At 38.3% G+C, this 121,896-nt stretch overlaps 1 protein-coding gene across 1 annotated transcript; it reads right to left on the bottom strand.

The window, feature by feature from the left end:
* Positions 1-773: 773 nt before the first annotated feature.
* STT3B (STT3 oligosaccharyltransferase complex catalytic subunit B) lies at positions 774-52,041 on the bottom strand. Its single transcript, XM_082296536.1, has 16 exons — positions 51,604-52,041; positions 29,438-29,546; positions 27,411-27,698; positions 25,683-25,748; positions 21,991-22,090; positions 17,437-17,535; positions 15,766-15,912; positions 13,746-13,794; positions 11,973-12,127; positions 10,116-10,327; positions 9,838-10,025; positions 9,150-9,321; positions 6,654-6,827; positions 5,564-5,677; positions 4,358-4,570; positions 774-2,415 (listed from the first exon to the last, which is right to left on the bottom strand). Exons 1-16 carry the CDS (start codon positions 51,834-51,836, stop codon positions 2,335-2,337), a joined length of 2,400 nt encoding a protein of 799 aa, XP_082152662.1. The 5' UTR covers positions 51,837-52,041; the 3' UTR covers positions 774-2,334.
* Between the last annotated feature and the right edge of the window lie 69,855 nt (positions 52,042-121,896).

Here is a 121,896-nt window from a genome sequence, read left to right as displayed (position 1 = left end):
CGGTTCTTCTTTGTAATGTTGCTTTTTCTAAGTAGATGCCTCAGTGACTCCAACTTTTTTTTCATTTTAACTGGCAGAATCCTTGAAGTCATGTTAGATTTAAGAAAAAAATAAAGCTCGGGTAAGTAGTAGGCAGCTTTAGGTGCAGGGTGGCTGGGATGCCTGCAGTTGGCTTATTTTTATTTCACATGCCTCAGATTCAGTTATTTCTGCTGTTAAAGAGAACGCTGTCACCTAAGGCTGAAAACAGTCTGTCCAACTGCAAAGGTACCTACAGAGGGGAAGGCAGTCTTGTATTTCCTTTTTGAAAACAAGACTGAGGTACTGCCACGCCACAGTCTGACTGGCAGCATCTGTCCTGCTGCCTTTCAGGTGTTCTTCCAAGCGTTAGATCCCTTATTTCCTACCAGTGGTCAGGATGCAGATTGGCTTGGAAGCAGCAAGACGCTAGAAATCATACATCATATAATCAATCAGCCCTTCTGCTGGTGGGTGAGCAGCTGTAGCAGCTTGAGGAGCTCCAGATGCTGGAAGGAGTTGCTGCAACATGTGTGGTTGGGAAGGAAGGTTGCTCTTCCCTGGAAATATGACAGCCACCTTCATTTAATCACAGCAGAGGCCCTAGAGTTGGCTTAGTTTAAGCTGTGTGGCTTCATTAGAGCAGCTTGGTGAAGTCAGGAGATTTGCATTACAGAATTCTATGTCTTAATTTATGACTAGGGTTACAAGCAAGAAGTGATCAAGTTAATCACAAGAAAACTGACACAACAGCCTTAACACAAAACTTGAATTAACTTTATTTTCCCCTACAGTTGACAACTGGTCTGCATTGAGCTTTAAAGCAACAAAATAAAATGAAATCTCCAAACGACAGGGGCCAGAAATCCAGATTTAATTACCTTTGTGAAAATGCTGCAGCTGTAGTATTGGTCTGTATAAACCACTGGAGTCAAAAATGAGTTCATAAATCAAAAAAATATTCTACACCTTGGGAAAGAAGTCAGCAGTAACATTCTCACAGAACACTGTAAATTTACATTTTCTTCATGAAAGGTACATACTATTCTGCATTTACATCAAGTTATTGATGCAAGTTTTGTTACTATAAAAAGTTACAACCTGTGGCAGGAAAACAAACTGCAAAAAAACCCTTCCATTGTAATTAAAGAAAAATTTCAAGTTTGTATAAAGTTTCCTTATAGCTGGAAAGTGAACACGTTCAGTCTCCATTTATATTTTAGTGCATTTAATCTGACAGTTTTCACCACTTAAAAAAAACCAAACCAAAACCAGTATAAAAGACAGACAAAGCAAATAGCACTAGAGCAGGAATTTCTTCAATTGATTTAAGCACTCTAAATAAAAATGCAGAGAAACAGATTTCCACAAAAACTTCCACCCTTGCCAGAAAGGCAGTGAGGGGTGAAGAGGTTTGCAAATCTTCTACCTCTGATAGCCACAGAAAAGGGGTTTTGTATACCTGTCAACCTTCTTTTCCCCAATAACCAGGCTATACTTGTTTTACCAATGTAAACATTCACCTAAAATAGTTTAATTTCTGTTCTGAAGCACCATGGTGCTCAGTTGTATGTTATAGCATTCATTACTGTCGTTTCAGATCTTTCAGGAGGTTACAAATTTAGCCCTTGTATCTACGGTGTGCAAGATTTGCCTTGTCTACCTTGTGAAATGACAGTGTAAGGCAGCAATACTGCAATCCCATGTAGAACAAAAGCAGCTTGTCCAATTAATCTGTCCTGTCACCTCTTGTGAAAACTGCAGCTTTGCTTCTTACACTCCAGCTCAAAACCAGCCTGCAGCAGAAGTAAAAGGACATTGAAAGAAACCATTGAAAAATAATCATGGGAGTAAGTTGTTTTGAAAGTTGAATTTAAGAGAGCTCTGCCACCTCTTTCTCGTTGAAAAAGTGTCATTTTCAGATGTCACCATTCCAGTTTTCATACTGCTGCTATTCAGCTGAACAGTGTTCTCCAAAACAGATTGACAAGTATGCATGTGCCAAGGACCAAATTACAGGGTTCTTTGGTAAAGTCAGTCCAAATTCTCAACAGATTTGAAGGATAATATGTACCAATAAAAAAAATGCTGCTAGACTTGGATAGCAGCTCTGTCTTGCTTCACATTACAAATCTAAAACAGCTGTTCTCAATAAGCCAATATTTTTAATCAGACATTGCCTGAAAATTTTGTACAATAATCTGGACCAATGATGGTTCTGTACCCTCATGTTGCTGTGAAACATGATTTGAGCTAAAGGCAAAGACTGGTTATCTCAAGGACAACTGCTTCGTATTAGCAATCAGAACAGTGTGTTTAAACTGTCTTCCTGTTGGGTCTCTTGCCTTTCTTTAAAATTAGTTTATTCTTAATGTAGCCACGCTTCCTTTTGGAGGTCTAAAAAGAAAAACAGAATAACAGGTATTAGTTAATGATTTAGTCTTGACCGCGGTTTAATGATGTGCATTTCAATGCCTGAGCTTTAGACTGATTTTAAAGAGCTTAGATGCTAAACCCTCAACTAGGCATTATCCAGTTATTGTTTTTTATATTGGGATTGTTAATTCCTGCCCAGCACTTTCTTTTGCACAAAATGTGCTTTTGTAAGCCTTGTCTACCAGAGCTGGAGAATTCTTTTCAAAGCACTTGCTGAAGCAGAATTAATAATTAACCAACATGATAAAACTCTAATATGCCCAAAGAGCACAACTGTTGTGTTAGTTTTGTTTGGAAATACCTTCTTGCATCTTTTGCACTATTTGATTCTCTTAAAAGTTAGGTAGAAGTATTTGCTCAAAGCAGCATTTTTCAAAAGAAAAAAACCTGAATAATCCCATTTTAGTCTTCTAAACTCTGCTGTTGGTCTGTAGGCTGCTTAGTTAGCACTTCCTGCACATTCCTTTATCAGCATGTTTTAGATTTTTTTTAAGGTAGTAATGGGGGGAGAACTTTAATGTTGGTCATAGGTAAAATTAACTTCAAATTAGCATACATTCAACACAACTGCCAGGAGGCAGCTCCTACCCTTGCTGCACTTTGCTGTGCTTAGCAGCAGGCTCTATTCTTATTTTTAAAAATTGTATTTAATCAACATAATACCAACAACACTGAGAAAGATACAAACTAATATGTAATACTGAGACACATTGTATCTCTGAGCTTGAGCAATGTCATTCCTAACATGATAGCAGATGGACTGAATTTATAGTAAGGAAGCAACTGCTGAAAAACTGTGGCTACTAAGGAGCCCTTGGAATGTATTTAAGAAATCCTAGCTTGGACATTTGCCCCATGCTCTCCACTGGTTCTCTGATTTCTTAATGGGAAGTAGAGCCTGTTTGTACTGCAACAGTTGGTGGGGGGTCAGAAACTGCATCAACTTTTATGGTCTTTAAACAGAGAATATACACTTCCAAGGCTTAGAGTGGGCTCAGTGCATCTATCATGGATAAATACAGCCTTGCTTGTCACTTAAGATAAAAAGTTGCAGTGTTAAGTGTATGATAGGCACAACAAAGCTTATCATTTCCTTTCACGATATATCTAGCTTCAGTGGCAACCCCCAAATGCATTATTTTACGTACTTCCATCAAATCACAGAAATAAACATCTTTACATTTAGCATTCTCTACTTGCAGAGAATGTTCTATACATGTATTTCCATGACACAGTGTAAGTCTACTGCCTATTCTAATTTAGTTTGTTAGACAGGATTCTGGAGTTCTTTTGCAACATCTATTTGATATAGAAAACAGATGTGAAAGAGAGGGCTGCTAAGAGTCTCCCCAGCTCCCCTGGGAACACACCTTTCTTAATAGGCTGAAGGAGGGCAGCACAACAAACACTTTTAAAACCGTGAAGATGACTTCAGGCAGTAAGCAGACAGACACTAAAGTTCCATCAACAAAAGTTTCATATTTAATTTATTTCATACAAAATTGCCATTTTTAAACTTCTAGGCATCACTACTTTCAAACAAAGTCAGAAAGCAACTTCCACATTTACTTAGTGAGCCATAGTTACTGAAACATGAATTGATGTACTTTAGATAATATACTTCCAGTTACATGAAGACTTAAGAGTTGTAACAGCCAGTGACACACTCTATGTCCAGTTAAGATTCTGCCTAAAAAAAATCTAGCCTTGTGTCTTCACATGCTTTAAAGTTAAGCAGACAGTAAATTAACAATTATTACCAGCAGGCAGGTCTGATATTGGACACTAACATGAACAGTATCCATAACATTCTGGCTAGTGGAAATATATAATTCACCAGCTATGTGATTCACTGTTAAAAATGAACTCCTGACACCTTTCAGTTACTTCACTGGGAACCCACCTTCTTTGACAAATACTTCTGTTTCGGTACAATGTTGGTTACTCTAGGTTTATGATCCAATGTCTCTCTGTTGTCTAGTTGTTTGACCTTGTATATTCTAACAAGCCAGTGCTCTGAGGTAAAGGCTTCCTCCAGATGTTTAAATTTAATGTCTTTGTTGCCTATCTCCGCATTGCGTGTACGGTCAAATCCTGGTGGTGTCCGAAAATCCAGCTATAAAAGTTAAAGTTGCATGTTAGTTTGAGACAAAATCCAGAACACCAATCACTGCAAACTGTGGAACTTCATGCTACAAGGCAGTAGAGCCAAAGTCAAAGGGCAACATTTCTCTTGCATTGGTTACTACTACACAGAAAAAACTCTGAGATCCTAAGGGACAAATTCATTTTTACTCCGACAGGTGTCACAGGAGACAGTACTTAATGTCTCAGCAGAGCTACCTTGTCTGCATTCAGAAACAACTCAAAGAACAGTCTGAGGTGCAGCAGCCTGCAGTGGCTTTTCAGCAGAGCTGCTCCCTTGTGCTCTTGTCTATACTGCAATAATTTGCACTTCCATGGTTTTTCATACAATCCAGAAGTAGTTCACAATTATCAGTTAAATTTGGCCCTGCTGTGTTACAAGTAAGATCCACTGAAAAAAGGATTCTTGTGCTAATACATCAGAAGGATGGGCCCCTAGTGGGGGCAACAAAGGAAGAAAAGGAAAGGAAAAAACCAAACAGGTTTAGCTCCATCCATGTGCTTGATGCTCCCAAAGGAGAGTGACAACTGCTGCCCTTACTATACAATGCAGTGTTGTTTTATACACTGACGTGACTTGGATGGAAATCATGTAGTTTCTGACAGACATTCAACAGTCAATAGTTCCACTTGTGTGTTGCTATTACAACAAACAAATCTAAAGCTCTCCACAATGTCACAGTTAATGCTTTAGTGAGCACACAGCACAGTGCAATAAAGATACTCATCGGGGCAATGTGAAGGACACCAAAAAATGAAGTACAAGTGTAGGTTAACAGCAGAAATGCTTTATGCTAAAGGTTATAAACAGCAGACCATGACTGGATGTGTTTTAATTTGTAAAGCTCATTCTTACTGCAGATTCTGCTACTACATGCAATGCTTAATCTAAAAGATAGAAAATACATCAAAATAACGTTTTCTCACATTTCAGTTAAGATTCAGAAGAAGTTGTAGCACTAACCTGCATCTCTCCAAATCTGTAATAGGACATTTTATACATGAGGCAGTTCAGCAAAGTTGGAGAACCTGCCTTGTCTACCCGGAATTCTCCCTGAGGGGTAAAGTAATCACTTTCCTTTAAAAGAAAAGAAGATACAAAGAGTCAATGCAAACTAAAATCTTACTTAATGGAATTTGTCATTCCTTTCTCCTCAAAAAGACTCCTAAGAATCACAACTGGCTTTCACAGTTTAAAAGCTGATTTAAGGAAAGCTTAAAATGAAAAAGATGGTGCTCATTAAAGGTGAAATAGTTGCAAACTACCTGCTTCTAACCCAGACCCCAATGGATCAATTTTCCTAAATCTGTACTATTGTGCTGCTACAAATTTTGTCACGTCACTGTAAGTGGTTCTGGAAAAGTCATCCCGAACTGTAAAAGTTAGTTGGGCATCTATTCTTCAGAAGGGTGACAAGCACTATATTGTTAATATACGAGATCTGCAGGGTCACTATAAACTTCGTATGTTCTCTGTGTTTAAACAAAAAAATTTTGCCATTTTCATCTCAAGCACAACATGAAAGTATGCACACAGGCTACTCCTTTAAGCCTGTGCTCAATATCTAGGAGTTTTTGTTAGGCTTAAGAAAATATTACTACAGAGTTCTGCAATCTCAGAGGTGTTTGAACATCTTCAACTCTACATGAGTCAATATTAACACTTTCACTTGTCTCCTACTATTACACAGTTTGAAGAAATTTGTAATGCTGACTATTTAAACAGTCTGAACACTTCTACTTTTTCAAGCATGTGATGATGCACAGAGAGACACGCACATAAGAATTATTAAAAAAATCCTATACTTTTGGTATCATGCAAACACATGAGAAGCTTGAGGTTACTGACCTTTCAGAATCAAAAACATTCAAAGAGACTGGGCTACAGGCCACAGCACTCCTACTGTTCTAGAAAAACAACCCCAGCACATTTTTCAAATAAAACAGCAATAAGCAGTAGAGATTTCCCTCCACTGTAGTGACCACTACCAGACAAGTGATAACATAAATAAAAGGGTTTTAAAAAAAAATTATAAAGTAGGGGCTCCACTTACCCGTATATCTTTGGGATGTTCCCCCTCTGCTATTCTCACCATCCACAAGAACTTATTAATATCATCACCAGAGTAGCCAATCACACCACCAAAAATAATCAAAACATAATCCACATCCAGGCTTCTCATGATCTCGTATGCTGCCGACTCATTAGATGACATTGCCTTTCCCACCTGTGTCATTGCAAAAATATCTTAAATATCTGCATAGCTGCCTATTGAACAGCTCCACAGATCAATACAACCAGACCAAAGCCCTGTAATCCTATGACATGAGCTCTAGGATAGCCCTGTTTGAGTAGGGAGGTTGGACCAGGTGACTCACTGTGTTCTCTTCCAGCCTGTGGTTCTGTGATTCTCTAATACCTACTTTACCAACCAAAGCCAACACTTTCATTCTAGATAAAGAAAACCCATTGTGAATATTTAGAAACTCAAAACCTCAACCTAAACTGAAATATTTTCTCCTCTGTAAGAGGAGTGCTGCCTGTTGAAAGGAGTGTTTTGAGTACGAAATGTAGCAACTAGAGTTTTCCTTTTGTAGCACCTGCATATTTTTCAAGTCATAACTGTATTACCAAAAACTTAAGTGTTGCAGAAAATACCTAATTACAAATTACTTTCAAAGCTTTAGACACAGCCTAAAGTGTACAAATTATTTGAAAGGTGATTTTTTTTTTCTTGAGCTCTGTCCTTCATTAATGAAGCAGCCATTGTGCATTGCACTAAGTAGCACACAGGCACCCTCAACACTGAATTCAAGGTAAACCAACACAGAGAAAATGTCAGAATAAAGCTTTTTAGAGCTGTATCCAGCACCTCTTCTACCCTAGTCACTTCAAACACTTAAAGAATTCAGTCATCAACTGGCATTCAGTTCAGCTAGTTTTGTTTGCTCTTGAAGCTCTTGTACTTCAGGCATAGAAACATATTGCTGTAGTCTAAGGCAGTAACTACAATATACATAATATTGCATCTGAATTGGTAACATTCAGCTAAGAATGTAATTACAGAACACTAAGCTTAGGCAGAGCAAGCTGTCAAAAAGACCAAGAACCTCAGCTTCTTGGACATTATCCCAAATAATATGAGGTTATTTGCCAGATTTCCATCTCTGTGCAGGAGGAAATCATCTGGACACATATCCAGGGCACACCTCGTTTAAAGCACCAGTGCAGGTACTGGCCACAACACGCATTTATTGCTTGGGTCCCCCTTTACGGAGTCTTCATTCCAAAACGGAACTTGACAATGCAGCAGTCGTACTCGGGAGAATTCTTTATTGAAAACCATCATTGCCCGTTGCTGCAATGTGTGTGGTTACTGTGCTTATGCAACACAGATGACTTCCAGAGTCTCTATTCACATGATGCACCTTGTCCTGCAAGAAGCTGTGAGTTTGGATGCAGCATCTGCACTTCTACGTCTTGCAGCAGAGGGATGCACACAGAGCTATCAGAGCTGAGTGTCCATTACAACACACAAATGCTGTTGGTCAACAACCAAATCAGAAGTGCCTCAGAGTACATGGCAATGCTTGTTGACTGCCATTAGATTACCATCAGTACAATTTCCCAAGCTTACTTTCAGCCGAATGTGAGTTTCCTTCCTCTGTAAAAAGTGCAGACATGTGAGCCCCTCTTCCCCCAATACACATTGTTTTGGGACTCTGCTCAAAGCACAGCTTTGTTAATTTGTTGGCTTTGTACACAGCTTTTTGGTTGATCTAGTACAGCAGCTGTACTCACTACTGACACAAGACAGAAAGAACACAAGAAACTATCCTAATTTCTTGAGCCCTTCCCCCATTCTGCCCTTGTAGCAAAACACTCTGGGAAGAAATGTGATTGATGATAAACACAAGTTGCCCAAGGTGGTACGCTGTAACCACAGGCAATGCTAACACCTTGCCTTAAGCACATGTATAAAGCTTAAACTTACTCTTCAGAAGTGAAAGAAATTTAATGTCTTGTCTAACTGCAAATTCGAGATGACAGAATTGCATTGTCTGCTACACTTCCACAGCTAGTCATAAATAATCACTGTGATTTCCCAGATGTCTGAAAATTTGTCAATTCACATGGTCAGTTTTCACATGCTATTCAAAAATCCACTCAGCAGTGACACTGCTGAACTGCAAGGATCCTTATTTTGATAGGCCAGTAAAGCAGTGGTACTAGCTGTTACAGCACTAATCCCAAGGGGAACAGTAAGTCTTAGGTTTTGTCTATCCTCCCCCAAAGAAAAGAAGAGAAACTGAAGTGGAAGTGAAGTTTTGGAAGCCCCAAGTAAACAAAATGAAAACTGCGAAGCAAAATCGACCCCCATACTTGAATTATAACAAAAAAAGTATGTTCCTTCCATGTTTTTGTTTCTCACTCTACGCAATTTCTCCTTAACATCGATCACCCTGTCTAAGAGACATCTGCAATTTCATGCTGGACTGCAATGTAAACATTTTTGTGTTTCTGCTCCATAGAAAACAGCCACCCTTACCAAGGCAATGTGGCTGTTGTTCCAAGTGTTGTTATCAACCAGGGTTGTCCGGTTGGCCATTCCTGCTATCTGATAACCATAATCCCACCAGGACATCACTCTGGCGTGCTCGTCTGTGTTCTGTCTGAGCCAGTAATAGGCTTCTCTGAAGTCATCCAGGATATTCCGAGTGCTGGAAAACAGTTAATTTTATTTGCATCAGTACAAATACTACCAACAAATTAACTGCACCATAATAACCCACTGCAGCCTGGGTTCACAAATAAGGGTTTTCTTATGAGTTCAGCTCCCTTTGAGGGATTTTGTCACCAGCAGTCGTAAGTTTGAACCCTCCGACAGCTGAATGTCCACACGCTGAACTGCTTTTGAAGACACGACTGCTTCTGAAGATGTGATAAATGCATTTCCAGTCAAATATATATTCTTAAACAAGTTTTCCCAGTTGACTCCAAAGCTTTTTTTTAACCATCATCTTAATTGGCTTTGGGTAGGATTATTTTTATATACTTCATTAAATATTTCAGAAAATGTATCTTTTTGAAAATTAGAGTATGAATGATTTTTTATTCAGGTCACAATTCCTTTATATAATAAGGAGTGATTTAAAGAAGGCAAAGCAAATTGCTAATACAATGACAGTAAAAAGGCTTTTGCCCTTTAATCACTTCAGACTGTAGACCTTACTTACCCATCATGATTATAGGAGGCGAGAACCACACTGGGGCTGGAGTATGCATTGCTGGTTACCCACGTACAGTGAACAGCAAACATCATCAACAACATCAGCATCAGCATAGTCACAATGTTTTTGATATTGGGACCCAGCCCTTCTTCTGTTTTTTCCTGCTCAGATACATGTTTCCTCACTTTGCCTGCCTAAACAAACACAGATGTATCTGTTATGGCAACTTCTATCATCCTTGACAATGGAACCCAAGTTTTCTAACTCTCGCTTCCTCCCCTCACCTTATCATACAGGTTGCCAGGGTTCCTTTTATCATCCTCATCACTGCTGTCCTCTATTGGTGGATTTTCCCTCTTCATATCATCACCCAAGTAACGCTCAAAGACATTGGAGAAAGCAATTGCTGACAGCATACAGACCACTGGAGTCAAAGTGAGCATCAGGCGAACCATCACTCCAGCAAAGTAAACGGCGCTGATTGCATACAGAGCAACTGCAAGGAAACACATCTCATGGTGACACCGAGAAAGTAATACTCACTCTGACTGCACACGTACATGCTCTCCATAAAACTACTTCTGGAAGTGGGTTGAGCATCTGTGTGTATAAAGACTTGAGTGTGTGTCTTGCATTTCATTGCTTTTTAATTTACAGACATATGGCTGAATGAAAGTTTATCCCTTTGAAGCCCAAAACCCTTCCTGATTCATTTTGACAACTTTTAACAACAACACAACCCCATTTTCAATATTCATTAACAACGTGTCAGAAGATACATTATTAGTGATATTTAATATTACACACCAAAAATACTATTGGAATAATAGGTAACTTCATTTGATTAAAAAAGCCAAACCGTTCTAGACTAAACGAGTTATTAGAACTGGAAAAGCAAAAGAAGTGTTACAATTTCATGGAAATATTAAATTTTGATTTAAGTTAGAGGTGTCTGTGGACAAATTGGGGGCTTGTCTACATTATAATTCTATACAGATGAATAACATGCTATTGTGAGCCCTATTCTGGAGGAAGTTTTCCTGAACAGTATTACTGTCTTCCACAAAACACAAACCAAGATTTTCAGAATACTATGGAACATTAAACACATTCCGTGGAAAGAAAAGAAAACCCCAAACGATCCTGTATACACTGACTGGGAACATCTAATAGCTGTTTCCTTGTGGTGGATTCCTTGTCTGCTACATTTTAACAATAGCCTCTTGTGAAAGATTTGCTACAGAAATTGTCAAAGGACACTGATTTATCAGATTACATCATGCAAATATTTTCTATGTTGTGGTGAGGCAGTATCCATCCTCGCTCATAGGTCTCTTTATGCTGTGTTAAATGGAAGGTGCAGCAGTAGTAGGAGGCTGAAATCAAGCTACCCACCACTGATCTTGACAAACATTTATTGTAAGGCACACAGCACAGAGTACCTCAGAGTAAACATTCCTACTGCCCACACACCTCTTAGGTAGCCTAAGAGGCAGCTATACTAGCCTGGAGCCTTCTGTCTCTGTAAAAGTTTAAGACCTGAGTGATCTTCACTCCTCCATATGGGTTACAACTCCTTACAAGCCTCATTCAAACTCAGAAGATGGTTTTCACAGTACAGCTTTGCACAAAAAAAAAGTTGTTGTCACTGACATAGGGAGACTCCACACTTCCATTTTGGCTGGTGCCTTATCTAGCACTTGTTCCAAAGCAAGTGATTCTGTTCACTAAAATAGCAGAAAACCTGGAAAGCAAAGGCATTTTGAATTATCTGTGATGGGATGAGTGCCAGACGCCTAGAGTGGGACCTTGCCTTTGCACTGAGCTGTTCTCCTGGCTGACCTGTAGTGGAACTGTACCCTGTCAGAACATGAAACTCCAGCTGCAGAACTGAACACAGCAAAGGACTGGATCCCACCTCCTGGGACTACACTCCATCACCATTTCCCCAACCTCTGCATTTTTATAAACTCTTTGAAATACTGCTGAGTGCAGGCAACTCTTAATAACCATCTTCAAACACATCACTTTAAAACCATTTTTTAGAACATGCCACGTATCAGCTTTGAGCAAAGAAAACCAAAGTAGAATAAAGTTGAAGGCAAAATTTTTCAAAATTATTTTAAAATATTTTCTCTTACCAAAGACTCTTTCATCATTGATGTTTTTGATACAGAACCACAGCCCTGCTGGGAAAGTACACACGAGAATATGCAGATCAAAAAAGAAGGAAACCCATGTTGTAGGCTGATGCTCAGACACAGAGGCAATGATCGGGATGTGAATTTTCGCATACCTTTTTTAAAAAAAATTCAGTTCAAATTATTTTGAAAAGGTAAAATTATTAAAACTTGTAAACATTAGGAATTCTGAAATTCATTTCAAAGGAAGCATTTCAATTTTAAATGGCAAGTGCCCTAACCAGAAAAAATCTGATGAAACTGTTACACCAAAAAAGTCCCCAAGCCTTACTGTATCTACAAAGCATTTGGTGTATAGTTATTTAAAACAACAATATACAGGATTATTTCCATACTAATTAAGACAAGGAAAACTACAGATGTTTTATTTGTTTATGGCTAAATATGAAGCCAAAGTCACCAAAATGAAAATACGCAGCTATGGAAGCACCTTTACTACCTTTTTGAAGAGAATCATCAATGTCAGTAAATGTCCTAAATTTTCAACATGTATTTCAAAAACTCTACACAGAATACCTTCATTTAATTAGTAAAGAAAGTTACAGTATTAAATACCAGATCAGTTACTGATGCACCCACATTCTTTCAGATGCTGAAAAAAAATCAGGCCTTGTCTACACTTGGAAACACATGTAATCTAAACAACATGTCAAACACTCAGTGCAGGCAAGGACAAAACTGTGCTCTCTATTACGGGCAAGAATACATATGGACCTATTCTAGGGTGCTACCATGATTGAATGGTGAGGTATCAAACATATGTCCTTTTCTCCACTGAGATCTAGTTCTCATTGAAAACTGTAATTGTGCGTTTTAACACAATATGTTTTTCTAATGTAGACAAGCCCTCAAAAGTTTAGCTTTGTATATACGTGTGTGTGTGTGTGTGTGTATATGTATATATGGACAGGCAAAGAACAACATCTATATATTCCTCAAGTAAACCTGGGGCTTCTTTACTGACATCTGTTCTACTACATTTATTATAGAGCTGGGCCAGAATCCTCTATGAGCTGGGTTTTGGAGCCTGAAAAAGCCTGAATTGCACAAAGTTTGAAGTTCTTCTATCCTTGCTCTTAATCTTAAAAAAAAAAAAAAAAAAAAAAAAAAAAAAAAAATCTACCAACTGAATTTCATCTTAAAATATTTATCTGAGAAAAATACTTCCCATTTTATTCCTATTCTCTAGGCTGACTAAAGAATCCAACATTGTATTTTTAAAGGTTAACTAAAACAAAAGATTAACAAGATTTTTACCTGTGAAAACACACATTAATAAAACAGAATTTTCAGAGTAGACATCATATACACAAAACAGATGTTTGAATGTAATATAGAGGCAACATGCAAGATCATATGTGCAACATTTCATAATTTTGTGCGATGTTGCACAATGACAGTAGTCTAAGGCTCTTGGTAATTTTTAAATGTGTACTCAAGTGTTGGCACAGCTTTCAGTTATTTTATGCTGACATACACATACAGAAAAAAACATATCATTACATATTCAAAGACTTGCAAAGAAGCAAGACATTTCATAGATCAGTTAGTGAAATGGTTGTGAAGATCATGAAACAGCAACTACAAATACTTTCTTCAGATAACTGATTCTCCTTGACTGAAATACTAAATGGATTTGGGGATGAGGAGGGTAAGTGGTTATTAGTTTTCAGTAAAATGCTACCGATATCTAAATCTTATATCCTTACTTACCCAGTGTCCCACAGTGAATAAAATCTGCCACTCCAAGGAGCAATATAACCTGAAAAAAAGAAGGGGGAAGAAAAACCTTTTTGCTGCCTAGGTTTTTAAATGCAATAATTTTTCTACTCCCTCAAGTTATAACACAAACCCAGAGAAATTTTCATTGAACTTGTAAAATATTTGAACCATACCTACTGCATTAGGCAGGCTATAAAATCTACCAACCATGAAGCAAGCTAGTTTAAAACACACTTACAGGATCACATTGTACTTGTTAAGTACAATCTGAGTATCAAGACACGCACACTTCCAAAAGTCAAAGCAATGCAATATTAAATATTTCTCAAAGAATATGACAGATAGCAAACTATACTCTGTGAAGGAGTATGAGAAAAAGAAAACATAATTGATAAGAAAGTATTTCATTTTTCTGAAATGTCAGAGCAGGAAACTGGGAACACTCTATAGCCAAAACACAAACACTAAATGAAACGATGGTTTTCTTTTATTTCTCTCCTGGTGAATCTACATGTGGCATGGAATATAAAAGCTGCTATTAGACATGCTGATAAGCTTTACATACTATTTTGTAAAACAAGGCTTTTAGGTAACTTGAATATGATAAGATGAAAAGAAACAGCATAATTATTAGATGAAAGATAAAAATTATTACTAGAAGTTACTAGATGATTCTTAAATTTTTATTTCCACTTTCCTTGCAACTGTTTCAGCTCCTCCTGAAGACAGATACAGACAAGGTGAAGTAAGAGAAGGTTAAATCCTTTTATTATTACCCAAGTTTTTGTGCATGACTCAGTAAGTCTTCCATCTATCTTACATTCAAAATTAGTATAATCTGACTGAAGGGTTTAGTTTAGTGTCTAATTTAGACATTTAAATACTGTGGTTAATGTTCTAGTACAAGACATATTTTTCCCTTCAGTCCTCAGATGAAAAGCTTGCTCCCAATCCACTGCATGCACATGGAGAAGGAGCTGTCAGCACACAGGGAACTACTGGTTATGATCTTCTCTGGATGTAGACACCATTCACCTGAGGGTGCTGGAAGAGTTGGCCAACATGAGAGCTACCCACCATCGTCACCTGGGTGATAAGGGTGCCCGATGCCTGGAAATTGGCTACTGCTGCACCTCTAGGCAAGGCAGGAAGTCATATGCAGGAAGCTGCAGGCCAGTAACCTGAGCTGCTGAAAAGACCATGGAGCACAGCCTCCTGAAATATATTGATAAATGTTTTTCTGAACCATTTTCCTCATTTCTCATTTATTGCTGCAGGAGAATGGACACGACAAATGGTCCATTATTTGACTGGTTGAAAACTGGCTGTCCTGACAAGCTCAAGGTAGTACACAGTGGATCAGGGTCCAGCTGGTGGCTCATAGAAAGTAAAAATATCCCAGAGGCCAAAAGGAACTGTGCTATATTGAAAAGAGTGGCTGACATCCCCTGTGGCAGGCAGGACTTCAGTCCAAAATCTGAACCCCATTCTTCCAGATGCTGCACCTGCGATACAGGGTCCAGATGTGGGCACCCTCTTCTGCAGGAGGATTATTAAGAAAATCGAGAGAGATCAGAGTGCTGTGAGGTGATCAGGAGCCCAATTTGCACAGCCTATCAGAAGCTCAGGGAACGAGGCCTGCTCCAGCTGATGAAGCAGGGATACCGATCAGTGAGTTCAGAAGATGAAATCAACACTTCCTAGGAACTGCAACAGAATACGTATTTGGCTGCATGCTGAGATTAGAAGCCAATTTTTGTTTTGATATGCCAGTCTGAAAACTTTGCTAAGGACCTGCTCATATGCATGGAAAAGCAAATCAAACCATCATGTTTTAGAAGACTTTGAACAGAGCTGCTAAGAATTCTTCTGGAATAATGGTATCATAAGTAACAAAAATAAAACTGCTATTTAATAGTCTAAAACGTTAAAACAACTGCTTTAGGCGAAACCAAATGTTGATCATCTGGCTTACATGCTCTAAAGGTAGATGAGTTTCACATTTATTTACCTGTGTATGTCAAATAGATGACACTCAGGAATACAGTACCAGCAGCTAATGAGACACCCAAGAAGAACAATGTCTGAAATTCTTGCTTTGTTAATCTGTCTCTCAGATACTGCAAAAACGCATAAGCCTGCAGCAGTGCAAAAACACCTATGGAAAGAGGAAAGTTCTTGTTTAAATGCTCAAAAGCAGTAACAGCTGTTAAAGCAATCAGCATATTTGCCTATATTTGAATTGGAAAACTAAACATAAGGTACACCCTAACATCTAGAAACTAGTATAACATCACTTTCTGACAAATAACCTTTAATACATAATACAGGGATGACACTTTCTTGCAGAAACACAAGCTTCCAATGAGAGAAAATATTCTAAAGGAGAAAATCACCTGAAAACCAGATTGCATTGATTATGACAAAAATACAGGTTAACATACCTAGCTAGATGTGGTGAAAAATTAAGAGATTGAGTTGAGGCAACACACAATGCTAATATAGAAATACATGGAAACTAAGCTACTGAACAACACAGGAGGACTTAATGAAAGAAAAAACCAAACCAACAAGTATTAAGTCAACTGAATTATATAAAGTTAGTGTTGAAACATCAGAATTCACTGGTGAAGCACCTGACACCCTCAAAAAAGCTGTTCAGAGTTTAACATTACACCCAGAACTTGGACATGGTATTTCAGTTATTATTAATTTCAAGATATATAATCAGATCAATTCACTGATGAATCCTTTCAAAAGTGAAAATTCAATGCTAGCTGGCAGAGAAATAAAACAAAACAAGTGTATGGTCTTTCTTCAAATTAACAAAGAATTCAAGGTACACAATGAAATCCACTAGTTTTGAACTCCTAGAGAAAGACAAAAATTTTATTCACTAAATAAATGTAAAGTTCTTCAGAATCCAAATAAGGCTTGGTAATTTTTTTCTTTTTCCATTATGTTCATTCAGTTTGTTGGAAAGAACTCTCCGTTTTGAAAGTATTTTTGTGTTAAATTTTAATGATGGTCTCATCACTGTCTCAAATACATTTCGGTAAGTGACTGAAAGTAAGAAAAAACCTGGGGAAGGTAACAAACTGAACTATATCACACAGACAGTGCATGCAATTAAACTCAGTGTTAGCAGAGGTTACTGCTTCAAGAAATCAAGATGTCTGACTGCCAACAACTACTGAAAAATCAATTTAAAGTAATCAAAAAAACCCAAACAAGACTGAAATCAGTTATTTAAAAACCACCCTCCTGATTAGTAATTTAAGTAGTTTAATCTGCTTTGAAAAATTACAGAAGACTATCAACTCTAAAACCAAATTGCTCACTAAAAGCTCTGTTACCAATAAGGAATGTTTCAATTGTACAATGCTTGATGGCAACATTGTATTGCAAACCAGCAGAGATTATCCATGTGTAAAGTAAGTGCCTGTCAGAATGCTAACTGATCCAGTCTTATGGAAGCATTTTACCACCATTAGCTCACACAAAAAGAGGATAATGTGTCAACTGGAAAGAAAACTTCCCTACAGACACTAAATTGTACCTCTTTCTTTAAGAATTTGCTTTGTTAGCCTGTGTTCTTTTTAACACAAGGAAACAAAGCCGCAAGTTTGAGGTTTTCCTGTGTTAAAGCAGGCTGTTGGATGCAGAAGCTTAATTTTCTTACCTGCAGCTGCCATGTGTTCACTTGTTCTAATTGGCTGAAATCCCACAAAAGGTATCTGCATCGATAATATTAACCCCACAATGTAGAAAGTGCTATATGCTAGGAAAGAAATATGTGAGGAGAGGGGAAGGAAAAGATGGGAACAAAATTAATACAAGTTTGAAAAACCATTGGCTCCACAGCAAAGTCCATCTTCTCCCCGAACTGCAGTGACACCAAAACAGAACTGTACTATGCTAAATATTTCAGCCATTCTAATTACTTTTTTTCTTCTTTGACTAGAATAAAGCTGTCTATTGCATCCAATTTTAGTGGCTGTAGCAGACTATTGTTCTTTCTAATTGCACTGTTTTCTCTCCTCCTAGGAAAATAAGCCATTTACCTAAGATTCTCCAGCTTGAAAAAAGTTTTCTCTTCCCATGTTGTTTTTGAGAGTCATGGACGTGTAAAGAGCTCTCAAATAACAAGTGACAAGGGAAGCTTTCTTCATGAGGAGAAATTGAAGGGACCAGACCTCAAAAAAGCAAAACATTTAAGAGTCTACTACTTATTTAGAAAATGCAAACAGGCAGCGTTGTTCTTTTTTTAACAAGAGCAGAGGGAATGCAAGAAGCTGAACAGCCATAGAATAAGCAATTAATACTAAGCATATCTATTGATAGATCTGTATCAACTCTGGGGATTTATAATCCCCCCAGAAAACAGAGGTCAAGAGCATAATTAATATTAACATTAGTATTAATAACATGAATTCTTATTGCATATGCATTAACATTCATATACATTATTTTGAAAGAGGTTTCGGCCCTCAATATTACAGCGCGAAGAAGAGATGGGAGGGGAAGATAGAAATACTAAATCTGAAAAGCCATAAGGCTGATTACATTTGAAGTAACCAGCCAAATTCAAGTCAAAATGAAGTTCCTCAGTGGCAAACAGCAATAATCCACATTTCAGATTTCTAAGGCTATAGCCTGGATCTTATGACGACATCCCTGTTCTCCTATAATCCCTTACTAATCTCCACGAGATCAGTTCTGGGGGGTGCATCATTGAGCAGTGGTGTCATTTCCACAGCACCTATGTGGTCTCACTGAGGGATTATGCTCCCAGGGTACTGCCTGAGTTCCAAACCAGTCAGAAGTGACAGGGATGGTATTTCCAGGCACTCGGTTTATTATTTCAAGCACCTGTATTGCACAGCTTGGCCTAGCTACTGGTCTATGCCCTCTTAAGTCCCTGAAATACATTTTTCCTGAAGGAAGCTCAATTTTTGAAGAATTCACTACAACATAAATCATTTACTGTACCAAGCAACTGTTACAACACTGCCATCCTGTGGAAGTTCAATGATTGGCATAAATCACTACATTTCACATTTGTTAGACCACTGTAAATCATCATTTTTAACTGCTATACTTGCTATGTGCACTGCCCACCCCCACCCCAATCCTTTACTCCCACTTCTTTCAAAAAGCTACATATTGCCTGGTACTAAAAAGATTTTAAAAAAAAGGCAATTTACACAACACTACAATTTTCCTAGGAACTTAGAAACATCAGGGTGATATATCATCACAAACTTTCACGCTCCTTTATATTCTACAGTTTGCATAGTCTTTGCAAAAACAAGAAGTCATTTTGATTCCTGCATGCGGTTCTTATTGTTTTAACTTTGACCAAGTCCAGAACAAAAACATTCTGACCTACTGTGGACATAGTCATTTTACAAATAATTTAATTTGCTATACACCACACAAACATAGGAAGAACCTACTGAAAAGCTTCTCCAGAGAAGAGAATAATTTCAATTATGGCCACATAATTTCAATTAATGGATTACAATCACCAGAAACAAACACTCAATCTGAAATTTTAGAATACTGAAGTAGTTGATATAAATATATGCCTGTTCACCATTTGAGTGATAAAACCCAAGACATAGAACAAGCAATTATTGAAATTAATTGTTTTAAATTCTGGAAGATCCTCAAGTGTTTTATTAAATATTCTGATAATTATACTGAACCTGAAAAAAATGTATGAAAAAAAAATTGAAGTGTGCAATCATGACAAATCTATACCCTTCCAAGTGTAAAATCATATGGGAAACTAAAGAGACTACAAGTACAATAATAGAAAATAATATCAATGGTTGCTGTATCTGAATAGAGGTTATTCCCCTCTCTGCTAATACACTGGAATTGTAAGCACTTGTTCATAATGATTAAACTAGAGGATCTGAATGAAAGGCACTGGCCATTGTCAAGATGAAAAAATAAAAGCACAGCTTGAGCTTTCAAATATAAGTAGCATCATCACTACTGATGCCAAATGGGTCAGAAGCTATCTGGCTGATAGTCATCTGCCTTCCAGTTCTAAAATATTTTAAAATTGGCAAAACCTTCACATTCTGGAAATTTTTACTCATTACATGATTCTGAATTACACTCCCAGATATATCAATCACGTCCCATTAACCTTCTCCTTGGTATATGAACACCCATATAAAAAATATATACCAGGAAACCACTACTATTTTTAAAAATTTGCTTCTGCCAAATACTGTTCTATACATTTATGTTACGTTGGATCAAACTTAACACAGCCTTTATAAAATGGCTCATGCTAGCTTAAAATAAATTTAAGTCACTGATCTTGAGATTCAAACACCCAAAATTCTCCATAATAGTAAAAAGAATATAGGTTTTACTAGCTATTGTCAGCTGACAATATTTTTCAAAAGTTTTAGCTGCACATGGGTAGTTTTTTAAGAATTACGAGACTGCTGCAGGCACAGTAGCAACTGCATCTCACAGAAACTCCCCAAATATCTTATTTTCCCTGTTGCAAGGAGCTTTTGTAAACTCTTCTCCCTATCTGAATAGTTTGGAGGTGAAGCACACTTGAAGTCCCCCTCAGAAGTGCTTGAACATTCTTACCTGTGTTACAAAAACATCCTGTTAAACAAACCTAGAAATGACATAGTAATGTGAGAGGTACAGACTTCTCTAGGGCTTCCCATGAAAACTTAAATTAAGACAGCAGTTGGCAATGAAACAGCAGAGCAGTTACCACATTTTCATTCTGACAACTCCATGGCAGCACATATCCCTCACTGCTCAAGGGCAGTAACATCTCAAAACACTGTAGCTATTTGCAAAACAAACATCTGCCAAACCCTTTAATTCCTATGAACATGCAATACTATTTTCTCCACATGAGTACAAAGACAAGTTCATTGAAAGATGAAGAAGCAAGAGCAATTAGTCTGTTTCTGGCTACCACACTGCTTCAGGATTTTATAAGTAGCTGATTTAATTTTCTCTTGCCTAATTCATAGAAATCAGAAAATGAAAATATTCAATAAAACAATTTTAAAAGCAAAACAAGATAAATTACTTTCCCCTTAAGTGAGGAAGTAGTTGTTAATGAAGAAGTTAAGTAATACTAACATTAAAAATTAAAGATGGGTTAGGGCTTTTTCTTTCTCTCTTTTTTTTAATTTTAATGAATTTCCAATTCTCAATTCTCAGAATAACAAAGTATGGAAGCAATATTTATAGTTTTGATTAAAAAAAATTCAAAACTTAACTTGAGTAAATTTAGCAATTATTGTGGTATATAATGGTTCACACATAGGTACATGAAGTAATTTCTCTAGCAGGCATTAAAAAAAGCATTAAAATAATTAAAAATACACAGATAAAACAGTATTGAAATGAGTAATGGAAATATATTTACAAATAAGAAACGCCTTGTGATTATGCTTCAGCTTACATTATGTTCTTCAACTACCTATTGCAAAGGCTTCACATTAAAAACGTTCCAGCTAACTTATAAATTTCTGAATACCTGAACTGCTTACCAATTATTTCATTCACACAACTACATCATGGCTTACTGATTTTATTGGTGAAGTGTCTGTAAAAACAGATTACAGAGTATTTAAATGTAAGAAAATAAATTCAAAAGTTAGGCTCCTAGGATCCCTATTCACACATTCCTGAAACTGAAAGGAAGGCTGACCAATTAATCCAGTAAAATTTTAAGGATTCCCACGGAGTGGACAGACTCTTACTGTGCACGCCTTGTCTCAGTGATCTAAAACTTACATGGCTGCTTAAAATTTCCTATGTCTTTTACTATATGTTTACATAATATCTGCTGTACAACTTTTAAAATTACCAATTGTTTTACATACCTGGAAAAACCAAAAATATAAAACATTACTAAAGGCACACATGTAATACATATTTAAAAGATATTAACAGGGTTCTTTTACATCAAACCACCCATTTTTCTTTCCCACACACTAGAAAGGAGAAAATTAATTAGCAGCTGCCATATATGAAATTTTGGAAGTGTGAGTATGTTTCAATTCCTTATTTCCATGTTGTAGAAAATAACTGACTATACTCAGTAACCAAATTAAGACAGATAAATCTGATATGCAATTACTTAACACTCACTTGATACAAAACACATCACTACAATAATTTCGTATCTCATGTTTAAGTATTTGAGAATGAATTTGCAATGAACAGAACTTACCAATGTAGACCCTCCTGCTGTATCTCTGCATCAGCAACAGAACAAACACATGCAGTGGAATAAGGTTGATGATGAAAACATAACCACCCCATGCAGAGACCTACAACAAAGAGAACAGGAAATTAGATCTGAAAATATCTGCAAATTCTTACAACAGCCAATGCTGGATTTAGACAACTTGATGGTCTAGCAAGAAAACACAAAGCCCATCTACATGAGCAGTCAAAACTACTACTACTACCACCAAAATCCTTCTCAATATATATTATAAAAGAAAAACAGACCACAACAAAATGCACATATCAAAAGTGTTTGAAATGGGCTGATGGATTTCCTAGGCTACCCTTCCTGGATCTCCTCCTTCCATGCTAACCTGGTCATACTGGCAAACAAGAATGTGATGCTGGAGGCTTTTCCCAATAGTGAAGGCTGCAACACAAGGCAGCAGTAGGATCTGTAGGACCGTGACTTGGACTTTGATGATCTTTGGGGGTCTCTTCCATCTCAGGATATTCTATGATCTCATGTAGGATCCAAAACCTAGTATTTTGACAAACTTAGCACCATGCTCTGCACTTTTTGCTGGAGACAGGGAATACTATTTCCAGGCAGAGTGGAGAAAGGGAGCAAGGTACACCTCCAGGAGCAGAACGCCGGTACCAGAACAGCCAGCACAGGTTGCAACGTAAGGAAACAAACAAAAGGAAGGGTATGGATGCACATGAAAGCAGGACTGAGCACTGTGGAATGATATACAACAATATTATAGATATTGCAAACCTGTGGCAACGAGCTGTTGAGAAGGACTGTTATGGTATACTTAGAACTGAAACACTACAAATGTTATTAACAGATCACTGATTGCTGTTTTAGGTAAGGATTTAATGAGCTATCATTACAATGTGTTATCTAAATTTCAAACATATTTAGAAGGGCTCATTTTGACTAGACAATCTGTATTTTAACATGTCCTCTTGTCAAATTACAGTCTAGACTTCTCCCATGTGCACCATGCCTACCCCAGATCTTCATTTTTAGCATGCAGTAGCTAATGTGGTTTTCACTTTAACTGCACTTTAGGGTTTAGATTCATGTAGATATTTTTGAAGCCCTAGAATCCAAAAAGAAACCCAAATTACTATGTTCTATAGAACAGATTCCAAAAAAAGCATGAGGCCAAGTATTATGTCTTTTGACACTAATACTACAAAACCCAGCATTTCAAAATTTGACGTCAGCAATTCAGACAATGTGGAACAAGTAGAATAAAATAATCTAAGTTTTCCAGTAACTCATTTCAGATTATCAAAATCGTATTACCTAATTACTAGTATGGAGTATCACGGTTTACACAAGCAAGTTTATTTAATGGAAGCAAACATCGCGTGAAGACAAGTAAGATAGAATAGAGTTCGAACACGTAGTTAGAACACGGTCACATCTAGGGAAAGGTTTGAATGAAGCAGGTCACAAACAGTTTGCATGGACCAGAGACCTGCATCCCTAACTATCAAAATATGAAACCAAATCTAAGGTCTGAAAATTATACTAAAGATGCACTTTGGAACTTTTCAAACAAGACTGAGGCATTCTCGTAGATTGGCAAAAAGAGTGGAGACACGCTATTATTCCTACAGGATTTCTTCAATTTAAAACTTCCTTTTATTTTACCTCCTTGTCATAAAAAGCTGTATGAAGCAGAAGCTGATGAAGTAAGATAAAGGCTAAAAATATAATCCAAGGAAAAAACAACCTTCTCTATATTGAATGCAGTGAAGGCTACGAGTCAAATTACCACAGTGAGTTAGACATATATTATAAAGCAGATTTAGTTATCAAGAAAGATTTGTCAGTTCACGCAATATCCATTTGCCTTTCAAGAAGCTGTTCCCCAAACTTCCCATTTAAGGACTGACTCCTACTACCTCAAATTGTGATTTAACTTCCAGCTTACACTGAAAATGACTAATTCCATCAGAGAAAGATGAATTATTACAATGTAACAAATAGTACAATTATCCTTTGTTCTAAAAATTTACCTAAGTAAAATACCTAGATGGGCAACTCAACAAAATTCTTTCCCTATATTGTATTTCCCTTTTGGAAAGCCATCACCTATGTGGGATGAAGTAGATACAAGGACTAAAATTCTATCATCTAATCACTGAGATTTGAAGCTAAGCTACAGACAAATCTGAAATTTTCATGAGCTGATAGCACTTGAAAGGAAAACACCAGCCCCCCCCCCCCCCCCCCCCCATTTAAAGTCAAGCACTGATTGTCATGATGACATTGATGCATAAGTTCTGATACCATACATACACTAGATCACATACTCTCATACAATCCCACACACCAAGATGGTAAGAACTTGTTACTGTGTGATTTTTCAGCAGTAAAATTGTGGAAGTATTTAATTTGTTATCTGTATGTTTATGAAGGCACCTTTAGAGAATCTTACTAATAAATTGGCACAATATAAAAAAATACTCTGGTACATAAATATAACAATTCAAAAACTTGCAGCTTTTGTGCACTTAAATATGTACCAAAGCTACAGGACCTTTTCACTATAATACTATATAAACCACAATGCTGTGTATAAAGAAGTGGCTCTCTATTTAGCAATGTGGCAAAAGGAGGAGAAATGGAATGAAATAAATATACTCTTAAAAAGAAATAGCTATCCTAGCCTCTTTGGTGACAACCAAAGGGCTATTATTTCCTGTATTAACTGCAAAAGTCTCCCAGGAAACCAAACGGACATTAAAGCTAGAGGAAAATTAGACAACAACCAGACAACCTTTGAATTAACCTTGTACTTTAAGGCACATAAACCAATCCAGAAGTTCCTTGTTCCTGCAAACCTAGTTACCTGATGGTAGAAAAGCAGTATTTGAGACCTCAGTCTTAACTGTCACCAAGCAATTAGCCTGGCTGTCTCACCACTGGCTATTCTAAGGATAATTTATTTTTCATACAGTCACAAAAAGTTTACCAGGGAAAAAAAAGATGTTTGATTCAAAGAGGAAAATTCTTCAAGTCTAAGGTTTCAGAAGACAGAGGAGGGGGAAAACCAATTCCCTTCATTTTTCTACTAGTTTTATCTCCTCAATTTTACTGCTGTTTTCCCCCTCTGTTAGCCCTTAGGAAAATCTCTGCAATAGCCTCCATTTTCACAGATCAAGAATGAAAATTTATGATCATTTATTATGACACTGTAATCATTCATCAGTTCTGGTGGTAAGCTTTACTTTATGGCATAATTATACCCATAGAAATAGCTTTCAAAGTTATAAAAATGTAATATGATTATTATTGCATTATAGTAATGACACACAGACACAAATATCAAAATTATACCTTAATTTATCTGTACCAAAATAAAAATCCAACTGAATCAGAGCACCTCTTCACAGTATGAGAAAAACTTGTAAGTAAAGCTACTATATTTCAAATTTTTTTCAAAAATTGTTTTAATCATGTTTATTTAAATACTTGACACTTACATGTTATGTTGTTTAGTCATATATTTAAGGTTTTAATAACAATACGAAGCAGTAATTTTATATTATGGCTCCAACAAAGATTAAAATATCCTTCTTCTCTTCATCAACATATGGATTATGTAAGTCCTACTCAAATAGTTCAGCTATTATATATATATATATATATATATATAAAAGCCTTACCATGTAAAAGTAGGATAGACAGCAGCAGATTGTCCAAAAGACTGACCCAGTTTTCACAGACTTCACCTGGAAAAATAACCGAGTATTAAGAATGACAAATCCTGGACAATATTCAAAAGTTTCATTCCAAAACAATTGTCAAGAGAACTTCTTTAGCCTGCATCAAGTTATATTTTACGTTTCTGAACTGTTGTCCATAAAATCATAATACAAACGTAATTCTTTCACACACAAAAGTCAGATCTATTTCTCTAGCAAAAGCATAAAACCCAACACTCTGCCTTATGATCTGTTGTAGAAAGGTAGTTGCAATGCCTCTGTGCTACTTTCTCTGAGATATTAGAGCAGTTTACAATGCTAAGTGAAGATCATCCATGCCTTAATTCATCTGCAACTAGAGACAAAGGAGCTATTCTGTAATTCTGAAAAACTCACTTAAGGTTAACGAGAGCATCCAGATACTACTAAAGGTTTAGCAGGATCCAGAAATTGCCCCAGGAATATGAATTTGTCTGCAATTGGTGGGGGTGACTGTGGTGAGGAAAAACAGGAATGAAGAACAGATATTAAGAAAAGCAAGGAAGTTGTCTACAAAATGTATTTGATTCCGTAAGAGTTCATGCAAACATTATTGCACTCTGCAGTTTAGTTAAACATGAATTCCATGAGAATAGATAACTGCTAGGATATCTCAGTTATTCTGAAGTAACAACATAGGTTGTTTCAATCATTGTTATCAAACACAGTACACCTTTCCAGCTGCAGCTATTCTAAAACCAGATTTTAAAAAACTGCATTTAAGTAACACCAGTCACTTGGTCATGAAAAAATTGAATTCTCTTCCATTATATTCCTATCAACTATATCCCAAATTGGAAATATTCTAAAGCTAAAACATTAGTGAATATGCATCTGCTTATGAAAACCAGAACTCTTGGACAAAATTATGGAGAAAGCTGTAGTGACAATGTGCTTATGTGGAGCCACGCTAAATGGAAAGTACAGGCATTCCAGAATACACAAGGGACAGTACCCTACAGTGTCTGTGCTGAATTAACAATATAGTTATGCTATTTATGTTATTTCCAAAGTAGGTTCAATAGCCCAGAAAAACTCCAGCTTCCCTAAACTCCTTCATGTAAAACTACGTGACAGATGAAACTCTACACAGATTAAGGAGTGACAGACATGCTGCTTTTGCAAGCAGGCTAATTAAAAGACATAAGACTATTTCTTTAAGCACACAAGTAACACTAATATCTGACTGTAGACAGCTCTGAGTATTTAATTTGGGTACTTAAGTCAAAGCCCAGATCCTCCATACAGTCAAAAACTTTTCAAGAAGACAATTCAAAGCACTTCTTTTTCAGTCTACTGCTTTTCATCAGCTATGTAAGGAGGCTAAAATTTGATGCACACAATACTAATACCTCAAAACTGAAAAACAATCCCTGTGTTTGTTTTAAATTTATAGACTCATCATCATTTTTATTACTACTATAGGACACACTTCAATGGAACAGTGCTTTTACACAGCAAACTAAAGAGCATGATTATGGAGTTGTTCAGATCATGTGACTTCTCAGTACTTGCCTAATCTAGAGCCAAGGGGAAGAGAGATGAGAGGGAGGAAAATAAGAATTCAATGGATTCTAAGAAAAATCAGTCATTTGGTTGGAGGAGGAACCAAAAAACCTTTCCAAAGCAAAAGACTCAGCAATTACTTACCCATAAATAGTATGTGAACTGCAGTGCAAAAATAGCTATGCCTTCATTGTCAAACGATCCTGCTACTGATCGGGATATGTAACCTGGAACTATGGCAATAAAACAGGCAGCTAAAAGCCCTGCTCCCTGGTTCCACAGTTCTCTGGTGAGCAGGAAAGTAGAAATAGCTGTAAGGCCGCTAAAAACTGGTGCTAGAAACACACATACATCTCTTATATGGACTGTCACATTAAGCATATTTAAAATCCAATGTATAAGGCCTGCTGTCACCATCAGTCCTGGGTATACCTACATGGAGATAAAAAACAAACCAAAACACTAGGTTATTACAGAAAACTATCATGGTAGGTTTGTTTACAAATAACTTGCAATGAAACAATAATTTTTTAAGCTGATATAAGCAGTGAGTATTAGCATAAGTTAACAGAATTATTTTAGTACTCCTTTAATCATGTTTTGACAGCACCACTGAATACCACAGGCTCTTTTAATTTTATCCAAATGCTAACAATAAAATATAATTTACTTCATAAATGAAAGAGCAGCATACAGATAATATCCCATCTTGCTTGACATTTATCATACAATGAAAAGAATTTGTCATTAAGGTATGGAAGCAGAAACTAAAATTTGCAAGAGAATTTCAAGCCAGCTACGAGTTTAACAAGCCCCAAAAGTCTAATACTTCAAGAAGAAACCCAAAATCTCCCAGCCATTTTCCTTTAAAATATACCATGCCATTCTTTCACTTCTTGGTACCAACAGGGAAACAAAATGTGCATCAACAGGATTTAATTTTTTAAGCTGAAAAGCTGATGGTCAGTCCATTGAATACTATGTATTTGCAAGACGTGTAGACACCTTTGGATATGGAAGATTAAAATAAAATCCTGTAAAATTAAATTAAGATGTGCTCCAGAAAGGTAGCACAGACTTACACAAATCTATTGAACCCATCATAGAACATTGGAGAACTTCAGAATATTCTTAATAGGATTTCTACCCTCCCACATTTATCAACATTAGAAAAATCAATACATACCAGAAAAATTAAAATGTACTTCACCTGCTGTAGGAACCCAGAGTGTCAACCTGCCTTAGTTTCTTTCAAAAACTAAGAAGGGCATTGTACTAAATTAAATTAACAGATGACTGAATGTTCCCCTGCATATATTTTAATTCTTTTTCGTAAGATGTTTTATTTTGTATAAGACAGGTATGGAAAACATGCACTTACATGTTACATAAAAAAGTCTCCAGCATCCCTAAGATACTAAAAAAAAATGGTTATCTGTTACAAAAAACATGTAAGTGCCTTTAAGTGTTATATACTATCATTACAAAGCTTTAATGAGCCTTCACACATTAAGAAACACATGGCTGCATTACTTAGTGTTACTAAAGCTATTCCAATGAATGATATTTGCATTCTGATTTGATAACATTGTTTTGTACACCTTTCCTGTCTGGTAGCTTGCATCGATACCAATCTTAACTAGTCCTGATGCTTCATACAGGTGCCACACTGATCTAATTTCACAAGGTCTTCTCCCAGTGAAAGTCCTAACTTTTTTCCCATACATACATGAAGTCTACTCAGCACACATCACTGGATTAAAACTTGTAGCTTAAGAGATTTAGGTAACGATTTTGAAAAAAAATTCATTTTTTAAAAAAATGTTTTTCCTTTACTGATTTTGTATACCAGAATTACAGGAGTCATAATACCCTTATTTGTTACTATTAGAATTTCATATGTAAGGAAGTTCTGTACTTCTTGGTCACAATATGCTACTGGATAAAGACTAAGGCATGTTGACTTAGTTTCTGCAGCTAAAAATTAAAAACATCTCGATATTCCCTCTTCAGCAATTTGAAAACTGAAAGCGTATTTTATTAAGATTCTTTTATCAATGTCAAATTTGTACTGAAAGTTCAAAAAACTTCCTGAAAAGTAATCTTTAAATATTTTTTATGTACTAAATTGATTAAATTTATTTTAATAAATTTATTATTACAATACTTACAGTTCCACCTACTATTCTTCCAAGTGGATACCATGCTCTTTCATCAAACCAATTTAAAAATTCATAAAACCCATGAGATGCAAGATGATGTGTTGATCTATAGTTAAACCTAGAAAGAAACAGCAGAAGGGTAAGATAAAAATCAAGAACTTTAGCCTCTCATTTACTATGTAAGTACAATGGTCCTCTCTATATCTGCAGAGTTTTAAAGTAAATTACTAAGTTCTCAGCTACTAACAACTATGTTTTCTTCACTTCTACAGCCAGTGCATATACACAGATGATTGTTTACAGTTTTTGGTGGGTTCTTTTTTGTGTGTGAACATTAAAAGGTTTTCTTTCACTCTGCTAAACACTCTGGCTATTTTAAAAATAACTTTCTAAAACTACTAGTTTTCAAATACAGTCTATCACATCCAGTCAATGCAGGACTCGCACTCTGAGACAAGGACAGCTACACGGTACATTTGCTGCTGCCCTACTTCATGTAAAATTGACGGGTGACTCATGCAATAATAGGCAACAGGAATCAGTCTATTTGTTCACGTTATCAAACTAATAGCCTTCTTTCAATCAGTAAGAATCTACACAATGTAGAACCTCTGTAGATGAAGTTTAATCTTCAAAGTTTGTACATTCTCTGCTGCAGAGAATTTCTAGTACAACAAAGGGTCTCCCATGCACACCTTCAGTTCAGTCTTCCACACTGTCTAAAAACCATTAAAAAACATCAACAGACTGCTATTAAGGCATTCATCTTCCACCTTCCTGGCACAAAGTATCTCAAACTTCTGATAACAAAATTTTTAAACTATTAAAATGTCCATTAATTCTTGAAATTAGGTATCAGGCTGCAAGAAGAACTACAGTGCATGTTATCCCAAAACAGCAACTCTTTAATGATCATTCATTCAAAGGCCAAACTAAAAAGGCTACAAATACTGAGAATGTGAAGCTTTGTAGAGAAAGTTTAGGTAGAGAAAAGCCTGGGTGAACACAACTTTTAAAACAAGCAGTATTCACAAAGCTAACCCTTTAAACACATATTCCAATTGAAATTCAGTTAACCAGGTGAAATTCGTTAGTTAAAGAAGTATTAAAGATTTTATTCATTAGCTAAGCAGAGGTTCAGGTGACTTAATGGAGTACAACAGACAAAAAGTTAGATGGGCAAACCACCATGAAAGACTTCCAAGGACACTGCTAGAATTCAAGCCTAGAAAAGCTTGTGTGTTTTTCATTTTGTCTACTTTATGGAAATAACCCCTTGTATCAGAAATACGCATCACTTCTAACAAAGATTTTTAAACTAAATAAAATTCTTTTGCATCTCTAGGATTCCCAAAATATCATAGGTTTACTTTGAACTATTTCATTTCAACAGAATAAAGCTAATGTCATTTAAGACTGCAAATCCCATCAACCTCCTAACTGTTTAATCAGTACAAGTAATATCTGAAATACAGCCGCACTGAGGTCATGAGCAGATTTCTTCATCTACACAGTGGAAGAACAAAAAAACCTGAAATTCAGGTTCATCCATCAACAAATTTGCATGTTTCAAATGACTGAACTACCACAGCATCAGTCAAATGATAATAAAAACAAGTAAATAACAAAGAGTGAAGTACTTTCAAGAACAGTCTCTTACATCTGTTAAATAAGCAGTTATATAGGATACATTAACTGATAAAACTGTGGACTTTGAAAAGTCATTAGTCATGTTTATGTAAGAAAATTCACACGAACATCAGTCATTCTGACCTAGAAATCTTTGATTCAAACAGCAATGTGACATTGGTTTTTAATAAGGCTACAACTATTCCCATTTGACTAGATTTCTAAATATTAATTAATTCTCCAGGTCTGAACTGTCAACTCTAACGTGATTTATGAAATGCTGTACCTGTAAAATTAGCCTCTTATCTTAGTATAGCAAGGTCTGTTGTTAATTTGTTTAGTGCCAAGTGCCTGCAGTATGGTATGTAACAAATTAGGAGCTTCATATTGCACAGGACACACAGAATCCATCCAGCTACAGACTGGACTGAAATCACTGAAAACTCTGCCAACACTGTTATCCTAGAACTTTAAAAAGGGAACAAGAAAGATGTTTACTAACATGGATTACTTTCGAATTTTTAAATGATGACTCAAACTCACAGAGGCTACAAAAGTATGACTAATGTTTACTTTTACAGCATCAAAAGATCAGTTTAACAAATGAAATAGGCAAGAAGAATACATATTGGCATTCTCCTCATGTTTCCAAACAGCAAAGCTTCGTAACTGACTTCAGAAGGATGCGAACAACTGTCTTGTGATTTGGCAGCATCCCATTAAGCCTTTAATAAGAATGAATTACCACTCAAAATTGAAATGCAAGGTAACAGCATTTTACTTCTACCACTTCAGAGGTAAGAATTTAATCTTCCCTCCTAATATACTCTTAGACAGACACAAATCTATTAACCCTTCTTTCAAAAAGTGATTTTTTTGCCACAAATGAAAGCATGCAGTGACCGCTGTGCATATCTTTACAGCAGAAATTACTGGCACTACTATAGGTACATTGATTTTTCACTGTGAGAAGACCTGTGAGAACAAGAAACAACCTTCTAGATACAAAAACTAAGAAACAAACAAACAAATTTAGAAGCTTAATTCAGCACCTTGCTGCGACTTAAAAAAAGAAAATGTCCACTATCCCACTAGGTAACCTGCCAACAAAAATAAGTTACAACATTAACATAAACATATGCACACATCAGGAAAAGGTTGCTGTGATGTTGCATATCAGAGCCGGCTTCAGGCATGGACAAACCAGCAGCAATGGGCAGTGCACCAGACAGAAGTAGAGTCTGGCAATCATATGATGATGCCAGTATTATGCTCTGATACCACTTAGCCCTTCATAGCACTGTTCTCCTCTAGGGATAAGCCTGAACCTTGTGAAACTGTTTCCCTTTTAGCTAGAACGGAGAGAGCTGCTAACAAACAGCGAGCATCACAAACCACAGTCATACCTTCTTACTATCTTGGTACTTTTCATACTGTGCTTGAAATGCAGCACAGTGGTACTGTATTTCTACTGAAATGCTATCACAGTATCTGCAACTATCTGTAGGTTTCACAGGGCTGTAGAACAGCCCTGGAAAATATTAGAAAAACTGAGACCTTTGCCTACACCTGCATCTGGGAGATTCAAGGGCTGCAGCTGAGGGAGGAATCATAACAGAGGCAAGAACAGCCAGTGCTGGGTAGGGGTTGCATTTCAGGTTTGGGGGTCACTGCCTGCCCCAGTTCTTCCACCTGCAGCAGCAGCAAGAAGAGGTGATATTTAGGGTTTCTATCCAGCCCTCCTTCTGACCTACTCCACCTTACCCAAGGAAACACTGGAACTGAAGTACACTGCTGGTTGCACTGACTGAATAGTATGCAGCACCAGGTGACAGAACCAGAGTGAAGGAAAGGACCCCTTTTCTGCCACCCTCAACCCTCACACCCATCTGATCTTGAGGTATGAGAACAGATTACCCACTTCCCAAGATTCCCTCTCATCCTCCTTCAGCCCCTTGAGGCAAGTCGATTTGAAACAGACGTGAGAAGAATAAAGAATAAAATTATGTGAAGTACATGTTAATTACTTAGCTAGAACGACTGAGACAAATATTCAAGTTCTCAGTCCATGCTGTGAAGAAGATACACACTTGCTAATATTCAGCTAAGGGCCTGACACCAGGAAACGTTGACTTCTTATTTTAGTTGACATTCTAGGCGGAAAAGTGATGCTCTGCTGTTCTCCTTGCCTCTTTCTGTCAGGTCTGTAGTTTGAACGGTCTCATCCTCCAAGTTAAGCTTTAAAGGAATAAACAATCCTAAGTCTTTGTATGTTTCAGAGTCCCAACCACGAAACTAGGCTGGTATTGTAGTTTGAACCTTTGGGGGGATGCTCTAATGATCACCTAAATGCTCTGTGTATGGTATCATTAATTTTGTGGCACTGCTGGAGATACCTACATTACAGCTGGGTTCAGTAGACAACTGGCAATAAGTTAATAAAGATATGGTTCTCATTTTTAAAGCGTATTTTAACATAGAACAGAGTATAAGCAGCAACAGCAGAATAACTGAAACAGAGGCATATTTTTTTTTAGTAGCAACATTAATTTAGAAAGCTTAACTAGGCAACTTGCAAAGCAAAGCCTGTAAAGTTTTCACTTACATATTATGCACTGTTAATACACGATCTTAACTATCTGTTCCTGCTTAGGTTTGATTTTTATTCCTTGCTATGAACTGCCTTTTTGATGACACAAGGCAATACTGTACGATGATTACTTAATGCTAGTCACAGCAATCATTCTCTATCCAGGAGCTACAGAATTCTCCAGCACTTCACAGCAACAATTACTGCTATATTTATAAAGAGACGTCTTTGACATTCCTAGGTTTAGTATTTCCTTGACAAAGTACTATTTAAGGTGAGTATTAAAATAAAATGCAGCCTACTGAGAAAATAAGAACATATAGAAAAGGAGAGCACATGTACGGCAACGCAGTTACTTCATCCAGATCTAAACAACACTTAAAGCAAATTACACTGACAGCGATGGAATTCATTTGACCCCTCCATTCCAACAGAGTGCAAGATCAGTGTGTTGCTTCTTGTGGGAATGGTGACCGTCTAAACCCCAATCAATTTCATGCTATTATTGCCCCATCATCTAGACTTTTTATCCAGCACTTTACAGCCATCTGAGAATATGTAATCTCCTTACAAACAGAATCTGTTGAAAATTTTCTAAGCCTTCAATTATAAAGACTTCTGTGCTCTAAAAGTCTTCAGCTGCAGATGCACAAAATTTTCACATCTGCACACTCAGAAAAATGACAAGATACAAACTGTGAACATTACTAGCTATCTGAGTAATTCTAGGAGTCAGTTTTTAATGCAAATGTAGATTACAGAATCAATTCGGCCATACAGCATCTAATTAGTGATGGCAAGTCTAGATTCTTGAGAAAGATAGTTGAAGATTGACTCCATATCCGACACATTCTTTGCATCCAAAGGAAGAATATATTCAGCAACACTATGGAAAATCTAATGAGAAACTTAAGTAACTTCCATTGAAACAAAGAAACATCTATGCAGTAATCCATATTAAATTTTAAAACACCTGCTTGCCCACATACTACACTACAAGCGCAACATCCTGCAAGTCTCATTCAGAGCTCTGTATCTGCAAATAAGAAATTAACACAATGAGCTCTGCATAAGGTTTTTAAAATGGAAGTGTAGCACTCATCAATCACCTAATTAATTCAAGGCACTATGGAAGTCCTCCTCACCAGGAAAATCTTTACTTGTGTTGCATTTATAACCTTGGTAAGTATGTATGGACATTTAAGCCATTTTCAAATAATCAACATCAGAATTTGGAGCAGGAATACCTACAGGCAAAAGCACTTATGACAGGTAAAGAGTCTTTCCTAGTGCCCACAACCCAAACCTATGGTGTTAGACCTCACGGTAAGAATGCTCTACCTGTGTAAGAGCCCATAAGATAGAGGGTGGTCCTGTGTTTACCTGAGCCAGAACTGACATAACTCTGCAAAATGGAAGAACAACCAGGCAATTTTATTTCAGAAAAATCTCACACTCCTTTCTTTTAAACTTACATTCATGTCAGTGGAATGGTTTTATTATTAATTCTAATACAAACATACACTACATGAATTGTCCCTAATTAGCACATTCTTATGTATTTTAAATCCTTACACGGCCACAAATCTTTTACTCTGGAATTCCTCTGGATATGCACCTACCATGGTTTTATGTGGAAGCTGCTATCACCTTGAACACTCAAGCTTCTGCACCTCACTGGACAACAAACATGTAAGGAGTCATGAGCACATTAACTCTACCTCATTTTTCACAAGAGACACAGAACAGGCTTGCACAGTTCTTGCTAAACTTGATTGAAAGATAATTAATTAAGACAAGTCCACCAGAAAGAAAAAAGAAAAGCTTTGACTGATATGGAGTTTAATATCATCCTAATTCTGATGGTTTTAGAGAGTTAAATATGTGATTTTTGATTGTTTAGTCTTTACGTTTTTATATCAAAATATCCGGATATGTAATTACTTGTAGCATTCTGAGATAGTATCAAGTATTTGTGATGGCTCCCGAGACTGCCCTGTATTTAGAGAAGCTCAAATGATCTGCAGGGGTTTTGGTGCAAGTAGGGCCATTTGAAAAGAGAAATACACATCCTGCAAGTTGACTGTCAATCACAAGCCTAATGTTTGATAAAAGAATTGGCAGCAGTACTGTCATTCTGAGCTTCCTCAGGTTCAAAATTGGTCATGGACCTGGTTTTGATTTCAGATTTTGCAACTCTGAACAAACCCACCCACTCAGAAAAATGTGGCAAAGACTCCCTTGTTATACTAAGATTAGTAAGAATGATAATGTAACAAAATGGCAGAAAGTTTTGCAGTGATGTGGCCACTCAACTTCAAAAATGATGGAAATTTTGAGTCAAAGGAGGAAGAAATTTCTGTTCCTGGAATCCAGCTGAGAAACAAAACTCCTCCTTTTTGTAATATCTTTAGAATAATCCCTAAGTGTAAACCAGTAGAAAGCCAAGGAAGAAAAAAAGGTGGGTGACACAATCAGCAGGGCATCCATTTTTTCAGGGCCAACATTCAACTAAGCTCAATGGAAATCCTGAAGAATACCAGAATGTTTACAGAATATCCATTAAGAATATCAGAATATCCCCAGTGTATTTAAGAAGGATTACAGCATTCCTACTGCCACTACTTGGCATGGTATTTTCCCTGCCTGCAATAAGATGTTACGCTTTGCAAGTGCTAAAATCGGGAACTGCATGCTGCCAGTAGCTCAATGACATAAAATTCCACAAGGAGCATACAGTCACTCATCTTCTTCAGAGAACCCAGGGCACCTCCACTATTTTTGCTAAAAAACGGAGCTTTTGAGAGCACTCCATAATCACAATTTGTATTTTTCACACAATATACCACCATCTGAAACCACTATATGCTTCCTATCACCACTGTAGTGGGTGTATATCTGCCTACAACTTCAGACACTTCCCCTGATGTCTATTAGGCTTTTTCATTACTTTTTCTCTGTCTTGCTTTTGAACTACTCCATATCTCAAGGCAAATTATTATGAAAAGCATTGGTTTTATCCATATTAAAAGGCATACTTTGCCAGTGAATTCTGCCATTCGTAACATGTAACATTTTAGACCTAAGAAGAAAGTGATGATGACATTTCTGTTGGGATAGTTAAAATTCCCAAGAGGTTTCAAAGATAAGATGGAAAAAGAATCATTTGAAAATTTTTACAGGCAAAAACTGAATGCTTGTTTTCTTTTTTATGGACATACACTTTACCCCAGATACTACGCTACAACTGGCATCCAAATTGATGACAGTATAGGTTCTCTATCTTTTGACAGCATCGGCTTCTTGAGAGGCATCAATTCTCTGCTCAATACAGTATTAACTACCACAAACTCAAAAACCCCTGTAGTGCTATGCTTGCCTCTTTCTGAGTGCTCTTGGACTACTCTGTGGCACAATAAACCTTGTATGCTGCAACTCTGAAGGTTTTGCACCGAATTCAAGAATATGTTCAAGAGGGTGTTTCTTACAGATCAGATTTGTGCTGTACTTGTTCTTAACACGATGGAGGCACTTTAACTCCAAGGTCTTCTAAGTAAAAGGAACGAGGATCGGCTTGGCAGGAAGGAGTTGAAAGGCCATTAGCTGAACAATGTATTTTAAGAGCAAAATATCCTTTCTGTGAAAAATCTAATATTAAAAATCAGTGAGGTGAACATGACTGCTTCACAAGAAGTAACAGAGGGAACAGAGGACAACTAGCTCCCAAGCCACTTTTTTCAGTCTACTAGTACAGAATAGCAACCTGTAACATCTAAACAACTATAGCAGACTCCTATTAAACTGATCCCGAAAATACCTGCTATCTTGTAGCAAGATCTAATATGTGCCCAGAAGAGAATACTAACTTTTGTAATAGCCTGAAATACAGAGTACAACAAAGGAAATTTATTATTTATTGCAAGTACTTTAATTGTATTTTAACTACTTGGGAGTATGTGGCACAGCCTTCATGTCTATTACATAATAAAGTCACCTACATGCTACAACGCAGTGGCAATTGAGAAAGTACCAGCTACACCAAAATGTAGCTGAACCAACTTCACTTCCCATTAAGTGAAATTTAAGAAATCAGTGTGGATGCAAGATGGCCTGGCAGACTGCTTCTACGCTGTAAAATACAAGACACAGTAAAAAGTAAACAGGACCCTTAGAAAGGCTTCAGATCCCCCACGTTACAGATGATATTTAAGCAGTGACAATCTTATTTCTGGCAGAACATTTAAACCGTTACAGCACCATAGAAGAGCTTTTATTTTGTACAACCCTCAACAGTCAAGAGTCTGTTGCTTGAACTTCTGTGTAACATGACAAAGGGTAAATCAAGCCAGAATCAGATATTAGATATTGAACCACTCTGTACAAATTATGGCAACATAAGGTTCTTCAGCACATAGGAATTAAAAGTATCTACAGTGTTGTGGTTGCATGTCTAAGTCAGTTTAGCAAGTTAAAATACGGTAGCTTTTCATCCAAAAATCCTTATATATTTGCTGTTTAGTACATTTCTTAATGCACCTGCTATTCTTCCTCCTGCATTTAGGTCGGTCTCCCCACCTGAATTCTTTGACTATACTTTCTTTCCACTGGTCTCTCTGTAGGTAGATCATATTTAGTACAAGAATCTGGATCTCTCACAGTGCACCTGTTGAACTCCATCTGTTGCAATATCGACTTACTGACTTTTTAATACAATGACTGCTGAGAAAAAAAAAAATTGTTTCAGAGTGGATAATACAAAGCACCATCAGAGCAGAACAGACACAGTCTAACTTGAAAAATTTCTGTCCCGTAATTAACACCAGGTTAAAAACCTAATTTTATCTAACTTAAATATGTCTGCTCAAATTCTGCTTAACCCTTCAGTAAGCTGGCATAAATAGACACAAACATTGCAGTCACAAGGACTGCAGAAGCGATCAATTTTTACCTGTGGGTATGTATGTATATAGACAGAACTACCTGCAGAACAAACCAAACAATATACACAGGGTTTACAGGAACCTAGAGACAGATCTAATTATGCCCTAAACAAATAAAGCTGAGAAGAAAAATGCATGAATAAAGCCCAAAGTGCAAAAGGGTAAGAGAAAAAAAAAAATATTCCCAACTCTAGGATGCCTTGTACTGAATTACACATGCAAATTTAACTGTGGCAGTTATCCTTCAACTAACCTTTGCTAGCTAAAAGGAATGCAGAAGCGCTTCTAATCCGCTGCTGTCTGCAAATCGGACAAATGAGCTTGAATCACAGCTAAAAAGCAAACCACTCTAAAGACGCCATAAAAGACAACAAAAAATGCTTCTTATAAATACATCAGCAACAAAGGAAGGGCTAAGGAGAACCTCCATCCTTTGTTGGATGTGGAAGGAAGCAGTGACAAAGGATGAGGTGCCTAATGCTTCTTTGCCTGTCTTTTACAGTTAAGACCAGCTGTTGTTTGGGTATCCAGCTGCCTGAGCTGGAAGACTAGTATCAGGAGCAGAACAAAGCCCCCATAATCAAGGGGGAAATGGTAAGCAACCTATAACACCACTCAAACACATGCGAAGCTCTGTGCGCTCCACCCAAAGGTACTGGAGGGAGCTGGCAGAAGTGTTCACCAAGCATTTTCAATCATTTCCCAGCAGTCCTGACTAACCAGAGAAATCCCGGTAGACTGAAGCGAGCAAATGTGATGCCCACCTACAACATGGGTGTGAAGGAGGATCCAGGAAGCTCCGGGCCTGTAAAACTCACCTTGGTGCCAGGGAAGGTTACGGAGCAGATCATCTTGAGCACAATCATGCAGCACATACAAGACAACCAGGGCAGCAGGCCCTGTCAGGATGGGTTTATGAAAGGCAGGTACCTCTTGACCAACCTGATCTCCTCCTTCGACAAGGTGATACACTTAGTGGATAAGCGAAAGACTGTGGATATTGTTTATGTTGACTTTACTGCAGCCTTTGACACCATTTCCCACAGCATTCTGGAGAAATTGGCTGCTCATGGCTTGGACAGGTGCACATCCTGTCTGGATGGCCAAGCCCGAAGAGTGGTGGTGAATAGAGCTGCATCCAGTTGGCCACTGGTCACAAGTGGCGTTCCTCAGGGATTGGTGCTGGGGCCAAGCCAGTTTAATACCTTTATCAATTATCCGGATGAGGGGATTGAGTGCACCCTCAGACAGTCTGCACATGTCGGGCAGGAGTGTTGATCTGCTGGATAGCAGGAAGGCTCTGCAGAGGGATCTGAACAAACAGGAATGATAGGCCAAGGCCAATTATATGAAGTTCAACAAGGTGAAGGGCTGGATCCTGGACTCGGGTAACAATGACCCCCCTAAACACTGCGGGCTTGGAGAAGAGTGGCTGGAAAGCTAAATGTGGAAAAGGACCTGGGGGTGTCGGCTGGCAGCCAGCTGAACATGAGCCAGTGTGTGGCCAAGAAGGCCAATGGCATCCTGGCCTGTAACAGCAATGGTGTGGCCAGCAGGACCAGGGCAGTGATTGTCCCCCCGTGCTCACCACTGGTGAGGGCACACCTCAAATCCTGTGTTCAGTTTTGGGGCAAAAAGAACACTGAGGTGCTGGAGTGAGTCCAGAGAAGGACAGTAAAGCTGGTGAAGAGCCTGGAGCACAAATCCTATGAGGAGGAGCTGAAAGAGCTGGGGTTGTTCAGCCTGGAGAAAAAGAGGCCTATGGGGAACCTTATCACTCTCTGCAATCACCTGAAAAGAGGTTGTAGCCCTCTAGGGCTAGGGTAGTCAGGGTTCAGCCTCTTTTCCCAGGTTACAAGTAATAGAACAAGAGGAAATGTCAAGTTGTGCCAGAGGAGATTTAGATTACGTATTTGGAAAAATTTCTTCACTAAGAGTTGTTAAGCATTGGAACAGGCTGCCCAGGAAGTGGTTGACTCACCAACCCTTGAAGTGTTTAAAAGAGGTGGGACATGCTAGTGCTGGGTTAACGGTTGGACTCAATGATCTAAGAGGTCTTTTTCAACCCAAATTATTCTATGACCTCAACTACTTTAACTGATTTTATTCTGAAGCAGATTAAAAGTGTCCGCATGATCTATTAATACAGTCCAACAGAAGGGATGATGGCCCCTAGCTAAGGGCAAAAAGAGTTCCAGCTGTTTGCAAAGTGACTGTGTATCCTCACACTGGAGCAAATTAGGGAGTAGAACGTCACCAATAAAATAAACAAAGAATCTGAAAGCAGAAAGTGGCCTTCATCCTTCCTCACAATACAGTGGACTTTATCTTTCTAACCATATTTTGCATTCAGACACTTTGAGTGTCTGATTTAGTCTCAAATATGTATGGCAAGCAGAATTTAAAATCAGTTATCAACTACTTTTATATCTTTCATACTGTTTTAACTAAGTTTAAATTAAGAAGAAACCCTAAATTTTCACTGAAATTAATTTAACCTGTTAAGAATTGTACTTAATGGTTACCAGTGTTCCTTTAAAGACTACGCACAAGAAACACAAGTGTAATAACAAACTATTACTTGCTTTTTAGGTATTTACACAGAAATGCTAAATATTAAGTGTACTCTGATGACAGCAGTGCTAGCATTTAAGACAGTATTTATAATTAATATTAAATTCCTGCCATGTACAATGTGAAATTGAAGTTACATGTTTATTTTCTCAATATGTGATAGAATTTCTAGTATTGCTCAGTCTTACTGTACCATAGATATTGAGCTATTTCACCATGCTACTCTCTCATTTTAGTAAAATCCAATTAATGCTTAGGAATGACCTTAAAACATGAAGGCGGGGGAACAGTGTTATTGATGAGCTAGGCTTGTTATTACACACATATGCTTTGAAGTTGTCACAAATGTTTTTACAGAAATATTCACAGACTACACCCACCATGGCCTCCTCTATCCTATGTCCAGGGACATGCCCTTTCAAAAGCAAACCACCTCAGTTGGCTACACTGGTATATACAGTTTGGTAGCTACCTCTTAGAACAGTAAAAGGACAAGTTTCATTTCTAAAGCCATTTCACCAAATCGAAGTACATCTTTCCCTTGCTTTCTCCCGTGTGACATAAAATGAATGTCTGGTTGCCCATGAAAACGGGGAAAGGAGGATACTAAAGCAAGAGGTTCAGTTTCAATTCAGGTGGGATTGAAAAGTTGTGTACTGCAGGGGTGAGAGTTGTTGGGAAGGACTCAGTCTAAGTTCTCAAGGGACAGTTCTTAGGTCACATAATCCTAAATCTTCTCTCTCCTTGCTCTCCAAACTTGAATTAAACTGGTCTGTTGCAGGACTTTTCATGCTTCAATCCCCACCAGACCTCTCAACTCTCTCTCCACAAATGCGCTGTTCTGTGGCTTTCTCTTCTTGAAGGTAGCCCAGAAAGAAGACAGCAGATGGCACCATGTGGAACACACTCTCACAAAGTAAAACCATGATCTGCATATCTAAGAATGTTTCGTAGAAACCAGAGTGCAATGGAAGCATAAGGAAAAAAGGACCCTGAAGCTGACTTACAAAAGCAAAAGGCAGAAAATAAAATTCAGTGATGGAACAATTACAAGCGTGACATATTTCACACAAAACATATCATCCGATCTTGTGCCAAGCAAAAACTGGGCTTTACTGTGGGAGGGTGGGGAGAATGTTGGTGAAGTAGTGGTGGAATACAAAATTAAACCACAAAAAATTCCTTGGCTCCTGTTCAGCCATAGGAGAATAATTACAGTTGTCATTACTAGCTGACCTGAGACATCACAAATTAAGATAATGTTCCTAATGTTTAAGGTAGTCTCTCCAGTGTCAAGATCCATTTTCTATTTGGCAAATGAAAGATTAAAACTGTTACAGAGTAAAATTAATTGTGAGACATATGCAATAGCTTTTCAAATGTTACTTCAGACATCTGACAATAGATGAATCATTCTAGTCACCTGAGTAAGATAAAACAGTCAAAACACAGTAGCATTACACAGCTTCTTGGAGAACTCAAACACTGCATTGGCTTTCATGACTTTTCTCCTACAACAGTGAGTCAAAGGGATGTCCATTTACTGTTACTGTTGCCATTGATACAACACCAAAGTTCCAATTTTGTTTTGCTGAATTTCTAAATTAGAAGAATTGCTACTTCAAGGCATTTTATCTATTGCCAGAGAAAGAATTAAAGACATTTTAAGGACCGTTAATACCCAAATGACCAAATATTTCAGCCATGAAGATGAAATCGCCTTTTTCCAAGATAAATGTTTCAAACAATATTTATGGAATTCTCAATTATTTAACTGAACTTCCAAATGCTGCTTGGGATAAGTTTAGAATAAGGAGAAAGCACATTCAACGTATGCAATAGACTATATACACATATATATAAAAAGGTGGATAAACATAGAAAACTACCCAGGAAAGGAAGGCTTGTTTTACTAGGTTTTGCTTTTGCATCACTCTATTTTCAAATCCTCTGGCTATAGCACAACATATTCTATTAAACGTGTTCTTCTCAATCAGCTGCATCCTCAAAAAAGTACTTTCCATGCCTAGACCTTCTTAACATACCAATCTATTGTGAAGATAGGAATAAAAATAAGTAAAATCACACTACTTGAATTTAAAGAAGTTGGCTACCATTTGTAACATAGTAAGTGCAAAAAGAGAATACAGAGATCGAAAAAATAAAGCCAAGAGCTCAAAAAATGTAGGCTGACCAGCCACGTGTGCTAGAACAGTTTAAAATTACATCATTACATGTTATTTTTCCCTTCTGTAAAATCCAAATTAAACCAATAGGATACAGAGTGCCCATACATGCAGTGAACCACTATTTTAAACAAATGTAAATAATACTGTGTAAAACAGTCTAGAAGAAAATAGCAATCCCACTAAGAACACCACCAAAAATCAATACACAAGCCAAACTCACATCCTCCATTACAAAGTAGTTTCCCAAGGATTTTGTTTAAGTGAGGGAAGTTTTGAAAAGGTGTTTTGCAATTCTTCATGGATTATCAGCTGAAGAGAACCTGAACATGCTCTTTTACCTAACAAACTAATATAACCCATATAAACTGACTGCCACAGAAAATTATATGATAAGCATTGTAACACCCAGAAGAAATTATCGTTTACAGTTATTTATGTTAGATGGGCTCTGGAAAAGTAACATTTGATACTGGACTTGGGTCCCCCATAGCAGACAGACATTTTAAATATTGTTCCTTGTTCTTAAAGCGCTCATGGACAAACACTCAGTTATTCCTTGTTTAAAACAGCCATTTCTTTTTCTAAAGCACGGGAACATTGCCTCACATAATAGCAAGAACTTTGGAAGGATAGGAAGCATTTCATTCTCTAATATGCCAAAGGAGCTTCAACCCCAGGAAAGCAGCAGTAAGTTGGGAAATACAGAAGCTGATCTATTTTGTTCGTATCTATATCCTTAAATTCATTCCCCAGGCTGCTTCAACTTACGTAAGGTGTGGTGCAGCATTAGGATCAATTTCACAGTACCTCTCCAGCCCAGACCTAGCAGCTACCCACATTAAAAACATCTGAGTTTGATTCCCAGTAACAGCTCAGATGAAGACCACAAACTTTGCTCAGCTAGGGGGCCAGAAATAAAGTCTATGTGCTGGACATACTATAGCAATACGTGTCCTAAGTTCACTTTGTTCTCCAAGCAAGTAGTAAGACTGATGGCTCCAAGAAGTTTTGCTAAAGGAGTTAACAATAATAAAAACATTGTTACACATCCTGCTACAGGGTGCAGGCTCCACAGGCCCCAAAAGTAGCAACTTTAATGGCTTTTCTAAGTAGAAAAAAGCCCTCAGGAACAGCCCTAAATGTCAGTACAAATGTACTTCAAATGGCTCCTAAGAATGGAATTTTCAAAAATTCAAGAGGAAACTCTGCAACACATGCACAGTTAGACATCAAATGGGAAATAACCTGACTAAATTTAGAGGAGATTCTTGTGGAACAGCAGAGACACCTCCCTAAACTCAGTGTAACCTCAATCCATTTAAAATCTATTAGTTCCTACAGGATTTTGAATTTTCCTGCTACCTATACTGGCCAAAATTTTTATTCTCCCCTTTCCCCACCAGTTCAACATGAGACAGATTTAAAAACATGAGTATTAGGATTACAGGCTGCCAAAACTAGAGACTATTAGAGAGAGTTATGATAGGAAGCAAAAGCTAACCTTCATAAACCACTCTAACCCTATGTAATTCAATCAAATTTCTGCTTTAAAAACCAAACATATTAAGCTGTTCAAATAATAGGATATCAGCAAAAAAAAAAAAAAAAAAAAAAAAAAAAAAAAGTCCATTCAAGGATTTTCATTGTAGCATTTGCTCTAGTTAGTCAAGTGTTTGTGAGTGTTTGCTGAAGACCATTTAAAAAAAAAAAATCATGGCATTAAAAGCTAAACTTGATGGTTCAGCTGACCCAGCCTACATAAAACATTTGGATATGTTTTCCTTTTCATGTTTCATTCTGCTATCCATAAATCAATAAAAGGGTCAACACTTTGCAAGCATTCTGTCTCACCTCATATGTTTTCCAAAAGAAGTCTGTAGTGAGTCTCTGTACTCAACCATATTCTACACATGTTTTATGAAGACTGCCCCTCCTACCTATCATGCATAACCCCATTACTGAACCCACATGAAATCTGATTAGGCGTTCAACCCAATTACAAGTAGTGCAAGTGAGGAAAGAAGCACTACCTGCTAAGTAAAGATGGTAGAAGACAGTAATACATGCAGAGCAGGGATTTGATTCTTACATGACTGCTACTTTATGAGGCCACACAGTGAACTGCTTTTCAGCTGCATCACTCCAACTGAACAAATCTAGCCTGAGGTCTCCCCACTCACAAAGCAGTTTCTGCTATGCCTTCAACTCTGTCCAATGGTCTTTTTCCAAATTATCCTCCTTCCATTACATTTCTAATATTTACCTATTTTTGCAATTTCAGAAGCCGTAGAGAAGTCCAGTACAGTCAAGTACACATCATCTTGACTGTTACCACCATATCAACCTTACAGAAAAATTTATTTGGCTTCAAAACAGCTCCCTCCAAGTAGGTCAACAGTACCTTACAACTGAGAAGCCCCAAAAGCCAGGCTAACCTGTGCTAACAGAGCTTCTCAACCCACGTCATATTGCAGTAGAAGTGATCAAAAAAAAGATGCCTGATTTGGATCCTCCTCATTTAAAGGGAAGGTGGCGGTGGGGTGGTAAAGTCTGGAAGACTACTGTCACAAAAAAATCTCTAACCTTTCCTTTCATAAACACACAGGCACCACTGAATCAGACCTGGACTCTATGCTAGAATATTTTTCCTACTATAATAAAATGGCAGAAAGGAGTTTGAATTACCTGAAATTCTGCTAAAATTATTAGTATTAAAAACATTCAAATGTTAACAGTAAATATAATCTTAAAAAATGTATTTCAGTAAAATAGAAATAGAGTACTTTTCACTTCACAGAATCAAAGCACCTGTGAATGAAGAGTGTGTAGTAAGTTTTTAATATGAATCTCATGAAATTTGCAATATCTCAAAATTAATTCAAAGTGATTATATTCAAACTGAATTGGAATCAGATGCTTTCCTGAGGTCTGGAAGTTGTCTAAGACTATAAACAAAAGGAATTGTTTTGGGAAAAATTCCTAAAGTCAGTGAGAAATGTTTCCTAGACAGATCCACATTTATGCACTTCACTTGAATAGGACTGTGTAGTGGGTTGAAAGGCTTTAGAAAGGTAGATCCAGTTTGGAGACAAAAGTGCCTGTAAACTCTCAAGAACACATTTACTACACAGTCTGCTGTCTATTTGCCCAGCAAGAGGCACCAGCAGGGAAGCACTGGCCAGATGAATTACCTGGGTGGGCATTGTTAATTGATATTATTGACACTATCATCCTCTTTACACAATTTTTTCCCCCTCTCCTTATGAATACCAGCTTAACGTGCTCTTATTCACCTCTTCTTTCATCACTCCTGTTGCTCCAGTGTCTTAACATGCTCTGTATTTATTTGTACATGCCTTCCCTCTGTCACTCAGTTCCAGTTTATCCTCTAACATCAGTCACTATTTACATTCCCTGTCGATGTTCATATTCTTCCTCAAAAATAAGAGACTAAACTGTAATATAAAAACTGGTGGGAAATCAGCTCAGGAAACTAAAATGTTATTGTATTTCAACAATTTACCTCATTGAATCAACTTACTATGACTGCTTTAGAGCAAGCATGAAGAAAAAGCAGGACTGCCCAGTGGATGACAGAGGAGAACTATTCCAGAAGTCAGCTATCAGATCAGGTAACTACACAAACCCACAACCTCCAGTGATCGATCAATTCCATACACCACTTTTAATGTTCACTTCAGTCACACTTTGAATTTTAAGGGAGCTTTCATGTCACACTTATAGATGCTAAATTATGTTTTCATTAATGAAACAAGTTTATAACAGCACAAGAATCCATCTGGCAAACATGATTTGAACGTAATAAAACCTGCATTTTTGACAGTGCCTGAAATAAAAATCTCAAGTTCCTTTAACCTGTCTACCTTTGAAACTCAAGCAATGACACTGCCCCTAGGTTTATTTTCACCCGTTCATCCCCAGCCACCAAACCCCACTAACGTTAGATGATGGTATCAGTGATAAGAAAGTGTATCACTATTATATCTACCAGCCATATTTGCTACCAGGACAATTATGTTACCTCAGAGCGAGGTACAATAAGCAACAGTCACCGCTAATGGCCAGTAAAAAGCAGATGGTTTGAGCGATCAATGCTGCTGGTTTGGAAGAGGCAAAGGTGTATATGAGACTGTGGTAGTGCTCTTCAGTACCAAGAGCCGGCAGGGATGTAGAAGACAACATTCCCAGCAGGAGAAAGTAGGCAAATGGAACTAGTAAAGCCTACAGTGGTGCACCATCCTGCATGTGCAAACTGGTACAGAGAGGGTTTCATGCTCACACATACGAGCTTCGGTATTCCAGCCCAAGAAAGCTTTCAGTAAGGTAACTGATATTAATCTGGCTTTTAGCAAGATGTTAAAATTCTCAGGGGAAAGAGAAGTTTGATCTCATGTTATGGAATATGATTAATGATTCAGATACAGTTCTCACACATGTGACTTAATGGTAAGAACTGTACAAACAGAATGAATCTACTATTTTGACAGTACTCCCTGAAGACTACTGATGTAACAAAAATTGTTATCATTTAACTTGGTAGCAGTATCAGAATGCAACAGTCTTGGTAGATATATATATCTGTCTTGTATGTATACATATGCACACATACAGATTATTTTATATACATATATGTATACATAGGCATATATGTATCTGATGGAAGCAGCCAAAAGAAATAGCATATGGGCATGCTGGAGCTGTACTTTAGAAAATGAGTGCATAGAAAGTAGCCTCTGTGCAAGTGCTCCATGATTTTGGTTGCCTTGGTTCTGCAGCCATGTTGATATTTAAGGCAGCATCTGACAGTAAGGATGCTCTCGCTCGACAGCAGAGTTAAACCTGCTGTTGTACTTTCACGAACAGCTTTCACTCTGCACTTGTCTGTACACAGCACCAAAATGAAGCTCTTGGTCCATACAGCCGTCAAACCAGCCAACAGATGAACCAAATGTTGGACATGAAACCTGTCCATTGCAATGTACCATCACTATCTATGTTTCAGGTTCTTGGCCTTACAACAAAATCCTGGAATTAAATGCTGGAGGCCTGCCAACGGCACATCTTAGTGTCAGTGCTGCCTGACTTCATGTATCAGCTCACCTGACTTAGAAGCTGCCAAGAAGTACACACATCTCAAAGTCTCTGGACCAGCTCAAGTATGGAAAGTAAACATGACATGAGAAATAAACCAAAGTGAAAATATTGCACAAAACAGGTAGTCAGTGTGAAAAAAACCCCCTACTCAAGATGTACAGGTCACAAGTTCTTAAGTGACAGCATGGTGACCTCAAAATACCAGTTTGGTTTACCTTGCACAGGCATTGTACTTCAATGGAGATCAAAAACTAAACACCGTTCTCTCTCTACTACCTTGGCCTATCGTACTACATTTGGGTCACATTCGAAGAAATGCCAACACAAGTGAGTCTCAGTGGCTGATTGCACAAAATGAGCAAATCTCCCTTCTACCCCAAATTAAAACCTAATTTTACTGTCAGAAAGGCAGCTTGAAAGAGACATCAGGAAAAAAAAGGTATCTGATTCAATTAATATGTAGAAAACCCAAAGCAATTCTGCCTTTCTTCCCACCCTTGATGGTTTCATATGTTGATAGTAGTAAACTGGATTCCAAAGTAAATGGGAAAGCTTTCTACACCTTAGAGGGAACAATATTTTTCCATTCAAAAGAATAAATGATTTGCCTAATGCTCATCATGTTATCAGATATACCTCAGCTTCCTCTCTGATGCACAAAACAAATACTAGAGAATAGGTGACCGACTTATCAACACACTGCAAGATAGCCTATGTGAACTTGACAGAAAAAGCCAAAACAATTGAGAAAAATATCAAACTGTTCCACAGCAAAGTCCACAGCTACTGTCCTGAAGGAAAAAAAAAAAAAAATTCCAGTTTACCAGGAGAAGCTGCCAAAGAAGTGGTTAAAAAAAAAGATTAAAAGCAGTGCACTGTTACTAGTCTCTCTTCACAAGCTCCCTTCCCTTTTCTGAATCATACTGCATTCAGACTTGTAAGACCCTTACAACTATGAAAAACCATTCCTACCTAGCTATTCCACACTGTTTGAGAGAGCACCATCATTTTTTACTCTTTCCAACATTTTTGCTGCTGCAATAGAGAAAGCCCTTTGTTTTCACTCAGTTTCTACCATTTTAGGTTCTCTTTCCTACTAATTAACTTAAGTGCATTTTCCTCTACCATTTCTGGCATGCAGCAACAGGACACTGGCATGATTCTTGACATTTCAACTGCTTCTCACAGACCTGCATTAAAATCAATGAGTTTTGTCAACTTCATCTATTTCCTAATTAACAAGGGTACATCCAGCAGCACAGGCAGCAATGCCTTCTGTTAGTGTACTCAGGAAGATGACTTTGCATCAATTTACACATTGCTTTAAACAGGAGTTTATCTTTACAGCCATATCATGACTATGAACTTAACTCCCATAGCACCATTTTAGTGTCCTTCAGGGCTTAATAATAAGTTATGCAACTCAGCACTGTAAAATTTTCATTTATCCAACAAGGATGAGTCTTGATTATAAAAATCAGATAAAATTTGCAAAAAAATGTAGGTTGCATGCTTAAAAGTTTCCTCCATAATAGAAAGGAAAGCCTTTATGCTTAAACTGAGATTAGAACTACTCCACAGGATACAACCTCAGGTTCACAGTCTCATTGCAGATGTGTTTAAACTTCACTCCTCCTCATTCTTAACTTTATTAATTGGAAGTTTGTACTTCTTCCACTCATTTGTGTTTGCAGAAAAACACTTAAATCATGGGCAATTACTTGACATTTTGAAGATATTTTGAGAGACTTGGCTTTCGCATCAGAAAGGTTTATTACTTCACACAGCATTTAAAAACAAAGCAATTCCTTGTTCTCTATCCACTATTCCAAGCCATGATTTGTGAATGGATTACATTTGTGGGCGGGGGGGGGAGAGAAATGAGGGGGAAAAAGCCAACTAGAAAAGAGGAAGTTGTGCTTTTGAAAGTATCGAAGTGGAATGCATGCTTTGCAGAGAAGTACAATTTCAGCAACAATTTTAGATGAAGCTTAACACAGAACATCTACCGTGCATTTCAAAACGAAGCATCTCCTTCCTTAGTGCAATTAAGAGCGGGACCCAAGACATAAAATTTTAAATTAAAATCTGACAATTCATTATTCTAAAGTCATCTGCCGTTTACCCTACCTAAATTTCTAAAAACCTCACGGATTCCCAGGATGAAGTAACCAGTAGTATAAAAATTAATTGTCACGTTTTTGCATAAAAAAAATCCAGCCCCCCAAGTCTTGTCATCTTTCACTTCGCCTTGCTGCAAAGAACGAGTGCAGCAGTTCTTGATCTCATGCATAAAATGGTTTCAGTCCCCTCCAACAGGGAAGAAGAACAGACGGCTTCTACAGGAGGGAAAGCAATCTTTGGAAAAATCAAGGTGTGTGGGAAACAGCAAAAGTCCTTGGGCTCAGAAACGCAGCTTCGAAACACCTGGCAGTAAATCAATGTCACCCATTTCGCTGTAATCCCTCAAGTCACTTTTATGAAGATTACTTCCTGCAATGCATTCCGCACCCTGCTCCCTCCCCGGCCGACAAGGACTCTAGTAAAGACCACTTCGGGAAACCGCACCGCACACACGGGACCGGCGCCGCGACAGCGGGACCCGGACTGGGACGCGGGTCACGCCCGGCACAACTGCTTCCCTACCGGCCCCTGATTCCTGCTCGACTCCCGATTCCCTGCTAGCGCCACAACTTTCCCCGTGCCCCTCGGAGAGTCCTGCCGCAACTCCAAGGGATGCGGGGGGGAACTGCCCCCGCCCCGTTCCCGAGGTCTCCGCCGCGGGGGACACCCCAGCGCCCAGCACCGCCGCTCGCTCCCGGCACTTCACTTCTCCCGCGCCGCGGTGGCGACCCCTCACGCTCCCTCCGACCTGCCACAGCGTGTCCCGTCCGCACCGCCTCCCTCCCTCTCTCCTTGCCTCCCTCCTAGGCTCCCGGGGCGGCCGCGGCTGCCGGCTCCCTCCGGGGAACAGGCAGGGGCGCAACTTCGCGGAGTGGGGGAGCGAGGGGCAGGCGGCGGGGCCCTCCCGCCGTCCCCGCGGCGACGGCGGAGGGAACCCGCGGGTCTCCCCCACCGCGGCTCATGGCGCGGTGCTTTCCCGCCTCCCCGTCCCGCCCGGCGGCGGCGCCGACTGACCAAGGGTCGAACTCGTGGATGATGCTCTCGAAGCGGATGACGGCGAAGAGCCGGGAGCTGAATCCAGCCAGCCAGGCCAGGAAGAGGATAGTGAAGGAGAGCAGGGACTGCCAGCCCGCCGGCTGCGACAGGCCCCCTGACAGGCCGCCGCCCGCCCCGGCGCGGCTGTGGAGCGGCGCCGCGGAGTTGGCGGCGGGTCTGTGCTTGTGGTCGGGGGCCGAGTGCTCCGCCATGTTGTACCCGAGGCTCCCTCGCAGCCTCTCCCTCCGCCCGGCGCGTGCGGGGAGGAGGAGGGGAGGAGAGGAGGGAGGAAGGGCAGGGGGCGGGGGGCTCGGCAAGGGGCGGGGCGGAGCCCGCCCGTTCTTGCTCGGCGCTCCTCGCTGACTCCCCGCCGCCTCCTGGCGCACCCGGGCTCTGCCGCTGCCTCCTCCTCCCACCGCTGCCGTCACCGTCCCCCGGGGCGGGGGGGGACCCGGCGCGGCGCGCGCGAGCCCGGGGGGTGGGGCCATCAACAGGACGGGGGCGGAGCCAAGGAGCCGGAGGGGCGGGGCTCGAGACGGCCCGAGGCGCGCGCGCGGCGCCGAGGGGCAGTTCCGGGGTGGGGAGGGGGCTCTGCCGGGAAGCGGCTGCGGATGGGATCCAGGCGGGAGGGAAGGGGGCGGATCGCGTCTCCCTTCCTCCCGAGGAGGCGGTTTAACATTGCCGCCCCTCCGGAGCGGGAGGAGCTACGGGGGGAGGGTGGGACTCCCAGGAGAAGGAGAGGGGGAGGGACCGATCCCCTCCGGTTGCGCCCTCCTAACAGGAACTCCGGTGACGGCCTGTCACGGAGCGACAGGTATTTTAAAGGGGCGGGGTCATCCCCGAGTAGCCAATCGGAGCGCACGGCAGCGCGCCGGGGAACGTCGCGCCCGTTGCTAGCCGTTGGGGCAATTGACTGGCAGCGGTTTGCACCAATCGAAGCGCGGCATGTCAGTCGCGTGTCCCCCCGGCGCCGTGCCAGAGCGCTGCGGTACGTGTGGGCCGGCGGGTGGTGCTGCTCCCGGCGTGCTCTGGGGCGGCGCGGAGTTTCTTGGGAGTTGTAGTCCGCGTTGCGGGGGCGCGGCGAGCCCCTGAGCGCGTGGCTGGTAACTCCGTTTGTTAGGAATGTTTCTTTGTCCCGGTGGAAACTGCGTTGGCTTCGCTGAAGGATGTGGGAGAGCTTCGCCCTCATGCACTTGAAAGGGGTATCTGGGGGCAAGGTCAGGGAGAGCCCTGCGTGTGCCAGTTGCCTCAGCTGGGAGCTCTTTTACAGCATCAGTGTATCAGTTAGGTTGGAAGAGACCTTTGAGGTCATCGAGTCCAACCTATGGCCGAACGTCACCATGTCAATTCGACCATGGCACCATGAGCCACATCCAGTCTTTCCTTAAACACCTCCGGGGATGATGACTCCACCACCTCCGTCAGGCACAGAGATCAGCAAACGGAAACCTTAGCTTTTTTAAGAGGGTGGGATTGGCTGGTTTGTTGGGTTTTTTTGTTTGGTTGGTGGTTTTTTTTTTTTTTTTTTTTTGTCTTTTAGGAGTATTTCCCATTGAAATGCTATTCGGGAGCCTTGTAACTTACTCAAATATTTTGTGAAACCTGTGTTTAAAAGGAGAAGGTGAAGAAAACTAAAGGCTTCCGAGGTTGCACGATAAATGCTGTTTGAGTGGTCATGCTGGCATTTTTTCTACCCTGAGATGGCAGGGGACAGCCTGCTTTTAGAAAAAGTATGGTACTAAGGCAGAGTAAACGAATGCATGGCTCTTTGCACTGGTCACATGGACAACATGTTTTGTGGCTTTTATGTAGGGCTTCAGTTTTGAAATGAAATAGCTTGGTGTTTGTTGTCTGAGGTCTGGGCATTCCCTTTGATGCACATAAGTGGCTCTTCATAGGTCCTGAAGACTTGCAGTTCAATTTCACTAATATGGATGGGTGCTATACTGGGCCTTAGTTGACTCATACAATGCTAATTAGTCCTTTCTGTTGTCTCTAGTTTTATTTTGTTTGGCAGAGGAAGAAAACAGTGTGTTTCTTTTTATGCATGGTGGAAACCTTTCTATTATAGTATCAGACTCTTTTGGGTTGGAAGGGACCTTAAAGATCATCTAGTTACAGCACCCCTTCTATGAACAGAGGGATCTTCCACTAGACCATGTTACTCAAAGCCCCTTCCAACCTGGCCTTGAACATTTCCAGGGATGGGGCATCCACAAGTTCTCTGGGCAACCTGTTCCAGTGGCTCACCACTCTCACAGTAAAGAATTTCTTCCTAACATCCAGTCTAGACCTACTCTTCAGTGTAAAGCAATTCCCCCTTGTCCTGTCACTACCTGCCTGTGTAAAAACTCCCTCTCCAGCTCTCTTCTAGGGCCCTTTTAGGTACAGGAAGGTGCTCTGAGGTCTCCCTGGAGACTTCTCCAGGCTGAAAGGCCCCAACTCTCTCAGCCTGTCTCCATAGCAGAGGTGCTCCAGCCCTCTGATGATTTCTGGCGCCCTCCTCTTGACTCATTCCAACAGGTCCATGGCATTCCTGTGCTGTAGACCCCTGAGCTGTATGCAGCCCTCCATTGAAGTTGCTCCTTTAGTGGAAAGCTCTGTTCAACAATCTGTAGAGAATGTAATTATTTTCCTCAATCCCTGCATTAGCCAACAGCTGTGACTTGGTCGCTGTATTTGAAGCAGAATTATTGTATCGTCAGGTGTGTGTATATGGTTTGATCTGAGTGCTTTGATGCACCGTTGCTCCTAAAGGACTTCATTTCACACACACTTTTAGAATGGGGCTTAGGAAAACTTCCAGAAGATTTGGAGGTTCAGTTTTGCTGAGTCTGGCTTTTAAAAGGCTACGTTTTTGTTAGGTGGGGATTTTTTGTTTGTGTTGGTTGTGGTTTGTTTGTTGTTACTTTTTAAAATACTGTATTCTTTCTTATTCTTGTTTAAATAGGCCAATAATATGTTCAAGACAGACTAAGTTAGACATTTTGCCCTTCTCTAGTATTGTCAGTGAGTCTTTTTTAATGAGCTGACCTACTGGCATTTCAAGTGAAGGGGTTTTTTTAATTGGCTCGTGAACACAGAGCAAACACGAGCAGAAATTTGCAACTCTCAAATGTTTTCTAAAACGTAGTGGCTGATTTTACAACAGGCTCAGTCCTGGTCTACTTTTCTGAATTTCCATTCTCTCAGTTGGTATCCTGGTTTTTGATAACAGCAGTTCAGGCTTAACGATGCAGCAGAGGAGCTGTTTCAAATGGCAGTGTTGTACGCTGAGAGAATACCTTTGTATTTTCTTCCCTCCCTGACCATTTTTCTAGATGTTAAGGAGCCAAAAAGGACCAATGATTCATATTAGCTGGGAAAAAAAAATGTGTATATCAGAGCTCTTTTTTATGTATAATTTACTACCAATGTTAACTTCCCCTGATTTGGAATCTGATTCATTTAAAAATTATTGCAGAGCATGGTGTGGATAAGGTTATATGGTGTTTACTTTAAATTTCAGTGCTGTAACTTTTACTTGCAACAGGGAGGTTATATCATTTTGACTGTACTGTCAGAGTTAGATCAGACAATTTTTTTTGGCGTAGACAAGCCCAGACTTGTGATTTATTTGAATGCTGACTAATGGTAAAGTGTTTCTTTGTCATTGGTAACAAATGATATTGTTGCCTATTCATTTTCAAACTGTTCAAAAGGCTGTACTCTTGAATGTCTCTGATCTTAGGCAATGAAATTCAGTGGCAGCAAAAGCACAGTTCTAGTAAAAGCTTTTATTAATATTTCTGTAAATATGTTGTTTGAATTGAAATAAGGCTTAATAGTCTTATGATAAAATTGATCAAACAAAGGCACACAGATGGAAATTAAGAGACTCCTATGGATAGATGGAAGGATTCAGTGGGTTTGGTGCTATACTGCCATGAGAGCAATGGAAAGTACATTTCTACAGAGGAGATGCAAAATGTGCCTGCTGGAAACTGCATTCAACCCGCACTAATAGGTTGATAGGGAAAGACTTTCTCTCTTTTTATTTTATTTTATTTTATGTTATTTTATTTTTACTTCCTCCCCATTCTCTTATGGTCTTTGATTTGTTTCAAGGTAATTTGGTTTGATTTGTTACACTGTGTGTGGTGGTGCATTCTTTGAACACAAAAGCCTGCAAAAATGTCCACATTAGTGACTGAGGATTTGACTTTGCATAGGGATTATGAACAGTTTTGTGTATAGAAAATCAGTTTCCTCTTCTGAGCATGTAAAATAATGGCCAAATGCCTTAAGGAAAGAAAAAATCTTTCATTTCCTTAATAATGGAATTATTCAGGGGATAATGCCAAATGCAGAATTCATATTATGGTTGTACAAACAAGAAAATCTTGAAAGCTGTGGAGCTGCATATAGGAAAATGTCAAATGAGAGCTCCTCATTCCTCAACAGAGCTACCATGTGTCAGTACTGCTGAAAGAATGGCAAGCAAAATTTCTGCAGAAAAAACTGCACATGGACACATCCAGGAAATCATTTATTAATCAGAAGTACAAACTCATGGTTCATGTTTATCACCAAAGTTCATTAGCAACAATTCAGCAGTGTTTCTTAACAGGAATGGACACCATAGTTTAGAAAGCTATTTGAAGAGCAGTTCAGGTTTGAAGTGAATAAACAAGTCTCTTGAACAGTCTTTCCAACTTTGTGCTCCTGCAGCTGAACAAGTTTTTAAGCTTGGTATTAAGATATTTTGAGGATGGCTTTAGAAATTATTGATACAATACTTCCTGAACTGAAGAATATTAAAGTAGCACAGTCAAGCATAATTTGATGTGGTGGAGGATGCTTCATTTCAGCTATGTGCTCAGATGTTCATAGTTTAAAAATGTTCAAATGAGAGAAAACATAACACTATTGCCTGAAATTATCTTTGGGAACCTGAAGTTTAGTACATCACCATCTATCAGCCTCCATACAGACAAAAATGACATGAGTTTACTGTAACTGTAAAATGGGTTTAATTCAGCAGCTGCGACCCTTTGTGGATATGTGTAAATCACTTAAGCAGTGATACAAGATGGTCTGCAAAGAGTTTTGCACCTGTGTAACTATAATGAGGTTTATAATTTATTTGAGTAGAAATTGCACAACTGGTGTGTTTAGACAAGGCCTTCATTTGGCATTTAATTCTATAACAGGAGAAACTCAAACCTTACAGCATTCTATTGGTGATTCCTCCTCTTCCTTTCCAGTAGTTTAAACATTTGTTGACGTCGCTCCTCTGCTTCTTCTGTCTTAATTATCCTGATTAATTTGCCTTTCGCATGACCTGTACAGTGGTAAAAATCACTCCAGTCTGCATGCACTGACTTGCTTTTTGCTCTCCCTTGCCAACCCTGACGTAGTTTTCTGCCATAACCTTTTGTGTCAACCTGCCTTTACTTCTTGTGAAAAAATGGGGCTTTTCCATCTGCTGAGCTGGTGCCAGCCCTGCTAAATCTTCATCCCTTGTTAAAAAAACTAAGGGAGAGGCACACACTGGGCCTTTCTTTAAATAAATAAAAAAATGCCATACTTGACATTCTACATGTGTATTTTCTCAACCACATACCTAGGTACTTCAGAGGTCCAAAGGTTTTAAATGTTGCACAGCACTTATCTTGAAACATGTTTTGTCATCTGTAGTGTTTGCAAGCACCTTAATCAGAATTTGGTTGTTCTTGGCAAATGCTGCACTCAAGTGTTTTTGCAAAACTTTCATTTTATTTCTTCTGGTAAGACAGAAAGTACGGCCTTGGGGATGATCAACAAAGCAAAAATTAAGTTTTAAAAAAGGCCATTTTCTTCAGGGACATCACTAAATGGCCCATCTGAAGAGTGATGTTTAACATGTAGGTGCTAGGTATCTAGCTGCAAATAGTGGGCCTTATTAAAATGTTTTGTTGGAACAGTAAAGATGCTCAGGGAACCAGCTGGAGGGTAAAGCCAACCTCCAGAGAGTGGAGTGAAAGCTATATTCATTTTAAGTATATGAAATCTCTCACTGCTTAGTTGCAATTAAAGTGAACTTTGTTGAAGTGAGAGGGGAGAGCAGAGTATAAGAAAGAGGCATTCTGCTGTTTGCTGTAACATCAGCTACTGTTACAGCATCAGGAAAAGATGTGTGGAAACAGCAAAGAACAGAGGGGCAGAGAGGAAACAAAATTATTTTTATGTTGTTTAAAGCCTGTTGAAATCAGTGGGAGTTTTTTCTTGATAGGACGTTGATCATCCTTGAGTTGAATTTTTCTTCATTGCCTTCCTCACCAGAACATTCCATGTAGTTTCTGGTAGCAATTGAATGTAGGGGAAGGGGAAGAAGATTTTATTTGCACATTGTAAACCGTTGCCATAATTAATAAAAGCTTAACTCTTCTGATTTTAGTTTGGCTGATAAGTTTGAGCAAGTTGTTTAAGTTGGAAAATTCTTCTGCAGTATCAAGGAATACTTCAGTGCATTAGCTAATTCAGTAGGTTAAAAAAAAGAAGATTGTGTAGTAAAATATCAGCAAAGAATTCCCCATACCTTGAAATTTCACTGTAAGTATTGCGCAGTATTTTTCCATAATTGGGTTTGTAGTCTAAATGTGCACAGCCTTGAGGAAAGAGAACTTTACAAAAGATTGTTTCTAGTGCTTTTCTCTTGCTAGCAATTCAGACTAATTGTCTCCTTGATGTTTTCTAGGCTACTTGTAGGTATTTTTACGGTCAACTCCTGCATTAATAACTGCATTAGAATTGCAAAAGAATTTAAGTCACATTGTTGTGGAATAAATTGTGCCAAAATGCACTATGCAATACAAACCAGGAGCTTATGGGTGCTTTGGGATAGTGTAATTTCAAACCATCCTTGCATGTAGATCTGACGTGAGGACTCCATCATCGTCAAGAGGAGAACTCAGCAACGACTACTTTGAGTTTATATGACTTGAATTTTTTTGGCTTCTGCAGTGGCATCAAATGATTAGAGGCTTCAGAAGTGAAAAACTGATGTATTGAGGTAAAGTTACTATGAGGTTTTTACTGCTTTCTGTCCGCATATGAACTGAACATATATTCTATGATATATAATCTGTACGTCTTCAGTTCTTACCCCAGCAATCTCTTTTTGCAAATGACTGTAGTGCCTGAATCCCAGATTTATTGTTATCCAGTCGAATTTCTGAATTGGTTTTTTTTTCCCCCCTTATCATATGTGTTCTGAAACAATGAATCTTAATGCTTAAAATCCTGTCCTGAGGAAATGGACCCCACAGCAATTAATCTAATCCTTACTGCTAAACTCACTTCTTATGCTTTCCTCTTTTAAATATTTGTTCCACTTTATACATCTTAGAACACTGTAATCCCTGTTGATACTCTCTGCCATTTACTGATACATCCTCCCAGTTTATTACTGATACATGCTCCCACACGTAAAAATCATAGTTAGTATTTCAAATTAATTTCTTTAAAATGAATTTCTAATTGCTAAAGGAAAGCAGCCACATAAAACTGACGCAAAAATAAAGATCCTTTTCTTATTTGACTATAGCAGAAGTTTTGATGTAAAAACAGGACCAGAGGACAGACTCTTCTGCCAAAGCAGCCAAGCCTGTTCAAGGCAGGGTGCATTGGACAGGTTATTCAACCATTTCATTCGCCCTCTTTGACGTGGCAATCAGCAAGTAATACAACCTTAATGTAACAAGCCATGTCATAACTTTTAAAAGCCTCTCTGTTGTTTTCTGGTGTGAATTCTGTCCTCTAAAATTTTTTTCCTAGTTTTTCCTCTTGTGCTCTCTGTATTTCTGCATTTAGAGACACTTGGGAGGGAGCAGGGGTTACATGAAATTGTCTTAAACACAAAGATATAAAATTGCCTTAAAAATGCTGATTTAATAACTCTACTGCCCTGACACATGCATACAGCCTCCCTGGCCTCTTCCTTCTTCCACCTTGTTTGATATTGTGCTTCATTTTTACATGGAGACAGTGTTTCTTGAGATCATCCAAAATTGCCATCCAAAATATATACCATCCACTGGTATAATAACGCTAATCTCACTATTTCTCCTTTCTGAGCTAGGACAGATGCACTTCGGTTTTACACAGAGGACTTCATTCAGTGTTGCTTTAGCTTCTTTGTGCCATGGATTTTGTGCCAAATTATTGACCTTCAAAATTATAAGGGTGAGAGATTGGACAAATCTTCCAACTGTTCCCTATACAGATGGCTAAAGTGTGGACCACTGTGTACAGTACTCAAGATTCACCCTGAGAGCCTTTCCACTCCCATGACCTACTGTCTCACATAGGCACTGTTAAGGAGGAGTAGAGGTGGAAGGGTGAACACACTAGGACAGCACCAGCGGCCAAACTGTATGGCAGCTTCCGTGCTCGCTCTCATCCTCTGTCTTCTAGCAGACACATCTAACACAATGTCATAAAGACCTTATCAGCTTTAATTTGAGAGAGGTGTATTTTGTGAGTGTAGTTTCAGTCTTTTAAGTGCATGGTATAGTGTTTCATGGGCTGCATGGGTATCTGTCATGGAGCACTTCTTCCCCTTCCTTCTCCTTGGACCTTGGTGTTCCCTCTCTTGTTTCTAACTCTTTTCTAACTCTTCCTCCTCCTCCCTCTAGCTGATGTCTTCATGTATTTTTTGGATATGTTTCAACTTGGCTGTCAGGCTCAGCCTTGACCTGCAGTGGATCCATTGTAAAGCTGCCTGGAACCATTAGTGTCTGACATAGGGCAGTCCCTGACCCTTTCCCACAGGTTTCCAAGTCCATATGGGCAAGCTGGATAGGGAATGTGACCAAGCTACCTGCATCATGATATCTTTTTGCTGGTTACTGGGATTTTTTTACTTTACTCAAGGGTCTTTTAGTTACATACTGTTCTTGTTTAGAAAATGTCACATATTGAATATTATGTTTGGAGACTGTATGTATTTATGGAGTGACACAACTTTTGAGAGGATCCTATTTCATAATACTGAGAATACATCCAGGAATTTCTAAGGTGATGGGCCTCTTTTTAGAGAAAATCCCCCCATTATCTTGACTTACAAGGTTCTTTAATTTGCTGAATAGGTGCTACCTACATCTCCTTCATCTGACTTCCACTTGAAACAGATACACTTCATGATTTTTATTGCAGGCAGATGGTAAGATTTGTGTGGAAATCCTAGGCAATTTTTATTGGGCTATTAATTACTGGCATTTGAATTATTAGTATTGAATTATGCTAATATTTTCTTATTTCTGCAACAATTACCCTTCTTCTGGAGAGGAACGTGACTTGTATTTGTGACTTTCTTGTTTTCTTAATTAGCTCATTATGGTAGGTAACAACAAGGAGAAGACTGTGTTCAAATGCTCCTTCAAAAGCAGTAGAATAATTCTGCCAGGCTTGGAAAAAATGCAGTGGAATTTCTCTGCAGTCGCACAGCCCTACTGTGACCTGTAGCTTAATGTGCACTGTCCTAACTTGGACTGTCAAGTAAAAGTTGTATGTGACTTCTTCTAATGTGATGGGAGAAAATTGTTATGAAAACAGTCAGCAGTGGTTCTCCCAGCTAGAAACTAGAAAAGCTGTGGATATTAACTACAATGACTGACCACCTTTTACTTAATTCTTTATTTTATTTGAGGATGGCATGTGCTTCTGAAGATCAGCCAGGTCCTCCAGAGTATTATAAGCCCTGTCTGTCAGCTTATATATAATACAATATACTTATATAATACAATTTTGTTTTGGAGTCCTATAGAGACTCCTAAAAATTCAGAAACACAAGGTCAAACCCTGAGCGCTTTTAGGTGTACAAACCTGACTCATATAAATTTGTGATTGCAAAAGGTTTTCTCTCTCTCTTACATATTACAACAATCTAAAGAATGACAGATCTCCAGTAGGATGAAAAAAATGAAATGTCAATATTTTAGCTCCTCTGCCTCCATATGGTACTATTATCCCTTTACTCATACACCCAACATTATGGCACCTAATTTCTTGATAAGGAAGCAGGAATAATCAGCTTCCTAAGCACTACTGCAAGGTAGGTCTGTAAGAAATGCTTATGCTAAAGGATGAGAGATATAATCATGGCTTTCCGCCCGTTCATGCTTGAGAGGTGAATACCTCTCAATGCAGGTTTTTAATTTGGTAATTAGAAATTCTCGTGCTTGATCTTAAGTTCATTTTGGAAGTAGTGCTCTTGTAATTTCTAACCATCACTTTTTATTAACTCTTGGGAAGCCACACTTTTGTGTATCAGAAGATGAAGTGTAATCAGATACCATCTCACTAAAGCACTGCTGTGTAAACCACTTTCCCTCCTGTTTAACTGAGAAACTGAACATGGAGAGGCTTTATGTTAACAAGGAAAAGATTAATATTTAAATTGTCCAGAATGGTGTTATGGCTCTTCTGAGCCTCTTAGTAACTGGCATTGCCTCTTTGCCTATGCTTACATCGTCCTTATTCTCAGGCATCTGCAAGGATTGGGAAATGCTCTGGAGTTATAAATAATACACTGGTAGCAGAGTTGGGATGGTAAGTGTTCAAAACAAGCTCATCATTGTATGTATGTCATGAGCAAACAAATGCTGCATTTCTGCCCACGGGTCTAGTCAACTCTGAATTTTTTGAAAAATAGTTTCTGAGGCCTAACTTACCTGTGGCAGAACCTTTTCCCACTGGAAGAATATAGTCACTATCACTGCTTGCTGCTGTAACAGTTATTTTGGTAACAACACTGTTTATGGTTTTCAGTGTGGTCAGTGGACCCTTGTAATGGCTGCCTATGAGGAGTTTACCAAGCACTCACTTCCAATGACCTTAGATTGACTGGAGAAACTGCTCTTCATTGGAAAATGAAAATTGAAAAGAACTGAAGAGAGTTATTCTGTTGCAATGTTTATGTTCTTGGTCTAGTTATCTTACTGTGAACAAGGAGCTACCCAAGTTGTGTCTGCTGATGAACAGAATTTACACATAGAGTAAAAGAACTGAAGGGATGGGGTAGTGTGTTTTGCCTTTTATACTCTGTTTTAAATGTCTGTCCTGAAACCTAATAAAATCTAGGTTTCTTAGGGCTCTGAAGAAGAATTGTGCAGATTGGCAGATGTTTCTGATGGGAGATGAAATTCTATTCTTAAACCATTAATACTAAACAGACCTAAATTTCCTGCACTTCAGTTGTGTTGCAAGAGAATTGATTGTGGTATCTGAGACAGAAAAGAAAAAAACTATGATGGTAGTTGTGGAAGATTTTACTTCAGTTTTAGAGAAATGTAAAAAATATTTTTCAACCAAAACTTTTATCCTATGCCTTTGGTTGAGGGAAAAGAAAAATACCCGTGCCTTAAGGAGTACATATGAAATCATAATTAGCAGGAGCATTCTTGGTGCTTAGCTACATGGTTAATCTAAGAACTTGCCTACAGTAACAGAGTTAAGCATTTCTTGCTGTGAGTTTTCAAATTCTTTTGAAGATAGTGTTGCTTGGGTTCTGATTGGACTGAATCCATGACAAAGGAACTGGGATTATGAGATGAGAAAAATTGGTAGATTTTCCCACAAGGATTTCTATCTAGGTGGGGTGGAGCATTGCCAGAGCACACTTAGGGTGATGTATCTGTTGGACTTGTGTCTTTTATGTCATGTCCTTCCTAGAAGCCAGGAAGATGCTGCTGCTACTGACCGTAAGTCAGGATCACAGTGATAGCCTCTTGCAGATGCACTTTGATTTAGTTATTGGAACTGCTATATAAACTGCCATCTTTCTTGGCAGTTTTCTAGGTATATTTTTCAAATATCTTTTTTTTCCCTCTAGGATTGTTAACAGATGAACTTTGAAAAAAAAATTGCTGTGCTTCCTCTAGAGATCAGGATGTCTTGGACATTTCTGTTTTGGTTATTTATCTGGGTATAACAAAGAGACAGATGTGAGGATTCTCTTTAGAAATGGATGAGTTGAGGATAACTGCAGATTTTAGTTAATAGGGAAAAGTTACTGGCGAGTTTGGAATATTTTTCTAAGATTATTTTTATAAAATATATTTTGGCATGTTTTATTTGAAGACTGTAATTTTAAAGCTGTTAAAATCTGTAATTCTTAAGTTCAGCACTTAAGCTTGTATTGCTCTTTAAGCACATGAATAACCCCATTAAAGTGCACAGAGCTAGTCTTGTGCTGAAGCATTTTGCTGAATCATGTCCCTGGAGAATTTGATACATGCAAAGAAAAACATACCTAAATATATGAGCATTGTTCCCAGGTTTGGTAGAAATATTTCTGCTTTCTATATGTACTTCTTATTATAAGTTTCCCTTGAATGCAGTTTGAATATAATTCTGCTGTTCAGCAGTCCAGATGCAGGAAACATGCCATAAATATCTTGCCCTTCTCTCCCTCCTTCCCTCCCTCCCCCAAAGTTGCCTTTGGCAAGTGTATCATGCTATATATTGATGTTACTCTTTTATAAAGAATTTATAAAATTTTGGACAGTAATAACATACTTTTGTGCGCTGTTCCATAAACACAGAGAAAGTGCAAGACCACTTACTCTCTTACTCCAATCCAATATAATATAGATCAATATGCTCAAGAAATTCTGTTATCACTCTGGAAACAGGCTTAAATGGCCATTGTCAGTAAGAGTTATTCATAATTTGTTTAGGAAAAGTCAGCTGACAGAAGTGGATCTCAAATTTTTATTTTTGGTGGCTGGGGTGTCTATTCTCTCAAGAAGGTGCATGGGATATATCCTGAGGAAGGTGATTTTGTGAGGAACCCAAAGTTATTCAAGGCTCATCAAACTGCAATAAGGAGTAGCTGATAGGCATAGCCAGTGCACAGTCCAGTTATTACTCTTTCTGTCCAGTAGGAAACTCTGTATGGTTCCAGGATATGACCCTTCTAGTCCCTGTGGAGACAAGGAAGCAGCAGCTGGGTCTGCATATCACAGCTCTCTGCTGTAATCGTTGAGTAGCTGGGGTCATGCAGAGCAGTGTCTGCTAACGTTTCCATGGGAGGATTTGAAATTGAGCTCCCAGGAATTTTTCAGACTGCACTCCCTTTTGGGACAGGGATCAATAACTGAGACTCCCTGTTCAGTCTGTTTTCCTTAGGGCTGTAGGTAGCCAGAATTGCTTGGCAGAGTAGCTCTCTCATAAATGGCTGTAGGTGGAGCTCCAGGAGACAAAGTTAAATTTAGGTACTTTGGTAAATATCCCAAGTGAGGCTGGGTAGACTTCAGGCCGCTGTGTCATTTCAGGAATTCTCATGGATGTGGTCAGTCACTGGTGTGATTGGTCTAACTTGACCAGCTCAAATTTGGCTTAAATACCTGTTGCGTACCGTTTGTTTACCTGTGTGTCTTTGCTGTTTTACTTTGTTCTGGGCATACACAGCAAGTTGTGTTGGACCATGATCAAATGTGTGTCAGAGTCATGTTTTAGAAGCATAAGTATGATACAGTACTTGTGAAATGGTGCTTAATTCTAAATGATTGATTTTATTTTGTTGTAATTTTAGAATCATTAGTGGACTTGTCAGACTTTTCAACCTTATTATCTCCTAGAATAATGAAGGACAGAGTTTTCAAAAGATGCTGTTTTTCTTTTTATTGATTAAAAAAAAATTGGTCACCTTCATTTATTGTATCAATCATGGAATCTAGAGATGGGAAAGACTTACTACATTATGTAGTCCATTGCATTCCCCAGCCAAATGGTTCTCTACTATAAACTTTTTCAGTGCTTTGGGCAATTTAGTTTTAAATATCTCTGCAAATAACACGATTTTCACTGCTTCTCTAGGTAAGTTATTGAACACCTTATTTTTTTTTTCCCCAAATGATTTCATTACATTTTACTTTTTATTTAGCATACATATTTAGGTAGCTAGATGGATATAGATATCTTTTAAAAGACAGAAATTTGTTACCTGGTATTTTCTGGGATAGATAGAGAAAAAAGAAAGATTTTTCCAGTCCAATGCTGTAGATACTCAATGCTGTAGCAAATGTTGAGGTTTTACAATTACGTTTTCATATCTATTTTGTTGCAGTAAGGGTCCCCTGAAGAGTGAGAGAGGATATACTATTGAAAAAAGTTCTTTCAAATACATCCTGACTTTAAAAAAAGGGTCACCTATTACCATGACTACTTATCACAGCCGTTTAGCATACTGCTAATTGCAATGACAGGTAAGCAAAATGAGATTTGTAAATTGTATCTATATTTTAAATTCATGGCTACTTCTTTGCTATTGTCCTTAATAATTCTTGTGTCAGGCACTGCAGATCTTTGTAGGCATTCCTTCTGAACTAACACTGTTATTGTTGAAACAAATTGGACTGGTCTTCTTCTTTTAATCTCTCTAAAAGATTAAAGATCAAGTAAGGAAAAACATTATAGAGGCACAAAAAGCTAGCGTTCACTTTCATTTTGTTTCACCTTTAATCAAACTGTAAGTGCTCCTGCTAGAAGTGTTTTTGTAGCACATCTATTTGTTCAGAAATATAATGATTTGTCACCTCTTTGGGACAACTTACTTGATAACAATGACTTAGTGTGTAAGACAGTACAACAAGGGGATGATTAATAGGAATTTCAGAACAGAAAAGAGGTCAGTTTAATAAAATAAAAATTTATATATATCTTTAATATTTAAAGTTTCAAAATAATATTTTTATTCATTTTCTGAATAGCTAGAATCCAAATAGATAAAGGTCTTCCAATATTTTTATACTTGGTAATAGAATCATCCATAGTTACAATTTGGCAGGCTTAAGTTCCTTAATAAATTGTATCTCAGTGAAATCACATGATTGACTACATAGCTGTAGATCAGTTCATGACCGAAAAAAGGATTTGAAGCTCCTATTGCTTTCATCCCCTAATTTTGTACATCAAGCTTCTGATATTTTCCCTTAAAAATGATAAATTTTTTAAGAAGCAGATCTGCTGCTCTCCCTTCCCAAAAATATTGTTGGGACTTACGTGCTTGCTAAAATGTTTGAAGTACTTAATGAATTTAAAAAAAGTTGCATTTGACTTTTGCATATATTCTTTACCAAGGATTTTAGCTTTATACATAGGATACCTGTAGAGACATTTTGCTCAAAAGAAAACCAAAAATGAGGTAGAAATGAATGCATAAGGAAGTAGTGCTCCCATCTGAGGAGGCTTTTGCTACCTTTGGTTGTGTAAATTGCTGACCAAAGTAAGAAAATGAGCAAGCTTGTTGCCCAGGAAGTTAAAAATAGAAATCTTCACAATTTGTGCATTCCTGCAAGGAACCTTTTGGACTGGGATCAGTTTCTGGGTGAGAAATCTTCCCACCAAAGCTTCAGATGAAACTGAGGAAACATAATGTATTTAATTGATTGGGAATTTACTGAATAACCAGCACTGGTGAGAACTCAAACCACCCTGAGTAAATGTGATTAGATGCTAAAAAATTACTAAATTTTTATTAATCAGCCTTAATGTCCAAATGCAATTTCCAGAAAGTAAAATCTTATTTCCTTTACAAATTTGTCTTTGTCTCTTTACTGCTCTTATCCTGAGCAATTTTTAATTTTCAACGCAGATTAATATCTGCAGTCATCTCTCATATCATACATCTACACTCCAGTCTAGCAGTGCAGCTATAGCTCCTCAGGATACACCTGAACTGGCTTTAAAACTGTTCCTGTGGGTACCCAGCATAGTGTAGCCAGACAGGGGCTTGGAGTTTCATTTAGGCACTTTGATGTATTTAGGCTTTAACAGTCTGTACTGAGACTCATCCTGCCTCGGGATGGACTTTTGTCAGTCTCTAAATAGGTTAGTTAACTTGTCTTGGATATGTACATCCAAGCTACCCTGCCTGGTGTCAAACCAGCATATTCTTTATTCCACTGAAAGTTGCATACAGTAAAGAAAGGTCAGTGTGTTCAGGCTCCTGTGGAGGGAATAAAGGGATTTGCAACATCTAAGCGGTCTGTAGTAGCTTCAAACTGAAAAAAATAAAATACGGGAGTTGCAGCATTGCCTTGTGTGTTTATAATATTTGATTTCTCTCCCCAGTAGATGCATAAATGACCAAACTCTGACAAGAGTAATGGATTTGAACAAATCAACCTTAACAGAGAACATTACAGTCTAGAGTGTTCAGCCCAATCCTCATGTCATTTAGCATAAAAGCAATCAAGCAAACCAATGCCAATTTCTTGTATCACTCCCACCCTCCTTAGATTATTTGTCTGGATTTATTTTTACAAGTTTCCATTTTATAGTATATTTCTATTACCAGTGATAGAAATATATTTATTTTGAAGCAGGATGTAAGAATATTGCAGTGTGTTGCCCTTTGTTCAATACCATATTTTACTGTTTTTTTTCTTAGTAGTAGTAATGATAATAATACTTGACACTTATAGTACCCCATGTATTGAAAAGAGCTGTGCTGCCAACAACTCAGTATCTTGTGTAGACTAGCTAGATATTGTATCTCCCTTTTAGAAATAATCTGAGACAGAAGATCTTTAACAACTAGCCTTTGGAAAGTATCATAATTGTCTCTCACTGAATTTTTGTTTGTATAACTCTAATTTCCAAAGGTTCCTGGCTTCATCTGTTACCTTCAATAGAGGAATGAACTAAAAAAGACGAACCAAGGAGGACAATTGACAGCGTGTCTGCAATTGAGTAAGCTGGTGCTTCCTCTTTTGTGCACTCCTTCCTTCAGTCTCTAGTGCATATGCTCCACCCATCTTGCAACCCCACACCCACTGCTGCAGAGGTCAGCAGGCAAACCTCAGTCCCTGGAGACTCTAGAGAGTCTCTAGTCACACTACTTTTCCTTCTCACTTTCTGTCCATCAATCATCTTAATATTCCTGCATATTATCTGCTGATTTATCCATGCATTCCCTCTAATTGTAGTCCCTACCATTCTTCTGTTCTTACATTCCTATGGTTGCAAGTGGCTGACGAATCCTAGTGGTATAATTGCCATGAATTTACCCATCCAAAGAATGTTAAAATTAAGAACAGTGTTCCAACATATGTTACACCCCACACTTGCTACCACCATCTTTTGTATGCAGGAGTTCACATTTGATTCTGCTTGCCTTCCCTCCTACACTTATATTTCCTACGTGCGCACACACACACATACACACACACACGCACATCTGTTTTCCTTTCTCCAATCAAGAGTAAAATTTAGCTGCTTAAATAAAACTGCTGGTATATTTGGGGGTCTGTAGATGTAACATTCAAAATGAAAATATCATCAATTTTGTAGGTTTATGGTAAATTTTTTAGAAGAACTTGCCATTGGAGTATTTCTAGTCCAGGAAAGGGGCAGAAGACAGCATGAAAAGCTGTCCTGTGGGACTTTGTGGTCCCTGTACTTGTATTATTTTACAGTGTAGGGCTGATGACTTTGATATGTCATACTTAATATGCATTAAAAGTTTCTTGTACTTTTAGGATTTTTGCACATGCTGCTTATATATCAATGTATTATGTAGGATACCATATGAGGGGTTTTATCACTGAGGTTTTATCAAAACTGTGCAGAAAATAAAATTGGATAATCCTCTTTTTCATTTGGGGGGATTTCTTTTTTTTAATAGTTTACCTCTTCCAGTGATTTAAGCAAAAAATACCTCTGATCTGAAATGGGCTTTTGAACAAAGGTCTAATTTAAATATAGATAGAAAAGGGCAACATTTTTTCCTGCACTGCATTTCGTGCATTCCAGCAAAGTCTGCCAGTACATGTTGATAATTGTTTACAGTAATATCCAAATAAATTTCTGTTTCTCTCCCCCAAAATGTTGAAAATATAGTCTTCCAGTAACAATTTTATGGTTAAAGTTGTAAAACAGTTTTTTATTAAAAGCTTTTAATGTTGATGTTTGTAAAGGAAAACTTTTCTCTTTTAAAGTGTGTTGTGTAGTCAAAAAAGGTACTTGGAAAGGATTCAAGTTTAACTGCTCAAGCTGTTTTTTGAGAGGATGGAAACCAAAAAGAAATTGTTCTAATTTTTACAGCAAGAAAACCTTTGCTTTTGAAAAACCATACAGAAATGTCTTGTCAGGAGACCCAAGACTCTTGACTAGCGTGAGAAAGCATTGCAGTTGTTATTAAGTAGGCAGATCTTTCCCTATTAGATTGTGTTCAATGCACAATGGAGATACTAGAAATGCTTGAACATCAATTAAAAAGAAATGTTTCTTAAATCTTACAAGAACAAACAACTTTTCAGCAGTACTGTACCCCTGGGAAGCAAAGGAAGAGAATAGGGCAGAGGGCTTGCTCGTTTTAAGATGCCATTCTTGGGTCTTTAAACCTGCAAAGAGAGGCGGTCTCTGAGCACATCCAATAGTTTGATACTGCTGAAAGGAGGATTTCAGGTTCTGTTATCCTCTGCTTCCTCTTCCACTCTCCCTTACTTCTGCCCCAAGGTCCAACTTCTTTTTTGCAGCCACAGAACTGTTACTTGTTCAACCACTCATGAGTGGATTCAACTCATTAAGTAAGAAGAAAACAGGGTGGTTTTTTGCTGAACTAAGCAGGCTTTTGCAATTTTACTTGTTATATTTGTCATGGAGAAGTGTGTACAAACACATAATAAAAAAGCAATCACAATCCTGAAAAACATACAGTATTTCAGAATTCAGAAGGATTACTTGTGTGCTTAAGCCATTATGAGTTCAAAACCCGAGAATGAAACAATTTATCTTTTCTGATGGAAAATAACATCAGGATACTTTTATACCAGAACCACAGAATTTCTGCAGTCGCCATCACCCCAGAGGAATCGAGAAGCAGGGTTGTTTTTTCCATTTAAAGGTCTGCATGGATGCTAGGATTTCACAAACACTGACTAAGTCAAGGTTAAATTGGCTTCCTCTTCAGTTTTAAAACTGGCAAACTTTCCTCCCCTTAACCTCTCTGATTTTAGCCTGTTTTGTTTTCCAGAAAGTCCAGAGACAAATTGCATTCTTCACCTTTTTTGTAAATGCAACCCCTTTCCCACTTTTGTTGGTTTTTTCAGTGATCTGAAATAAGCAGGTTGTATTTCCTTTCTATTGAAAATGATGATGTAATAGGTAAAACATCAGGAATTATTAATGAAAATGCAGAAGTCTTCATTCCATAATAGAAAAAATTAAAGGTGCCAAACTAAGCTCTTCTACAGCTTTTTAGGTTTTCTGCTCCTTTAACAACTCTGAATGTTTTTTAAGACCATAATTAATGAAAATAATGTAATGTCTTTGGCTTTTGGTGCAAAGTATCTTTTTCTTTTGTTCTTTTAAGTGAAGAGGAAGCACCAGATGAATCTTAATATTTGAAACATGGTTTCTACCTAATCAACATGTAATACTTTATTTCTGCAAGTATCCTAAGACTTCAATAAAATGGGTTCTGAAAATAGTTAGCCTTCCAAAAGGCCAAAATTAGACATAACATCCTTGTAAGTGTATTTGTTCAAGAGCAGGATATTTTAAGACCTGCATTTTAATCTAAACATGTGTTTGCTATCAGCTGCAAAGGCTAAGCCTTCACAGATTGTTCTCTGCACAAGGAAAATCTGTGAGTTGTTTTTTTTTGAGGCATAATATGGGTGCTTTTACCTTTACTTACTGACAGTGGTGAAGACAAAAGAAATTGAGCCAATGGTTCAGCATATTTTAGCCTGCTTCCAGCCTTTTTTTCTCCCTCTGAGTATAGATATACTCTCTGAACAGTAATAACTACAACCCACCTACAGTGTTAAGATGCTCATTACTGCACATGTCATGAGAGGGACTCGAAAAACTGTCTCTTTGGAAGGAAAACCTGCTTATGATGCCCGGTATTAAAATTTAAATGCATATTCTTATATTACCCCTCTTGAGGAAACCTTGTATGAGGGAATGAAGTTTTATGTACACCCTGAATATGAGTATCTGTAATAGCAATTGTTCTATAGACAGAAAAAAATCACAGAAAGAAGTCTAGATGCACAATAGAAGGATGAGAATGATAAATTAGCTGAATTTCCAACAAAGTTATTGTTGCACAATTTGACTCAAATATTAGTAATATTATAGAACTACATAGTTCCTTCCACTCTGGAAATAGGATATTGAACAAAAAGCAGAAAGGTCAGTAATGCTATTTGTCCCATTGGCTTTCTGATACAATACAAGAAATAGATTGGTTACGAGTTGTCGACCATGGATTGCATAGATTACAGAAATAGAAAAAAACAAGAACAGGGTTATGAGGGATGTTTTTTGTTTGTTTTGCCTCCATCAGTTGAACTTGGAATGAAAAAAAAAGGTACTCTCTTGACACGAGTAGTTTACAGCTCTTTAATTATAAGTCTTAGCTTTGGCCTAAATCCCTTCCAAAATGTTTAGTTTCCTAAAATCTAAAATCTTGTTTTAGGACTGGCTAAACAACAATTGCAGAGCAGGCAGTTTTCAATCTGAGAAGTACAGAAGAAGCTTCAGTTGGGCATTGTCACAAGAAGACTTATTTGAGAGCCTGTTACTAAATCTTGTCCTTCAGTATGCAGATCCAGAGTCATTGTGATTGCTATTGCCTTTGCAGATGAACAAGCTGTGTTGCAACTGTTTTTAGGAATGTCTTGTTGCCATTAATTTAGCAGTCACTTTTCTTTTTATGGGCTTTCCTCATTTCAGAACTTGAGACTTATCTACATGGAGCAATTCGTGAAAATTAATGTGAGTCAGCTAAAGATGTGACTTAGAAATAGATCAGTTAAACGTCATTAAAACCCCTAAGGACCTTCTTATCCAGAATTCAAGTGGTCCTAATTTAATTTAATTTACTTCATCAGTGAAGTTAGATCATTCAAATGTAGTTTCTAAAGGAGAACATCTACATTAGGATTTAATGTAGTTTTACAGCTTCTCTTTAAAGTAACATTTTTAGTTAATTCACTTTCCTGATTGTCCTCATATAAATAAATCCCTAATCCCACAAGTGTTTTTAGTTCTGGCTAATCCTTGACACTACTTAATAAGGGACTGCATAATCCAGATAGTGTCTATACCAATTGCTGTGTTGGAAAACATCCAATTTCCAGTCTCTGCTGCATCTGGTAAGACTCTTCTCTGACTATTCAGCTTTACCAGCAAACTATAGGGCAGTGGTAAGGCAGGCTAAACCTAAGGCAAGAGGGTTTTGTTCCCCAAAATCAATTAGCTGATACTAATACAATGAGACTTCCATCTATTAGCCAAGCTAAAAAGCTTTTAAGCTGATCTGCAGGGGATATCTTTAGCATCTTCATCCAGACTTTCCCTGAGGGTTGAACCCTTTTCAGTTAAATGTCATGCTTGGGAGGATGCTTGAACCTTGCTGTAATGCTGAGGTGCAATTGTTGGACAGAGCTGGAGAAGTCTGTGTAGGGGGCGGTTTAAATTCCATACTGGATTCCATAAGTGTCAGTCAGCAAGGGCTGCATAGAGGATGTGTAGGATCAGTAAAATTTCAGCAGGCAGCTCAGGCATTTAGGTAATTTTAGGTGCTTTGTGTAGATTATGGTGTTATACATTTCTCCATAAGGACTTAATCCTGATAGGAAATTAGACCATTTGAGCTATGTTTTTAAACCAAATCTGAACTGTTATGCTTCTCTGTTTGCTTTACAGTGGAGCTTTGAGGTAAAGACACAGAGATGAGTAAAAATATGGATAGTGATGATACTGTTGAAGTAAAATAGTGCTTATGGTATGTAGAGATGTGAATTTCTGCCTTGTGACAAAACTGTATGATCCTGCTATGCACGTGGGCACATGGTTTGGGCTGGGGTAGTTAATTGTCTTCACAGTGGCTCTTGTGGGGCTCTGCTTTGGATTCCCAATGAAAACAGGATTGATAATATAGAGATGTTTTTGTTATTGCTGAGAAGGGCTTATACAGAGTCAAGGCCTTTTCTGCCTTTTGTACTGCCTTACCAGTGAGAAGGCTGGGGGTGCACAAGGAGTTGGAGAAACAGAGCTGGGACAGCTGCCCCCCACTGACCAAAGGCATTTTTCATACCCTCTGGAGTCAGGCTCAGCATATCAATCTGAGGGAAGAAGGAAGGGGGAGACATTTGGAGTGATGGTGTTTGTCTTCCCAAGTTACCGTTAGATTTGATGGAGCCCTGCTCCCCTGTGGATGCTGGAACACCTGCCTGTCCATGGGAAGCAGTGAATTAATGGCTTGTTTTGCTTTCCTTGCATGTGTGTCTTTTGCTTTTCCTTATTGATCTTTTATCTCAACTCATAAATTTTCTCACTTTCCCTCTTCTGATTTCCTTCCCCATCCCACCAGGGGGGAACAAACAAGTGGCTAAGTTGTGGACTGAGTTTTCACCACAACAGCATGCATCCCTGGTCATTTGGGTTGAGTAGCTGAAAGTAATGAAGGGGGTGGACAGATGCATCATTCATTTGTATAAAATTGGCCACAGAAACAGTGCTCTTAACTATGCTGGCTTTATGAGCTGCCAAATTCAGAAAAGACTTATGAGCTGAATTGCTATTGGATTTTACCAACTACATTGATAGTTCTCCACTAGCTACAGTGGGAGTGAGAACATCTAGCTCATATGTAGAACCTGATTTTTAGATGTCTTAATCTAGAGTTAAACCCTAACATTTTACTAAGCATCAAATGGGGCTTTTTGATCTTTGATCTGTGTACAAACACTAATGTGATGATAGAGTAGATCCCACATTAGAGCTTCTAGTCTTGGACGGAAACCACCCTGGCCACAGGACAAAACAACCCCACTCACATGGCTAGGACAGACTTCTCTGAAAATTTTTGGTAGACTAGGTTTGCTCCTGCTGACCTTATGCCAGCTGCCTGTGGATGGTCTCTATCACCCCAATTTTAGGGATCACTGAAATAGGAGTACAGACATGTTGGGGAAAAAAAACCACAAAAAACCCCTGAAAACCAACACCCCAATAATCTTTTGAAAGTCTTCTACTAATTACACTTGTATTTTAGATCTTGGTCAAAAGAAAGCAGTTTCAGTGGCTGGGTACCAACTAATTCTGAGTTTATAATAGTGTAGTAATATCGTTTCTTCCTTCAGAACCAAGTTTTCCAAAAAGGTTTCCTATCTACATGTTTAAAAAGGCCCTCAAACCTTAGTACCTGAACTCTGATAAATCTTAGGCTGAGGTAGTCTGGTTGGAAAATGAGAAGCCACTGGATAAGGAAAATGCTGAAATTTCACTCTCCATAGGGATTACCAGTTTCATTAGCCTCAGTGAAAACCACATTTCACAAAATTTAGAGCTGCAGCAGAGCTCAATACAGATAATGCATTTAATGTATGCTCTGGGCAGTGAAGTTGAAACTATTTTCAAGTAATTTTCTTCAGTGTTGGATGCAGCCATCCTGTAAGTTTCCTGATAACTTAGAATTTTTCTTTCTCAAAACAGCAAGTGATACTGTTCCAAAGCACCTAACATTTTCTCTGGCAAAGGTGTATCATCATTTCCCATAGAGTCATGTTTTATCACCACCTGGTAATATAATGTCACAGTATGATAGCACATGCAATTTAAAGATATGCTGTTTTTCCCAGTTCTGTAGTTATGTCAAACACTATTGAATAATGTCGAGGCTTTTCCTTTTTCATTTTTTTCACACATGCATCTTAGCTCTAGCAAATTAAAGACAGTTCAGGTTTGGTGGGGAGGCAAAAGCCCCCAGTGTATTCTTCTTAGAAAAATGAAGATGTACAGAAGGTGTATTTATACAAGGCAATAGAAGTGTCCAAATAAGAAAAGAAGTGATGATATGGGAGAAAATGCATAATTCTATGGAAAATATGGTTTGTTTTTTTCATAATATTGTTAACTGTGGAAGTATGCCACTGGATTTTACTGTATTATTGGCAGACACCAGACATTTATCTCATTTTTGATGGCATCAAAGGATCAATTTTCTGCCCTGAAGCCTTTAAAAATTACCTTTGACAATGTACAAGTAAACTCAAATATGTAGTAAATACAGGCTTTTCAACAGTTAAGATAATGTGACTTCATGGCCCATGACTATGGCTCTTGGTGACAACAGTGAGCAAACAATACTGAAATTAAATAGAAGTTTACTTGAATGTTTGTGTTGGTTCTGGAGAGATTATTTTTAGCAATGAGCTTTATAGTTCTTCCAGATTAAATCTGCAATTTTCTAGGACAAAAATCTTTGTCTCAAAGTAGGTTTTTGGCTATACATTTTAATCAAATTGTCTGTGTGGTAACGTAACAATATTAAAGAATAGTTTGCCAATGTTAAAAACATATAGCATCTTCTTTCTAATAGCACAAGGTCCTCTTTGATGCAGAGGACCTTGTGCTACTAGAAAGAAGGTGTTATATGTCCTATCCGTTTTGGATGGCCACCTTAGGTGCACTTTATTTCAAAACAGAATAAGTGCAAATACTTGCACAGGTATAAGACATAGGGGAGCCTGGCTAGGTAGAGTTAAATATGTGGTGATAGAATTAATATGAGGTGATAGAATTAATGTCTTGTGAAAAGGCAACTATTTTCAAAGTTATGTGCTATGTTCTACATGGCTAAGTAATAACTAAACCCTTCAAGCCTTTTGCACACCATTTCTCTAAGGGGCATATATGCTACAGGTATTCTTAACAGAGACTTGCAGTTCTTAGCAGGGACTTGTATTCCTTGGGATTGGAACAACAGCAAATTGCAGCCTTTCCCACATTACTAAACAGGCAGGAGTATTGCATAGAATAGAGATCTGCCAAAGGAAAGATGAACTGATCTACTGTATTTTGCTTTCTTTCTAGTATGCAATTTATTTTGAAGGGTTCAAGGGTGGCTCAAATTAAAGATATCAGAAATAAATGTTTTTGTCACTGTTGTTGATTTAAACAGAGGGATTATCTGAAAATTGCACTGCTAGGGTACGTACCAGTTTTTTCAGCTTCTTCAGTTTTTTTCCCCTGCTGTGAAGGAAGTGGTAGCTAAGAAATTAAATTGTATTAGAAGGGCTCCCATGAAACATATCATAGCCTTAGTAAGGAAGTCTGTGGTCAAACTTGGAATCAGATGATACAGATAAACATTCTTGAACAGTTCTGTCTCAAACCCTGTAATTTATAGTTCACAGGAATTCTGAACTAAATAAACAACAACTGGGGCACTGTTCCATATTTAAAATCTTGCCTAAATCCAGAGGATGAATTTTAAGTGTGAAGTCTGACTCTAGGGACGGTAAAGAGCTGTTTAAGAGCGAGTAGGTTTTTTGGGGTGACATGCAATCACTGTTTCCATGAGGCCTAAACACTGAGGAGTGCAGAGGCTTACTACTGAGAGTTATTTGGCTTTTTTCAAAGTTGATTTAGTGGCTGAAAAAGTGTTTTTCAGATAATTGCTGAAATTGAGCCAATGCAGTATCTACTTCTGAGCTCCATATGGTAGATTGTGGACTCTACTAGCAAAGGCATTGCTTAAAGAATTTTTGGAAGAGGAACTCTGTATTCTGCTCTAGTCAATTGCACAGCAGAGAGTTTTTCCTGCATTCCTTGACCTCTGTAGAAGAGTAATGACATAAGGGGAAGAAATACACTTCTCTATATAAACAGGTGGATCGCAGCTGCCTTCCACTAGCTGGGAGCCTAAATAGAGCCTTTTCTCATTTAGCAGTTGTGGGAAAACAAACCCCAGTCTGCAGGGTTGGGAATTACCTGTTGCCTACTGAATTTCCTAGTAGCTTCAGATAGGTACTTCTTTATTTTGTCCCCTAGGTTGTGGTGGGTTCCTCGTGGTGCAACAGGTGCACATTCCCCACTATAACTAATTTTGCAGTGCAGTGCAGGGTTGTTGTATGTGTGGTCTTCTTCCACAAGTGGCTGACAGGTGAGCTAAATGTTAATGAACTATCTTCACTTCTGAGTTTAGGCCTTCTCAACTGGTGCAAGCTTTTCACATCCTGTTCTGTCAAACTATACTTCCTCCAAGGTTTTACAGATCCTTGTTTTCCCCTCACTTCTTCCTTTCAGACAGTCTGCTTGCCTTTACCCTTCTCTATAACTCTGGTATGGAACCTACTCCAGGTGTGAGCTTGGAAGGATGAGGACAAGGAAATCAATCTTGTCAGGAAGAGAAACACTGGGCATTTTCCTCCTTTGGTGGTTCTTCAGGGGCATCCCCACTTTGACAAGACCTTTGGTTTTAAATTCCCTTGCTGAAAAGGTCTTTAAAATGCAACTTTCTCAAGGTGCTGTGAGATGCAGCTGAGATGAAGAGTCAAGTGGCATAAGAAGAGATAGTTAACTACCCCTCAAAAATAGCATTTGTCATTCTTCTGTGTAATGGACTTACTTGTGTCTCTTGAGAAAGAGGCAGTAAGCTAATAACCTACCATCTTTCTTAGGAAGCCAGTTTAAGGAATTGTTTTCAGTATCTCTCCATGAGTGGAGTTGACTACAAATTAGTATATTTCCTCCCTGAAATGGATGTATTTTCTATTATTATTCTGTCACACCAGAGCCTGTCTGCTACTTGCTGTGATACTGCTAATATTGTGGCACCTTCATTCCACTGCTCTCTGGAAGCAGTTACCTCTTGTCTACAGTGTTAAGATGAATAAAGGAGAAAGCCTTTAATACAGTGTCTAAGGATAATGATCACCAAAATACTTTTGCTTCAAAGGCTTTTTTATTGGCCAGCTTTGCCAGCAGTTTTTATTCAATGTCACTTTTATTTCTTAATAAAAAAGCATTAGTTTACAAAAATAAATAAAGACAGCTGAAGATGATAATTGTTGCAAGGATATAGTGGCGACATAAAAGTTTTTTTTCCAGAAAAATAATGAAACAGAAATGAGATTGATGAGGGTTTGCAAGTAAGCTTGCTCTCTCTTGATGTGTTACATTCTTATCTTTGCCAGTAGTGCTGATTGTATTGGTTGATTCTGAAGTGAAGATGTGATTAAAATGGGCAAGAGCTCATTTCTGACTACCTTTCCAACTCCAAAGAAGAAAACAGAAGAAAGGAAAAGAATGGGGGCCAGAGCTACAGACTAGCTAATTTTAAATAATCTCACTACTTTAATATGTGGAAGAAATCTTTTGCAGATGATGTAACCTACTGATTTTGTGTTGCTTTTTTTTTTTTTTGCTGTTTGTTTTTGTTTGTTTGTACTTACAGCAAAGTCAAATACCCCAAAACCTTGGACATTAACAAACCTGTATCACAAAACAACTTCTTTTCCAGACAGTTTTGAATGCAAGGTCTTGAGTACTTAATAGCATCCTCATAATAAGGCCTTGGAATTCTTTGTGAAACTCATTCCTAATCACAGAATAAGTTGAGTTGGAAGGGACCCATAATGATCATCAAGTCCTACTCCTGGCCCAACACAGCACCATTCCCAAGAATCTCACCATGTGCCTGAGAGTGTTGTCCAAATGCTTCTTGAGCTCTGTCAAGTTGGTGCTGTGACCACTTCCCTGGGGACCCTGTTCCAGTGCCCAGCCACCCTCTGGGTGAAGAAGCTTTTCCTAATATCCAACCTAAACCTCCCCTGACACAGCTTCAGGCCATGAAGAAAAGCAACAAGCTAAGAAAGGATAAATGTGTGGGTAAGAGTTACTGGAGCAAGTAGAGCGATATTTGGCCATGTGACCTTCTTATTATATAATTTATGTAACTTAGCAGGTAGATACAAAGATATTATAGCTGTTAGTAGCCTCTGACTGTACCTACATGTTTCATGTGAGCTTCATGGCCCCAGAATGCTTTGAAACCTTGAAAGCTTGAAATTGTACGTCTCTATTACAAGCAGTTTTCCTTGAGCTGGAGCTTGAGCTCAGACAAAGCCCCTGCGGTAGGACTCAGTGGGCTGCACAAGGACGAGCTCATTTTGCTGATGTCCATGACGTGACACATCCTGAGGGCAAATCAGCCACAGTATCCTGCAGCACAGCCCAGTAGAAAGCTTATGTACTCTCAAAAGTACACGGAGTTTTGCTGCTGGATGCACTAGTTGGGTTGCTGTAGAGCTGACCCTTGAGTAGGCTTTTGCAGGGAAGTACTGTGAAGAAGTGACGAATTGAGCTTGAGTCTGAGCTTTAGGCTATTTCTACACAGTTGTTTAGATGATATCAGTTAGCTGACAACTTATTCTCAGCACCAAGCTATAAGTAAAACAGTAATTTTGAAGTTCATAGTTTCTTCAGCCTTCTGAGTCCCCACATAATAATTTTTTTGGCATTCCATTTTATCTCTTCAGTAATGTTCTCTTCTATAATGTTATTGTTCTGTACTTTGATCATCCTTTTTGCTTTAGCTGTGCCTAACGAACCCCTTGCCATGACAGTTCACATTAATGTTAGAAACTGGCTTCCAAAAACCTAAGGTTTTAAAACCCACTATTTGTTAGAAAAGTTTCTGCCTAGTTTATAATTTAGAAATCAATTTCCCAATACTGTTATGGACATTCCAGAAGACAAAAAAGGTCTATCCATAGAGCTGATGGATGCCAAAATCAGTAAGAAAAACAAATTGTCTGTCCAGTTGAATATATATGGATGTTGATAATAATTACCTGACACAGCCTGCTTAAAACTGCTTATACTCCTTCACTCTCATGACAAAAGAAAACCACTGAGATTAGCATCAGAGATGATGGAGTTCTGTTCAAAGCATCTATTTATTTTTGAAGAACAAGTGTTCCTTTTTTAATAAAAGTCTGTGTGAACTGAACACATTTTAGGATTATGCTAAACAAACAACCCTGAGTTCTCTGTGAATTCAAATTTTTCCTCTAATTATTCACAGATTGAATGTTTGTTCATTCAAGCTGTTTGTCTTCATTCACTGCCCAGTGAAGGGCTAAGAGTAGTCAGTGTGTGTGTGTGTGATGCCTACTCAGTGTAGAACATGTGTGTCCCTGTGAAAAACATGTCTGTTCTGTACAGGGCTCTGCCCTGCTCAAATGAGGTGTACTGCAAGCCATGTGGCTGCTGAATACGGTGCATGGCAGATCATTCTTTAAGAAGATATAGTTTGAACTGTGTTCCAAAGCTTTGTGCTTTTTATTATGTTTCTAATTGACTCTTGTTATCTCAAAGCCCAAATCTCTTAAATTTCTGTTTTACTATTTCGACAATTTGTCTGCCTGCTATTAGATATCTATAATTGAAAGAGCTGACATTTATATGCTTGCTGGAGTTGCACAAATGAAAGGAATTGAACATTTTAAAACCATTCAGCAGTGATAAAATTGGATACATCCACAATAAGTTGTGATATGTATAGATTTCATGTTTCAGACTTCATGCTAGTGCTCTTTTATTGCTAAGATGTTTGTACCTATATAGCCATCATTTTAGCAAACACCTCTTCAATTGTATAAGTTGTTGGGCAAGAAAGCTAATCTGGCAGAAAAAATGGAAATATTTGCATCAATAACTATATTTTTAAAAATGTTACCATTGGAACTGAGAAGCTTTCACATTTGTTTATGTCAGAGTTGTAAAAAGTTTCTCTCTTCTGAGAGAGGGAAGTGGTACCAGGTCGTTACTTCCCTTCACAGAAACACTGCAGGGAAATACTTACTCCTAATATTTCTTGACTCAAGCTCTAAAAGCAGGTTTATAGAAATAGGTAGTCTGGTCATGTATCTCCAGTAAATTAAAATCCCAAAAAATTGCTAGAAAATAGAAAATGCAAGTATGCAGTGTGCAGTGCACACTTCAATGTGTCTTTAGTTATCATTTTTTTATGACCTGAGGTAATCCGAGTGAATTTCAGATCAGGGTATATGAAATGAGATGAATAAAGGTCTGCTCTTGGAAGCTGTTATTCATCAATCAATTAACTCAGAAAATTTTTTAAAAATCTCATCTTCCTGCTTCAGCTATATTGAATTAAAGTGTGACACCCAGGCAGTTAAATTTTCTCCTTGAAATATATACCTGGATAGTGTTTGAACATCCATAGCCTTTCTGAGGTGAGCAGATGTGGCCACTTCTCCTGCAGTGTGAAGTAAGGAAACACAGTAATGTATAATAAATACTATGTCTCTTCTCCTGGAAAAATGCAATATGTCCTTACATAGATACTCATTTTTAAGTAAGATTGAACATATTTGGATGAATGAAAAATAGCTGGATTTTCTTAAAGGCAATATAGTCTTCATTTTGTAATTGGTGCTGTATCATGCATTTATAGCTGTTTAATTTTTAAATGTGAAATGAATCTTTAATTGCTGGCTTACAGCGAGGAACACAATGCTTTAAGCACAAGATCTAAAATGCCATATTATTTTAGATTGGCCTGAATTATTACAAGATGTTTCTAGATTAATGACTAAAGAGCCCTGCACGTAGAGAGCACATTTTAATGGTCATGTTTTAATGTTCTATCAAAATATTGTGATATATTTTGCTATGTTTAGATGCTTGAGTAAAAAACTAGAGGAAGAGCTTAGAGTTTATTTTTAGTAGGTCATATGTTTTAGAACATCTCTATATGCATTTCAATTTAGAAATAGTAATGTATAAATATTTAACCTAAAGTAATTTTAAATGTGCCTTTTATCCTTTTCTTGGCAATACCATCATAGTCTATGATCAAAGAGTAAATTTCATATGCTAAAGGTTCTTCTATCAGCATAAGATACCACTTTATTAGGCACAGTCTTTTTGGATGTCCCCTATGGTTGACACAGTTCGAGTGAGATAAGAGCTACAAGGACAGTGATGGATTCAAGTAAAGCTCATCAGTTCTCAAATTTGCTGACTTTATCTGTGTATGTTTGTATTATATGTGCAGCATGAGGACAAAGTTTTGAAAATTTAGTTTCCTAGGAAGTAGATAAAGTTGTGAGAGCTAATACTTAAAATTGCCCTGTTTGAAAGGAATTCTGTTTAACAGTTTCAGTCTTGCTTAAGTGAGTACCTAAATATAAGGTATTTTCCAGCCAAGCTGGAAAAGACAGATTTTTTGGACTAACACCTGCCACCACTACTGATAAGTGCTCAGCATCTGACTTTAGCTGCTGTTAAACCACGTAAAATTCCTTAGGCTGTGAAAGCAAATAAAGATAACCAAGTGCAGTAATCTGCGTGAAACCGGGGGGAAGAACACGTGTTTGCAGGGAGATCTGAAAGACCACACATAAGCTAATCCACATGCATGTGGCTTTGCTGTTAATTGCAGCCTCAGCATCTGTGTAAATAGCTTGTTAAAAAGCCAGGTTAGTGTTATAAACATGGAATCTGCTGGTACTATTGTGCAGTATGTATTGCAGAAACATGTCTGCAGCAATAATTGCAGAGAGACACACATTCCCCTTCAGATATTATTTAATGGAAAACAAAACTAGGAATAAACAGGTGGCCTGGAGAGGCTTTTAAAAACTTGATGGTGGATTTCCAAACAAAATAACCTACACAAAGAAGGAAGCGGTTAAAAAAGTAATTGAGCATATGCACAAAGGAATAAAGATGAGAAAATGACAGTTTTCTTTGCTATCCTTCTGGGAAAAGATGGAAGAGAAGCAAATAAGATGCTGTTGTGTCTGAAACACTGGGAAGACTGATAAAAGTGATTATTGAGTAATGTGACCCCACAGAAGGAGATCATGGACAAGAAACTGTTGTGCCTCTTGTTATTTTCTACTTAAAGCCAAGCAGAAGAGGAAATAATTATAAGAAAAGCTGAGAACTCTTGTAGCCCCAGAAGCTCTGGAAACATCAAAGATTCCTTGTTAATGACAGATTTGTATGTGGCGGACAAGTTTCTTACAGGAAACACTGTCGAGAGACATATATCCAGTGCAACAGGAACAGCAGCACTTCCACTAACCATGGCTGCTGCATTCTCCTGGGAAGGTATCAAAATTATAGTGGCTACTAGGAAAAAAGTCCAAACCAACCTACTGGCTTACAATAAAGAAAATGAGGAATTAGGAGACATTGAGACTGATACTGTGTTTTAGGGCAGACATCAGAAAGCAGCATGAAAAGCAGAAAAACCTAGTGCCCAGTCTGTGGACAGGTATAAGGACTCGAAATATTTCTTATCCCAAACCTGAAACTTACATCATAGTGTTAAGCAGCAGTATGGCTAATGAAAGAAGCCTATTGAAGAGATGCCTGCCACGTGTAAGTGACCCCCAAACTAATATATATATGTATATATGTATTAATGCCAAATAATGTTTGAAGATATGTTATTAGATTGGCAACCAATTACATTACAGCTGCACTGTAACACCAGCTGATAGCTGAGACTGGTAAGTGGTTAGATTTAGGAACAGTGATCAAAGGTAGTAAAACCTTTCTGAAGTCAGTGAAGTGAGTACATATTGTCTGTAAAAACACATCCTCCTCCAGTGGTAAGTTATTTGTTAGAATTTCCAGTAGTCCAAATGGGACTGTACTTCCCACTGTTGAACAGCAATGAAGTCCTTGACTGAAAAGAGAAATGAAAATTGTCTAGCAGCATGCAAATATATTTCAAGGAAAAGGACACCTACAGTGCAGCATTGTTTTAGAAGTATATCCCCATGTTTACTATATGAGACAATGAAATGTTTTTAAACTCCCCATAGAAAGGAATTGGCAAACATACCAACTACCACACTGTGTACAGTAATTACTTACAGCAGCCTACAGTGGTAATGTAGCTCCACAAGATATGAGGGAGGTAACATTCAGGTAATATCAGAACCTGTGCTGAAGTCACACTAAAAATAAGTCATCATTATTATCCAGAGACTGTGGATATAGGATCTGCTTTAGGATAAAAATACAGTTTTAAGTGAAGCCAAGTACATGTTTTCGTATAATAAGGGAAGGCAACTACCTTTACTGTTAGCACTGGGCTGGCCACAAGTAGCTTTAAGTATCTGTCTGTCTTCAAAGGAATTCTAGCATCAGTTGAAACATGCACAAGAAAAAGTCCTAAGAGCAGTACTGATGACATTCTGGAAGATAAATGAGGCATCAGAGAACAAGCAACATGAGTCTGTAATATGAAAGTGCAACAAATTATGAGCAAGTACTGTGGAAAGTATATTAACGAAAACATGGTCAAGGAGAAGGTGAGAGGAACGGAGCTCTGTAGATTTCTAGGAAATAGTGGTCTGGCCTTGAGATGCTATTAGGAATATGTAAGATTGATGTATATGAGGGGGGACAATGAGGATGAGTAACTGTCTTTCTAGATGCTGCATGCTTTTACAAATTGCCTTTGATAAAGGTTTTGATACATAGTGGTCCTGCGTAAGAAGAGTCACGGGTCCAAGAACAAACATTTGAAGAATAAAAGTACTATAGCCAAAGTATTTGCCTAAGGTACTTGTTCTGCTGAAAGGCAAGGATTTTGTTGTTGCTAAACGTATTAGCTCGCAGAAGTTGTTAGCATCAAGAGACACAAAAAAATGGCTTTAAGAAAGAGTCATGGACCAAGCTTTTTGCAAACAAATGTTTCCACCAGCTCACCTCTATGTACCAGCCCTGTGAGCATCCCATCAGAAAAGCTGCATTCCAAGTTGGGTGTTGTGAAGACTGCAGAACTATAGAGGGTGGAGCATGAGTCACTGTTAGTAGCTGACGCTGAACTGGCTTTCATGAACACAATGCACACATCTCTGTGAGATGGGTTCCAGCAATGGGCTATATTATATTTGCTTCTTTTCTTGAGGTGTGTATGTGCTCTTTCTCTCAATGTAACTCTATACTCTAAGTGGGGATTAATGAGTGAAAGAGTTTATACTCTGGCATTGACCAGCTTGTGAGGACTATGTAATGCATGAAGCTATTTCTTATGAGATGATGGATGAGCTATGTGGCTGGGACAATTTTTTTATAGAGAATTGAGTCATAATCTTAGCAGTTGGCATGAAATGGACAGCAGTTCATATATGAATTGACAGACATCACTAAGTCTGGTCAGAGAGCCTGCCTGCTTGGCAAACGTAAATATCTAATTGAGGGCATGTATGTGACTGGATGATGAATTTAAAGACAATATGTGATACAGTCTTTACCCATCTGACTTCTGGCAGAAGGTGAGAATAGATTTTACTTCTGGTAACAGTCACCCGTAAGACAAGACACGCATTTCTGGGAAGTGCCTGGTGAAGGACATGCAGGCAAGAGCTCTGACTAGGGAGCTCCAGGGGTGTTTTGCAAAATATGTGTTTGGCCTGAGATTACTGTACTCAAAAAGTAGTCCTCACTGTGCAGCAGCTGGATTTAACTAAATTGGCATCAACAGGACTTGGAGCACAAAGGCACCTTCTCATGGGTAACGCAAAATGATGGTACAGCACAGTTGGTGTGCTGTACAGACAGGCAGGAGACTGTTGATTTAATGCAAAACAGAAAGGAAGGCAGACAGGAAAAGATCCCAACAGATAAGCAAGGGAGTCCACGTGAACAGATAAGGGAATGCAAAGCTAAACACAGAACAGTAAAATGGGTGAGTGAAGGTCTTCTCGTTGTGCCCAGATTGTCAGGTTTAGATTCGTGCAAAACAATGGCATAAGGCAGCAGTACAAGATATGGTGGATACTAAATATTTGAGTAACAAATAAAATTGAAGATACCCCAGGATTTTTGAGCAAAGCTTAGGAAAAGCTATGTTGACACAGGAGAGACAGAATAAATTAAGAGCAAAATGGAGAGAACACCAGGGTGCAGGAAGCAGGGAGCTACAGTTTGGAAGCCTGTACTCCAACAGCAGCTGATAAAGTAAGAAAAGATTAGTGGACAGTGGAAAAAAATTATTAGACCTGCTTGTTCAGCCTGGGAAATCCTAAATGATCCACAGCTATATTCAGAGAAAAGACTGTGCTGTTACTGTGGCCTTCCTATTGAAAACACCTACATACACAGGGGAAAAAAAAAAGAAAATATCATGACGTAAATCAAATGTATTTTAGGCATCTTACATGAAACAATACTAACCTTCCATTTGGACTATTCATTCCATTTGGTCACTTTATTTCACTTAGGCCATAAATGAAATAGGTGATAGAGAATAGTAATGAGAAGGATCAGAGGCATGGATAGAGTTCCATACATGCAGAGATTAAAAAGATTAGGGTATTTACGTAACAAGAGAGATGAATAAGAGGTGGAATGAAAGAGGTGTATAAATTATTAATGGTTTAGAGAAGGTCAAGGAAGTGCACCGATTTAACTGTCTCAGAACTCAAGAACAAAGGGTTCACAATAAAATCACAGCCTTTCAGTTTTAAACTGATAGCAGAAAATCCTTTCTACACAAACGTGGCATCACTCCCTCAAGATCTGAGGCTATGAACTTCATGGGATTAGTAAAAGGGTCTGACATTTCTTGCTAACTTGATTAATCATCCAATAATATTTGATCTGAATATTTAAGTATCCTTAATGTATTGATCCTTACAAAAGGCTTCTAATGCAGAAAAGTATTATGATTCCACTAATCTACTGAACAGAATTGGCACTGAGGCAACACTAGATGATTTGCCTTGGACCACAGACAGAATCTCATGTAGAGCAAAACTGAATTTTAGATTGGTACTTTAATATGTGGACAATCATTTTTTTGCCATTATTTATTTATGTTGGTGTTGCACAGTTGTTCTGATACAGCTGGCTCCACAGCTTCTTAAGAAAGCACTTGGGTCATGTGTCATGGTGTTTTCCATAGTCACATGCCCAACACCTAATGGACTGACCAGAGGATTTGCACTTAATTTGATTAGTCCTAGTGGAACTGGGCTTACTGAACATGCCCAAATCAATGAGGTTGTGTATACTTGCAAGAAGTGGTGCTTCCCTGAAGCAATGGAAATATTGCTGATTGTCTATGCAGCATATGTTTGGCCATATCTATCGAGGAAAGCTTTGGCTATTTTTCCCTGCCACCTCCAGAATCACTGATCTATCCCAGTCCCTGCTGTTAGCTTTCAGAGGAGCCTTTCATTAACATTTTCTCATTTTTCTGTGACTACCACGTGCTGGGCTGATGGAAAGGAAGTCTGAGCATGGAGCTATTCAGGTGTCTGGCAGCTCCCTCCTCACTTGTGTCTCAGGAATAATAAGAGAAGAGAGTAGACAGACTTGACAGTTGTTTTGACAAGTCATATGTAGTCCATGTTTCTAGATGAGTACTGCCAGTTAACAGTGATGTTTAGTGCGTGACAACTGTAATGTAGCTTGTATTAGAAATATTCAAAGAATGGCTATTACCTGGGATCTAAGTTTTCGGGTTATAATCTAACTTCTGCCCATCAGAGGTGAGGAAGGAACTTTATGCATCAGTATGGTATCAAACAGTTCCTTATCAAGGAAGAAAATTGCATGAATTATCTGCCCGTGGCTACTACAGAGGACAGGATAACAGATTCAAACTGTTACTTTGATTAAATGCAAAAAGTCTGAAGTATAAACCAGTTAAAATGCAGCAGTGAGCTATTTAGAAATTACTGGTTCTTCCTTTGAGTGTAGAATGGTACAACTCATGCTTTACAGTGGCATGAAAGACAAACCATGCAAACAGAGTTGTTATTTTGTTAATATCTATTCAATGTCTGTAATCTTGGTTTTGCATAAACCTGTAAATATAAATGCAAATCTTTTCTGAAAAAGCCTGTTAAGATATCTGTGCTCTATTGAGACAACCCCCCCCCCCCGAAAAAAGCAGCGAAGCAAAACCACACCACAAGATTTTTGCTTCTAGTTCAGAACTGTCACTTTGCTTCCAATAGAAACAGACTAACAAAGGATGCTCAAGGAAAAGGAATTGGCCAAGATTTGCAGCTTCAGTGTCTGAGCTCTGCTATTACACCAACCATAATCTTGTTTCCTAGTAGCCTCTTTTCCTAGTAGCCTCTCTCCACTTGATCTTCCTTTTATTTAATGGCAATACAGAATTTCACTGGTTACCAATGCCAAATAATGGCACACACGGTTCTCTGTGTCCACAGAAAATACCTTAAAAATACATCCTGACTTTGCCTTCATTCTTGTCACAAACTGGGGGTCTATTAATATGAACATCTGAAGTTGCATCACAGGCAGTGGGAGTATGTGTACTGTACTTGTACATTTATCCTCAGACAAATGGTGGTGCAAGAGAGGAAGGATATTCTGTTCCCTAGTAAATCTGTGTGTCATAGCCGAGATAGGTCCTTTTCTTCAGTTATTTTCACTAGTAATTTCCTAAATTTACTGCAAACAACATTTGCAATTAGGTCCTCAAGTAAACAGTGTTTTAGTCCAAGCTCTTCTTTCCATTACTCCTGTCCTCAGATTATTCCAATTTTAATCTGCAGTGACTTGATTTTTTTTTTTCTATTGACAATGCTTCTTTGTTTGAACCATCATACCACTTATTTATATGCCATGATCATGAAAGAAAATTTAGGAAGAACTAACCCCAGAACTGATCCTTGAGTAAGTACCATTACACTCCTTCCACTGTCAAAGCGCCCCTTTCAAACTGTCAGCTACCCAACACTCTATTTCCATTTTTCCTTTACGTCTAACAGTTCCTCTTTTACCTCTTCTCTAGCATTATTTAATAACTTCCCACATAGCCCTGTATCATCTATTTTACTGTAGCCAGGACAGAGGACATCTAAGTATTTTCTTTTAAAGCCAGCTCTCTTTAAAAAAAGAATGCTGTCAAGTTTAGTCTGGACTTATCCACCCTTGAATTAATTTTGTATTTATTTCTGTCTATCAGCATCATCTGTTTGAAAGCACTGTGTTCCACTGAGGTCCAAATAGTGCAGTAACTGGATCACTTTTTCTGCCTCACTGCTTTATAAACACAAGCTCAGTAATTGCTGCTACCTGTTCATATGACAATTTGAGACATTTATTAAAAGTATTTCCATGTGAATTCATGTGCTAAGTCTTTCAGGATACCAGCTTGGAAATTGATAGATGCTGTAGAAAGCCCCCTGTGTTTTATTTCTACCTCCTCTGTGGTCAGTACTATCCCACACTTGCATTCCCAATATCCAGCCTTTGCTTCCAGGTCAAAATCAGTGCCCTTTCTGTAGCATGAGAGAGCGTTAACTTAGTTTTGTATCTATACAACTTGTTTTTCACCCTATGTCACTAATCAGGGAAGCTGCTAATCTTGGGGTCTTTCAAGACTGTTCCAAAGGATTCACCCCACTGGAGTATTCTCTCATCATGTGGTAGTTCTGAGAGCATTTCAGCCAGTTCCTTTGTAATCAAAGATTTGGAAGAAAGTCTTTGCACCAGGAATAACTTCCCATAATTAAAGCCAACACATTTTAGCTTTTTGTCAAAGCCTCTTTGGTGCTCAGTGAATATGCATATATACATATATAAATAAAATTAATTCCTCAATTCCTGTGAGTCTCAGCCAGAGGCTTCTGGACTTTTAAATTTTTTTAAGCACCTGTTGGAATTTAAATGGTGTTAAAGTTTTTCTTTGAAAGACTTGCCTAACCTACTTTTTTTTTAATCCATGTATCCATGTCTGCTGTCTTGAGCAAGATTTTTGTTGCTAGCACACCTAAGCGCTTCTGCTCATTCTCGTCTTGGCCTTTTCCACTCTGAGTCAAACTTTCCTTTATGTTGTTTTCTGTTCTACTCTACTGCTGAAGTGTTATCTGTGGTTTCTTGTGATTTTTAAATGTTTAACTTTTGTCCTGTAACTTCTTTGTGGTCTGAAATTGATGTGTGGATAAAAGCAGCTTCCTGCAGTGCTAAAAGGACTGAGCTGGGGGACTGGCTTGTCCTAGAAGGATTTTAGCTCATCAGGCTCAAACTTTGCCTTTACGAGCCCTGTTCTAGTTTTATGAGTTCAATATCCCCGTTAAAATAAGCAGCTCAAAGCAAGGTAAACCATCAGAACTCTTACTGACTTGGCTGCCTTTGCACTAGCCCTGTAGCACTGGTAGTACCTTGAACGTCGCACCCTTCTGTCACCAGAATTGATGCATAAACTTTTTCCTACCTTCTGCAATATACATTCACATCTCTTGTACACCTTAGCAGAAGAAACTGGATTGTTTTATTTGCCTTGGTGGCCTGGAGTTCATGTCCCTCACAGAAACATCATTCTTCACTGTGATTTAGCACTTCCATGTGGTGCTATGCTAAGTGACACAAGACCTCTGTTGGTGCACTGGCACACAAAGTGACATGGTGACTAAAATAATAATGTTGTGGGAAAAAATGCAATATTACAGAACATGAAGTGTCAGGTGCAAGGGGTACCTCATGGTTCTGGGAAATCCCACAGCATAAAAACCACAGATAAGATCTCCACCAAAGTGACTGAATTTCTTTTTTACTCAGAGGGACTGACAGTTGTGAAAAGATTAGGTCTTAGATGACCAAGTGGACATTCATAGCATGTATAAAAGCCTCATATTTGCCAACAAAAAGTCATGATATGCAGGCATTATCCAGGGACAAACATTTCTTTTGGATGTGACTAATTACTACAGGATTTGAAGTGATTGTGGGGTTGTATTATGTGTGAGTATAAACTCAGCATCTCATGCAAGATTAGCAATCAGATCTTTTGGATTTTGCTTTAGAAGACCAATGACCACTGGTCATGAGCACAGATAAATGCCTCAACTACATTTCAAAAGGTTGTTTCAAAAGAAATCACAACTCTATGACTGCTCACTTGATAAATTTCCTATTTCATTATGAACACAGGGTTAACTGAGAGCATCTACATGTTTGGTTCAGATGATGCTGTTCTTTTATGTTTAGGGGTAGAGGGGGAAAAGAAAGAAATATAGCTTTCAGCTGAAGTTTACACTGTAAAAGTTATTCTCATTTTGGGACCAATTCTTTATTGATGTGACTCATTAAGAGGACTCCTTTCACAAGTTGGGATTACTCACGCAAGTAAATGAACTAAAATGAAGGCATTATCTTTTAAGGTTAAATGATAAAATCTATGAATTAGACACTTATAATAGAACCATTAACAATTTTTAATTATAGTACAGCTACCAGCCACAGCAGTAGTATATGGTAATACCTACTCATTCCTTTGCCTGCTCTTTCACTGTGACATACATTATGGATTATTTAAGTCCTATTTTTAGATTTAGAATTATGCAGACAGAGAACAACCAAAACTGGAGGTGCTGTATTAACAGCTCACATGTTATTTCAGGTGGTTCGAGCTAAAAAGAAAACACAGTAAAAAATAATTATGTCTTGTGGTCAGAAGGGGAGTTTATGAGGCCCAGAGGGACTCAGAGCCAAATGCTGTGTGATGTGCAGCCAGAGAACAGTCTCTGGACTCATTAAATGACATTATAGTCTTAACCATTCCAATTAGGTGGCAAAAAAAGATTTGGAGGCCTGCGGTGCATCTTAAACAATGAAAAAGTTAGGACGGATTCAGTATATACTGTTCAGGACTGGGAGACTTGTTTGTCCATGCAGCCTACTCAAAAAATGGAGAGATCTGGTTTGGGACCATAGATGACCAAATTAAGTACTGCTATGAACTCTCCATCTACAAACTGTGTGCTGCACATACTGTGGATAATTGATTGCTGCTTTATATAGACTCCTAGGCAGGCTCCTAAGTCCTCTTTGTGCACTGTTATCATATTCCCTAAAGTGTCTGTCTTTCTGTCTGTCTCAGGTAACTGTTTGATTAAGAATATATTACAATCTTTCTGTGGAAGGACACTTAAGAACAATGGTATCAGAAAAATATATTCATCTCTGTAAGGATGCTCAAATATTTGGGTAATGAATTTTCTGTTGAACCATTCCTTTGCAAAAATGTGGTCACTTAGTAAAACTAGAACTTCCTGCAGAAATACACTCCTTTTCATGAAGTGTCTGCTGGGTGAAAGCTTTCCAGGTGCAGAGACAAAGACTCAGCTCTCCCATCATCAGTTGATAGCACTTATCTGAGATATGAAAGCCTAACAGTTCAGGAGCATAAGTTGGTTTAATTATCAGCTCTATAGAGCCGTAAGCTATAGTAAAAGCTCTATTACCTTAATTGGCAGGATGTTGATTGGGAGGTGCTTTTTCTTGCATGCTTCTCTTTCAGAATTCCGGCTTCTGAATATTGTGTAAATTAATGATGTTGTAACTTGTGCAGAAAATATACCCATTTCCATGAAATCTGAAGTAAAACACCTGATTTTATCTTGTTTCTAAATACCACCTATTTTAGCTCTGATACAGAAGTTGTTTCCTGTTTTCCATTTTCTCATATGATTTCTCTCTAGTAGATTGTGTGGGCTTGGAGTCTCAGATGATCCAAATTATTTTTCATTTGTAATGAAATGAGAATATTCTTGCCTTAGCATTATGAAAAAGCTTGTAAAAAGGAATGCATTGAGATATCCTTTTAAGATTTTTCTCAAAAGGTAATAAAGATGGAAAGCAGTTGGAATTTTTATAATAAACTGCAATTTTGTGTGCAAAATGTAAAAAATCCCTGCCCCCGCCTTGTATAAATCAAGGTTGTAACATTTATTAATATCTTCTGAATATACAGGGTCATTTTTTCTGTGGAGGTGTCTTGATATGATTTGCCTTGACACTGTTCTGCTGAGGAATAAATAAGAGAACTGAGAAAACACAGGATGATGGAGAATCTGTACAGCATTTAGATCACACAAGGGAAATATCTAGTGTATTGAACTTCTAAAAATTCACTTTGAATTGGTGTTTATTTTTTAAGATACAAATTCACCTCTTCTAATTTGGGGCAAATTAAAAAAAAAAAAATAACCTCCCCTCCCACAGTTCCTGATACAGCCTTAACCAAGCCTCTCCATTTGCAAATTTCTATACTGAGAGCCTTCATAGCTCTATTTCCTAATTCCTTATTATCTGGCCATCAAAATATCTGTTAAGATCTATGTAATTCCAACTGCAGTGCACGTCAGGATCTGTCTTTTTTGGTTAGGTGAATGGCTAAAAATGATAGAAAAGGAATGTATGTGGGTGTGTTTATCTTCTACATGTGTTGCTGAAATGAAGAATTGATATAAAGATTAACAGACTGACGTTATTGCAAATGAAAATTTGGTACAGCTTTTTGAAATGCAGACCCTTTTGGCTTTGGTTTATGAGATCTGTCAAAACTTTACATTATCTTTAAAACAAATCAAAACATTTTCTACTGAATCATTCTAATATTACTTAGCTCTTTTGCAATACAAAGTAGCTACCAGGACACATGGTCTATAAGGCTAGAAAGAACTGTGTGTTCATCACTGATGGTAGGTAAAACCATTCAAACAATAGCATCCGAATTGTCCTGGGATATTCAGTGCTCAGGCTGTGCCAAGCATCTCTTATCTTCCCACTGTGTTTTGGACTGGTAACTGGGAAAAATTGCACAATCACGTGGATCTGGTTTTCTTCTTGTTGCTTAGAAATACATGACATTTTGGAAATAACAGAATTGTAAATTTAAAGCTACTTCCACACAAATGTCACCTGAACAAGCAGTGCTTCTTTAGCAACAGATTGGATTCATACAAATGCCATATTAGGTTTAGGAGTCACAGTTGCATTCAAATGAGATTGAAATTATTTGATTGTTAAATAAACTACTAAATTCAGTGTAATGGTAACAAACAGGTTAGTAACCAACATTAGGTGTGCCTCACCCCTTATCCTAGTTTAAAGATAAAAATAGTCACTAATACCATATAAAACAAGAGTTTCACCTCTCATTTTTACTTGATTTCTCCTTTTTTCTATTGAAATATCTCAGCATAATGCCAGTGGATTGCTCTCTTTATGGTTTCTCTGTAGAGAAGCAAATCTCTAAATGTTGCTGATTGTGTTGCAGTATTGCCCTGTGAGCACATTATCCCATTATTAGAGATGTGGGATAGAATCTGATTACTTCTTACCTTGGGTTGAAATGGTGTAGAATGGACCCAGTCCTGCACTGATAAAAAATAAGTGCATGTAAATGTTCATGTTCTTCCTCTCAATTCATTATCAGCCACATTTTTAAACTAGAACTTAATTTTATCCAGGTGGTTCTGTTCTGTGTTTCTTCAAGTCATTAAGTCTTTCTACATAACCCTGTTCACTCTTGTCTACAGTAACAAAAGCAGGTAAGAAAATGAAAAAACCCATTTTCAGAACTTTACCTTTTCATTTGTTCCATATTGTATATGATATGTGTTCTATTACTGAGGTACTGTATTGACAAGTTTGTAACTTCTTTTGTTTGTCAATATAAGGCACAAAGTGATCTATTTTCTGGATAGACAGTACTCCTGAATGGAATGCAACCCAGCAAGCAGGCATCTGACTTTGGAGAAATTTTCAGTTATGTTTTTAAAACAGTGGCCAAGCACAGTGGCCCTGAGCTAAATAGTTAACCTTTGTGTGCCTTTTTTTATCTCTGAAATGAAAATGAAACTGTTTCCTAATTTCTATATAAATTATAATGCTTACATCTACATCAATATTTGTACAGCTTTCTGAGATCTTTAGAAAGGAGTTGCCAGTGTTATTATTATTTTATTACTCTACCTTTTGAATTATGTAACTGTACTACTTTTTACCCTTTGAAAGACGGATTTTACTTTGAGATTTCGTAATTGTCTCCTATGACAATCTTGCTTTGAGAATTGATATCTTTAAAAAGAAGAAATTTAACTCTTCTTTTAGAGGAAGATTATTTAGAAGATTTTGGATGTTCACGTAAAGAGGTGAATCATTTGTAAACATACCTAAATTTGAATATTAAGTTTGTCTGAAAGAAAGAAACTGCACTGGGATAAAATATGTAATGAATCTACAGTTTTAAGTTGCTCTTAATGATTTCTTATTTGGTATATGATTTCCATTAGTTTTTAATTAGTTCTGTGTCATCAAAACTTTCCCATTTTTTTTTCCAAAGGACCCCCTGGTTCATTCAGTAAACAAGATGGTCCTGCCCTGGCGTTTAATCAAAGCTGAGTAGCAATGAAGGCTGTTCTCTTTGAATAGTCTTTTATTGTGTCAACACTCCTTCTTTTGTTCTATTAGTGATTTTAGCTTTTCATGTCCTGCTCTTTTGTTTCTTTTTTTCAAGGACTGTGGGGTACAGGACAATCCAATTACCAGCCCATAATTCTCTGTTCTTTCAGACATCTCATAGAGACATCCTCAAGGATACCTCAAAGAAGTGAATTTAAAGAAAAAAGGTTAACAAAATAAAAAAGAATGCATTATCTTGGTCGCTCTTGTGTTTTTCTAGCTCTCTCTTCCCAGTGTTAGGGGCTGATTCCTGATCTAGTGTGTAAGAAGTAATGCATCACTGATTTCGGGGGCAATGAACTAATTGATAAATGTGAAATGCCTAACCTACTCTCTCTTACAAATATTAACCACAGCACAATGAGAATATTGATGTGTAAATAAACAATAAAAGAATAGGAGAGGAAATTGTGATTCTGGAACACTTAAGAGCGGTGGATGTTGTGTACCTTGACTTCAGTGAGGCCTCCCCAGAGAGGCTCACAGAGGAGCTGAAGTGTGGGCTACACGAGCTGGCAATGAGGGGGATTGAAAACTGAGTGAACAGCTGAGCCCTGAGGGTTGTGATCTGTGGCACAAAATCTAGTTGGAGGCCGGTAATAAGCAATGTGTCCCATTGATTAATACTGGATCCAATACCCTCCCTTGAAGTGTTTATATTTTTCTCTTGACCTGCTGGCAACACTCTAATTCAGCCCAAGGAAATGTTACTCTTTTATTTTTGCTGCAAGAGCACACTGCTGGCTTATGTTGAATGTAGGGACGAACAACCCCTTGCACCAATAACTGCTAAGGGCCACCCAGCTGGAAAGCAGCTTGGAAGAAAAAGGCCTGGGAGTGCTGATGGTATCCAAATTGAACATGAGCCAGCTATGTGCCCTTGCAACAAAAAAAGCTACTTTATTGTTGGGATGCATTAGGCAGGTCAAGGGAGGTGATCCTTCCTCGCTGCTCAGCACTGGTGAGGCCACACCCGAGAGTGCTGTGTCCACTTCTGGGCTCCCCATTACAAGAGAGACATGAACATACTGGAGAGAGTGCAAAGAAGTGCCATGAAAACTATTAGGAAACTGGAGCATGTCTCCTATGAGTAAGGACTGAGAGAGCTGGGAGTGTTCAGCCATCCTGAAAGCTCATGGGCATCTCACCGATGCATACAAATAACTGAAGGGAAGGGACAAAGAGGATAGACCCAGGCTCTGTGCAGTGGCACACTGTGACAGGACCAGGACAGAACAGCGCAAACTGAAATACGGGAGTTTCCCTCTGAACATCAGAAACCACTTTTTCCCAGTGGGGGTGACTGAGGACCGGCACAGGTTATGTTATGGTGTCTCACATATTGGAGATATTCAAAAGCTGTCTGGACATGGGCCTTGGCAGCAAACTCTAGGTGTCCCTTCTTGTGCTGGGGGCTTGGGCAAGATGACCTCCAGATGTCCCTTCCAACCTCAACTCTGGCCATCTTTAAGTAAGTGAATGAAAGTAAATTCATTGTGAATTAAGTAAATGAAAATTAGCATGAAATAAATTGAAAAATGTCGTATCTATGATTTAGGACAAATTCTCAACGTAGTATAGGAGATTTTTAGGATTTTCATTAGTGTGCATGAGAAAATGCTGTTATATCTTGAAATGTCACAGAGTAAGTTTACCTCTAAATATGCTGTGACAAATATAATAAAAAAGATTTCCAGACAGATGGATGTCAGAATTAGATATATTCTTGTGTGGAAAATGAGACTGCCCCTGTGTAGACATTTTTGTGAAGAAAATGATAATAAAAATGTGAAAATAATTGAAAACTGAAATACAAATTCAATATACATTACTGGTATTATTAAAACTTCATGCCCTTTAACTCAAAAAGAAGTTTTATAAAGTATTATGCTGAACTGTGGCAAGACTGAAGTTATTAAAAAGGACCATAGTAGAAGTACTTCTGCATTAGGAATTGAATATTTTTTGTGGGAAATATGGACTGAGGATCTCTAGTGATAATAATAGAGTGGACATGTAATAGTACATTTGGACACCCCTGATATCTGAGCACAGTTATGCAGAATAGTTAATTCAAGCAGCACTGTTCTTATTACTAAAGTAGAACACTAAAAAAATTCTAACTCTGCAGATAACAGAATTTATTCCAAAAGTACTCTTTGATGTATAATTAGGTAGATACCATTTTTTTCCCTGTTAAGGTTCTTAAGATATGTTATCTTGAACTTCAGCTGACTTTATAATGATTTATTGTAGCAAAAGAAATTATATAGTGTAGAAATATTTTTACTGTAGTAAAAAGGTCTGAAACTAGTCTCTTCTGCTATCCACAATTTTCAGTGAAATCCTTCTGCAAAAGGGAAGTAAGAAATATAGGAATACATTGTTGATATACTCAGAAGTCAAATGAAAGGCCTGGAAACAAATGTTGCATCTCTTTTCTAGAGGAACAGTAGAAGCATAATTTTTCTTCATAAAGGTTACTCACAGCTGTTTGGAATATCACTTTAGAGGATTCCTTCTGTTTTTGTGGGCTTTGTTTTCCCTGATCCTGCCTGTGCCAGAGCAGTTTGTCTGCTAGCAAACCGTATCCAGTAAACCAGCTTGCTTCCTATGAGCTACTCTTGCACCAGTGCACCATCGTTGTCCAGGCCCGGTTCCATGAGGTGTTGGAAGTTGCAAGTGAAAATCTGATCCAGTCTCTTATTTTACCTTCTGATTTTCCAGTAGGATTGCATGATTCTTCTCTGTAATGAATGCACATCTGTACACCTCCTAGAAATTTCCATAGAATCATGGAATTGTTAAGGTTGAAAAAGAACATTTTAGATCATCAAGTCTGGCCATTTAGCTCTGCTTGCCTTGCTTACCTCTGTTGGGTTTATACACTGGATGAGGGTGTGCTAAGCAAGCCCCTACTCCTTTCCCACCCGTGTCACCTCTTGGTGTGTCCTTTATACCTCCTGATCCCGTGTCAGGGCACCGGCTACCTGACTGTGCTGCACACTCCATAATTCCTTGAGGAAGATTATGTGTGGTGGAATTTAAGGTTAGAATATGTACACTATTCCTACTGCTGTGTGTTTATGCTAGAAAGAGGAAAAGATGAGAGAAAGTCAACCTGCACTTGTGTGTTGAGGTTTGGACTGCTCCCAGAATGCAGGCTTGGGCCATGGGATTGAGTTGATCATCATGTAAATTTTGGAAGTTTTGTTGATCTGTGAGACACCCTGACATCTGGTAGAACTAGGACTTCATTTGTTGCCTGTTGAGAAGCCACTTTCAGGTGAGGAGAACGGACTGGATGCACTCACAGCACGTGTTTCAGATGGCACATGCTGCTCTGCTCTGTGCCAGCTGGAATTTCCAAAATGTTAGAGGCTTTGTGTTGAAGTACATGGAAAATGTACACAAGTCAAGGAAGGTCAAAGACAGAAATTAATGTGGTCCTCTTTTGCCAGAATGGAAAGGTGTTTCTGACCCAAGCAGATATAATAAAAATTGTTATTCAATCGTCTGCCCTAAAAGTGGGGCAAGATCCATGAAGCAGTTCCTGTCCTAAATAAATAGTTCTGCCTGTATATCTTTGACAAAAAGAGACTCTACTTTGATTTCAAACTCTTCAAAGCATTTCTCTATGCCTACCAGCACAGTTTCCTCCTTCAAATAGCACTACTTCATCACAGCCAAGAGTGGATCATCCTCGCAGTAGTGGTAAAACCATGTGGTGAGAGATAGATGATGTTACTGATTTCAACAGAAGGTGCCAGACTCTGAGTGTTTGAAAAATCTGATAATTATGTCTGGTTTGATACATTAATATAGACTTAGGAAAATAACTTTACGGGCCCATATTACAAAAAAAGATTATTTATTCCTTTGTTTCCTAATGCTGTTATGTTTGAAGAAAGTTAGTTTAAAATAATCCCTTGAGAAATCAAGTGCAGCTTTTAAAAACAGAGAGACGCAACCTAGCTTTGGTTTGCTCTTTTATACAGCTTGTTCATTTTGATTGTATCTTGGTATAAATCCTTGTCATTAAGTGCTCATATACCTTACAGGCAGCATTTGATGTTTACTTCTGAATGAATTGGATCCATTCCAGTAGCAGATACTGTAATAGTTATAATTGACTTTGACAGTGGATTATGTGGAACTGAATGTCCTAAGGCATGCAAGTAAATCACATCAGCCTCAGGTTCTGAGCCATTGTGACTTTTGCTCCTTTGATACTGGTGCTAGATTCCTTTGCTCGTTTGGTGTGACTTGTTTGCCTTCTCTTACCCCTTCTTTCCTTTACTTTCCTACCCACTCGCTGACTTAATTTCTTCCTTGAGTCTTAGAATTCAGTGGCCCCTCAAGGAAAGTCAGAAATGACTGACTTCACGAAAAAAGTAAAGAGGAAGAGAGGCTCCCCTTGTTGTGTTTACAGGCAGTGCAGTCACAGTGTTGCAGACTAGAGCTAGAAAGTGAAACTGTAAGGAAACGTACTTATTCTTTATTGCTATATTCCATCTCACTTCTGAAAGACTTAATTAGTTGAAGGAATCACATGGGAATCTTTATCTGGACATCTGTGCTTTTACCACTTTTTAAATTCAGCATCAGGCCTTCTTCTTTTCTTGAGCCCCATGGGAGGTTCACTTCTTTCACACTTGACAAGTAAGCCCCTGCTGTGTCTCCTCATGTTCTCTTTCAAGAATAAAAAGATGGCATGACTACATCAACTCATTAAATTCCTTCCAACTTCTTCAGAAATCCTTTGATTCATCTTTTTTTGGACAGCCATGATCATATTGATCCATTTTCACCTACAGTTGGTGAACATACTCCTCTGCATGGCTGTACCTGTGTTGTCGTGCTGGTTATGGTTACATCAGTCTCAAACCGGATTGAAAAAGAGTAAAGGCTGCCTTCAAAGGTCTTCAAGTATGTTAATATACTCCCTAATCCAGACTCCAGTTGTGTCAGTGAGGCAGGAAAGTTCAAATGGAAGGAAGAGCACTATCAGTTATGGGTCAAATGACAGAGGAAGAGCAGACAGTGGAGTATTGCCTATGTTTACCTGAAGCCAACTTCTAGTCTCAGTTGTGCTGCAGCTATAGTACAAATAAATGTTTTTACAAGTGTCCTGGTTTCAAACAGCTGCATAGGCATGAAGGAACTCTCTGATACGTGTGTAAAAAACTCTTCTGTAGCTATTCCTGCCTAATCAGATGCTATGGTTGTATCAGTCCTCTGATCATTTTTGAACCAGTAGTCCTGGAACTCCTCACATCTGTCACTCAGAATGGCATCTGCATCAGCAGAGGAGGAATAAGTGTCTTTTCAGATTTTGTCACTACACCGTGGCATACCTGCCACTTCTACTGTCAGAGTCCTCAAGTGCCATGAACTGTGAGGGACATCCTTACATCAGCCTTGCCATACTCCACAAACACAAGGAATTGCAATGTGTGTGAAGAGCCCTGGCAGAGCGCCACACAAAACTGTGCTGTTTTATTTGTCCAGGATTAATTTGCAGCTGCGGCAGGGGCCACAAAGGCCAGAGTTTAGCTAATAATGACTGAAGCAAAACCCCTGGTGTCTACTTTGGTAGACAGACATTCAATGAAAAGAGGTTAGAGGAGGCTCAGTGCAGAGATGACCAGATGAAACATAATAATAGATTATGATGAAACTTAAGCAGATGGGATGATCTCATGGTGTCCTTTGATTTAAAACTTTACAAAGCCATGAAATATCTCTGTGCTGTTCCCTACTGGGATAAGTATCTGCCTTTTGCATTTCACTTAATGCAGTGAAAATAGGAAAGGCATACAAACGCTATGGTAGAGCAGATTTTTTTTTGAATAAATTAAATTTTATTAAGCTAATGGATGGAAACTGTAGATATACTGTGAATTTTTAAGTACAGTGGGACTTCTCTCAATTTTCTGTGCAGATTTTCCAAGGGTAATATGAATTGCTGAGAACAACTAACTGTGCATCAGCAATAGCTTCAATAGCAGATAAACCAGAAATGTTGAAGGCTCAGCCTTTATCACAGCACTGAGAAGGTTGCTTTATTTTAGAACCTGTGCCAGCACTTGAAACACAACATCTCAGAATGACCTTTCTCCATAACCAGTGGTTTACAACCCCTATATCCACAAGGACGAGCTGAGAAACTTTATAATGAAAATGAAAGATATTTGGAAGTTTGCCACTAGGAGAGGAGAGGAATTTATGGGCTGACTTTGGGGGAATACCTCCACATTAAATTTCTCAGGCCTTTAAAACAATTTTTCCGCCTATGAAGTAATTACTGAATATTAGTAATACATGTAAAATTATTTATTTCAATTGTTTTGGTAATTTTATAATATCCTCTTTTTACTACTGAAAAAATGTTAAGATTAAAATAAACCTTCTTCCTCATATCTTACTATAAGATATAGAAGGAACAACTAAAATGGAAAATTAAAAAAATGCAGAAGGGGCTTTTTGTTGAAACGAGAGGAATTTCTGTTTTCTTTTAGTTTTCTTCTAGATTTTTACCCAATCTTGCAAACTGCTCCGAATAAGCCATGTCCCATATCAATCCTGAGTCTGATTAATCTCAAGCAGTCTCAACAGGGAGCAGTTTCCTGGATCAAGGTCTTGTTTTTTCCTCTGTGTGCTGAGATGTTTTGCTCTGTCGTTTTAGTGTGAGTGATTCCCTAACCATTGGGATTCCTGTAATGGATGCAACTCAGGCTATTACTTGTTTTATTTAGAAATCAAATTGGACATCTTGGACAGTGATATTTTTTTCTGTATGTTTTTGGCACTTCCAACCAAAGCAATAAACCTGGTAAATCTCTTTTGAGATGTTCCTGCGTCAAAACACGTAGAGTAATTCTCTTTTATACAGTTTGATCTTAAAAGAGAATGACAGCAAACCCTTTGATACTGATTTGCAGAATCACGAACAATTTACTGGTTTTGTTACCTTAGGTTGGGTTTTTTCTAGTCTTTTAAATAGGCTTCTTTTAATATATATTGGTTTTAAAGAAACATTATAATTCACTCTAATTAGCTATAGTCCTTGAATGTGTGGAGCAAAAGGTTTTGCATTTTCCATTTGGACTGCTGAAGCTGTAGAAATACTTAATTTCTTCCAAGGATAATAACTAACTGCTTCTGAGTTACTTGACAGTACTTCCTCAGGTAGGACTAAATTTCAGCCATAAGTAAATCAGATAATTATAATAGTCTTGCATATGCAAATATCTCCACTTTTGGGTCATTTGCAGGTGCAAAAGATTAAGGGAGTTAAAAACTTGACTACAAATGGAAGTCTTAACTGAACCTTACACTACCTCTACCAGTATTAATTTTGGCCTGTCTGATAAGAATGTTAGAAAGCATTTAACCCTACAGGTTATTTTAAAATAGAAAAAATCTGTACCATATTTGTGGTATTCTGATCCAGGTTTCTGATTTAGGAATATGTTGGTTTAATTTAAACACATTCCTAATCAGTTTAAGGAAAATTAAAATAATCCTGCTTTAAATGTAGTGGTTTGAACTGAGTTATATGAAGTAATTTAAAATGCACACAATTAAATGGGTGCTACATTTTATAGACATCTCTGTAGGTTTCCATTTAGGTAAAGAAAATTGGCACCAGTACCAGTTAGTTTATGTCAGCACAGATCCCCAAAAAATGCAGCAACTGGAACAAAGTGCAGTTTATTCCATTTTATCTTGGGCATTTAGCTATTTTTCTTGTTCAAGGCCAGACCAATTTTACTCTGTTCTCACATTCCTCACTGAGTGATGCACTTTGACAAGATATTGCACATCAGCTGATGTACAGTGACTGTGCACCTGTCCCAGGCAGATGATAAATTATAAGAATCAACTTAGGTTTTGGCTGAAGAGATGGCCAGGCTAACTTTGGTTACCTCACTATTTGCTGTGGTCTAAGAAAACTGACATGGACTGTGGCCATCGGTTGGCTGATGTGCAGTAGCCTGTTCCCTTCTGTAATTTGAGTGCTGAGCAACTTCTGGGGGTTTCCAGATTGGTTTTTTTGTGTACCTCAGTAAATGCCTTTAAAATGTTACCCTAAATTAAATGGGATCTATTTTCTTCTGTTGACATGCACATACCCAAATTAAGTTACACCGCTTTAATCTTTTATCAATCTAGAATACCCCTAAATACTTCTCTTACTTTACATCACTGTAAGTTGTGTGTTTGCACACACCTCTAGGAGTTTGCACTGGTATAACTTACTTGATAGTTACTATAAAACTTGTGTTTTGCCAGTTTTTAAAATCTAAATGAGCAAATAATTAAGTAATTTGATCCAGACATTGTCATAGCTGCCTATAATAACACTTGTGTCACCATTGTGTAAAACCCCACATTACACAGAATTAGTACTTGTAGATGTAAAGAGAATGGAAATTCTGGTTCATGTTTGTGCTGTAGCCCTGCACGCAAGGTAACTACTAATGATTAAATCAGGTAATTAATCATTGTTAGAGCAAAACCAACATTGCCATTAAACTGCAGAGCTCACGTGATATGCTTGCCTGCTTTTTTTCCTAGCTGATCCTAGTAACTTACCTATTGCTAAAAATGGATCTCTATACACAACCTTTTGTACCTAGGTCAGTAGCCTGGTTCTCATTTTGTTTTTCTTTCCCATGGCATTTCAAATACAAAACTCATGTAAAACCTCTTGTTTTGCTCTGCTATTGTTTCCAGCTTGAACACCATGAATGTGCAGAAATCGTGGTTTCCCTAGCAAGTGACTATGATGAGCTTGGAACTGTGTGAACAGCAGCGATAAACAGTTGTTGACTTCTCTGAGGCTTTTTTTTGGTGTCAGAATTGAGATGTACCCCACAGTATAGCTCCAAGGTTTTGTTCCAAAGGAAAAAAAAAGCTGAGACAGTACTGCACTTTTAATGGCTGAGTCATCTGCCTCTGTCCCAACAGCAGAATCTCATTTTAGGACTCCTCTGAGATTCAAGTTTGTTTCCACTGGTAAGTCTACAGTCTGTGTTACTGTAATTTATATTATTATAGTAGCTGATAACAGTGATTCTTTTATTGTAATTGTTTTTGAGATTGCATGGCACCTTTGATTGAAGGATTTCAAAGTGTTGTAGAACAACATGTTTAATTAACCATCACCTGAGCTTTACCAGCAGCTTTGCTTGCAGTAGATTATGGTCTGTGCACTTAGAGTGGGTCATGAGAAACTGACCTTCTGAAAACATCACTTGGTTACAGTTTTTCTCTTCTGCCCACATATTTGCATTTCTAATGAAGGGAGTGGTGTATCACTTAAGCTCATAAGAAAAAATACCTCAGGTTTATCATCATTATGGCACATGTGGAAGTGATTGCTCTGCCTGTATAATATAAAGCTCAGTGTGAAGAGACTTTCTTGCATCCTCATAAAGAAAAATTGTACAACTAACATTTGAAATTTATAGAATAACTGCAAATTTTGGTAAATAAATTTATAATGTGAGGTACTGTGTTGTTCAACACCAAGAAGGAGCTGTCAATGCATCATAAAAAAAAAAGATTCTGTGCACTCCTAAGTTGCAAAACACTGTTACTTATGACATCCCAAGGTATATAGATATGATTCATTTTTAAGGTTCTGTTTATTACAGAATCATCTATTAGCATTTAATGAGAGTACTGTCAAGACTATGTTGGAAATAGTTTATTTTTAAAGGGGTGTTGCAATTTTAAACATTCTAAAATTAATAATTCATCTTGCTATTATGTCTTGATCCTGTAACTTGTCCTGTGCATACAACTTTTCTGTCTGAAGGGAATCCCACTCGCTGCAGAACAACCCGTTGGGGGCAGTTGGATTTGTTTGCCTGGGATGCCGCCTGAACGCAGGCCAAGAAACACGATCTTAGCACTCCGGGCTGCTTATCGATCTGGTGACTGTGTTGGCTGTAAAAAGGGGGAAAAAAAAGTGCTTTTTTTCCTGTAGGCTTTAAGTGTTTGTCTCCCTTGCTGACTGCACCTCTGAAAAGTCAGGTCTTTATCATTGTCCAAGAACAACTGTCTCCTTTTTCTCCTGAAAAGCTCGTGACTACACTAGATGAGGATTTAAGAGAACTGGGTTCTGTTTTTAGCTCTAATAGTAGCTTGTCAAATCTTGATGAAGCTTTTTGCCTCAATTTTCTAATCTGCAAAATGGGCATAATGATACCAGCATCTTTCTTGTGGTGCTTTGAGATGTACTGATTAGAAATGCTACTATGACCTTTTCTGTAGCTACTATCTCCTCGTAAAAGGCCTGATTCTGTTAGATGTTACCTGAATGGTAATGAGACCTCTTAATGCTTAGTAATGCTTAATATTTAATGTTCAGTCTGTGCTCAGCACTGTGCAGAAGTAGGTCCAAATAATGATTTTTTTTTTTTTTTCACATCAGGTTTTTCTTTATTTTGCCCCATTACAAGTCTATGTTATATTTTCTATTTAATGTTTTGGAAGTCTTCAGCTAAAGTAACAGGAGGGCATTAGTTTTGCATCCTGTTCAAAAGAATTAGGAGTGCAGCTAAGCTGATGCCACCATTGCTTCCAGTGTTAAAATACATATGCTTTCTCATTGTTTGGGGCCAAAATATCCTTGACTCCTGTGCATAACAGTTAATTCTCAGTGCAGCAATGCTCACTAATATGAGTGAGTGTGGGTCTGATGTATAACAGAATGCTTTTCTGCCAAGAAGCCACTCATACCTCCTGCAGCTGCTGTTTTTGCTGTTCAGCCTGGAAGGAATTTTATAGACCTGTTCTTCCTATTCCCTAGAAAAAAACCAAAAAACAACAGTGCTTCAGGAGAGAGAAGAGGATGAAATTAATTCCAATTAAAAATGTTGACATATTAACAGGATCCTTTTGATAGCTTCTTGAGGTGAAAAAATACGAATACATGAATATATGTGATTTCTCTCTCTGACACCTCTTATACCCCACCTCCCAGATGTACTTGACATATTAGTTAAGTGCACTTCCTTGGTAGCTTGTTAACATCATAGATCATCCAAGGAAACTTCTTAGTAAGTTTGTACTCCATTTAAGCAAACTGCAGATTGTCCTGCAGTCAGCAAATAAAGCTTCTCAGATAGCTGAAGCAATTTAAAAATTCTAGTACAGAGAAGGTAGACTGAAATTTCTCCTGTCCTAAGGTAAAGGTACTATTTTATTCCCAGATAATATTGCTTTGTTGACTGCATATGAAAATAATGCTTTTTTATTTTTTCTGAAGTTGTGGGATAAGGTGACCACAGTAAGGAATCCAGTGTTCCACCTACTCCTTTTATTTGCAGAGATAAAGTAAGACTGAAAAGGCAGAAATCTGATTAGTTAAAAGTGATTATAATTTGTTTTGGTGTAGGTCAACCGTTGTCTAGAGGATAAGATCAAAAATCTGTTCTACTTTGCTTTCTTTGGTCCTGTGCTGAAATGGTTTTATTTTTACTACTTGGCCCTTTTCCCAGAGATTGTTGGGAATTTAGCTCAAATTGGAATGCATTTTTCCCAGCTGAAGAGTGAATTGTTCTAGGTGTAAAAATTACACTTGCTTTATTAATGATTCCTTTACATGACAGTGTAGACCCTAAAGGCATCAAATCAAGACTCAAGTAATCCTGTTTAGAACTTGGCTGTTTGATGAAGCTGCAGCCTTTGTTGTAGAAGTGCCTAATTTTATGCACCAAGCAAGTGAGATATTTCAGGAGGTTTCCAGAATGATTTCTTTAGGCAACAAATTAATGGCAAGAGTCATGAGAGTCAGCAGCAAGGAATGGAGGCAATTGGTGCAAATATTGAGCAATCTGAAAGGAGCTAATAGCAAGGTTTAGCTCAGAAAATAATACATAGAGGGTGCAGATATTTTCTATGTAACTCATACACAAAGATATAATTCCCTAATCTTAAGAAACTGATTTGTTAGTGGGGAGGGAAGAGAAACAGTCATGTTCAGATTACAGGTTTCCTGAGTTGTGGTGCAATTAATTTTTCAGAATTTCATTCTCAGGTCTCATGTGTGGCCACCTCTGAGCATGCACAAAATCTTCCTTAATTGCTTCTGACTTGTACTTTGGTTTATGTCTTATAAGCTGATCTATTAGGTGGTAACTGATGAGAAGAGGAAGAAAGGGTTATTTTAATTTAAATTAATCTCTTTGTGACAGCAGGGTTTGGCTGAGTGGATCTATTTATTACTAGGACCAACAGGTCAGGTGGCTGAGTGTTTTGGTACTGTTTTATTTAAAACACACTTTAAAGTACACACAGCCTGAAATCCTGACTTCATGACTGATTGTATAGCTGGGAGCTTGGATGTTTGGTGAATTGACCTCACTACCCGATCTGGAGAGCTCAGCTTGAGACAAGGTTCAGTTTACAAGGTGTTTTAAAATTAGCCGGGACCCACATTGTGGCTACATTGAGATTTGTGAAGGAAATTGACAAATGAAGAGCTCAGGGATAAGTATTGACTTCTTGTTTCAAGAAGGAGTATCTGTGTTCTCGAGCCTGAAAGCCCTTAACAATATCTTGTGAAGTTATCTGTTTCATGGATCATTATATTAGAGAGGCTCCTTATGCCTTAATTTCATGTTTATATTACTGTGCTGATGAATAATTGTATATGGCAATGCCCTTTGTAAGGAAACATCAGCACAAAATGATTTTTTTTAGATTGCAGGCCCATAGGTGGAGATGCTTCTGTAATAGCATGCGACACACATCCTGCTCCCGTAAATGCCAAGTAGAAAAAGCAAGGAGGAGCAGTAGTTTGATGGTCAGAAGGCACATGGGCAGCACCACACAGGGGTACCACAGGTGGCTGACGCCGGGGTTGGAGGCAGCCTCGCGCACAGGGCCTGTGCTCTGCGGAGGGAGCCCATTTATAACCCGCCGCAGGAACTCTGCTTCAGCAGAGTCTGTGGATTCTCTGGTACAGAAAGATAGGAGCACTAGTATGACAGCGTGGGGAATATGCCCCTCTCAGAACAAGATTTTGTCTTTGTTTTATGAGCATCATTTATGACTGTGACCTTCAATGCAGAGAAAGTATCTAGTTTATGGTAGTGGTGAATGCATCTAGGAAGCAGTAAGAGGCCAATCAAGGCCTCAGCAGATGTTTCCACTGTGGCAGAGTAGAAGGGTTGCTACTAGCAGAATCACTGATTTTTATGTGATCCCTGCTCAGCTGCTGATAAAGAAGGGGAGATAGGGCAGACATGGGAAAATTTCAACCAGATGATGGAGAAAAATGATAGCGCTCCAATGCTGTAAAGGAGACATACCTGCTAAAGAAAAGGAGGTAAGTCCAACATCCTTCTGCAAAGGAAGGGACCAATGCTCCAAAGAAGACGTTTTTCAAATATTTGTGGAGTTTTTTTTACAAATGTTGCTGTGCTCTAGCGCTAGCTAAAATTGGAGTAAGTGTTTCTGGGAAATTCCACTGAATGTTTATTTATTTATTTATTTATTTATTTTAAACATGAACCAGAACAGCTACAGCTAGGTCTAATTGTGGGAAAATGGCCTATCAGCAGACTTGAGTTGGGCCTTACCACTGGTTCCTGGCCCTGGGCTCTAGGACTAAAAGATCCCTTGCAGAGGACTTTAGAATGGTTTTCTATATCCAGAAACTTTCTGGAGAGACTGAGAGTAAAGACAGTATTTGGAATCTTGCCAGATTCAGCTGGCTTGGAAATGTGTGGGATGCAACTGTTGGGTCCAATTACTGCAGATTGATGATTCCCTACCAAAGGGACTCAGCCATGATAAGATAAATAGTAATTTGATTCTCCCTTACATTTTTCCAAAATCTTTAATGGGAAAAATTATATATTTGTATGCAAATATTTCCTGAATCAATAAAGAGCTGAGGCCATAAGTAAAAAAGATAGTATGTTCTTGCATTTATTTTTCCATGGGAAAAAGATGTTTCCTCTCCTCTGATATTTTCTTGCATTTCTCAGCATTTAACAATTTCAGAATGGAACGAGAAGGGAAACCTTAAAGTGATGTTAGAGATGATCAGTTCAGACTTCTCACCATTTGCCTGTCATCCATCTGTCCTGGTCCCCAGAGCATGCTGTTTCTTATTGATGGAAATGGGTATGTTTCCTGCAAGCACTTCAATTAAGACAACATGTTTTCTCTTTATTTGCATTTTTCTCTTTGAGAAGTCAGCGCTGTAAATTAATTTTTAACACGTACTAGGAGTTAGCATTAAAGGGGTATTCTTTTAGTTGATATGTTTGTGAAGTATATTTTTTTAAATGGAAATATCCTTTAATAGATTTTAACCATTTTCTAAAGTTTCTATTTTTTTTTTTTTTTTACTTTTCACTGGCATCTTTGAAATAAAGTGGCCTGTGCTCCTTCATTGATCAACAGTTAATGTCTTTGAGTCCTAAAGGAGAACTGTGCATTTTGCATTCGTTTGGGAAAACTGAAAGTTTTCTACCTTCATGAAAGGCCTATTTATTCTCCTAGGCAGCTCAAAATATCTGCTAAACTGGATTTTCTGTTTAAGGGCTTAGAGCCCTTAAGTTCGTGTCTCTGCTCAAAAGAACAGTGTCTCTGCCCTTTCTATGTTCCTTTCCTGACTGTAGTACCATTTTACCATCTAGTGAGTTCTCTCTGATAAACCTGGTCATAAGTAATAATATTTTGTATTTTTAATTGGTAGCTGTTGGAAAACAGATTCCATTATATGTTCTTGACTTCTCAGCTGTTGTCAAGCTAGCTTGGATTCTGATGATTTACTACCTTGTAGAATCTATGACTTGGTTTCATAAGCTTTGTAGAGAAAAAAATTATGCTGTAAAATCTCTGCTGAAGAAGCAGTTGGAAGGAAAAAAGAAGACATTCAATTTTCTAAGCAAGCACATGTTTTGGGTTTTTAAGAGTGTGATTCTGTCAAACTTCTTGGAGCAGGAGACCTTTAAGTGTACTTAGTACAACTCCACACATATCACTTAGGCAGGCAATGTGTGAATTCTTATTCATAACTGAAGTGTCTGTCATTAGACACTAATTTGTATTATAATGGCACTAGTAGATCAAATTGGTTCCTGGGCTCCTATTGTATTTTCAAGGCTTGTTTTTGTCTTTGTTTTTTGTAGTACTGATGACGCATCCATTTAGGAAAAAGGAATTTTGTTAAAACTTCTTTAGCAGGAAGGAATTTTGGCACCTTCATCAATGCTGATAGTAGAGAGCATCTGCACTGTTTGCTGTGATCATGTAGAGAAAGAGTTGACTTAGTTTCTACAGCAGTTATGACTATAATTTCCCTCAATTGCAGTCTACTTTCATTTAATTTGTGCTCAAGGGCCCTTCACATAGAATGATTTCTGCTGGGTGAAAGATCTTGCTACAGCTGAGAGGTCACAATATAATACACTCTATTGATTGTAATGAATACTTGGTATTTGCTGTACGCAGGATGCATGGAGGAATCCATTTGTAATCCAGAAATAAAAATAAAATATAGATTGATTGTATCTATGGCTTGAAGTTGAATTAATGGAGGCTTGGTTTCATTTTTTAGTGGTCTGTCACCAGCTTGACTATGCAAACTCTGTGGTTTTTAAGTTTACCTTTGTGTAACAGCCTTTTTGTGGTGTTATTGTTGCCTGATGTACATGTAACCAAAGGCCTGCAGAGGAACTTTCTTAGTCCTTTCCCAAATTCTGGTAAACAGATTATTTAATGTAATTTGAGAAGCAGGATTATAGCTCTCATAAAAGAAAAAGTATTTCCTAATTCTAACATGAACACAATCTTTCTTAGCAGGCAATGAATAAAAATAAATCAGTTCTCTTTGGGAAAGAAATCAGTTTACTGGTGTCTTCCCAAAAGACAGAGGAGGATGAGGACAAGGCTATTCATACCTCTCCTTTCCTCCTTTGTTCCCATGATTTATTGGACCATCTATGTGTTTCCTGTCTGCACAAGTCACAGGCTGTCAAAAAAACACACAGCTACTGCTTTAAATTCCCTTCTCTATGCATTTGTCAAAGAAGGAAAAGTTGCATTTGTGAGAGTCAGGGCAGGCTGCAGGTGGTGAAAAGCATTCTTAGTGCTGCAGTATTCCTTACACTGAGCAGTACAGCTGGAGACAAAACTTCCAGTTTTGTTTGTAGGTCCTGGCAGCACTTGGTGAAGGAGAAACAACCGTGCTGTGAGATCTAGAGAACAGGCCCTTATATACATACATGATAGCTGGCCGTTGTGCTGCGTCATACTGCTTGATATGACTAATGTGGCCATCTCATGAAACAGGGGATTTCTTTCCCTTTTTGAGTTCAGTTGCCCTACATAAAACCCATTTGTATATTTGGGAGTTAATATGCTAAAGAAAACACAATTATGTATATTTTTTAATTAAAATCCAATAAAGTCCTACTTCAAAAGGAGGAGAAGGACTGCAATAAAATCTCAAAACCCATATCCAGCCAACCTGGGACAAATCTATAATGATATAAATTATGCCAAATTGTTGACTTCAGAGTCATGGTACATCTGCACGCTATGGTGGAATTTGTCTCAGACAATTTACCACATCAAATTAGACTTGATATCAATCTGCTCTACAAACTTGTCTCTGAATGTGGCCAGCGCCAGATGTTTCAGAGGAGAGGTGGAAGGAACCACCTGCATCACATGGAAATGAAGCTAATGTGTTCTTTGCATTAGGTGCGCTTCTGAGTAGTGGGTAGATACAGATCTAAGTCTGAAAGCAGAAAATTTATTATTATTATTATCATCATCATCACAAAGTTTATGGCAACTGGGTGTTTTTGCTGGTTTTATACATGTAAGTTTGCTTATAGTTTAAATCAAAACTCTTTCATTTAAAACTGTTTCAGTGTCAGTAAGTCTTTCATCTGCGGCAAGAAGATACAGCTGTATCTCCAGAGAAACTGTATTTGTGACATTAACCCCCCAACAACCAGCATTAGGAGAGGAAGTGACAAATTTTGGAGCTGTTTTTAATGGGATCTCATATGCAGGAAGAAGGTTTGCATTTATTAATTTAATGTTTTACAATGGCTGTAATGCATAATGAAACCCTTTCTAGACTTTCTGAACCTTCTGCAGCAGTCCTTCTTATTTTCATGCTCATCAGAATTAATATGAATTCAGTTAGACTATTGAGTTTCAAAGTGCATTTCCTATGATTATGGTTTAGGTCAGGATGGATGGAACTCAGGTATCAAATACCATGCAATTAATAGAAGTGTATGATGAAGTTTGGATATTCATTGTCTTTGTGAAAGAGTGATTCTTAATGCATAGAAAATAACAAAAAGTTACAGAAATGGCATTCTTTTACTTCCAGTTTAGCTGCTTACCTGAGCAGGAGTTGTAAATGGTAGGAGTAGGGCATTAAGTGTGCTGGTGTGGGCTGCATGATCTCAAGAGCTCAAGGTCAGGTTGTCCCAGAGGAACAGCTGTGCTGCAGTCTCTTTGGACTGAGATGAATGACTGTTATGAGGTGGAGAGTATTTTCCAGATTGTTTGAAGTTTGTGGCTGAAGGACTGTTGTGAGCTTTTGCTCTTTCAGTGTTTTAGTAAGTTGCTGGGTAAATGCTCTTGGCTAAATTAGTTCTGCTATTTCTGTCAGTTATAATTCTCTTTTCATTACAACTGTCTAGCTGTGCTTTACCTGACAAAGTTACATCCTTAAAAACTACATAGCAGCACACAGAATGTCAACCTATTTACACAAGCAATATCAGCTCAATAGCCCAAGACACCTAATATCTTTCATTTATAGAGTGGAGAAAAAAAAAGCATCTTAGAATTTGAATAAGTAAAAATAACCACCATATGAGGTGTACAGAATTGAAAATTGAAAAAAAAAGACAGAAAAACAAGCCAGAGAATATCAGGTAGAATGACAAAGCTGAGACTGATTCTTTTCCTCTCTTTCCCTGTGCATTGAGAGCAAACTGATAACAGCAGAAACCACATAGCCCAATGGAGCTTCTCTCATGTCACCAAAGGCAGGCTGGATGCTAGCACTGCCTGGATTTCATGGTTGATGTGACCTTGGCAGTGACAGTGTGTTGCCACAAGTGCTAAGGGATCATAGCTCATCAAACTCAAGAGATGGTGCTGTCTCAGGATTTTCAGCCTGCTCTGAAATCATTGGAAAGACTTGTATTGGCTCTAGTGGCTTTAGACCATGTTATAACAACATGAGGAGTTTTCTTATCTTGTGTCTTAATGGTTTTTAAAGAGAGAATTAGCAGTATTAGCTAGGAAGGACCTAGCTCCCATGTCTGGCACGTGATTTGTACATTGCAACTCTGAGTTCATAAATTGGTGTGTATGACTGTCTTCAACAATTACTGGAAAAATAGAAGTCTCACTAATACCTAGTTCTAACTTGTTTTTAGTTCTTAATGATTCCTAAGGTGGTTAAACTGAGACATGTACAACAAAACTCCTCTGAAACTTCAAGGACAGATAATAATATTTATATTTGGCTTAAAAAAAAAAGGAAAAAATAATTGTACTGATGCTTTTCCCCCTTAATGTTTATACTGCCATTTCTTTAGTTGGTTTTTGACTGTTGGATATATTTCTAACCAACTTACATAAAATTAAGAACAGAAAGACTGATCCTCCTTTCAAGAGGCTTTTTTTCATGCTTCTTTCTTTTTTTTCACATTGGGAAAACGAAGTCTGGTTTTCAGTTGTTATGTTGGAAGACGTGATTTGGGTCAAACTTAATGATGGCCTTGTGGCTGCACAGGAATCACATCTTACCTTACATCTAGTCTGATTTTTTTAAACTCAAGGTTTCTGTTGTTTTTGATTCTGATCATTAGGAAACCCTTCCCCAGAGATGTCAGAAAAGGCCTTCTGTTTTTCTCTCATATATCTCCTTAAAACTGTCTATTTTAAAGCAATATCCCCTAAGAACTCTGGCAATATACTGGCTACAGAGGTAATGGGCTAATGTACAGAAAAATAAATGTTTGTGGCTCTTGTTTTATGGTCAGCAAATGTTCTTGTGTGTGTTCTTGTCTCAGATTATAAGCAAGGATGCAGCTGATAGGCAAAGATGGGATGGTATAGAGACATGATGTTACTGATGTATAGTGAAGACAGAATATGAATTGCTTCAAAGTTAAACATTTCTGAGATGTGTAAGAGAGGTGTTGAATTTTTGCTTATTGGAGATTTGTCACATGTTGAGTTCTTCAGTGTAAAAGTCCTATATAAATAGAGGAAAATAAGATAGACTGTTTTGTGTTGGTGAAGATTGAAAGTTATTTTCTTTCTCATTCATATTGTAGTTTGCATTACAAAATCCAGTCAAAGTACAGTGGGCTTGAATTACCTATGAAACTGAAGTCATTCATCATGGAACAGAATAATCTTACTCATATTCTGCTGGAACAGAAAATTAGTCCTTTAACACGATAAAGGCCTACACTACCTAAGTCTTTGAAGGAAGAGACCTCTTTCAACTCACAACTAATGAAAAGAGTTGAGCTCTATCTGTGGGCTAGTTGGTCTTCCATTGCTGTGATCTGTGGCTGAAGGTTTTCCACACAAACACTTAAGGGTAGCAGACCTGCCAAACAGCAGGTGGCCTGGTGCAAGATGCTTGAGTCCCGATAAAAACTTAAATCTTTCCAGGCCTGCAATATCTGATGCATTAATCTACACATAAGGAGACAAATATTTATTATCTCACACAATAGAGCTGAAACGTAAATAAATATGGCTTCAAACCTCCCCATCCCCCTTTTACGAAGTAAGCTTCATTCTTACACAGAAATGAGGAAAGTCGTTTATTGCTGGCTTGGATACAATGCTCTTGTTATCAGGCTAGAGTCATAGCTGCAATAGCAGAGTGTAGTAGAAATGCATGGAAATATTATTAACTTCCAAATTAAGCACAGTATTTGTAAGCTGCAGTTGGGAGCAGAGGATTTTTAATAAGAAGTCTTGACAATGCTTAAATGAATTGTTTTTGTCCCGGTAAAAAGTGTGGCCTTGATAAATTTCTGCTACTGAAAAGCAAGTTAATTTCCCCTGTTCAATTCTTCTTTTAGTGGCTGTTATACATCATAGGAACTAATTTATGGGGGGAAGCACTGCGCGGGAATTGATGATTATTTTAAGAACAGATCAGCACAAAACTACTCACATGAGTAAAGAAGGCTGGGATTTGGTTCCCCATTCATACTCCACAAATGCTATTACCAGATGCTTCAGCAGCTGGAATCAGTTCCCCCCATCTTTGTGGCACATAAGAATGTAGTGTAACCCAAGGGTTTGCACTTCATTCTAATACTGCTGGCTCATGGGAGTACTGACATTGGTTTTGTGTTCTGACACAACACATTAAAAAAAAAAATCAACAGCACCAGTTTACCAGTTTTAAACAGGTTAACTCTTAAACCTGTATCTGTTTGCAGTAGGAAACAGGTACCATTAGAATCTCATGCTGCAGCTGCTTATCACCCCCCTTTGTGGTGTGAGATGCTATCACTCATTCAGGGCTGCCAGCAATGCCTAACCCTCTTCTATTGAAATGAATCCAGTCAATCTACATTTACAATGTAAACTGTTTATGTTCAGGTGGGTATTGTGGCCAAAGCAGGCTGGGGAATGCATAAACAAGTAGATACAGGGTACCCTCCACAAGCAAGGCACAATCTGCTTGTTTCTTTCTACTGGATTCTGTTATCATGACCTCATTACTATCCTTTCCTAATAAAAGCTGATGCTTTTCCACCCAGTTTTCCCATCTCAGTATAGCAACTTCAGGAAAAACGAATCCAGGTGGAAGTCTATGAAGCATCCACTTTTTTCTGGCAAGAAGTCCTTATGGACTGATACCTGCAAAGCCACATGGCTGCATGGGAAGTAAATGTTAACTGATCTTTGTTAGAACTATCACAGTCACCATGGCAGTTTTTCTCCAGTGTGTTTGGTTGTGATTTGAAAATGGCACTGCCACAGGAAAGACAGAGGGATCAGAAATTCTGCTATTTTTCAGTGGAACACCTGCCCTATTCATGACTCCAGACGACGGAGAAGTGCTGGGGGAAAGCACAGAACAGATAACTGGAGAAGAATAGATCATTGCTGTAAAGATGGAGGTTTTTTCAAATGTTGTATATATTGAAGGCTTTGTCAACAGTCCCTGGGCAGGTGTAATTCTGATGGCTGGCCCCAAAAGGGCCGGCCCAGGCTGCTACAATTATGCAGACTTTGCAGATTCAGCCTCTGCAAAAGTCTGTGGTCTTCTGAACACACAAAATTCCCAGACCAGTCAACAATTTCAAGACCAGCATTTGGCCTCATGCTGTCAGCTTCAGTAATTATGCTGTTCAATTAAATTCAAGTGGGAAAGTCACCTAGGCAATTTTGAAAAATCATAACTCTAATGAATAAGAAGGAGGAAACAAACATATGTTTTTATATATATAAAAATATATAGTGTACATACATACTGTAGTATATGTTGAATGTTATGCTACTAAGAACAATTCCATTTTCCCAAGCTGTTGGGCTATGCTCATCCCTGTGGCACATGAGAGCCTTCCATTAGTGCATTAATCCATATACCTTACACATCTCTAACACACTTATCCTCAGATTCTTCTAGGAGGAAAACCTTGTCCAATTAGATCTCTTATTTTGATGGACCTGAGGGATTTTATTTATTTGTTTGCTCTTTCAGTTTACATGCTCCTACGTAAATATGTAGATAAGGGAAGATCAGAGGATTTTGCCTTCCACTGGAAGCAGAAGATACAAAGGTCTGCCAAAGGCTCATTAATCCACAACTAATCCTGAGGTTTCCAACTTATCCTCTGTTGCTTTGTCATATGAAGCCTTACACAGGGCACTTGGAGTGCAGAAGGAGTATGCCCTGGATGCCAGCCAAATGAAAGAAGACAGCTGAGGGGTAAGTGCTAATGCTGCTGAGGGCTGTGGGATCTGAAAATAGAAGGAAAATAATTGCTGCTGAAGTGAATTTTCCAGCATACATGTGAGAATATGAGGATAGAGCCAAATAGGTTCAGAAAGGGTTTTCAGTAACACCTGCCTGAAACTCAGCCTCTGTCAGGCACAGAGGGTCTGTCTTTATTTATATCAACCGTTCAAGCACTTTAATGCAGCATCTACTCCTCCATAACCCTGTTTGGACTCTCTCCCCCTCTCTGTGTAATTTTTTGGCTCCTGCATAGCAAAATTATTCTGACTTTCATCTCTAACTCATCAGAATTCTGATGCTGGTGTCAGTGTTTTCTGACCCAGGGTAAGATGAGGACCAGCACAATTATTAGACCTCTTTCCCTCCTATTCTGTTTTAAAAGTATCACTTCTTTTTGACATTACCTAAGATGTGTCCTAGGCAAACACCCTGTCCTACCTTTATTTACATGTAGTTCACAGCATTTTGTGCTGCGCTGACAGCTTTTAAAGGCGAATTATTTATTCTCTCAGGTGTCAGAGAAATCTGGGGTCTCTGCCTAGTGCTAGGCAGTTACACAATACATGATTGCTCTGATGAATAGGATAATCAGCTTTTAGGAGTGTGTGACCACCAGTGGAGTGCATGGACTTGCATGCCAGCTTTTAAAAAGAGTGAGTTAGCAGCTGGTCAGCTTGACTCTGGTGCACTACAGGGCAGGTAGGTAATCTGACAGACCCGGCATGGTGAGACAGCAAAGGGCAGGACAGCAGTGGGAAGACTGAGGAGGTCTAAAAAATTATATCTGACATATACAGATACAACCATATGAACTCTTCCTTCCTCTGCTGCAACTCATCATGATGCCCTTTTGGAAGGGTTTCTCCAGTTGGCAGAAGATTGCTAGTTCATTTGGGAGAACTCCATCATGAAGCTGGAGGGATTTTGAACCGAAAACACCAGAACAACCCACATAATCACACTTTTCTCTCCCAGCTGATGTAGACTAGCCCTTAGCCAGAATGACTGGGTGGACAACTGAGTTCTGCTGGTTTGATCTAGCTCCCTGATCTTAAAAGCCAACTAGCTTGAGTTGAAAGCCTTTGTCACACAGATGGTAAAAGGGAAGTTTGGGTTATGTACAGAAAATGGAGATTTTTGAGCAACAACTTTATTTAATTGTGATATAAAGACAAGTTCTTTTTCCCACTGTATACAGCCTGAAAGAGTCTTACACAGAAGACCGTCTTTTACCACTGTGATCTCTGTTACAGAAGAAGGAGCTTTGGCGGGAAGGGAATGAGACCCTGGCCACTTTCACTACACAGGTTCTGGACCAGGCTTCTAAACAGAGAAAAAGTTCAAGGTTTTATCAGCAGCATTTTTCCTGGCATGTTTTGTCAGCTGTGAGTTATTTCTCTTACTTCTCTCAGCTGGTGAGAACTGATTTATGAAAGAAGTACAGCTAGATTTAGGTAGTACTGGACTCAAACAAGTGTACACTGACTTTCATAAAGTTTATGATATGAGCTTGGTGCTCCACTGACTTGGTAAATGGAGATTTGGTTCACATCTAATTCACATCTTCCCAGTAATTTTACTTTACTCATTCTTGACTATCCTTGGTAAGTCAGTATCTTGTATGTACATATATAACAGGTAAATGCTGTCTGTGTCAGACATGAGACACTTGCCTTCCCTCAGAATCATTATAATGAGATTATTTGCCCTCAATGTAACATATGATGATTTTGAAATATCCTAACCATATAATTTCATGCAATTTAGTCAATAAGACATAGTTTATTTTGATATAATTTATTTTCAAGCAGTCAGTTATTAAAATCTGTTAGAGAATACATTTAGATCAGTTTTAGCAGTTATTTCTCTTCCATACTCCACAAAAGATTTAAAACATTCAAGTATCTTATTTCATTTGTACTGCTTGCTTGACAGATAATGCACTTTTTGTAAACATGTTTTTCTTTTATCAACACTTGGAATTGACTGGGAATCAACAGAACAGAACTGGCTGCCAAGGCCTCATGTGAGCCACAGCTCCTGAGAGCTTGTGCTTTGAATGTGTATCAGCTCTCCTTCAGAATCAGCGGGGTCACTAGAGTCCCCGTAACACAGGGCCATATACTTTCTTTTACCTCTTCTGAGTGTGTAGGAATGCCAGTCAAATGACATTTCCTGAGGGATGTAGTGATCAGAGGATACATGTTCAGTTAGGCTCCCAGGCACTCACCAGCTGCAGCTGGTGTTGCAGTGTTTTCCTTGCTATGAGGGAGAAGAAACGTGGTCTGCTGGCAACCACAGCCTGAAGGATGTCCTTGGGACATTCCCCCAGATGTTTCTATTACTGTCAGGTTGGTTGCTACCTGCATAAAGTCTTTTTGGTGTCTGGGACCAGGATCTCCCTTTCTCATGCTTGGACTAGATGATCTAAGACTGACTTTTTCAAGCTTGATAATTCAATGATTCTAATTGTTTGAAATGGGCTCTCTGTGTGCTCCTGGAAGTACAGGCAGTCTGTGTTTCTACAAAAATGCGAGGTTTGAACAGTTAACAGAAGAGCTCAAAAAAAAATCTAGGTATTTTTTTTTATTTTCTTGAACCCTGTAGAGATAGTGAAAAAAATGGAAAAGGAAAAAGGTGTTCTACTCTACTGACTTGAAACATATATGGGCATGATTTTCATGAGCTTACTAATGTGACTGTCATGTCTTTTACACAAAAATCATCATTTGCATTTTCCATTTAAGAACTTTATATTCTTTGTAAGCTTACTTGAATCCTGTAAAGAGAGCTTGACAGTTCCTAAAGAGAAAAAAGACCACATTATTATTTTGTCACTTGTAGAAATGCTAATGGCAGGATATGAAGGACAGCGTAATTACAGTGTTGCTCTAGTGATTCTTCAGTAAACGTTTTCTCAGTACTTTAATTATAAACTACATATTTCAGCAGTTTAACTTTCTAAATTCTCAGTCAAACACCCTTTGGGTTTCATTCACACTTTGTGGTGCTTGTTGGTGTAAAAAAGCCTCATCTACTCAACAGCGAAGTCCCGTGCAGTTGGGAGCATCCACATCTATGGAGGACAGCTGGGCTGAAGAGAAGGGGCAAAGAAGGAACTGTCTTTTTCTGCCTAAGAACTGAACTGTTGTTGAGAAATAGGTGCACTGAAGTAAACAGGAGTGATAAAATCCTTGGAAGAGAAGCCAGGGAGAGGGTTAGGCATATATCAAGCAAATTTGACAGGCCAAGCCAAAAATCTGCAGAATATGTAAATGAAATCAGATGAGGTCAAAGGACAGCAAGAATAAGAGATTTCTGCAACTCTTTAGACAGCTTTATAGAGACCTGCTACCTCAGCATATCTGAATTTTGGGAAGGAAACTTAACAGAGGGAAAGAATAAAGCCTTCAAAGTAACATCTTCTTAGATGCTTGTCCAGCAGGCAGAATTCTCCATATTCTAGAAAACTATTTTTTAGTTATTGAATCCATTTGCAAAGCTTTGGTTGAGGAAATTTACTTTTCAGGCAATGTATACTGAAATTCCATTGGGATTTATATGCAATATTTTTAGACTCATGCCTATGAATTTATGAATAAGAGCTGACTTACTATGTGACCAAATACTTTCCTGAAGCAGGGCCAAGAGAAGGGACAGATAGTTCTGTTATGCTCCTTAAGAAATAAATCTAAAAGCAGATAATATCATGTAACAACACGGCAAACTTCTCAAAATTGGAAAGCACAAATCCAGTGATTAGCAAGATTCCTTTGTTCAGAGAACAGCAATTTGAGAAGCCTGATCTGTAAAGCCTCAAAGACCTCATTAGGAGCTTGTAATCCTTAGTTTGTTTATGTACTGTTATAAGGGTACACTGACAGTCTTGCCTCAAGAGCTGCTTGTCCTTGGTGTGGAAGAATATGAAGGTCAGAATCTTAAGTTTTGTGATAAGATAGTGTGTTGTGATTGATTTCAGTAATGATGACATGGGAGCTGGGGAGGGGGATTGAGGGAGGGAGCAAACTCATGCAGTTCTGGAATATTTTGCAATGGTTTTAAAATAAGAATGGATAGTACCTTGATTTCCTCTTGTTACTGTCTGTCGCCAAGCCCTCCCTTGCTCACCTGTCTTTCTACTTCAAGCAAAGGATTTTTGAAAGTGGGAGGTCTCAGAACAGTTCAAATATTTCATTTCCTAT

Source organism: Coloeus monedula (genome assembly GCF_965178545.1).
Source record: "Coloeus monedula genome assembly, chromosome: 1".
Taxonomy (NCBI): Eukaryota; Metazoa; Chordata; class Aves; order Passeriformes; family Corvidae; genus Coloeus; species Coloeus monedula.
This window is presented reverse-complemented; position numbering and strand designations above follow the sequence as displayed.

Bases quoted from the DNA above. Each gene is read 5' to 3' on its own strand.
- STT3B (XM_082296536.1), bottom strand. From the start codon at position 51,836: ATGGCGGAGCACTCGGCCCCCGACCACAAGCACAGACCCGCCGCCAAC. The intron at 12,128-13,745 runs GTAAGTAAGGAT...TTTTTAAAAAAG, and splicing joins TATTCACTGTGGGACACTGG to GTATGCGAAAATTCACATCC. The intron at 5,678-6,653 runs GTAAGTGGAGCC...TTTCTTTTAAAG, and splicing joins AACATCCCAAAGATATACGG to GAAAGTGATTACTTTACCCC.